This window comes from Phodopus roborovskii, unplaced genomic scaffold (assembly GCF_943737965.1).
Source record: "Phodopus roborovskii unplaced genomic scaffold, PHOROB, whole genome shotgun sequence".
Taxonomy (NCBI): Eukaryota; Metazoa; Chordata; class Mammalia; order Rodentia; family Cricetidae; genus Phodopus; species Phodopus roborovskii.
Window position 1 is genome coordinate 1,365,469 of NW_026126638.1, and position 122,500 is coordinate 1,487,968.

The 122,500-nt window shown below is 48.2% G+C and overlaps 1 protein-coding gene and 1 non-coding gene across 2 annotated transcripts; one reads left to right on the plus strand and one right to left on the minus strand.

Moving 5' to 3' along the window:
- Window positions 1-59,927: 59,927 nt before the first annotated feature.
- Window positions 59,928-92,358, minus strand: Cd9 (CD9 molecule). The gene is made up of 8 exons (XM_051207939.1): window positions 92,190-92,358; window positions 70,630-70,732; window positions 63,640-63,737; window positions 63,145-63,219; window positions 62,029-62,127; window positions 61,808-61,897; window positions 60,866-60,949; window positions 59,928-60,394 (listed from the first exon to the last, which is right to left on the minus strand). The coding sequence occupies exons 1-8, from the start codon at window positions 92,253-92,255 to the stop codon at window positions 60,329-60,331; spliced, it is 681 nt and encodes a 226-aa protein (XP_051063896.1). The 5' UTR covers window positions 92,256-92,358; the 3' UTR covers window positions 59,928-60,328.
- Window positions 92,359-98,320: 5,962 nt separating this feature from the next.
- Window positions 98,321-98,422, plus strand: LOC127213071 (U6 spliceosomal RNA). Its single transcript, XR_007833618.1, has one exon. It is a non-coding gene; the product is annotated as a U6 spliceosomal RNA (small nuclear RNA).
- Window positions 98,423-122,500: the final 24,078 nt, after the last annotated feature.

Consider the following 122,500-nt stretch of genomic DNA (forward strand, 5'->3'; position numbering starts at 1 on the left):
ATTTTCATACCTCCATATCTTCAACGCAATAGTGTTGGGGTTGACTTAGTACAGTTACAGCAAGAGTTAAGATTGTGAAGACCTTACCCCATGCATATGCAAGTCAGTTGATGACCATGATTTGAAATGGATGTCTTAGTAAACAAAGAATTATTGACAAACTTCTTTTAAAAAACAAAAACAAAACAAAACAAACAAAAAGCAAAGCAAGTGTGAAGCCCTTCACTTCCTCCTTATTGAAGTCATGAAAACCATGCAAATAGAGTCAGACAGGAAGTGAGAAGTGACAAATGCTGGCCTGGTACTTTATCACCAGGAAGTTGCCTTAGGGTGGGCAAGAGAGCGCATTGTAGTGGATCAGAACGATTAGGTTGCTTTTTTTAAAAAATCATGAGTATCTTTATTTTACTATTACTTTATTATTATTTTCATCCCAACCATAATTTCTTTTCCCCTTAATTTCCCATGTGCACCCCCATCCACTCCCCCCTGTTTCTTTCCCTCAAGCCTCCCACGAATCTCACCAAACATGGTAGACTGTATAGTGCTCTGCTAGTGTAGGCTCATCACCTGTGGGTGACAAGGGACCGCCGTCATCATCATGCCCTTGCCTTGCACTCAAATATTCTTGGACACTTTAGGAGATAAGGTGATTAATGTCACCATCACTCCTGCTGGCCAGTCTGTTTGAATCTGGAATATGCAATATGAACTTGGATAGCATTTTTTAAAAAAATACTTTGTCCTTAAGCAGAAAATATAATTGTCCTGCCATGGTGACATACACCTGTATTCCCAATACTCAGGAGGCTGAGGCTAGAAGATCTCACTGTACATGTACCTCAAACCAGTTCAGCTCTGATTAGGCCTTTGAGTTTTCACATTTACATACATGAGAAATATACTTGATTGGAAGCGGCCTAAATTTGATTGTTATATCCAGGTGTGGTGGTGACCACTCTGATCCCAGCACTTAGAGACAGAAGCTGGTGGATCTCTGAGTTCAAAGCTAACCTGGTCTATAGAAAGGACATTGGGGCTACACAGAGAAACCCTGTCTTTAAAAAAACAAACAAACAAACAAAAAAACAAGATATATATATTTACTGGGAGCAGAGACATCTATATTATTGTTCAGAGGCAGAAGTCATGTGTACTTTGGTGCTAGTGTGAGGGAATTCTGAGGTTGCTAGGTACAAGAGAGGTTTATACATAGCCAAAACCAAACAGGGCCGGCTGAGCTATCGCCTATGCTTGCTTGCCTTGGTAGTGCCTATCTGTAGTCAGCATTAGTACCAGGAGGACTGCTGAAAATTCAAAGTCAGCCTGAACTACATAAGAGTTCTGGGCTGAGCCGGGTGGTGGTGGCACTCGCCTTTGATCCCAGCACTCGGGAGGCAGAAGCAGGTGGATCTCTGTGAGTTCGAGACCAGCCTGGTCTACAAGAGCTAGTTCCAGGACAGGCTCCAAAACCACAGAGAAACCTTGTCTTTAAAAAAAAAAAAAAAAAAAAAAAAAAAGTTGATGTTGTGTCAAAAAGAAACTCCCCCCAACACACACACACACACACACACACACACACACACACACACACACACAGATAGAAACAAAGCAACTGTCAGTTTCAAAGGAAGCGCCATTTCCCCAAAATCCAAAAGGCAGAAGGGACAAATGGCTATCTGCCTGCCTATTAGCATACCAAACAGTGTGCTGACCTCCAGGATCTATCAGTACCACAAGTACTGGTTACACATTTCAAAATCCAAGCCAGCATCCTGGCTCTTCCCACCTCCTCTCCTATCCTAAACTTCCCCAGCTCACAGCTTCCCTTCCTCCAAGCTACTCATTCTCCTCCTAGCCCCCCCCCCCAATTGCAGCTAGGCTCTTCCTGCCTCCTTACTCTGTTCCGCCCCCTCGCTCTTCCTCTCTCCATGTCTCTCTCTCTCCATGTCTCTCTCTCTCTCTCTCTCTCTCTCTCTGCTCTGCTCCTTCCTGCTTCTCTCACAGCCTGGTCTAGTCTGCTGGCCATGCCCAGTCTACTTTCTTTCTCTTCCAGATGCCTCTAACCTTTCTCTCTCTCTCTCTCTCTCTCTCTCTCTCTCTCTCGTGTCTACAGTAATAACCTTCCCTTAACCATACCACAGAATAATTGGCCACGTTGTCAGTTTATATAAAAACTTTTATCTTTTAGAAATACTTTCTAGCCTGGCTGTGGTGGCACACATACTTAATCCCAGCACTCAGGAGGCAGAGGCAGGTGGATCTCTGAGCTTGAGGCCGGCCTGGTCTACAAAGCGAGTTTCAGGACAACCAGGGCCGCACAGAGAAACCCTGTCTCGAGAAATAAAAAAACAAAACAAAATCCTTTCTGGTTATTTTTAAAGGTTTTAAAAGCTATGGCAGTCAATTTTTCATTATTATGATATGATACCCAAGACAGACCAACTTTATAAAGAAATTTATATGACCTTATGTTACTGGAGTTGTGTCCTGGCTAGGTGTTGTCAGCTTGCCACAAATTAGGGCAGAGGGAACTTCAACCGAGGAACTGTCTGCATCAGATTGGCCTGCAGGCATGTTAATGGGGCAGTTTTAAAATTGCTAAATTGCTGTAGAGGACCCAGCCTACTATGGTCATTACTACCCCTAGGCAGGTGGGGCCTGTGCTATATAAGAAAAGTAGCTGACCGAGCCAGAGGAGCAGCTGAGTCCAAAGGGTGGAGATGCCCCAGTATACTGGACTTTTCAGAATTACATTGTGTTCAATGTGTTTAAAGCTCAAGTTATACACACATATGTGTGTGCATAAGAATGCACGCGCACACACACCTTTCTGATTTTAAATTTGCATGTCACTCAAGCCCAGTGGTCACTACTCCATTCATTTTGACTTAGAGCAGGATAGGAAACTGGGTTTAGCAATAGACAGCTTGGCCCGCTGTGTACAAGGCCTGAGCTTTAATCGATGGCACCAAAACAAAACCCAAGCAAACTCCAAGCAAAGTAAACAGTAAGGCCCCTGCTGAACCACACCAAAGCAAACAGGAAACAGGGCTGTGAGCCGTAGTGCCTACCAGGAGTCAGAGCAGTCAGAGGTAGAGGCAGGGGGACGCTTGCAAACTGGAGGCCAGCCCGATCTGTGTAGCAAGTTCCAGGCTGTCTGGGGTACACACCTGCCTCAAAACAAACACACACACAAACAAACCGCTTAGATGGACAAAATCCATCCTTGGGGTGAAGCACTGTGTCCTGTCATTGATTGGAAGAGTGGGCTGAGGTGAGATGAAGAGCAAATGGTAAGGAAACAATGAACGAGGATGAAGAAGCCCACACAATGAGGGGATATTTGCCAGCCATACCTCCGATAGAGGAAAATACAAAGAGCTAAGAATAAAATCAAGCAGTCAAGGAAAACAAATGACCCAATTAAAATGTGGGCTGGGAATCTAAACAGAGAGTTCTCAACGGAAGAAATAAAATGGCTCAAAAGAATCTTAGAAAGTGTTTTTCATTGTGGTGGTTTGAATGAAAATGGCCCCATGGTCTCATACATTTGAATGTTTGGTCTTCAGCTAGTGGGAACCTTTGGGAAGGATTAGGAGGCATGTCCTTGCTGGAGAAGGCGTGTCCTTGTTGAGGAGGTGTGTCCTTGTTGGAGGAGGTATGTCCTTGTTGGAGGTGGTGTGTCCTTGCTGGAGGAGGCATGTCCTTATTGGAGAAGGCGTATTCTTGTTGGAGGAGGCGTGTCCTTGTTAAAGGAGGCGTGTCCTTGCTGGAGGAGGCGTGTCCTTGTTAAAGGAGGCGTGTTCTTGTTGGAGGAGGCATGTCCTTGTTGGAGGAGGCATGTCCTTGTTGAAGGAGGCGTGTCCTTGTTAAAGGAGGCGTGTCCTTGCTGGAGGAGGTGTGTCCTTGTTGGAGGAGGCATGCCATTGGGGTTGGCTTTGAGGTTTCAAAAGGGCACACCAGGCTTAGTGTGTCTCTACCTCCCTGCTGCCTGTAGATCAGGATGTAGGTTCTCAGCCCTATGGCTGCCTGCCACAATGTTACCTGCCATGATGATCACTGGCTAATCCTCTGAAACTGTAATCAAGCCTCCAATTAAATGTTTCCCTTTATAAGAGTTGCTTTAGTCATGGTGTCTCTTCACAGCAATAGAACAGTGACTAAGACCATCATTCACAAGCAGTCAGAGAAAGGAAGATTAAAACCGCTTTGAGATTTCATCATATCCCTGTCAGAATGCCTAAGATCAAAACAACTGACCACAGATCCTGGTTAGGTTGTGGGGAAAGGGAAACCCTCATTCATTCTTTTTGGAAATGCAAATTGGTGCAGCCGCTCTGGGACACAGTGTGGGGAATTCTTAAAGCACTAAAAGTAAACTTACTGTATGACTCAGCGATATCACTGCTTGGCATAGGTCTAAAGGGTTCCACACCCTAACCCATAGATACTTGCTCGAACATAGCCACCCTATTCACAATAGATGGGAAGAGGAAACAATCTGTTTTTCAACAGATGAATGGGTAATAAAAATGAGGCACGTGTACAAAATGGAATTCTATTCAGCTACAAAGAAAAATGAAATCATGAAATTTGCAGGTAAACGAACAGACTTAGAAAAGATTACATTGAGTTAGCTAGCCCAGACTCAAAAAGACAAACCCTACATGGTCTCATCTGTGGTTCCTAGCTCCAAATCCTCAGGTATGAGTACATGAAGTAACCTCAGCACCCAGGGGATCATAGGGGACCATGGAATGGGATGTGGGGGTGACCCGAGAGGGGAATAGCAGGATCTAGGTGATCTTAAGTGATAGATGGAAAAATGTGAGGGACTTCAACTGGGAATGGGAGGTCAATACAGAAGGAGAGATGAGGATGAATTACACCTATCTATCTATCTATCTATCTATCTATCTATCTATCATCTATCTTATATACATATATACAGGGATAGGTGTACACACACGTATGTATTATACAGAGAGAGGGAGAGAGACGTTATGTCACTTGGGTTAACAATGCTCCTCACAAAAACCATAGACTAACAAAACCCCTTAGTATCAAGCGAATGGTGGTCATGGAAGACATTATGGTTGCCCTTAGTTGCCTCTCTGAGGTTGAAGGTAAGCCCCTGCTGCTGGAGACACAACACACTTATGACACAGGACTCCAACTGTGAGCTGGATCTAATCTGAAAGCCTCCTTCCTTACAGAAGGTGCTGTGCAAGCTGCCAAGGGAGGGAATCGACTGGTAGTTCTACCCTGCTGCGACATCTATGAACCCCAACAATGACCAGCAAGGCAAGACAGCTGTAGAGGTGTAATAGTGGCACTCATATGTGGGTGGTAAGCAATTGCTGTCCAATTGGACTTAAGGACCACTCAGCAGGAAGGAAAGCTCTGGTACTAGAAACCTAGCTAGCTTCCCGGAGTTAACAGGGTCATGGATCTTAGAAGAGAATCTACTACTGCAACATTGCTAGATCAGCATGATTCCTGACTACATTCTAAATCTTATCCTGATACCCACAGGTAAATCTAAGAATCGCCCCTCTTCAAAGAAGCTTCTCTTTACAGTAAATAGAGACCATCATAGAAACCATGACTAGACACAATGCAGAGATCAAGGGCTCACGGGAAGCTGTTTTAGTTACGGTTTCTATTGCTGTGATGAAGCACCATGACCAGAGATCAAATTGGGGAGGAAAGGGTTTATTTGTTTACACTTCAGCATCGCTGTTTATCACGGAAGGAAGTCAGGACAAGAAGTCAAACAGAGCAGGATCCTGGAGGCAGGAGATGATGCAGAAGCCACAGAAAAGAGCTGCTTCCTGGCTTGCTTCCCATGACTTGCTCAGCCCACTTATAGAATCTAGAACCAGCAGCCCAGGGATGGTACCACCCACCAGGGGCTGGGCCCTCCCCCATTGATCTCTAATTGAGAAAATGCCTTCCAGCTGGATCTCAGGGAGGCATTTCCTCAGCCGAGGCTCCTCCCTTGTGTCAAGTTGACACACAAACCAACCAGTACAGCAGCTCAGCTCCAATGGATACATTTACATCACAGCTCCTGCATCTATGGTTCGGGGAACACGAAGGAGAGGAGATGGAAAGATTGTAAGAGTCAGAATAACCAGCATGCCTACTGCAAAAGTCTCATATAGGAAAAACTACAGAAACATTATCTGAACAATGGCAATGTCAGTACACCGAAGGGGGCGGTGATGCACGTGGTCCCCTCTAAACAAAGAACTACAGGCAACAAATGACTGCAGAGAAAAGGAGAATTGGCCTCTGCCAGGGATAAGCCCTCTAATTGGTCATCTAATACAAAGGGGTCAGCCCTGAAACCACGTACACAAAAACAGACTCAGCAGGCCACATTTACACATTTATGAATGCATATACATACACATATATGTAACAATAATGACCAAAGGAAGGAGGTATTACCGTGAGAGTGGAGGGGGACATGGAAGGACTTGAGTGGAAGGACTTGGGAGGGACTGAAGGGAGGAAAGGGAAGGGGGGGAATGATACAATCATGTTTAATTTAAATGATACAATTATATTAAACACATTTTAATTTAATTAAAAAAAAAAAACCAGCAAAACAAAGAGCAGCCTGCCCCTCACAGGCCACCACTTGTGGGAGGGCTGGTCCTGCTCCTGCTCCTCTCAGGGTGGGGGTGGGGCTTGTGGAGAGCTGAGCAAGCAGCTACCACCCAGGCCCAGATCCAGGGCTCCCGAGTTGGCCCACACCAACGCATACCGCATCTATGAGCTGCTCGGGAAGGCTCCGTAGCAGGGTCTCCATGACTCTTGGCAACAGCAGGATATTCCGGAGGAGTGCCGCCGCCGCCGAGGGTCCAGTATCGATGGTGCAGCAGAAGTCAGGGGTGTTGAAGCAAACCAACGACTTTGTGCAATGAACATTTGTAAGGACAGCTGTTTGGGCAAAAGGGTGTACTGGGTGACACACCCCAGCTCCCACGGTCACTGTGATGACAAGTATGAGATGGAGAGAACGCTAAGACTGAAGAGAGGAGTGTGGGGAGTATGGTGTCATTTTCAGTTTTTGTTTCCTTTTGGGGAGGAGGGTACGGGGTGGGGGCGGATACGGAAGGACTGGAACAGGGGTGCGGTTAGGATGCATGATATACGATTCCCAATCAATCAATCAAAACATATGTTACAAACAAACAGGTAACCATTGTTTACTTAGTGTTCTCAGAGCCTCACAGACAAGACACTGCTGTTCCCTGCCCATGGTCGTGGTGGTGTGCACCACTGGTAAAAGGTTTTAGTTCCATATTTGGTTTGGTAGTGCTGGTTGGAACACAGAGCCATGTGTGTTCTAGGCAAGTGCTTACTCCCAAGCCAAAGCCCACTCCTACCCTTTTAATTCTTAAAAGATTTGTTTTAGTTTTGTGTGCGGGTGTTTTGTTTATACGTATGTGCAGTACGGAGACTGGAAGAGGCCATCAAATCCCCCAGAATTGGAGTTTCGGGTTTTGTGAGCCACTATGTGGGTGCTGGGAATCGAACCCAGGTCCTCCTCAAGAGCAGCCAGGGTTCTTAACTGCTGAGCCATCTCATGCGGATCCTGTCTTCAACCTGACCGGTCCATCCATACCAGACCTTGACGCCGAGGGGCTGGGCTTAGGGCAGGCAGGATAAGTCTGGGAGCCTGGGAGCTCCATGGAGAGAAGTCTGCTGTTCCAGATTACGTGTGAACATAAGGTCTCGTATTTTATAACATTTCTGGCACTTGGAGGGTCAGTGAAGGCCCTGCCATCTGAGCAAACACGGAAAGCATGGATAGATTATGTGAGTCAGGAGCCTGCAAAGGAGTTCAGGGCATGAGCAGTGAGGAGAAGGAAACCAAGAACTGGCGAGCTGGAGGATACGCCAGAAGTTCAGGGTGGGGGTGAATAAGCCCCGGGGTTTCCAGACAGGAGCCCAGAGGGCTGGACTTATGCAAGTCATTCACCTGACTGATATCCGTGACCTAAGACCCAAACCTGGGAGCTGGGGGCGTGGGGTGGGGAGTGGGGAGGACGGCGGGGGTGGGGGTGGGAATAGGGAGTAAGGTAGGGGTGCCTGCCTGGCAGTTCTCTGAGGCTAAACCAAGAAATTCAGGGTTGCCTGGGAAACTTCTGTTAGTAAAGAATCCTGTTTATCATAGTCTGACGCAGAGTCACCTGTGGTTTCCATGGTTCCCATCTACAATGCAACACAAATCGATTTCTAGAGGGCGGGTCTGCAGGGTGGGGCATCCTCTGCCCTGTCTGGCTCGTAACTCAGCTGTTTCTCTGCTCACTGCTGGATGATACCGGTAGGGGAAGGTGTGGATCTCAGGCGTGGGTTTCCCCCGGGAGGTGAGGCAGAGGCTTGGTCACTGCCATCGGGGCTGATTGTCAAACAGTAAGCTGAAGCCTCACTCCCTCCACCCAGTTAGGGAGGACTTCAGAAATGCAGACACAGAGAATTCCCGGCAATGAAAAGGTAGAGCATTTTATGAGCTCTGGTCATTTACAGTTGTTCTCCAAGCCAGTGGCAGGGGTGGGGTGGGGGGTGGCGGGGTGTGGGTAGGAGGGTGGGTGATGGGTCACCTATAAATGTATAGCTCAGGGACAGGTTGTTTAGAGCCAAAAAGAAAGAGAAGCAAAAGCAGTAGGTGGCTGGCTTGGTTTTGTTGTTTTTTTCCTTGGAGGCAAGGTTTCTGGGTTTGCTTGGAACTCAATGGGCACTCCATGCTCATCTTGAGTGGTGTCTTTTCTGCCTCAGCCCCAGGAGAGCTTGGATCACAGGTGCATGCCACCACACCTGGAGGTGTCTATGCACAGATCTGGAGACTGCAAAGCCTTTTTGTTATAATTTTACAAAGCAGAACTTACCTGGAATTTGTTTGTTTTTTAATTAGGGGAAAAGGAATGGGGAGGGGGAGGGGAGGGGAGACTGGGTTATGGGGACAGGAGCAGCAGAAGAGAGAAGAGAGGCAGAGATGGGAGGGTGATAGAGAGAGGCAGAGAAACCGAGAGACAGAGAGAGAGACAGAGAGAGACAGATGGGAGGTGAGCAGGGCCCTTTTAAAAAGGAACATAGTGAATGTGCACAGTGGCTTCAGCTGAGGATGTATCCAAGGGCAAGCTAGTACAGATGCCTGAATGCTAACACTTTTTATTTTCACTTGCTTTGGTGAAGATGCCAAGCCAAGAAATATCAATCCATTCTAAAATGAGTAAACTAAGCTTTTTTTTGGGGGGGGGCAGGGTTTCTCAATGTTGCCTTGACTGGCTTGGAGCTTGCTGTGTAGACCAGGCTGGCCGTGAACTCATAGAGATCTGCCTGCCTCTGCCCCCCCCACCCAGTTCTGAGATTAAAGGCTCATACCGGCACACCCAGCACAATGCAATGGTTTGTCCTCAAGTTACTTCACCTAATCAAGATGTCTGGGTGTGGTGGCTGTGTTCACCTATAATCCCAGCACTCTGGAGGTGGAGGCAGGGGGACCTGGAAAGAGCTCTTCTGTGTGGGGGCTACAGTGTGAGTTTCGGGTCAGCTTAGGCTACATAATGAGCTCTCTCTCAAAAAGAAAAAACAAACAAACACACAAGGCTGGACAATGGTGTGGGAGAGTCCCAGATCTGTCAAGGCCGCATACATAGACAGACCCTATCTCAAAAAACAAAACAAGATAGCCAAATATAAGAGCAGACCCTGAACATCCCAGTTCTGACTCATTGCTCATTCTGCTGAATCAGTGTTTCTTTGTAGCCCAGCTTGGCCTCCAACTTTCAGTCTTTTGGCCTTAGGCTCCTAAGTAGCAGGGATTACAGGCCCGAATTTCCAGGCTTGGTTTACATCAGCGTTCCTCAAATGTGGGCATCCTTGGTCCTTGTCATTTTAATAGGTGTCATATACACACATCAACATATATATCGACACATTGAAAAGGTTATAGCCAGATGGTGGTACACGCCTATAATCCGAGTACTTGAGGAAGATCCCTGTGGGTCCCAGGACAGCCTGATCTACACAACAAGCTCCTGGCTAGCCATGGCCACACACATTTCGTCTCTAAAACAAAACAAGAAAACAAACCCCCAAACAAAACATCAAAGGTGACAAAATGAATGAAAAAGGCTTACCACCACCAGTTACTAGTGAAAGAAAAACCAGACCGAGAGGTGTCCCTTCATACCTACTAAGATAACAATTAAATAACAATGACACCCTCCTGTGAGAACCGAGGGAAGTTACAATGCTCTTGCATGAGCTTTGCATAGTGGCAGGGGTAGCGACCACTGAGGTTATCACTAATTGAGAACTTTCTTCAGGCATTGACGGTGGGGACTTAAGACAATTTAGCTGCTACAGAGAACTATTTAGTGGCCTCTCAAAGGGTTAAATGCAACTAACTTTATAATCCAGACTGTTGGCATGTATCAGAGAGCTGAAGACACATTTATATAAAAGTGTGTGTGTGTGGCACATGCTTGCAATTCCAGCCTTCAGAAGTGGAGGCAGAAAGAACAGAAATCCAAGGTCCTTCTTGGCTTAGTAGTGGGCTGGAGGTAGATTGGACTACCTAAGTCCCTGTCTGAATGGTTTGTCTGATTCTAATTATAGAAAACGTCTGGAATAGAGACAGGAGATAGATTAGCAGTCCCCAGGGGTTGTGGAGGGGAAGGACAGAGTTACAGACAAGCTTGGGGTTTCTTTTTGGGAGACAGCAATGTTTTGCAATGAGATAGTAGTGGCGATGGCGCCTTGTGGCATAATCTTTTTGCGAAGATGTTTATCTGCTAAGGCACCTTCTCATTGGTTTAATAGCTGAATGACCAATAGCTAGGCAGGAGAGGATATATGGGACTTCTGGGCAGAGATAGAAACTTGGGGAAGAAAAGAGGTGGGATTTGCTAGCAAGACTAGGAATAAATCAGACATATGGTACTGAGGAGAGGTAATAAGCTATTTGGCAGAACATAGATTAATATAAATGGGTTGATTTGTTATAAGAGCTAGTTGGGAATAAGCCTAAGCTAAGGCCATGCTTTCATAATAAGAGGTCTCTGTGTCATTGTTTGGGAGCTGGCGGTCCAAAAGAAAGACCTGCTAAAAGATTCAATACAGTGAGTACGCCAAAAGCTACCAGATCAGCTTTGAATGACAAGTTTATACTTGTGATAGCTCAGTAAAAATGTCAAAGCAGAACAAACAAAACCCATGTAAGCACTTTACCCTCTGGGACCAGCAACTTCACGGGCAGAGGGCGGAAGCAGCTTCCTGTTCACATTCCCGTGTCTTCGTGAACACACTGGAAAGCGTGTTTCCTTAGCGCCTGTTGTTTGAATCATGGAGAGCTTTCTTTTTATTCCCTTCAACACTTCATTGACCGCAGAAGCCACGTTGGTGGCTAGTAGTGGCTTTCAGTGAATTAAATAGGGTTCACAGTGGCATTCCAGTGACAATGATAAGAATAACGGCTAGCATTTAATGAGTTTTAAAATATTTTATTTGGGGCTGGGAGCTGGCTCAGTGGTTTGGAGCACTTGTTCTTGTAAGAGCCAGGTTCAATGCCCAGCACCCACATGGCAGCTTCCGACCATCTGTAACTACAGTTCTAGGGATCCAACTCCTTCTGTGGGGCCAGGCATGCATACATATGTACATATATACAGGCAAAATATTCATGCCTATAAAATAATGAATCTAAGTAAAAAAGAATATTTTCAGGGAAGTGATGGGACACACCTTTAATCCCAGCATTCAAGAGGCAGAGGCCAGTGGATCTCTGTGAGTTTGAGTTCCAGGACAGCCAAGGCTACACCGTGAAACCCTGTCTTGAAAAAAAAAACAAAAAAAAAAAACCACTTTTTTTTAATTGTATGTGAGTTTTGTATGTCTGCTGCCTGTGGGCGTAAGAGGGTGTCAAATCCTCTGGAGCTAGAGTTAGAGATGGCTGTGAGTCTTTGTGTGAGCCTGGCAACTGGACTCACGTTCCCTGCAAAAGCAACAAGCGCCCTTAACTGCCAGGCGATCTCTCCAGCCTTTATTGAGTGATTGTATATACTACACAATCCTAAGTGTGCCCTTTCTTCCCTGCCCCTGCTCAGTGCTGGAGATGAACTCCAGGCCTCATCTCATGCAAGCTAGCTAAGTGTTCTCCTGCTGAGGTACAGCCCTAGCCCTATGTGTATTCCTTCACCAACCTTTCCAAATGCATGCATCAGACGTTGTTACTGCATTAACATCCCGAGTTTTGAAAGGAAACATCCAGAAGCACAGAGAGGTACAGCTGCCTTTGTCATGATTTCAGTTTTCTTAATGTCCCCAAGGCCAGAGTTCCATCTCTATGAACTCCAGTCTACCATTTCATGCACCTGCATCTAAATAAACTGAACAAAATACTGTTGTCTTATGGTTGGGGGAGGGTTTTGAGACAGGTGAAACCTGTGTCTGTGGCATCACAGGTAATAGTGAGTTGCTTGATGTGGGCACAGGGTTGCCAAGGGTTGCCAAGGGTCCCAGCTGAGCTAGGGACTGAGCTGGTTCTCTAGAAGAGCAGGGTCTGCTCTTAGCAACTCTTTCCAGCCACAGGAAGCACAGTGTAAAGCATGCGTGGAACCATGAATTTAACAGAAAGATGAACCAAGGGATGCAGGCAATACCGGACGTCCATGTGCAGCAAGCATGCTGACAAGAGCTCTACCCTTGGGCTACATCCTCAGCTCTTGTTTTCCTCTTTTTATCCTCATTGAAGTACCCAGGCTGTCCTTGAACTCATCCATAGCCCAGATGGACTTTGAACTTGTGAATTTCCTGTCTCAGCTTCTCCAGTAGCTGGGACTAGTGACTTGTCATAAAGATTGTAATAATCATTAGAATATCGTTAAGTATTGAGCTGGGAGTGTATCTTAGTGGTAGAGCATGTATTTAGCACATGTGAGACTCTGGGTTCGATTCCCAAAGACAGAGAGAGCATAATGGTAGTTCTGTGACAATTAGCCAGTGTCACATTCCAGTCTTGTGGTAATTGACAGGGGCAGAATTGACACATTTAACCTCTCCAAGAGACATTAGGCTCTAAGAGAATAGCTGGAGAACAGTTCCATTTGAAGAGTTGAGGGAACAGTCAGGATTTCGAAGTATAAATTTCCCACCACCAGGCATAACTGTGCAGTTACTGTATTCTACCAGCAGGGGGCAACATGGGCCTAGAGATTCTGGCTTTAGACCTCCTGGGTAGAGCTGTCTTAGGCTCCAGGCTCTTCACAAGCTGGCCATGGGTCTTGACTGAATTTACCATCCTCCCACCCAATCTCCCGGGATTCCAGGAAAGGGTCACTGCACCACACCTGCTGTTTTTCTGTTGTTGCTGTTTGTTTTGTTGTAGTTGTTTCTGAGACAGGGATTTCTTTGTATAGCCAGAGCTCTGTAGACCACCAGACTGGCCTCGAACTCACAGAGATCTGCCTGCCTCTACCTCCTTAGTGCTGAGATTAAAGGTGTTTGCCACCATTGCTTGGCTGTGCTGCTACCTGGCCAGGCCTGTTTTTATAGTTTTAATCAAAAGGATTTGTGATATCACCCTCCCCACTAAGTCAAAAACTTTCTGAGGCCCAGCAGCAGAAGGCCATGATTGTCTTCTACTAAGCATGAAACTGCATATGTGTAACTTAACTGTAACCCTCAAAGGGAGACAAACAGGAAGAATCCAAAGTTCAGAGAGGATAAATGTACTTTGTCTTGAGGAGTCACAAGGCTTGGGAGTGATGCCGCTAGGCTAGGATTTAATGGTCCAGGAGTATCTGTTGTGTCCTGCATCCTGCTGTGGTAGACTTTGGTATCCAGGGGAGCGGTGGTCCTGAGGCTCTGAGGCCCTGGCCAGGAGGCAAGTAACTTGGAAAGAGTATATGATTGGGAGCAGGGGTTACGCAATGAGGATCACACTGAGGGCCCGCCTACTCACTGTGTGACAAAGTAGCTGGCCCACTCACTCAGAATAACGCCTGGAGTCCTGGAGGCAGCTGGTGGGAGTTTGCTTGCCATACAATGGGTTCAATATTCAGCTCAGCAGACAAAGGGAATACCTGAAGTTCGAAGGCACCCTCGGCTACATGGTGAGTTTGAGGCCAGCCTGGGCTATATGAGACCTTGTCAAGGGTGGGGAATGGAGGGAGAGGAGGAGAGAGGAGGGAAAAAGAGAAGGAGGAGAGAGAGCCAAAGAGGGAGAATAAGAGAGTGCAAGCCAAAGAGGGAGAGAGAGGGGGAGAGATAGAGAGGAAGAGAGAGAGAGAGAGAGAGAGAGAGAGAGAGGCCTGCTGCTTGGGGACTCTGCCATGGAGCTGGTCAGGGGACTGAGACCAGTAGTGATCCCTGGGCCCCTCGAGGAACTCAGATTTATTCTGAGCAAAATGGAAACTATTGTAAGCTTTAGGCAGAGGAAGGAAGTACACACTAATTTGTCTTTCTTATTAATTGTGGTCACAGAAAGACAACATAAAACTTAACCAGCCCTGAAGTGGGCTGGGGTGTAATGGTGCACCTCTTCAGTTCCAGCATTTGGAGACAGAGGCAGGTGGATCTCTGTGAGTTTGCGGCCAGCCTAGTCTACATAGAAAGCTCCGGGTCAGCCAGGACTGCATAATGAGACCTTGTGTAAAAACAAACAGGACAGCTTCACTATCTATGTGTACAGTGAGTGCATGCTGGTGGAGGGCGGAGGGCAGAGGGCAGAGGTCAACTCAGAGGTCATTCCTCAGGAGATGCTGTCCACCTTGATTTTTGAGACAGTATCTCTCACCAACCTGGGTCACCTCAGCAAGATTAGGATAGAAAGCCATAGAGGAGCCATGATGCTAGTTTTTATTGTGTGCATCCTGGGATGGAACTCGGGTCCCCATGCTTTCATAGCAAGTGCCTCCCTCCCCACCGGCTCAGCGTCAGAGTAACTGTTTCTTTGTTGTTACTGACAATTTCCACAATTGTAAACTACACACTACCACCAGTATCCTCTCTTGTCCCTGCCCACTCCTGCCAATCCCTGTCTTCCAAACTAGTCACCCTCTTACCCTTCCCCTCCCCTCTCCTCCCCTCCCCCTCCCCCTCCTGCCTTTCCTTACATTTTCTGTTTTCTGCAGGCCCCGTGCAGGTAGCCACAGCTGCCCGGTGCCCCTGATTGCACCCACTGGGTCACAGCCAGAAAGCTCTTCACTCCCACCCCCTCTGGCTCCCACCGTTCTTGCATCCTTTCTCCGTGATGTCCCCTGGGATGAAGGGAGGGGTGACACAGATGTCCTGTTTTGGCTGAGCCTCAGTCACTCATTCTTGGCATCTGACCAGTTGTGAGACCTTTGACCCTTGCTCGTAGCTGAGACAGGCTTTTTGACCAAAGCTGAGAGCTGTGTTAGTCTATGGATAGAAGCATATTTAGAAGGCAGTTTTACTACATGTCCATTTAGCACAGGACCCACAGGACCATGTTTTTGGCCATGAAAACCAGGTATGCAGTCCCTCCCATGGATTAGGCCTCAAATCCACTCAGAAATTTGTTCGTAACTGTGCTGGCTGGCTTTGTATGTCAACTTGGTTCGGAGTTAGTCATCAGAGGAAGGAGCCTCAGCTGAGGAAATGTCTCCATGAGGTCCAGCTGTAAGGCATTTTCTCATTTAGTGGTCAATTGGGGAGGGTGGGTGGTGCTATTCGTGGGCCATTGGACCTGGGTTCTATAAGAAGGTGGGCTGAGCAAGTCATGGGAAGCAAGCCAATAAGCAGCTCCCCTCCATGGCCTCTGCATCAGCTCCTGTCTACAGGATCCTGCCCGGCTTGAGTTCCCATCCTGGCTTCCTTCAGTGATGAACAGCGATGCTGAAGTGTAAGCCCAGTAAATCTTTTCCTCCCCAAATTGCTCTTTGGTCACGGGGTTTATTGCAGCAACAGGGAACCTGACTAAGACAGCAACCTCCAGAAGTCTTCTGGGAAGAGGATCTAGTGCCCTCTGGACTGGGCAGAATGAGGCTGCAGAAGGGAGAGGTTGTGGGGGGCTGCAGGGGGAGAGTCTGCTTGCAAGGGAGGTGGACATGAGACTAGCCACTCTTTCTCTACGCCTCCCTGCTTTGGCATACTGTTTTCTCAGACCCTGAGCTGACAAAATGAACTCTCCTTAAGTTGCATTTTCAGAATTTGTTTTGGCAAGGAGAACAGTGAGTGACCCCTACACTGCCTAAAGCGAAGGCTACCAAAATGTCAGTGAATTCTTCACAGAAATAAACAAGAAATCCCCAGAGGCATATGGGATTGCAAAAAGACCTCAAATTGTCAAGTGTGTGTGTGTGTGTGTGTGTGTGTGAGTGCGTATGCGCGCGCACGAGAGAGAGAGAGAGAGAGAGAGAGAGAGAGAGAGAGAGAGAGAGCATGATTGTGTAAGCAAAACTGGAAACATAAATTACAGAGGTGGAGTGGGTACTGTTCTTACGACACCGGGGGACATGGTGGGAGAAAGGACAGGAGCTTTGAGTGAATAAATGGTACTGAGATTTCTATCCACACAGGAGTGAGTGACTCTGACATCACACACAGATCAGCTCAAAGTGGATGTGTGAAGAACCAGCCTGCCTCCACCTAAGGCTTGAAAGCTGTCTTATAGTAAAGGCAAACTAGGTTCTTTCCTTTTATGACTAAACCTCTGTTTCTCAAGGCTTGGGCTATGTCCCACCTGTAACCTTATCTACAAATAGTTCTGTTCCAGGGATGACAACCATGCCTTTGTTTAAAAAAATGAAAACAACCATCTTGCAACCCTACCTTTGTTTCAAAAGGGTTGCTATCCTGTTATTGACTACCTGTTGTTATGACTATTTGTTAAGACCGGGCTTTGGTGGCGCACACCTTTAATCCCAGCACTTGTGAGGTAGAAGCAGAGACAGTCGGATCTCTGTGAGTTCGAGGCCAGCCTGGTCTACAGAGCTAGTTCCAGGACAGACTCCAAAGCAATACAGAGACCCTGTCTTGAAAAACCAAAACAAACAAACAAAACAAAACAAAAGAAAGAAAAAGATCACCTTGCAGGCTTGTCTTTGTTTCAGGAGGTTGTTATGACTAACTTGCTATGCTTATGCTCTGCTCCTGTAACCCTGTCTATTTTAAATTGGGAGCATAGTGGGGAGGGAAAGGGAGTTAGGAGAAAGAGATGGGGAGAAGAGGAGGGGACAGGAGAACAGGAGGGAGCAGGCAGATTGAGTCGGGGAAAGAATAGAGGAGAGCAAGAAAAGAGATACCATAATAGAGGGAGCCATTATAGGTTTAAAGAGAAATCTAGCACTAGGCAAATGTTCTGAGACCTACAAGGATTGTAGCCTCCGAACTACGATCTGTTCCACGAATTTTTTGAAGGCCTAGAGATTTAAATAAGAGAGAAGACATCGGGTCATTCATTCAATGGCAATGTCGGAATGCCGATTGCCATTTATTGAGGGGACTGAGCGGGCTTATAGACTGACTTACAGCACAGTGGAAGATAACAGGCGTAGCTCCTCCCCACAGGGGTGTGTTAGCAAAACAGGAAGACCACCAATGACATCCAGGGGGCAAAACAGGAAGTGAACAGCTCTGGGGTAAGAAGTTCTAGCCCACAGCTTCAGGCTCACTCAAGGTGCCTCAGGGGTCCATGCAGGGCCCTACAAAGGATGACCCCAACTAACAATCTAAGCAATAGTGGAGAGGCTACCTTAAATGCCCTTCCCTGATAATGAGATTGGTAAGTACCTTATATGCCATCCCAGAGCCTTCATCCAGTAACTGATGGAAACAGAAGCAGACACCCATAGCTAAACACTGAATACAATTTCAGAGAGGGAGGAGTGATGAGCAAAGGGGTCAAGACCAGGCTGTGGAAACCCACAAAACAGCTGACTTGAACAAGTGGGAGCTCATGGACCCCAGACTGATAGCTGGGAAACCAGCATAGGACCAACCCAGGCCCCCTGAATATGGGTGTTAGTGAGGAGGACTGGGAAGTCTATGGGGCCTCTGGTAATGGATCAGTATTTATCCCTAGTATATGAATGGACTTTGGGAACCCATTCCACACAGAGGGATACTCTCTCAGCCTAGACACATGGGGAGGGCCTGGGCTCTGCTCCAAATGATGTGACAGACTTTGATGATCCCCTACAGAAGGCCTCACCCTTCCTGGGAAGCAGAAAGGAGATGGGATGGGGGGATGGTTGGTGGGGGTTATAGGATGGGACGGAGAGGGATCTGGGAGTGATATGTAAAACAAAATTGTTTCTAATTTAAATTAAAAAATAGAGAGGGGGGAAAAAAGCCTCGTCTTTCTCCCAACTAATGCTGAGCTCCTGAACCCTGCCTTAGGAGGAGCTTGCTTTAAGGCTAGAGAGATTGGTCAGTGTTTAAGAGCACTGATCATTCTTCCAAAGGACCTGGGTTCAATTCCCAGCACCTACATGGCAGCTAAAAGCTGTCCAAACTCTTAAGATCTGACATCCTTACACAGACATACATTCAGGCAAAACACCAGTGCACATAAAATTAAGGGGAAAATTAATTTGGCGTGATTTGAGTTGGTGGATTAATACATGATCCAACTCTAAGACCAGAGACTACAGAACCGATTCAAGGCAGCTTAGAAGAAACTACTGACATTGGCTATCGTGGAAAAATAAGGATAGGGGAAAACAGGCTGAAAAGATGTTTATTCAGGGAGAAATAACTTACAACAGAGACAGATGACCACCAGCAGGTTCCAGTTCCAAGGCTGCCTCCAGATGCTCTCTGTCTCCATCCAGGAAGCAAAATAGAGCTCTAGGGTTCCAGACCCCAGACCTAGTTCTCCCAGGCCACGCCCGCCCCTATCCCCACCCAAATGGGCGTGGTCAGTGCAACAGGTGCCGGCATGGTGGATATCTCACTACAATTGGCCCTAGCAATGAATTTTTGATGTGATATCAAAATAAAATAACAAAAACCCAGATGATTATCTTTGAGGGTGTGGAGTAAAGGGAATTATCATATAGAGTTGGTAGGCATGTAGACCAGTACAGATCTTATAAAAACAAACAAGCAAACAAAAAGCCAGCACAAAGGTTTCCAAGGAACTCATCAGAACCTTCCAGACATTGTCCCAGAGGAAATCCTGTCAGCGCCACACACTCCAGTGCCCAGTGCAGTCCTGCTCACAGTGGCCAAGCTATGGAAAACACAGGTGTGCACTGATGGGGAAGGGGGTCGTGATAAAGAAGCTAATACTGATTGCACTAGCAAGCACACAGTGGGGTCTCATTCATCCGCAAAGAAGAAAGAGGCCTGCCCTTTGCCACAGCTGAGCCTGGAGGCCACAGGCCAAGTGAAATAAGGCAGACAGAAAGAAAAGCAATGTACGGGCTTGCGAGATCTAAAATCATATTCAAATATGTAAGCTGAGGGCAGACCGGTTACCGGGGGAGGGGAAACTGGGCGGTGTGTGAGGTTTGTGGTAGATGAGAAGATTTTAGCTGCTTTCACCACCAAAGTGGGTAATTATGAGAGGTCACCTGTGAATTTGTTCCACTTAGTAACCTCTGTGCCACATGGACCCTAAACCTGTCACACAGTATACCCAGACTTTCAATGTGCACCATGCAATTTTTTGGTTTTGTTTTTTGAGATAAGTTTCACACTGACCCTTGATTTCATTATGTAGCCAGGACTGACCTTGGACTCCTGAGTCTCTACTTCCCGAGTGCAATGTCGACAGTCATGTGCCACCTGGATGGATATTTTTTTTTTTTCAAGACCGTTTCTCTGTGTAGCCCTGGCTGTCCTGGCACTCACATTGTAGACCGGGAACTTACCTGTAGGCCTGGAACTCACAGAGATCCACCTGCTTTCTGTCCCCAAAGTGCTGGGATGAAAGGCATGTGCTGTTGTCACTCAGCCTTTTTTTCTTTTCTTTTCTGAGGTTTCTTTGCATTGCCTTTGCTGTTCTGAAACTCACTATGTTGCTATATAGGCCAGGCTGGCCTTGAACTCATGGAATTTCACCTGCCTCTGCCTCCTGAGTGCTAGAATTAAAACTGTGCTCCCCTATGCCTGGGAGCAATTCCCTTTTAAAACAGTAATTGGCTGCCTGGCTTAGTAGCACACACCTTTAATCCCAGAAACAGAGGCAGAGGCAGACAGATCTGAGTTTGAGAATAGCCTGGTCTACACAGTGAGTTCCAGGCCAGCATGGCTATATAGAGAAACCTTGTCTCAGAAAAGAAGTTGGGCTGGGCGTGGGGGCACACACCTCTAATTCTGGCACTTGGAAGGCTGAGGCAGAAGGACAACCTGGCCTACACATGAGTTCTAGGTCAGCCAGTGCTACGTCATGGGACCTTTACTAAAAACAGAAACCAGGGAGGACTGATGGGAAGCCCAGTCAGTAGAGCATTTTCCTCATGTGCACAAGGACCTGAGTTTGACCCCCAGCTCCCGGAGAGTTTGTAATCTGTGCCTTGGGGAGGTAGAGACAGGAGGATTCTTGTGGCCAGCCAGCCTGGCCTAACTGGTGTGCTCTCAACCAATAAAAGAACTTGTGTCAAAGGAGTTGTTCTCAGGCTGTCCTCTGGCCTCTACAAGCACTTGCACATACAGATCCCTCCAACACATGTGTACCTGCATACACATACAGCGACATACATACAAACACACAAGCATACTGGAGGATTTGGGGAGTTCAGTGGGAGGACACAAAGTAGAAATCAACAGTACAAGGCTGTGACTTCAATTGCTAGCAGGTAAAGAAGTTTTACACACACACACACACACACACACACACACACAGACAACAGTCCAAAATAATGTGTCAACAGGTTATTTTGGTGTTGAAGGGAGGGCTTGTGGGACAGGAATTGAGGATGCGGTCAGCAGGGTGGGAGCAGCTATGGGCCAAGAGAAAGGATGGGAGCCGGGCAACTGTGTGTGTAAGTCTGTGACCACTAGACTTAGAGGACAGATCCAGTGTAGGATGGGGTGGGGAGGAAGCAGGCTGGGCTGTGAGGGGGTGAATTTTCAGGAGTCCAGAGAATTCTCATCACATGGCTCTTGGTTCGTGAGAAAAGAAGAGAGTTTGGTCAGGTGACATTCTTGAGGGCAGGGCTGAGAGAGATTCCAGGCTGCAGGAGACTGTGTGGTAACTAAGGTGGGGAATAGTGAGAGAATGTACTCAAAAACCTCTTGGATGGCCGGGCAGTGGTGGTGCAGGCCTTTGATCCCAGCACTCGGACGGCAGAGGCAGGTGGACCACTGTGAGTTCAAGATCAGCCTGGTCTACAAGAGCAAGTTCCAGGACAGGCTCCAAAGCCACAGAGAAACCCTGTCTCACCTCCCCCCCAACAACAACAAAAACAACAACAACAAAAAAATCCTCTTGGATGTTTTTGTTTTGCTACCATTGATTTGCTGACTGGACATGTTGTCAAGTTCCCTTCTAAACGTGTGTTTATACTGTTAGTCCTACTGATTGAGAATAAGACCACTACCACAGTTTAAAGTCAAATTCCAAGCAAGCTTTAATTAAATATGGACAGGTTGATGGGCTCTCTGGCCAGGTCCATCTGTGGCTTCCCAGAAAAAGGCACCCAAGGCACTGTTTGCAGGGATTTAAAAAGACAAAACCCATAATTCACCATATTTCCTATGTGGTCCAATCCGAGGCAAGCATACATCCTGACATACCTTCAGCCTACATCCAGTGAAGGGCAAGTGTACATCCTGATGTATTTCCTGCCTGAATACCTCGGGCCCACACGGGATCAAGTTCTTCCAGTGAAGATGGGTCAAACTAACTTGTTTGGGAGGAGGGTGAAAACACAAGGCTTGTTATCTTCCATAAACAACAGCCTCCAGCATTTCAGGAACCATCCGTCTTGGGCAAGGGGCTTGCAGATCACTGTAAGGATTCAGGCATTTTGCTGCCCTGCCCCTGTCACCTGGCAAAGTGCACTCAGGCATACATACCCTGATCAGCCCAGGGTTCCATGACTACTAGTCTCCAGGCAGGTGCAAAGGATCCCTTTGAAAGACACACACACACACACACACACACACACACACCCTTACGCTCCCCCCAACCCGCTCTCTTTCCTGCTGTCCCCTGGGGCTGACAGGACTTTTCCTGTCCCCCTCATCTCTTCTGTCCTCTCTGTGTCTGTGTGTCTCTTTACCTTTTTCTTTTTCCTTCTGCCTTCCCTCCCCTTTCTAATAAAACTTCTCACATAAGCCCTGTCTGCCTGGTATGTTTGTCCCTCCCCCTGGGTCAGCCTCTCCTGTGAAATCTGCCAATGTTCACCACGCGCTTTATCATAATGATCTCAGCCATTTTTGTTTCATGGACCCATTAGGCACAATAATTAAAACTTAAAATGTAACGTTGGCTCTCACATTACACGTCAACTTGTGCTGTTCCCAGCCTCTGCCAGAGGAGAGTCTTTTTGTATTGGGCATGAGTTAATGGAAAGACTCATGACTGGCCCAAGTGCAGAGGACAAATGATAGTCCAGTGCTCAGTGCACAAGCCTCCATTTGATCTTCCTCCTTTGCTGCTGGTGATGAGGCAAACATCTTTGTGTCCTCAAGTACCACAGTCATAATGCACTGAGGACCATAGATCCAGAATATATGGGCCGTTCATTCATGGACCAAGTCTGCAAGATTTCCCGCTACTAAGGGCACTCAATTACTAGACCTTTGTAGATTGCCATCTGATTTGTGACCCTCCCCTAGTAAGTATGGATCGATTGCACCCCATTTCTGCCTAGGGAAGCTTTGCCTGTCTTTGAGAGCAGTGGGATTCTGTTTTGAGTCCCTGGTGAGATTTCGAATTGTACTAGCACCGTTTGTCAGGCATGCCTGTGGTTTACAGTTTGGGGATATGCTTCTGAGCAAGTTAGGAACTTTTTAATTTTTTTCTTGGCTTAAACTCATTATGTAATCGAGGCTGGCTTTCAACTTCTGATCCTCCTGCCTCTCCTCCCCTCCTCCCCAGGGTTCTTTGTCGGGAAGTACCCCCCCTTCCTCTGTAGCCTGTGCTGGCCTCTAGTGGCCGTTCAGAGAAGGCCTGCATCACAGATTTCCCTGCCTACAGCCACTGCCTCTGAGGTTTGAGCTCTGTGATTCACAGCCATCAAAATTTGCTGGTGTTGATACAGAGATAGCCTTTTCCTGTTTGCTTTGAAGGCAGTCTCCTCTGGGTTTCAGTCACGTGACTGACCCCCTTTTTCTTGTAACCTAACCATTCCTTTTTTCATGAAACTTAAACTCTTCAAGGACCCAACTCTCCATCTGATTTTACTTTTCATTTTTTGTGATCTTGGTAGGCAAGGCCACCACTGACGCCTTCCTGAGACCCTCTTGCCTCATAGAGCCCCAAGAAGTGGGGGAGGAGGCTCTCCTCAGGTCTGAAGCGCCTCTCTCTCTCTCTCTCTCTCAAGTGAAGCTCGATAATCCAGGCTCTTGACTGTGGAGCCCATGCTGGTTTAGAGTTAGCAATCCCAGTCTCCAGCTAGTCTGAGGTGCTGGGATTATAGATTTCCTCACTACATCTAACCTCTACCTTCTTGAAGGCTGCTTAGGGCAGGCTGGCCTCCTCGTGTGTACCCAGAGCACAAATCTATCCCTGGATCTCAAGACACTCTGGGCAGGGGGAATACCGTGTGTAAGAACCCAGAATCCACCCACCAACCTCTTGATTCCTAGAAGCAGGGTGAGGTGGGGGAGAAGAGTGCGTGATGAGGGTGTGGGTGGAGGGGAGGGTGTGGGTGAGAAGAAGTGAGGGGGCGTTTAGGTTTGTTCTGGATGCCACTGCTGCCAGAAGGGTGGGTTCGTGAGTCATGGTAGCTGGAGCCTGCCTGCAGGTAGGGTTGAGTGAGTCACTTTATTGCTCAGGGGTGGGGAGGGAAGGGCCGGATGGAACAGAGGGAATCACCAAATTGGAAAGAGCTGAGCGTTGGTTGGTATCTAAGAATCGGGAGTTCTTGAGAAGATACTCTGCTTTTCCTGTTATCTGAGCTGTCAGTGGGACATAACCCCACATCCAAATTATTGTGGAATTAGGTGAAAGTGTTCTTTAAATAATTGAGTGGCTACAAATGCCGGTGGTGCCATTACTTACGTCTTCATTTACTTGGGAAGACAGGCAGGATAATAGCATCCACCTCCTTCAGTGGTTAAGGGCATTAAATAATGTATACAAACGCGCTGCACACGGTATTGGGTAAATGTTGGCCACGTTCATCAGCTGGGGGGAGGGGTCCTCTGGTTCATCTCCAGCGAATGCTTTGCTGTCTCAGGACCATAACTCAGGCCCTTTGGCTGTTAGGGTGCATGGCTTGGGACCAGGCAAGCAATCCCCCCTGTGCCTGGACTGTGAATCTGCTGGCAGCTCATATTTAGTGTCGTGTCCCCACGGGGAAGAAGGAGAAGAAAACCAACTGATAAGGGACTGTTTGTGTTTACTTCCTTCCTTGCATCTCAAATTCATCTGAAGAGAAGGAAACGATCGCGCTTGGAACAAGGGGCACAGTCTGCGCTTTCCGATGTGGCCTCCAGGGGGCGCAGGCCGCTCCCGGACAGAGCCGCTCTGTGTGGCCAGGGAGGCCGGGCAGGCTGCGGTGGCTCTGGGAGACAGGAGGATGAGTCAGCCTCCCAGGCTTCCGGCACCGGCCAGACCCTCCCTCCCCACCCAGCCGCGCCCTGCCTGCAGGCTCCCGCCCGGTCACCCTCCGGTGTTGCCCAGCAGCCTTGCACCAACCCTGGCCTTCCCTGAGTCCCCGCTGGGCCTTTGGACAGCAGGGCCAGTCCTCGGGGTGAGCGAGCTTCCTGCAGGACTTGAGCCCCTCCCTCCCCAAGTTCCAGGGCTTCGGGGGCCCAGAGTGGGAATGGGTTGTGCCAGGACTGGGTGAGAGGGGAGGGAAACTTGCCACCAGCCAAACCACTTTGTAGGCCGGGGAGCTTGGCCAGTTCCTCTAACCTCTCTTCAAAGTCAGAAAGATCAGGAGCCCCCAGTGGCTCCTAGCTACAGGTTAAGCCGGCTCAGTCCCTGTGGGTGGTAAACTTTGGAGGGCCTCATCGGAGAATGCTGCCAAGGAGGAAGTGACTTGCCTAGGATCCCAGAACCTCCCGCCAGAGGAGCAGGGAAGAACCTAATGTCTAGGGCAGAGCACTTAAACAGTGTACATAGTAATGCACATGTTATTATGTGTGTATAGTTTTAGTTATAAAGTTATAATTAACACACAAACCATATAGATTTCTGTGCATGTATACACATGTACTTTATAGGGCATCTCCTGTATGTGAGGTATTGTCCCAATGGTTTGTCAGGTATTAATTATCACAAGACACAGACAGGGACATAAGTACTATCATTATTCTCATGAGGTACCCGAGGAAGTCAAAGCTCAGAGAAGATAATTTTGAGATGGGTGTGGTGATGCATGTCTGTAATCCAAGCACTTGGGAGGTAGAAAGAGGAAGACCCATGTAACCAGCCCCAGACCTTAGCAGAACTGACTCCATGGTGGAGATACCATTCAGGCTGTAAAACTCAGCACGGAGACAGCACCACCTGCCAAAACTAAAAACAAAACTAACGCATCAAAGTCCATAGCTGTGGGAAAGTCTCTAAAGTACTAACCTTGCTTTTTGTTTTCTGTAGTTCTGCTTCTGGCTAACTGTTTTTGTTAACTGAAGTATGTCAATCTTAAAAGGTTTGGGGCTGCACTGGGATCCTGAACACCTAGTGTAGTCACTGCAGGCTAATAAAGACTTTCTGTTGGCTTAAACTCATATTCAAGCAGTCTTCTCTGGTGAATACCCCACAACACCAGGGTTCAAGACTGCTTTCAACAATGTAGTGAGTTCAAGGCCAGCCTGGGCTACATGAGACTCTGTCTCCCAAAATACACAGAAGAAGAAAGGAGGGACTGGAGGGAGGGAGGGAGGGAGGGGAGGTGATACAGATGTCCCTGCAGAGACCATTAGAGGGCACTGGAGCCCCTGGACCTGGAGTTGCAGTTTGAGTGAGTTGCCATATAGGCACTTGGTATTGAACCCAGGTCCTCTGGAAGAGCAAATGAATCTTCTTGTTGGCTGAGCCATCTCCTAAACCTGTTCTCGGCAATTTTAAAAGTAGTTCTTGGAAAAGTGATTAACATGTATTTTGATCCTATTTCTCTCCCCCACTCCTCCCAGTCAACCCCATCTCTACCTATCCAATTTCCTGTCCTTTTTTTTTTTTTTTTTTTTTAACCTATCCAATCTAGTTCAGTTTGTGCTGCCTGTATACTTTTATACTTTGAGTGTTCTGGGTATGTGGTGCCACCGCCACTGGGTAGTAGTTGACCTACCAGGGGCACATCCTTAAAGAAAATGGACTGTCCTCTCCCAGCAACTGTCAGTTGTCAATATTTCTTCATTTAGATGTGGAGCTTCCCTCCCACATCCTCTCTCCATGCTGGGCTTTAGTCTGTCTTGAGCTTTTGTAGTTCTTGTACACTATGAATTCATATGCGCAACTGCCCTTCTGTGTCTGAAAATAGTGTTCCCTTGTAGTCATCACCACCTCTGGCTCTTACAATCTTTCTGGTCCTTCTTCAGTGATTCCCGAGCCTTAGGAGGACAGGATGTGATACAGATGTCCCCTTTATGGCAGAGCGTTCCACAATCTCTGCTCCTTGACTGCTGCAAAAGCTTCCTAAAATATATACATACACACATATAAAAATAAGTTAAAAGGAGGAGTTACCCTAAAACTGAGCACAGAGAGCCTATTAGACACCACAGACTAACAAATAAAAATCCCAGTGCCAAGAATACATTACATCTTTTAGAGTCATTTGTAAAGAGTAAGGTTTTTCTGCCCGCCATTGGTCTTGTCCCGCCGCCACACCAGCCCCAATTAACACACTGAGACTCTGTATTTGATATAATGCTGTTGGCCAGGAACTAGTTTCTTATCGGCTAGCTCTGTCTTAAGTATTTCTTCTAATCTATGTATTTTCACGTGGTCTCCTCTTACCCTCGGAGAGCCGGCTGGCATCCAGCTCTCTCCAGACTCTCCATCTTGACTCCTCCTTCCTACTTCCTCTTTCCTCCTTGTCTCCTAGTCCCTCCTATCTTCCTTTCCTATTGGCCAACAGTGCTTTATTCATTAACCAGTATGAGAAACATATATACATAATGGCATCTCCCATCATCCATCGATCACTGAGGTCCCATAGAACGCTGGACATGAACATTATGGACTATCACAATTGTTGTTACTTTCCAGGACTTGATGACAATGACAAGACCCTATTGCTGGAGACACACAGTAATCATAGAACATGGACAAATCTAGCTGGAATTCACCAAGAAGTTTCGTCGCTGCCCTCCAGCTTTCACAGTGCCGGAAGGTGTGGTACACGCTGGTAGGAGGAAAGTGATTATCAGTCTTTCCCAACTGTGGACCCTGAGAATGACATTAGTGGGCCTGGCCCGGCAAGAGAAGCTCACAGCAGTGGCATGAATGTTATGGAAGTAACCAACCACATTTTGACTGGACTTAAGGTTCCATCCACAAGGTAAAACCATACCTGACACTGTTATTGGGGCCAAGAACCCATGGCTAGTAAGGCTGTAGGTCCTAGGGGAGAACCTGCTACAATTCTGTTAAATGTACACAGTGTTAAACTGACTCCTGCTGACTTTATAGTTACAGACCGGGATTTGCCCGTCTCTGAACGATAGTCCCAGAAGCCCCTTTCCTTCATAGATGGTGATTAACAGAGAGATCCCCCCACCCACCCATTCTGACTGAGTAGATCTGGGGCTCAGATCTCAATACGCTTCTAAGTGATTTGAGTAAGCAGCTTGAGGCGCAGAAATACTGCTCTGAAGACTGAGTTGGTAGACAAGGTGATTGGGAGATTGTCATGTACAGATGTGTCTAGAGTTCCCTGTCTTCTGATTATAGTACAGGATTCTTCCAAGTTGGTGCCAGCATCACAGGTAAGAGCTGCCTGGGAATGAGTCCTGTCTCAACCTCTCTCAGCCCCAGGGTTGTGTACCAGATTCATTTTGAGTAAACTCTCCTCTTCTCCCTCACCCAGGGGAGTTCATTTCTCAGCGGTTCGGTTCTGGGCAATCCTCTGCTCTCTCCACTTGAGGCTGAGATCCTTGAGCTGTTAGCACTCAGATAGCTGTCTGTAAACCCCCCCCCTTTTTTTTTTTAAACTCTGTTTCTCCCATCTGCCCATTCTGCCTCTCCTTTAGGTTGCATTCATTCCTGGAGTCAAGTTCTGTCTGGCATCATCCAGTTATTGCCTCTTGATTCCAACTTTGGCTACTAAGTGATATTGTAGATAGTAGGATTTAAGCTAGGAATCTTTAGAATCACTTGAAAGATAGACCTCTGGGTGTGTCTATGAGGGAGTTTCCAGGGAGTTTTAACTGAGGAAGACCTACCCTGGATGTCGGTGACCTTCTCTCACAGGCTAGTGTCCTGGGCTATATAAAACAGGACAAAGGAGAAATGATTGGAGAGCACATTGTTGTCTCTCAGATCCCTGAGAGCAGATGCAACAACCCCCATCCTTCATACACAGTGAGGTCACTCCCATCACCTTTCCTTCTCTGAGGGGGACTGTACTCACAGACTGTGGGCCAGAATAAATACTGCTTCCTTTCTCAAGCTGCTTTTTGTTTTGGCCAGGTTTTGCCTTTGCTTTACACTGGCTGGCTTTGAACTCACAGAGAATCACTGGCCTCTGCCACCCAGGTGCTGGGATTAAAGGTGTGTGCCACCATGCCCAGTATTCACCAGCTGATTTTTCACATCAATAAGAAAAGTAAGGCACACATCTTTATTCCAAACTGTGTGCACTCGGATGCATTACTTACCTTTTGTTTTGGTGTGTGTGTGTGTGTGGGGGTGTTGTTCTGAGACAGATTTTCCTCTGTATAACAGCCCTGGCTGTCCTGGAACTCTGTAGACCAGGCTGGCCTCAAACTCACAGAGAGGGAGGCCTCTGCCTCCCGAATGCTGGGATTAAAAGTGTGAGCATACCTGGCTATCACTTAATGTTTTTGAGCCTCAATTTCCACATCTGGAAATAAGGAGAGGTTCGAACAAGAATCTGAAAGGCTTTGGTGAAGGCAGATGGTGACACAGCAGAGGCCACTCCTTTGTGAGTTGTCCTTTGTAAGGGACAGCCCTTCCCTGTGCCTGCCATTCTAGAGGCCACACCTACATCTAAACATTTCTTGAGATTTACAGAACTCAAAACAACTGTTGTCCTTCAGATAACATGAGTATGCGTAATGTTCTTCCTAGTTCGTTATCTCAATGCCTCAGCAAACACAAAGCTCCCAAATCACCGAGCAGTTTAACTTGTGGAAAATTACTGCATCGTTTTAAAGAACTGCGGGGTGGAGCTTGGTGACGCACAACTGTAATCCTAAAGTTCCAATCCAGGCTTGGCCACGAGACAAGACTTTGTAGCACAAAGCAAAGCAAAAAAAGTATATGCAAACATACAGACAGAAGCCCAGGGAGGTGGGCAGGGAGTACACAGTCTGGCAGAAGAGGAGGAGAGGAAAGCAGCAGAGCTGGGAGACCCTGCCCATTTTCTTCCTTTCTTTCCCTGTAAAAGACTTTTGTGCCTGTGAGTTCCCCAAGATGGAGCTCTGAGGGCCAAAACTCCCTCCGTCCTTTGGGGTCTTGGCTCTTGTACAAAACTGCTGTCCCTTCTAAGTTAAATAGTAAGCGGCCGGGCCAGAACCCTAGCAGAGGTGACATCATCATTAATCTATGATTTGAATTGAGTTGGATGAATTTCAAAACTGTTCAATTTTACTCTTTTTTTCTTTCCTTTCTTCTGTTTTCCCTCTTTGGTTATAGACTCAACTATTCCAGGCTAGTCTAGAACTTACCAAACAGCTGAGGAAATAACCTCGGACTTGTGAGTCACCACATCTGGCGTACAAAGGATTGAGGATCGACTGAGGTTCAAACCCCGGTTTCGTGCATCCTAAATAAGCACTTGACTGAGTGACAAGCCCCATCGCCCCTTTTATCTCAGACCCCAGGAGGTCAACGGCCACTATTAAAGTCTGAGGCACTGGTAGGTCCTAGAACCTGTGTCTGTGCCTCACGGGATTGGGTGTACTCATCAGGTGCCCACTCTATGCCCACTCGGGGACGAGGGAATTCCAGGCTGTTTGTAAGTCAGGAAGTTCACACAGTAAAAGAAAAAGGAGGCCAGGAAGATAACTCAGCAGCAGTATTAAAAAAATAAAAAGGACAACAGATGACTCCGGATTAAGGGCAGTGACTGCTCTTCCAGAGGATCCAGGTTCAATTCCCAGCACCCACAGGGCAGCTCACAAGTGTCTGTAATTTCAGATCCTGGAGAACTGAAATCCATGGCAAAACACTAACGCACATAAAATTGAAAAAAAAAATCCTGTTAAAGGGGGGGGGGGCAGACAGGTGTGGTTGTTGTCATGGCCACCCATGTGGTCCATGGCCACCCATGTGGCCATAAGCATTCAGGCAAAATGCCTAGTCATCCCAGGGCCTTATCCACATGTATAACATGGCCATGTAATCCATGCATATTTGTGACATGGCTACGTAAACCCTCACAGGCATTGGCTATGTGACCTTTATTTAAAAGCAGATATGCCTGGCCCATTTCCTCTCTCGCCATTTCCTCCAGACAGGCCTGTATACACCCCCTCTCCCTGCCGCTTACTAATAAAACTCAAGAGGGTTTTGTTGTATATTTTGTGGTCTGTTCTCAAGCATGGTAAATAACAGTGGTGATGTTAGCTTTTAATCTCCGTATTTGAGAGGCAGAGACAGGCGGATCTCCGTAAGTTCAAGGCCAGCCTGGCCTACATAGAGATTTCCAGGACAGCCAAAACTGAACTAATAATAATAACATGAATGATAACAATAATAAATGAAAAAGGAACACTGATTGGACACTGACTGCTGGGTGTGGTGACTGTTTAGAATTTGAGTAGAAACAAAGTATCAATGGCGGGAGCAGAGACAGCCCATGCTGAGCTACAATGAGAACCTCACAAGCTCAGCACAGGCTGGGTTTGGGGTGTGGGGAGGAGGAGACAAGCACTCTGGAGGGCATGCTGAACAACAGCCCGGGAGCCGAGAGGGAGAGGGTTGGAAGGCTCAGCTCAGGAGGCCTGCCCCAGGCATGCAGACTGGTCCTAAAGAAATCACCTGTGGGGAGGAACCGATAGGAAGGATGGAAACCCCGTCTGTCCGTTTGGACCTCTGCTTCGGGACACAGCATGTCAGGTTACAATGACTTTGTTTGGCCAACATCAATAAAGGCTTCTGTTTGTTGACTACAGGCTAGGTGCTAGGTGCCAGGCCACTCCTCGGGGATGCCATCCCCCTCCCCCCACAATCCTCTCTCCTCTACTCTGGGTTCCTTCCAGCATTCTCTGTGTGGTCTCACTGTCTCTTCCTTCCTACTTCCCTCCTGCCTAGAGTGGCCACGGCTGCCCAAGCGCCACACCCAAACCTCCATCCATTGTTCTCCCAGAAACTCTACTTGGGAACGAATGCAACGGGAATCTATTCTGTCTGGGACCAAGCAGGAAGAAAAGGAAGCTGGGGAAGGTTGGGTGGATGAGGGAAACAGTGAATTCCAGCCTTTGGGCTTGGCCCTGGATGGCAGCTCATCGTGGCCGCCATGGCAGTGGTCAGAAAAGCTCCTTACCTTCTTCCACCCATGGATTAGGCTTCTAACTTTTCTTCTAATCCCCTCAGGTCCTGTCTGGTGTGGAGTACAGGTTTACTTGTTGGTGCCTTGGTTTCCCAGTCTGACCAGGGAAGCAAGTAGCCTGGGATAAAGCCAGCGGGCCGAATATGGCGCCCGCTACCCACCCTTCTCCACTGCAGCCCTTGCAGCCGGGCTGTAGTAACTTTACAGGGTTCCCTTGCCGTCTGGTGTCCACCAGGCAGTGGGAGCCCCAGCAAGATGGGCCTGCTTGAGGGGAGCGAAGTGGGGCTTTGGCGTCCCTTCCTCTGGCCCAGCTTCACTGCAGGGCTCTCCCTGCTGGGCCCTCACCTCCTCTGCAGCAGAGTGGCAGGGCCTCCCTGTTTTTGTCAGCTTCAAGGTCCCTTGCCCTTTCCACTGCTTTCTCTCAATGCCGCCCTCCCCTCTGCGCTCCTCTTTCTCTCTCCCCCAGAGCCTCACCTTAGTTTTCAGGATAGAGATGGAACCCAGGGCCTCCGCTAGGCCTACATCACCACTGAGCTACAGTTGCAGGTGAAGTCCAGGCCTTTGATTACTTTGTTTGCTACTGTATAATGAGTGCTATAGAGAATGTCTCAACATAGCCAGCCGGACACAGAGGGCTGGCTCCTAGTTCTAGCACTTCTGATGTGGACGCTGGAAGACGGTGAGGCCAGCCTGAGCCACAAAGCCTCAGGTCTTGCTTTATGGTTAGGGTTTTACCACACACCTCTTCCTACCCCCTTTTCTTTTTACTGACGGCCAGCCCCCGGTTATAATCCAAGATCTGTGAGTTTCTTTGTCCAGAGACATGCAGACCTAACCCCCGAAGAGATTGAACTCCTTCTCTATAAATCACTACATCCTCCAAATAGAAGGAAATGATATAGGTGATCATTTCTCAACATTAGTCTCTTGTGATAATAGCCCTGGTTATAGGTGGAGTTTTCTCTTCCCAGGAGCCGCTTCCAAGTTACCACACAGAGGTTTATATTAATTGCAAATGCTCAGCCAATAGCTCAGGTTTATTACTAACTAGCTCTTACTTTTTTCAGGGTTTTTCTGTATTGCTTTGGAGCCTGTCCTGGAACTTACTCTGTAGACCAGGCACTCACAGAGATCTGCCTGCCTCTGCCTCCCAAGTGCTGGGATTAAAGGTGTGCACCACCACTGCCCGGCCTAGCTCTTACATTTTGAGTTAACCCATATTCCTTATTTACCCTCTGCCACAAGGCAACACCTTTATTAGTATGGCACCCTCATCTCCCTCTGCATCTGCCTGACCACTCCTCAGACTCCGCCCTTTTCTTCCTCCTCATCTCTAGTTTGGCCTAAACTTCCTGCCTGGCTACTGATCAGTCAGAGTTTCATTATTGTTTTATTATACCAATTCGAGCGACAACTCTTTACAGTATACAAGAGGATTAGTCCACAGCACCGGGTGGAGCTACATCGGTACAAAGCTTGTGTCTGTATTGTGCACATTCATGTCATAGCCCTGGCACAGCGTGCATTTCTTTCTTTGTTTTTGAGACAGGGTCTTTCTGCTTGGCCTGGCTATCCTGAAATTGACTATGTAGAATTCACAGGAATCTGCTTGCCTCTTCCTTCTGAGTACTGGGATTAAAGGTATAGGAGAGTAGGTTTGATGAAAATCTACTGGGTAGGTTCTTCTTTTAATTAATTAACTAACTAGTTAATTATTTTTTGTTTTATTGTTATTGTTTGTGGAATTGTGTGTTGGGGGCACAGGCATGGCATGCCATGGCACATTTGTTCTGCAGAGGACAACTTTTGGGAGCTCGTACTCCTTCTGCCACAGCTCCCTGGAACAGATCAGACTCAGGTGGTCTGGCTTCTACTTTTGCCCACTGCATGGTCTTGTCAGGGTTAATTCAACCAGTAGAGAATAAGACCACTACTGCAATTTAAACCCACATTTGAAGCAAGCTTTAATTAAATACTGGCCAGGTGGGTGGGCTCTGGCCAGGTCCATCTCTGGGTTTCCCCAAAATAGCCTGGAATCAGGGTTTATATTGGCTTCAGTATTTCCCATTAGGTCCAATTAAGGGCAAGTATACATCCTGACTTACCTCCAGTCCACATTCAATCAGGGGCGAGCATACACCCTACGTATTTCTTGCCTGCATACCTCCCGCCCACAATGTGATCAAGCACATCCGAGTAGATGGCTCAAACAAACTTGTTTAAGGGGGTGAAAACATGGGGCTGTTATCTCCCATAAACAGCAGCCTCCAGCATTTCAGGAACTAGCTGTGCTTGGGCAAGGAAGGGGCTTGAAGATCAGGAACATTTTTGTTTCATGGATCTCTAAGGCATAGTGTCTAAAACTTAAAAATGTAACTTTGGCTCTCACACATCCCTTGTACAGTTTTTAAAGTCACTTAGTTCCCCCACCCCACCCCCATTGACACAGGGCCTTGCTAAGTGTCCTAGGCTGCAGGCCTTGTTCTTACAGATAGCTCCTGACCTTGTGCCTCTCCTTCTAACCCTCCAAAGCAGCTGGAAGAGCAACCAGCATCAATCAGGCCTTGCTGCTGGGAAAATTTATTCACCGCTCCAGAAATGTTTCTTGAGTGCCTGTTATGGTCCAGACTATCGGAGGGCAGAAGTTACTAATAAAAACATACGTGGAAAATGCTGGCAGACGTATTGGAGAAAAATCAAGGGAGCAGGGAGAGGAGATGGGGACATGGGACACTGGGACAGGAGTTTCTGGAGGGTGGTCAGGCCTGATGTAGACGGGGGAGTTTGAGCACCCTGCAGGAGTTGAAGAATGTGCTCCGAGCCATCTAGAAGGGGAACAATGCTCTCGGAGAAGGTCTGCAAGGCAAAGATCCTGAGGCTGGAGCCCACCTGGCAAGAAGAACAACAGCGAGAAGGTTAGAGCATTTGGAACCAAGGAGCCAAGAACAGAACAGAACAGAAGCTGCGTCTTCCCTCCTTCCTCTTAGCAGCTGAATTCCCGCTGTTTTCTGAGGGTAGCCTGTCTGAGAGTTATTGACAGGGAGCTAAAAGCTTCTGACACAGAACATGATGGGACTTTTTGGGTGTTTTCTAATTGAGTCTTTTGCAATAAGCCCTTGCTGCTGGAGTGGTTTTGTTTTGTTGTTATTGAAAAAAAAAAAAAAAAACCTTTAAAAAAGTTTTAGGTCAGGAGTGGTGGTGCATGCCTTTTAATCGCAGCACTTGAGAGGCAGGGACAGGTTGATGTGAGTTCTGGGCTAGCCTAGTCTACTGGTTTATATAGTGAGTTCCAGGACACCCAGAACTATGTAGAGAGCCTGTCTAATAAAAGAAGAAGAAAGAAGGAGGTAGAGGAGGTATTGTGTGCTGATATAAAATAACAAAATAAATTGAAAGGAAACCAGGAAATATTCATCTTAGACCAAATTACAAGCTCCCGTGACTTGTGAATAGGGATTCGTGTTACTCTGTATCACATGCTCTGTTGTGGAAGAAGTTACATGAATTTTGGTAGTGATACAACTAAAGAGCAGCATATATCACCGCCCTTCCACTCACATTGAAGGGATCCCCAGGCAGGTGGGTGTGATTTGAACGGGAATGTTCCCTACAATAATAGGCTCGGATGTTTGAATACTTGGTTCAGTTGGTGGCTCTGTTTGGGTAAGTTTAGGAGTTGTGGCCTTGCTAGAGGAAGTATGTCTGTCACTGGGGGTGAGCTTTGAGGTTTCAAATGCCTTGCATCATGCCCAGTGCTACTTCCAGTTTGTGGTTCCAAATGTGAGCCTTTAGCTTCTGCTCCAGACACGTTATCTGAGCCTTGATGCCATGCCTCCCTGCCATCATGGACTTTTCCCTCTGGAACTGTACACCAAATACACCTCCCTACTATGAGTTGCCTTGTTCATGTTATTTAATCACAGCAACAGAAAAGCAACCAATACAGTGGGCTACAGCAAAGAGGAGAAATCTCTTCATTAGGTTCAGATGTTACCTGTAGCTTTCCGTATTGGTGGAGTCTAGAGGTCTGGCTAGACTTGGGGGCACATTCTCGGTATTTGAGCTGTAGTGTTTCTCTGGTAGACCCTCTAAAGGAGTTCTCACCAGACCTTCCAAAGGCCCGTCCCCAGGCCCCCAAGTCCCCAGGCCCCCAGCTCCCCAGGCCCCCAGGCCCCCAGGTCCCCAGGCCCCCAGGTCCCCAGGTCCCCAGGCCCCCAGGTCCCCAGTGACTTACTTCCTCCACCTGGCTCCCACTCTTCTAGTTTCTGTCACTTCCCTAAAGTGCTGCTGTGAGCAATTCCTGGAAAGAAGCTGTGTCTGCAGAGGATAACTGACTAATTTTAACCCAGTGGTGCGATCAGGTTGGAATGCTGCAGGTCCAGAGCCCGCTTCCAAGTTCTCTCGGGCTATCTTACTCTCTAAATAGCCATTCCTTGCCCGCCTCCGTTTCGGACCCAACACCCTATGACTAACAAACCTCTAGTTTCTATTAGTCAAAGGGGCTAAGAATCCTGTCAGATAGCATCTAAGGTCCGTAGCTGAGCTGTCTCTACCTTCTGTGACACCACCTCTCTGCTATTTTTACCAGTGTATCCTGATTTATGACCTGCTTTGCTCTGTTATTATAAAACTGCTTTTAACATAGTAAAATGTGGAAATTGGGGAGCTTGAATCTGTGTTCCCTGGCCATGAGCACTCATATCTTGCTCCAGAATAAACTATCTCTTGTCTCCTTTGAGGTAAGGGTTGTGTTCTTGCATCAGCACCATCGTGGTATGAATCCATCAAGGGATTAACCCATTGGCTGGTCAGAGCCTCCTGGAGTCTTTTGGGAGAGATGCCTCATCTGTCTTCAATTCCTTCTCGCCATGATCAGGCACATTCTAGTTAGTCAGGACTTTTAGACTTAGTTTCTTTGGAGAACCTTAACTCACATGTAAATGTGTATGATTTTGCAATATATGTGTTTGCCTTCATCTCAGTCTCCTGGCATATAACTCCTAAGTTCTTAGGACTCTCTGAAATGGGTGTCACCCTTTTGTATGCTAATGAAATGACTATTGGTGGTTCCTAAGTAGGTTGGGTGAGACCAGCAGAAATTTGGAGGCTGGGTTAGAATTTGTCATTATTCAATAAACTCAGATGTGATGGAAAGGTACAGCCATGTCCATCTGTGTATATGATAGTGCGCTCATGATACTCCCTGAACACTCAGAAGGATGGGACTCAGGGAGCATTCGGGGGTTTCTGAAGGGTGATGTGAGGAAGAGCACTAGGGACCCATGGGGGAGGGAGGCTCAGATTAACCTAGGGTGGCAACGGGAAGAGTGGCAGCCCTTAGTCAACAGGAACTTCATTCAACCCGAGGAGCATGCTCTGAGAAAATCACACGATCCCAGCTTGGGAGACGAGGGTATTATTTTAGTGACCCATAGCTATCAAAACATCACTGTGGACCTTGCTTCTTCCCTTTTTTTTGTCACACCTCCAAGCTTCTCTGTGCTTGTCCCTTGTGTGGTTTGAATGAAAATGGCCCCCATAGGCTCACAGAGAGCGACACTGTTAGGAGGCATGGCCTTGTTGGAAGAGATGTGACTTTGTTGGAGGAAGTGTGTCACTGGGGGCAGGTTTTGAGGTTTCCAATGCTCAAGTCAGGCCCAGTGTCATTCTCTCTTTCTGCTGCCTAAAGATCTGGATGTAGAACTCTCAGCTCCTTCTCCAGCACCATGTCTGCCTACATTCGGCCGTGCTTCCCACCATGATGATATTGAACTAAATCTCCGAAGCTGCAAGCAAGCCCCAATTAAATGTTTTCCTTTATAAGAATTGCTGTGTTGGGGATGGAGATACAGCTCAAAGGCTGAGTGCTGGCTGCTCTTTCTAGAGGTCCTGAGTTCAATTCCCAGCAACCACATGGTAGCTCACAACCATCTATAATGAGATCTGGTGCCCTCTTCTGGCATGCAGGCAGAACATTGTAAACATAATGAATACGTAAATAAACCTTCAAACAAACAAACAAACGAATGAATAAAGAGTTGCCAAGGTCATGGTGTCTCTTCACAGCCATAGAAACCCTAAGTGAGACATCCCTTACTAATTGATTTGTTTTTTTGTAACATGTCTCTGTATGAATGTCCACAAAGGGACACAGCAATCTGGAAACTCTGGTGTCTGCCCTTTAGACTCAGATCCTTGCCTATAACAGACGTTCTGGCCATTTCTTCCTTTCCTTGCCCCGTGAATCTGCTCTATGTCCTTTGTAAGAATCCTTTATACTAAGCCAGTAAGTGTTGCCCCTGATGGGCACGGAAGCAAAGTGACTGAACTCAAGGAGGGTTTGTGAAAACCTTGGTTTCTAATCTGTGGGTCAGCGGTGCTGAGACAACCTGGGTCTTAAAGTGTGTGCCAGGGGACAGTTTTGAAGAGAACCCTCACCCTGTGAGGTTTGATGTAATTCTGAGTAGACAGTGTTAACTGAATGGATCAGAGACGCCAGCTGTCGTCTGCTCCAGAATGACTTTCCCTCCTACTGGGGAGAAATCCCCACACATTTTTAGGGTTACAGAGTGATATGAGCATACAGTAGGAGAAGTCAAGCATCCATCTGGATGCTTCCCCATACACTGCAGTCAATGAGTGACTTTAGCTGTACAACTGGATCTCCTCTTTCCTAGCGTGATCAGACAAGGAATTTCTTTTAGGGTATTTGATTTTCAGGGAACCCCCAGGAGTAGAGGACTTAGCTGGAAGGCTACATAGTGCCTCTCTCTGAGGAGGTAGCAAAAGCCCAAACCATCCCTGTGTACTACCAGTTATTCCTTTGCAAGCTGTTTTTTTGCAAAGGGCATGGGGATTGAACTTATTTGGTCAGGCTTGCAAAGCAAACACTTTACCCACTGGGCCACCCCCACCCCTACCTCCTCCAACCCCCAGCCCTCCCTACCCCCAGTCCCCTCCACCCCCCCCCCCCATGCTGGGGATAGAACCAGGCCTTTGACCACACCAGACAAACACTCTCTTACTGAGACCCCTCCATCCTAAAGCCCGTTTGAAATTTTATTTTTGGGTGGGGCTTGTGATGGCTAAAGTTATGTTTTAAGTTGAAATTACTGTGCTTAAGAGATCTATGAAACACAAATGCCTCTAACATGCAAGTCACTTGCCCAGTACTGCAGTAGTGCCCACAGACTACTTCCTAGAATGCTGAGGGCTAGCTGTGTAAGGCAACACACCACGTGCATTTGCTTCTGTAAGCAAGCTTGGTTGCACCAGCTGCACAGGATGTGTGCTTGACCGTGCATAGGCAGGAAGTGCGTCAGGATGTATGCTGGCCCCTGATTGGGAAATATGTAGCCTTACGGGTTTTGCCTCTAGAAATTCTGGCTATGGACCTGGCCAATATTTAATAAACCTTGCTTCAAATTTGGCTCAAAAAATTGGGGTAGTGCTTTTCTTCTTACCTGGTAGTATTAACCGGTTGGTAAATTTCTAGGCTGGTCTTCTTATTTCCAAACTGCTGGGTTTACAGGTGTGTGCTAGCATACCCAGCTTGGACGTCGATTCTGAGGTTAGGCTAGAAAAGACTGTGACTGAGCCGGGTGGTGTCACACAGCTTTAATCCAGGCATTTGGGAGGCAGAGGCAGATGGATCTCTGTGTGAGGCCAGTCTGATCTACACAGTGAGTTCAAGGACAGCCAGAGCTGTTTCGCAGAGATACCCTGTCTCAAACAAACAAACTGAAAGACTCGCGGAGGGCTCGAACCCTCATGCCCCGACTCAGGAAAGGCGGCCCCCGCCCCCAAATCACTCACGAGAAGCGGTCTTGATGCAAAAGCATGAGGGCTTTTATATTCCAGTGCACTGGGGTCCACACCATACTCCACGTGGGGCAGAGGACTGGGAACCCTGGGTACAGGGTTCAGACAGCTTTTATAGGGTTACAACAAAGCCCGCGCATCACAAACCATTTCATAGCATCCAGTGCGGACCAATCAATTTTAACTATCCAAGCCCGCGCTTAGCCCAGGAAGTCTGCTTTCGCTAGGGCTCCTGGGTAGTGTGGCACGGCTCATTCATTTTCTGTTCTCATTCACTCACAGGTGCTGTCAGTAACCCGCCCTGTCGTAAAGAGTCAAGAATGACCTTTTGCCTACTCACTGCTAGGGGGCAGAGTCTAGGGGGAATTAGGCTAAATTTTTTCATCCTTACAAAACAAACAAACCAGACTGTGACCTCTCTGGTGTAGGCCTGCTCACCTCTCCTGCTCACCTTAAACATGCTGGCGAGGCTCACGTGTGAGAGAGCTTGAAGTGGGCCCTTCCTTCTCCAGGTGTGCTTTGAGCTGATATAATCTTGCCCAGCAGCTGGATTTCACCCTGGGAGAGACTAAAGCAGACTAAAGCATGGTCTCCTCTGAGATGTGTCCAGATCCCCAACTCACAGGAATATGCTCCTATTTTAGCCGCAAAGTTTTGGGGACAGTGTCCAGGGACTAACACTGTATCCATATCTTCCACTGGGGTCACTTTCTGACCTCACGTTTTTTTTTTTTTTTCCTTTCTGTTTTGGCAGCACCGGAGATTGAGCCCAGAGTCTTGTACACAATAGACAAGCATTCGGCATTAGCAATAAACTCCGGCTGAAGCGTCTCTAGAAGGCCAAGCTTTACTCTCGATCCAGAGGGTGTATGGGTCCACTGAGGCAGAAGAGCATGGTTCTTATTCTAACTCAGGTGTGACTCCTTTTCTCATTGGCTGGGGCGGGACCTCACAGTTTTCAAATACTTCCACACAAAGGAAATGAAGAAAAGCCACATTAGCTACTCAAGGTCTGAGAATGTGGCTGGGCATCTGGGTAAAGAAAGGCTTGGCTGGTCCTGGTGATCATTAAAGCGTTCACGAGAAAGTCTTACGGAGTGGGAGAGATAAAAGGATCTGAATTCCTTGCCATAAACACAACTTTAATAGTGTCTGATAAAAAAGACTAATATTTAACGTTTCTTATACTACCAAGCTATATCCCCAGCTCCTCTTTAAAACAGAAAAAAATTGTGTGTGCATGTGCGCATATTTGTGTGTACATATGTGTAGAGGCCCGAGGACAGCCTTGGGTATTGTTCCTCTGCTGTTGCCCACTTTTCCTTTCCCTCCCTCCCTCCCTCCCTCCCTTCCTCCCTCCCTCCTTTTCTCCTTCCTTCCTTTCTTCCCTCCCTCCCTCCTTCCTTTTCTCCTTCCTTTCCTACCCACCCTCCTTCCTTCCTTCCTTCCCTCCTTCCCTCCCTCCCTTCTTCCCTCCCTCCCTCCCTCCTTCCTTCCTTTTTTTTTGAGCTGGGCATTTCACTGGCCCAGAACCCACCACATGGCTAGGCAGGCTGGCTAGAGAACTCTATGGCTTCTGGCCATTCTTTTTTTCCATTTCCTTGGTGCTGTGTTAGAAGTCTGTGCCACCATATGGGCTTTTTTACATAGGTTCTGGGGACCAGATTCGTGTCTTGGTGCTTGCAAGGGCAGACCTTACCAGCAGAACTATTATCACAGACCCCCCCTCTTAAAATTATTTTGAGAAAAAATTGCCCAGGCTGGCCTTAAACTTTCAGGCCTTTTGCCTCCACCTCCCAAGTGGCCAGGTAGGCTGGACCACCCACCCACCAGGTGTAGCTCTGACTCTTCTGGTTCTTGTCTTTCTCTTTCGCCCTGCCCCGCCCCCCAGATGAACATCTTGTTTTCAGAGCACTGGTACCTGATGCTCTCTATGCCTGGAGCATCCTCTTCTGCTGCTGCAGTGAGGATCCCTCTCCTGCTTTAGTGCCATTCTCTGAGACCCGCTTTGATGCTTTGCTGCCACACAGGCACTTTGCCCTCCTTTAATTGGCTCTAGTTTATTTTTCATGGCATCCATCACCTCTTCACTTACTATGTGATGTTCTTGTGCACTGTTATTACTTTTTGTGGTAATGAGGATGAAGCCTGGGGCCTTGCACGTGCTAGGAAAGTGCTCTACTGAGCAACACCCAGGCCCTGTATTATTAGTATTAATTGGGTTTATCATCCTCCTCCATTATCAGGTTGCAAGGTGTGGAAGAACAAGGAGCTGGTCTGTCTTGTTCACTAATGTTTTTCCATGCCCAACATGTGACTGGATTGATAGTAAGTGCTTAAGAGGTATCTGGTGAGTAAAGGAGGGGGAAAAATACATCTCAAAATATACCTGACACTGACGTCATCAGAGCTGATAATAATCCAAGGCCAAGCATACCTCACTAGAGTAAGCAGAGACATGAGGAATCCTAGGCTTCCAAGGCTAACCTACAAGCTCCAAGCCAATGAGAGATGTTTTATCAAAAGATGTGAGTAGCTTTTCTGAGGATGACACCCAAGGTTGTCTTCTGGCCTCTGCATGCATGTGTACACATACCTGAGCACTCACACGCCGAAACACACACATTCATGTGCACGTATACACACCCAATATAAATGACACAATCACATTTACAAAAATAAAGAAAACTATTTCCGTTCGCATACTGGCCAGTCAGAATAGGGTGTTCTGTGACTTATGACCGAAGAGTCTGGAGTAATAGGCGGAGATAACGAGAAGTGTATGACCGTAACACTGAGGGGAGACAGAAAAGGGAACTGCAGAGGGATGTGGCTCTGTGGCAAAACATTTGCTTAGCATGCATGAGAGAGATGGATCGAGCCTGGCTATGTGCAACTAGTGGGCTGGCCGTAGTGTCGTGAGAACTCACCAGGGATAAGCGCTCAGACACAGGTACAGGAGTCTATATTCCAGCTGGCCAGGGCTATACTCCGGTATTCAGGACACAAGTGCAAGTGTTTGGAGGAAGGGAGTTTAAAAGGCAATAACCACATCCTGGTGTCAGGCTCAGCAGCTGGGCAGAGGGGCTTTGTGCAAGCAAGGAATTTAACAGAAGCCAGGTTAGTTAGCTGGGGCTTCTTCATCTCAGGTTCTCAGAATAGAGTTGGCTAATTTCCCCCTGAGCTTTCCATCAAGGAGATCAAATTCTGGCTAAACCTAAAATGGTCCCAGAAAGAATATAAGATGGAGGAATCTTTGCACTGTTTTGACCTGTTTCTATTGTCATGAATATTTTTTAATCCTCTGGGTGGTTTGAAGAATTAGGTATCATGGTTCCCTCATCAACAAAGATACTGAGTCTCTATGAAATTCAACATCCTGCCTAAAGTCATATTGTTAATGAGTGGCATGGGTAGAAAACCCAGGACTTTTGATTTGGAATCCCATGTGCTTACTGTGATTTTTGTGTCTCTGTTTTTGTGTGTGTGGATTACCCCAGGGCTCCAGGTCAGGTGAGGCCTGGGAAGGTGAGCACAGGCTCCTGAGTCCACAGTGTCCTGAGGCTGTCTGTGCACTGTGTGAATACTCTGCCTACAGTCCCTTTTGAGAGAAGCTTTGTAGGCTCTTGGCAACTGTCTCTAAGGTCTGCTTCTTCCTATCCTGACCCACATCTGGCTGCTTTTACAGGACTGAGTACCAGCCCAAAGGCAATCTCACCACAGAATGACAGAACCATGATACATCTTTGGTGGCCAGAGATATGACCAGACAGGAGAGTAGCAGTGAGCTGGGCCTCTTGGCTAAAGGCAGAAGTAGGGAGATTACAAAAAAAAAAAAAGGAGCAAAAGGGCTACCTACCAGAAGGATGACTGTCTCCAAGGAGTTCTGGGATCCTGACCCCGAGCCCCCAGGTCTTTATTCTGTGACTCCCTTGAAAAAGTCCCCTTATGGTGTAGTTCAGTGAGGGAACACTTGTCTGGCATGCATGAGACCTGGGTTCGATTGCCAGTAACACACCACACACACACACACACACACACACACACACACACACACACACGAATTTACTCCTTTTAGACCTTCATTGTGGGGGTGTCTTAAGGAGTCTGTTGCTTGTAGCATCAACCACTTATGTGTATTTTGTACTTACTCTTTTATTTTTTCTTTCTCTAATGCTAAGGACAGAACCCAGGGCCAGCTAGGCAAATGCCTGCCACTAAGCTGTAAGCCAAGCCTCCACTGTTTCCAAAAGGCCCAGAAGGGAACATGCTGGAACGTTTCCTTCCTTCCCTTCTGGCAGGCTGTCTCCCCAGAGGCAACCATCTTTACAGATTTTGGAGGCATCGTTCCATCTAAGCAAACACAATCACATTCACCCTCTGTCCCTTCCCATTTTGCACACAATTCTCATTGTTCTGTGCCTTTTTTCCTTTCGTAGTTGTGGGGGTTATTTAACTCTTCCTCTCAGTGAGAGCAGAGATGCTCTCTGTAGCAGGATTGTCCTCCTCCTTCACATTCCTTTGCTCCTTCCTGGGTGGGGGTGGGAGGGGCAGTAGAGGCCAGGACCCTTTGGGAGGTTACACATTCCTATTCATTCGAATGTGCACTGGTGCATCTCAGTGTGATTGCCTTTGTTGGTCAGCTTTCCATCATTGAGATAAAATACCTGGAATAAGCTTAAAGGAGAAAACGTTTAATTTTGTAGGTTTCTTCTGAGGTCCTGGTCCTGAGGTATTGGGTCTGTAGTGGTGTATCGTTCACCTTGTAATAGTCAAGAAGCAAAGAGAGAGGAAGAAGAGGACATTGATTGTGGTCCCAATATTCTCTTCAAGAGTCTATCCCTAATGACCTAACTTCCTCCCATTGGGTTGTGCCTCCTAGAGAACCCATCTTAGCTCTAGGTGTTGGAGACCAAGCCTGTAGTCCTTAGGCCCTTGGGGGACATCTCAGATTCAGTTGAAAGGGCAGCTCTAGGCCTGAGTCCCACTAACAAGCTTCAAGGCCTGACTCTTGTTTTAGTTCCTGTCAGGGATGACAGGAATATTTTCTGGAGGTGTTGAAAGGATGGACTATGGACACATTGAGGAGCTGTTTTATAAGTTCTCAGGCCCTGCTCAGTCACAACCTAAATGACCCCTGACCTCTGCTGCCATGATAATTCTCGGTTGACAACAAGTCCCTGCTTCCTGGTGTAAATAGAAAGCATTGCTAGTTTCCTACCACTCAGGAGGCGGAGGCAGGAGGATTGCCTTGAGTTTGAGGTCAGTGTGGCTACCCAGTGAGTTCTAGACCAGCCTGAGTATGCGATTTGAAACAATAACAACAACAAAATGGAATATGAAGTGATATTTTAATGAGATCTATCTGAGGAGATAGGAGGGAAAGAACGGGAAGGCGGGGGTTTGGTTCTAGAGAAGCCAAAGGAAGGCGTGAACAATACATGGGGATGGAGAAACCCTGCTGACCATGTGTCTGTGTCCTCCAGTGCTTTAGGTGGGCAGGAGAGGCTGGCTTCCTACCCTGGCCCAGTGACCTCCGTCCCTTATCTGAGGAGTGAGCCTCTCTTAGGGCACCTCCACGTTTTAGTTACTTTCATCCATTAGACTTGTCACATAGTTTGCCATCGGAAGCATGTGAACACAACAGGAACACATTTCTCTGAGTTGGGGATATTTTACCTTGCAGTGGTGTACCAATGAATCAGTGTGTCCCAACCAGTGGAAGAGAAACTGTGTACCTTCTGTTCTCTCTCTCTCTCTCTCTCTCTCTGTGTGTGTGTGTGTGTGAGCACACGTATGTGTGTTGAGATGTCCAGAAACTATCTCTGTAGACCAGGCTGGTCTCAAATTCATAGAGATCTGCCTGCCTCTGCCTCCTAAGTGCTGGGACTAAAGATGTGTGCCACCACCTCCCAGCTGTATGTATATTCTTAATGAAAAAAAAAAAAAAAAAAAAAAAAAAACCCTTTTCATCATGGTCCTTCCAAAGCTGCTCAAGGGCTGAGGCCTGGCTCAGTGATAGGGAACTTGTGTGAAACCATGGCTCTCACCAAAGAAAGCTGCTTTAGAACCACATTGAAACTGGAAGTGACAAGACTTGTCCAGGTTTTGTGTGAGGCATGTAGTTGACGGCGTCCAGAAGCAGTCTAGATGTGACACACTTAATGCATGATGGATACAGGGGCTGTATTAGTCAGGGGTCTATAGAGAATAGATAATAGGAGGTGTGTAGGTAGGCATGGGGGAGAGATAAGGAAAGAGATGTTGGGGCAGGGGGTGGGGGATTGTAGGAGATTTTTGGTTTTTTGTTTTCCAAGACAAGGTTTCTCTTAACAGTCCTGGCTGTCCTGGAACTTGCTCTGTAGACCAGGCTGGCCTAGAACTCACAGAGATCTGCCTGTCTCTGCCTTCTGAGTGCTAGGATTAAAGGTGTGCATCACCACTGTCTCAGCAGGAGTATGTGCTCATGAGTGCAATGATCACAGGTACCAGAGGCATCAGGGGCCCTGGAGGTGGAGTTGTGAGTCATCTGGTGTGGATGCTGAACTTGGGTCTTCTGGAAGAGCAGCGTGTCTTAACCAATGAGCCAGATAGATTTTTTTTTTGTTTTGTTTTATTTTGCTTTGTTTTGTTTTTGTTTTTCAAGACAGGTTTTTTTTTTTTTTTTTTGTAACTTTGGAGCCTGTCCTGGAACTCACTTTGTAGACCAGGTTGACCTTGAACTCACAGAGCTCTGCCTGCCTCTGCCTCTCCAGTGGAGAGATTAATTCTTAAGTAACTGAACCTTGTAATTAGAGTTTTAGTGAACCTAAACTGCAGTTGACCATCAGGACAGAGTCCTAGGGAGGGTCCCGTGCTGCAGGTGAAGCTTGTCCAGGTTCTAGTCAGTCCTTCAACAGACTGGACGATGCCCACCTACATAACCTAGCATGAATTTCATTCAAAACCACCATCACATAAACATGTGCAAAATGCTTGACCAACTAAGTACTGCTATGCAACACAGATGACTCTCACACATGTAATCCAGCACTCAGGAGGTACAGGTAGGGAGGGTTTGAGACAGGGAAACTCTATCTTAAAAAAAAAAAAAAAAAACTTGGTACACATCTTTGATCTCAGCACTGGGAAGGCAGAGACAGACAGATCTCTGTGAGTCCAAGGCAAGTCTGGCATAAAGAGTGAGTTCCAGCCAGGCAGTGATGGCACAAGCCTTGGATCCCATCACTCAGGAGGCAGAGGCAGGCAGATCTCTGTGAGTTCGAGACCAGCCTGGTCTACAAGAGCTAGTTCCAGGATAGCCTCCAAAACCATAGAGAAACCCTGTCTCGAAAAGATAAAATAAAAATAAAAAGAGTGAGTTGCAGGCCAGCCAAGGAAATTCTGTCTCAGTGGGGGGGGACGGACAGGAGAACCTAACCAAAGACTAGGAATGGACCCTAGTGGTAGAGCATGTTCCTAGCATGTACAAGGCTCTCGGTTCAATCGGAAGCATGTGAATTAAAAACAAAACAAAATGACGCTCCCAGCAGCACTAACCTGGGGGCCCCACTCTTCAATACCTGGGTAAGATTGTCCCATACATTTGAGCCCCACTTTGTGGAAAGTCTAGGCACCTCCCCCAAGTTTCAGAGACTGTGAGTATGTGTCGGACTACTTTCCCCCAGTTAGTCTGGTCCTTGACTTCTACTTTTGTCTAGACAACCATCTTAACAATTTCATCATTCCTATTTGTCAACCTACACCTTCTTCCTTTATTTCAAAATCCACCCCCTCACGACCTCAGCCAGAGGCACAAGTGGTGTGTGTGTGTGTGTGTGTGTGTGTGTGTGTGTGTGTGTGTGTGTAACTGAAACTTTCCAATGATCTTGCAAGGCAGAAAGAACTTACATTGCAGTGACCATGGCAGGCTTATGATATATATGAGTGTTGCCTGGTGTGTCCACAGCTCTGGCTCCTGGTTGCTGGGTGACGACCTCTTTTGTCCCTTTTCCTCCTTTTGCAGAGTTCTCTCATCACTACCTAAAGCTTCTCCAATGAAAATCAAATTCCTCCGTTTCCTTTGTCAGTGAAGTCCCACTGTCTCTTGCCCCCGAGTCTGTGTCATGGCTCCCAGGCTCTTTCTGGGCTCAGAGCAGGTGCACTATTATAGGCATCAAATGTACTCTTTCCTGGGTTCCAGAGTCCTCCCACAGGAGCTGGGAAGAGGTGATGTCCTAGGCCACCTTGAACACGGGTCTTCCCAGTTCTGGCCAGGTGAGGAGGTCACCTTCATTTGTTTAGCTTGTGGCAGTGATTTGATTTTGTGAGGATAGACATCCAGTCACTTATGAGGATAGGTGTCCAGTCACTTGGGCTGCAGCCACCAGGCTTGACTTCAAACAAGTTAATAACCCGCTGTGGTTCGTCCGTGGGGAGGACACACCCTGGCCACGGGGCAGGAGGGCCTGGTCTGGAGGTTGTACCTGATGCCTTTGATGGCCACTAGGAAGTCACAGTCCTTCTGCTGCTGGCAGAGATGGAGTCTTGTGTGGTCTTTTGTGCTGCTGAGGTGTCTGCTCCCTGTTAGTGGCCCTGAAGGCCAGGTATCCTGTGTCCTGGAGTTCAGAGTCCCAAGCTCTTAAGCCTTTGGGTTCTTGAGAGGTAGGTGTGCAGTGTGACATCCCTTCCCTCGCCGGTGGCTACTGACTGCAGGTGGGGTGGCATCCTCACAGACTGAGCCCCTGGCATAGGCCCCAGGGTACTGGCCTACAAGTAAAACTGGGTTACTTCCAACAAAGCTGCGCAGTGGCCTGCAGAAACTTGGCTGTAATCTGACCTCCCAAGAAACCAAGGCAGGTAAGAACCGAGGCTCTCAAGGGGACTGGATTCAATGGGCATGGCAATGAAGTCCCTCCCTTTACTCTTTACAAAAAACAAAACCAAAACCTCACCTACCCAGCACACAGAAGCTCACACAAGATGGATTAAGTAAAGGGGAATGTGAATGCTCTCCACTCGGCGTGCTGTGATTTGTGGAGATGTGATTGCTTGCTTCCCCACAGTGTCCAGCAAACTCCTCTGTAAGATAAACGTTACGCTCTTTTTGCTGGTGTTATGTGAGTGGTTCTCATTACCCAAACTTTATTACTGTGCTTCTATGGTATCTGACCAAAGTTTCACAGACTGAGTCCTTTCAATACTCATGTTTCTTGCACAGTACTTCTGCCAATCAGGGTTTTGTGGGAATGTAAGCAGAGGTGTCGCTGGAGGATGAACAACAAAAAACAAACAAACAAAAACAAAACAAAACAACAACAAAAAAACCCAACCAACCAACCAAACAAACAAAAAAACCACCTCACCTGAAGCAACCTGACCTTAACCAGTTATTTCCTGTCACTCATATCACTCGGTCTTCCTGTTCTACCAGGCAAGAAAAGTCACTTTGCCATGGCCTTTTCTCATTCCTTCCCTTTACTCAGGCTCTCCAAACAAATCCTTCTGTTTGACAGGATGAAGTGCGGCCTGCTTCTAAAATCTCAAATAAAGCCAATGTAAGATATTTACGTTTATTATCATATGTTTGGGGACACTGCATTCCTTTATTTAGTGCATTCATTCCTTCAGTTTTGATTAGAATTGTGTGTATAGACGTGGTGGCGCACGCCTTTAATCCCAGCACTTGGGAGGCAGAGCCAGGTGGATCTCTGTACGTGTGTGGAGGTCAAGGACAGCTTTGTGGAGTCAGTTCTCATCTTCACCTTTCTGTGCATTGGGGAACATGAGCTCAGGTCACCAATTTGCCCAGTCAGTGCCTTTACCCACTGAGGCATCACACCTGCCCCCTAGAATCTGTTTTTGTCTGGTTTTCAGGACAGGACAGTCTTGTTAGGTCATGACCCTCTTGCCTCACCCTCTCCAGTACTGGTGTTACAGGCACTCACCACACGGCCGGCTTTTCTTTTTCTGTTTCAAGACAGGGTTTCTCTGTGTAACTAGGGCTGTCCTGGAACTGTCTTTGAAGACCAGGCTGGCCTTAAACTTACAGAGATCTGCCTGCCTCTGCATCCCAAGTGTTGGAATTAAAGGTGTGCACCAATGCCGGGCCAACCACAGCAACTCTTACAAAGGAAAACATTTAACTGGGGCTGGCTTACACTTCAGAGGTTTAGTCCATTGTCAGCATGGTGGGCAGCGTGGTGGCACACAGACAGCCACAGCGCTGGAGAAGGAGCTGAGAGCCCTACATCTTGCAGGCAGCAGGAAGTGAATCCCATTAGACCTGGCTTGAGTTTCTGAGACCTCCAGCGGGAGGGGGGTGGGCATGATGCACTTCTTCCAACAAAGCCACACCTATTCCAACAAGGCCACACCTCCTAATAGTGCCACTCCCTATGAGCCTATGGGGGGAGGCATTTTTATAGAAACCACCACCACAACAACCAAATCCTAGGTAAAAGTAATGAAAAGTCAGGACAGTGGTTTCCAAATTGAGAGACAAGGCCCAATGGTGACTCATCTATATCAGTGTCTAAACAGAACATAATACAACACATGTAGCAAGGGTTAGTATTATACAGTTGTTTCATTTCATTTATGTATATGCAGATAGGTGTTTATATGTGGCGTATTTGTGTGTTTTCAGCCACATGTCTGGCTGTGTCATAAGATGTTTAAATGCCACTGGCTGTGAGAGCAGGTAAGGTCATAGATAGAAAGGTCAGATCACTGGAAAGGTATTTTTTGGGAGAAAGGACCTGTCCTGATGATTTGCTAGGGCTTTGTACATGCTAAGTTCATGCTTCATCCCCTTAGGATGGAGCTATGTTCCCCAGAACCCACAGGAAGGATTTTATTATAAAACATGAACTCTCTAAGACTAGATAAGATATGGTGTTGGAGAGAAAAATATTTTCCAATATCAAACTCTCTAGGAGTTGGATAAGGTGGAATGTGTCTGTCGTCTTAGTATTCTGAAGGCAGAGGTGGTGGGAAAAAATCACCTCAAATCTGAGGCCAGCCTGGTCTACACATGGAGATCACAGCACTTGCTATGTAAGCATGAAGGCCGGAGTTCGGGTCCCCAGCACCACGTAGAAACTCTGGGTGAGGCAACATGTGTTGCCACATGTCTAATCCCAGCACTGGCCAATTAAAAGCAGCTGGGACTTGGATCTCACTGTCTAGTCAGTCTAGCTATTTCTGGTGAGCTCCAGATTTAGCGAGAGACCTTGTCTCAAAGAATAAGGTGGCGAGTGATGAGGAAGATGTTCAATGTTGACCTTTGGTGTCCACACTCAGGGGTTCACATCCATAAGCTGGGGCACAATAATGCAAACGTCACAAGAAAACAAAACTAATCCATAGGAAATGTCATAGGAGCTGGCTGACTTTTAACTGTTCCTTCTCTTATGCCTGAGCCGGCCTCTAGCTCTGTGCTCATAAACCCATTGTAACCTGCTTTTGTTGTCATAGCACAACTATGATAATTCACCTCCAAGCTGCTAAGTCCAGCCTCATGCTAGATTCCTGGTTCCTCCCCTCCCCTCTCCTTCTCTCCCCTCCCTTCCCCTCCTGTCTCCCCTCCTCGTCTCCCCTCCCTTCTCTTTTCCACCTCCTCCTTCTACCACCACACCTTCAAGGTCTTACGGAGCCCAGGCTCACCTAGAACTTGCTATGTAGGCAAGAATGACCTTGAACTTTAGATCCAATTGCTTCTACCTCTGGGATTACAGGCAAGCGCCATCATGCCCATTAAAAATATTTAAATATTTTAAATTATTTGTATGTGTAAGGGCATGTGCACACCAGTGTATGTGTCCTCAGAGGCCAGAAGAGGCATTTAGATCCCCTGGAGCCAGAACTACAGGTGATTGTGAGAGGCCTTTCATCGGTGCTGAGACAGAACTCAGGTCCTCTGCAAAAGCAGTATGTGCTTTTAACAACCGGGCCATCTCTCCATTCCTGCTGTAATGGTTTGATAAGAATGGACCCATAGGCCCAAATAGCTGACTGCTTAGTCTCTAGGGAGTAGCACCATTTGAAAGGATTAGACTGATTTAAAAATCCAGAGTCAGAGGCAAGTGGATCTCTGAGTTTGAGGCCAGCCTGATCTACAGAGAAAGTTCCAGGACAGCCAGAGCTGCACAGAAAAACCTTGTCTCAAAACAAACAAACAAACACAAAGACAACCCAAACTCAAAACAAACAAAAAAAATTAAGAGGTGTGGCCTTAGCTGGGTGTGGTGGTGCACACCTTTAATCCTAGCACTGGGGAGGCAGAGGCAGGAGGATGGAGGACAGCCTGGTCTACAGAGTTTCAAGGCTGTTACACAAAGAAGCTTTGCCTCAAAAAAACCAAACCAAACCAAACCAAAACAGCAACAAACAAACAGAAAGAAGGAAGGAAAGGAGAAAAGGAAGAAAGGAAGGGAGAAAGGAAGAGAGAAGTGTGGCCTTGTTGGAGGAAGTGAGGTTTTCAAAGCCCATGCCTAGCCCAGAGTCTTTTTCTCTCTCTGCCTGCAGACCAGGATGTAGCTGTCAGCTACTGTTCCAGCAAAGTGTGTGGTGCCATGATTCCCTCCGGGATGCAAATGGACTAAATAAACCTCTGGAACTGTAAGCAAGCCCCCGATTAAATGCTTTCTTGTACAAGAGTTGCCGTGGTCATGGCGTGTCTTCACAGCAGTAGAACAGTGACTAAGACACCTGCCGTGATTAGTTTTTAGGCGGAGACTGAAGCCAGGGCTTCATGCTTGCACTGTGTCAACGAGGCTGCATCCCTAGTCCTTGGATTTCCTTTCGACCCCCACTACTTATCAGTGATGGCAACAACACTAAAACCAGGTTGGCCACTTTGTGCTCAGCCCTTTTCTGGGCTCTGTTAAGTCTCTACCCTACAACACAGAACATTTTCCTATTGTACAGAGGAAAGCCAGGAGTTCAGAGGCTACTGACTTACCTAATGTCACTTTGTGAATGACCCAGGCAGGATTTGAACTTGAGTTTGTCTCTGCACTCAACAGTGTCCCTCACTAGTAGACTGTCCTCACAGTCGATTGACCAGTCTATTGGACCACCATGCTGTACTGTGTGGGGTCTTCTCCCCAGTTGGAGTGTAAACACTTGCGTATGTCCGCTGTCCTCACTGTCCTAACTGCGGGTCAACCCTGCCCCAGAGCTGTGTATAGAGGAAAGGCAAAGAGCAGGCTCCTAGCCTCAGAAGATTCCAACCAGGGACTTTAGACCTTCGAGGTTAGACAAATGATGGAACTGTGTCACCAGGCAGGGACAAGTTAGGAGCTTGAGAGTGAGTAGTCAGGAGTGCCCTATCATTTCTTTACGTTTCTAACTCTCTGGTTTTCATTGGTGGAGATAGATCCCAGGGCTGTCATCTGAGCTCTACATTAGCTCTACTTGAAGATTTGGTACCTGGTAAAATACCTGTCTCTTCAACATGACTGAAATAAATCCTTTTGTGGCATTGGAAAGAAAATGGCCCTGAAGTGAGTGACACCATTAGGAGCCATGGCCTTGTTGGAGGAAGTTTGCCACTGTGGAGGTGGACTTTGAGGTCTCATATGTGCTCAAGTCACACTCAAAGAGGCAGATCACTTCCTGTTGCCTGCAAGATGTAGGACTCTCAGCTCCCTCTCCAGCACCATGTCTGCCTGCACACTGCCACGTCCCACCATGGTGATAATGGACTGAACCTCTGAACTCTAAGCCAGCACAATGAAATATTTTCCTTTATATGAGTTGCCATGGTTCCAGAGTCCCTTCGCATCAATAGAAACCCTAACCAAGACACCTTTCTTGTTCTTATTTTATGCGTATATGTGGTGTGTGTGCATGCATTCATGTTCACATGTTGTGGGCACATGTGTGTGGGTGCATGTTTGTAGGTCAGAGGTTGATGTCAGGTATGTACCCCAGCCACTCTCTTTATCTATTGAGGTATGGGTCTCGTTGAGCCTGGAGTTTGTGGATTCTACTAGCCCAGCTTTTACTTGGGTTCTGGGAATCCAAACTCCAGTTCTCATGCTGGCAAACTCTAGCCTCGGCGGCATCTTCCCAGCCCAATCACTATAAACGTTTGAATACAGATACCTTGCGTAGCATTTGTACCTTTTCCAGGGTGAGAACGTAAGAGGGTAAGAGCAGACTGGTGACTCTGGGCTCCAGGTAAGGCTCTGCCCATTCGCCATGTCCCCTTCTGGCTCCAGGGGTCCAGAGGCCACATGCCTCAGCTGAAGTCAGACCTTCAGGCCTGGGCCTGGCCTGAAGAGTTGTCTATCTGATCCAGTTACTTTAACCCCACTTTACTCTGCTTGCCATAAAAACTGCCACGTGGCCAGTTCTGCCCAAGGAGATGTGATAGGACGTCTTCTGAGAGATTTCTGGGAGTAACCTCAGCACTTAGGGAGGTCAGAGCAAGAGAATTATGAGTTTGAAATCAGCTTGGGCTACATAGTGAGACCATGTCTTACCACCCTCTCCCCCCCCAAAAACCAACAAACCAAAAAGCAAAACCTGAAACAACACACACACACACACCTCTGTGCTCTTCTTGTCTCTGATCTTGAGCTTCCCTGCTCAAAGTGCTGGAGGGGAAATGGACAAAGAAAAAAGGACAGGGCCAGAGGCTCAGGCTGGCTGCTGGGACAGAGACACGGAAAGATTAGTCAGTGTGTGGTAAATATGAAGTAAAACATTCCTTGCTGCATCAATGTCCATGCAGCATGATTTGTGTGGTTATTCCAGGCCCAGGGTTATTAGCCTATCTTCTGCATCCATGAGCTGTCTCCATTGAGTCAGTGAATAGGGAAGGCACAGAGCTTCCTCAGTCCGTGCTGCTAACGACACTGGTCACGTCTACTTTTAGTCCACTGGCCAGAGGCAGTTACCTGGTCCCTCATACACAAAGCAGCTTCCCGTACAATGGTTGCCCATTCCAGAGAGGGACCTGGAACCATCAGTTGGGAGGGGGTGGTCTCTGTCATCAGCTCTGTGAAGGGTTAAGAGAGTCTAAGGTGGGTCTTTAAGGCAATGATGGCCAAGGACCCTGTGTGTGTGTGTGTGTGTGTGTGTGTGTGTGTGTGTGAGAGAGAGAGAGAGAGAGAGAGAGAGATGTGTGTGCACACACATGTGGGAGGCTAGAGGCTGACTTTAATGTCTTAACCACTCTCCATCTTGCCTTTTGAAACATGGTCTCTTACAGTCCACTGATTGACTAGGCTGGCGGCCAATGAGCTCTAGGCACCCTCCTGCCCTCACACTCCCAGCATCGGGGTTCCAGATGTGTACCGCTGTGTCTGGCTTTTTATGTGGGTACTAAATAATGGAAGTCATGTCCTGTCCTCATTCTTGTGTGGCAGGCAGTTTAGTGACTGAGACATCTGTCCAGCTCAGGACAGGGGGGCTGTGTGGGTGGTGGACACAGGCGGTGTTAAGGCTAGGTGTTGATCCAGAGGAGAACCCATTGGGTGGGGTGTGTGCTCAAGGCAGAGAGGCATATAAACACAGTTAATAGGAATGGGGAAAATAGAGGGCCTGGAACTTGTGTCAACACCTGAGCTCCTCATAGTTGGGTGCTGTGATGTGAGCTGGACTATTTATTTCTCATCAATTAAGCATCTAGGACTCAGGATGAGTCCACTGGATCACACCCTGGGTAGAAGATAAGGATTATCCCTTTGGGGTGAGGATTAGGGGAAGGAAGGGTCACAAATGCATTCAAAACCTGTTGGTTCATTCCAGGAAATGGCAATGTTAGCTTGTTAAGGGAAGGGCCCATGGTCTCCTTTCATCTTCGGGGGTTGGGTATGTTAGTTCAGGACAGCTGAGGGAATGGTGCAGCCTCTGCACATCTCTGCTACTGGAAACGAGCTGGGGAGCGCACTGCCCACAGAGCGGGGAATTCCAGGCCCTAACTGGGCTTTGTCTGTGTAACCCACAAGAAATGCTCAGCGACCTCAGACGACTCTGCCCTTAGCTCCCTGGAACCTGAGGACTTCGTAATCTTTCAGGAAGTGTGTGTGTGTGTGTGTGTGTGTGTGTGTGTGTGTGTGTGTTGGTCTAACTCCCCCTCCCCCCCAGTTTTGGGGACTGAACCTAGGGCCTCATACATACAGAGCAATCAATTATATTAGCCAGTGAGTCATTGCAGGAGGGCTCAGGACCTGAGGTCCCAGGCCGGGCATGGTGGTGTCTGCCTGTAAACACATTACTCAGGAGCCAGAGGCAGGAGGATCAGTGCAGGTTTGAAAGCCAGCTTGGTCTTAACATACTGAGTTCCAGACCAGCCAGGACTGCACAGCAAAGACTGGAAAAATGAAATACAAAGGATAGGAAAGATGTCACAGCCGCCAAGATCACTCACTCTTCTTCCAGAGAACCTGAGTTTGGTTCCCAGCACCTCTATTGGGTGGCTCACAATTGCCTATAGCTCGAGCTCTAGGGGATCCACTGTCTTTGAGTACCTGCACTCTGGTGTATACACCTACACACAGGCGCGCATGCGTGCACGCACGCACACAGGTGTACGTGTACACCCACCCACAGGCACTCACACAGGTGCACACGCACACACACCCACACCCACAGGTGCACAGGCATCCCCCCCCCTCAGAGGCACACAGGCACTCACCCACACAATTAAAAAGAAATCTTAAAATCCAAGTACTCCCAAAACAACAATAGTGAACCAAAGACCCCGGGCTTCAGCCACGACCTCCTTGTGTGTCAGGTGCTCAGGTGCTTTTCATTTGCATATAGGAGGCCAAACCAGCTGGGCCCACAGTTAGCTGCCCAGGATCCACACGTGATGGTCTCAGATTCCCCCAGTCACTTCCAGGTGAAGTCTTGTGGCAATTTTAGCACAAGGTAGTCTCGAGTCCATAGTTTCTTGTTCACAATTACTTTTGCCACAGGTAGTCGTCAAACCCTCTAATTATAGTTGGAGCAATGGCTGCTGTTCCGGTGCAGGGCAGGGACCACCTTAGGGAAGGGAGCTGGGGACAGCTTTCCTTTTCTTGCTTGCTCGTCTCTGCTCACCTAACTGCATTTATTTTTATTCATACATATTTACACGTTAGTAAGTGAACACATTAATGTGGCTCAGTGCGATGCATTTATACGTGTGCACAGCATGTACTATCACACCAGACTTCTCTCACACTCATTCCCAACCTTTCCCCATCCCCTGTAATCACAGTTCTACCTTCAGGATAACCGTTAGCATCCGCACAGGAAAAGGAACATGTGAGATTTGTTTTTCTGGAACTGGGCTCATTTCATTTAACATCATGTCCTCCAGCTCTGTTGTGTGACAGATGGCAGACCTCTTTCTTCTTCATGGCCAAGTAATACTCCACCGAGTACGCATACCACAGTTTCTTTATCTCCTTACTGGTTGATGGGCGTCTAGGCATGAATGTGACTGTTTTGAATAGTGCTGTGATCAACCCAGACCTGCAGCTATCTTTGTAGTAGGCAGACTACATCCCTTCAGGAATGTATCCAAGAGCGGTGTGGCTGGATCATGTGGTAGTTCTGTTTTTAGTTGTTTTGAAGCAGAGTTTTTGTTCCCATAGTGTCCAAACTAGCTTACATTCTAACATTCCAGCATAATGGGAATGGGATGGTTCTTCATTGTAGTTTTGATATGTCTTTCCTCATAGCTAATGATATATTTGTTGGTTATTTGAACCCTCAGGGAAGGTTCTAGAAACAACCAGTCAGGGTTCAGGGAAATTCATGGTGTGATGGGCGATATACATGGACTCCAGCATTCTGAGATTTAGCCTCTCCGAGTCTCCCTAAAGGAACCCACAGCTACAGGAACAAGCTCTTCCTCCAGGCAGCCCTGCTCTGCACGGTCCCAGCCACAGGGCTGGCAGCTGTCTCTTCATCCACATTACAGCCTTGTCTGAGAGATCCCTTAGTCTGCTAGGACTTAACCAATTTCCCAGATTAAATTTATCATGATGAACGACCTATTTTACATGGTGTTTTCCCGGCTAGACCACCATTCTCCTCTGGTCATTTAACAATTCCCAATCAACTACAATTGAAAAGAGCTATGAATTATGCTATATACAATGGCCAAACTGCTTAAGGAGAAGACGATTACTCTTTGCTCTCAATCCAGAAGCCCCCAGGTGACCAGCACTCAGCACTTGCCCAAATCACTCAGTCTAACCTGCCGATGTGCTGTGGGTTACGTGGGCATTGCCAGAAGGACATGCCGTACAGCAGTTGGTGGCAACTTCCAGGCTGGCCCAGAAGGCAGCAAGAGGGCAGCCTGTTGTGGTGGGTGTGGTCTCTGACCTGGGGCTGGGTTTTTCCAGGTCTAGCTGGGGCAGGGACTTTGGGGGAAGAGCTGAAAGTTCTTCTGTCTTAAAACACTTTAGAGACTTATTTCTATTTATGTGTGTACGTCCCCTGTGTGAGGGAGCTGAAGTTACAGGTGATTGGGAGTGTAGGCTTACCTCAAACTTAGTACATAGCCCGACGCCAAATGCCTTGATCTCCTGCCTCTCGGTTTCTCAAAAGCTGAGATTAAGGGTGAATTCCCTGTTACTCTGGTTTAAGTATATTCTTGAAATGTGACAGCAACCTTAATCAAAGTCATACCCTCACTTAGCACTGTGGTGCGTGCTTGTGTTACCAGCTCATGAAGCTGACACAGGACTGTGAGTTCAAGGCCAGACTGGGCTAGATATTGAGACATCATCTCAACAACAACAACAGATCAAAAACGAAACAAAACAAGAAACAAAAAACAAACAAACAAACAAAAAAAAAGAGAACAAGTTTTGCCATCACACGTATCAGATGCCAAGACTCATCCTTGTGGAAATTCAGGTAAACTACTGCCTGCCACACTGCCAGGGTAAGCTGGTCATCAAATGGGTTTGGGAATATCACACCATGTTGCCACACAGTTCATATGCCCATCCATGGCACACGCAGAAATGCTCGTGAGTTTTCTTGATGTACTGGCGACCGAATCCATGGCCTCACTCCTGCTATTTAAACCCTCTACACTGAGTCACATCTTAGCCCTGTAAATGCTTATTCTAACTACTGCCCTGGGTATCTCCTGACACGTGACATGTCAGAGATAATGGACTGAACATGGATAATGATGGCCTCTGTTCCTGCCACCAGAACGATGCTTTTCCAGGCTTACCTGAATGCTGTGGTCCCTGTGAGCCTCCAAGCTCAAGTCAGGCTGAGACCTCTGGGTGCTAGGTAGATTGTTAGAACAGACTCTGCCCCCACAGGGGAAGGAGTCCTCAGGGTCTTGCCTGGCCAGAAAGGCAGGTCTGGCTTAGGGGCTTTGCAGAGGTTCTATGGCAGGAGAAGATCTGACCTTGCCTGTATTTCCATAAGGGAAGCAGATGGTTTGGGAAAATCCAATTTAAAGGGGAAGAAATTGAATTAGTTTTCCAGGGGTCTGATGGCCAAGACTTGAGTGGGGACAATTGCATTATCTGCTCAGGACTCACCAACCCAACATGAAGGCTGAAGGTGGGTGGGGTGGAGGACCCCCCACCCCCACCACACAGGCCTGCATAGTGAGAGGAGAACAGCTTTCATGAGAAGTCCTTATATGGACAACCCTGTCATCTGACTTCTCCTTTCTCCTCAGACCTGCTCTGTAACTTACGCAAAACTAATGGCTAACCTGTTTCCACAACCAGAACCACACCAGCTGTCTTCAAATGCTGGAATGGAGAGGGATCCGGGGCTACAGTGGGATTGTGGGATTTGAGAAAGCAAACCTGACTTACTCTTTTTTGCTTGTCTAGCAAAATCCACCCCACATACAGCATGCCATTTTCACCACTCGAAACTGCACAACACATTAGCCCAAACTTCCTTATCCCAAACAGAATCTCCAGACTCTTTCTTTAGGCAGTAACTCCTGGGCAGGAGGATGGATGATGGCTCTGTGGGTTAAAGGTGCTTACCCCTGAGCCTGAGGGGCTTTCTGGAACTTGAGGCCAGCCTGAGCTACAGAGAAAATTCCTGGCCAGCCTGGATTACAGATTTCATCTCATATTTATTTATTTATTTATTTATTTTTTGAGGCAGAATTTCTCTGTGTAGTTTTGGAGCCTGTCCTGCAACTCATGCTGTAGACCAGGCTGGCCTCAAACTCACAGAGGATCCACTTGCCTCTGCCTCCTGAGTGCTGGGATCAAAGATAGGGGCCAAAGAGTACAGATTAAAAAAACCCAAAAAACCAAAAACTGAAAGTACGCTCAATCCAAGCAGTTCTAAAAACCAATTTAAAGAAAGCAATACCCCCAAGCAGTCCTAGACATTGTTATAATCTTTTATTATGTATCAAATTGTCTTCAATATAACTTACAACCTGATTAAATCTGATAGATACTTTTATCTATTTAAAGGCAAAAAAATTCTCTTTATGTACAATATCTTCTGTCTAGAGTCTGGCAAATATAGTACCATTCATTGCAGGATTTTTGCTTAACATAACAAGCAAAAATAAACAACCAAAGGGGGGTAAAAATCAAAGCAAACTGAACCCCAAGATCCCTCAGCTACAAATGTCAATAATGAATAAAGCATTAAAAAAGACAAACACAGAATAACTTTTGTTTAGAAATGCATAATGAATACTAATATTAGTGGCAAAAAATCCAAACGGCCCGATAGTATCCGGGGGCCATTGTTCCTGCTCGGGGTCACGGCAGACTCTAGACCATTTCTCGGCTCCTGCGGATGGCGCAGCATAGGATCATGCTGAAAATCATTCCGAAGATCTGCCAAGACAGGAAGAGTGAGACTATGAGGCCCAGGAGGGGTACTGATGCGGGGAGATGAAGACTAGATAACAGGAAGGATAGCCGCCTTGGATTCCAACAGCCAGTCAGCTGCGGAGATAGGTATGCAGCACGAGTCATTTCCCCAGATAACATTCAGGGTGAGACCCTAAACATGCAGCTTTAAATGCTGAAATCGGGGTTTCCAACAGATAAGGACTCTCCCCACTCTGTTCTTTCTGCGGTCCTGGGAATGAAACCCAGGGCTTTGCCTATTTTAGCCAAGTGTCCTACCTCTGAGCCAGTCCCAGAGGCCCCAATTCCTAGTAGTAAAAAGGAAATCCTGATAGCACACACCTGACCAGGGCAGCCAGGGCTGTGTTAGCTGCTGACCCTACAGAACTTCCAACAGTGCCTGGGCAGGGCTTACGAAGAGAAGAGTGTTTCTTCCCTGAACCACCCGCCACTCACCATCACCACGGCGATGCCGATGCCCACTGCTCCAATGATGTGAAACTTGCTGTTGAAGACATCACTGATGGCTTCTGGGCAGGACTTAGGGAGGCAAATGAGACCCAGGATCACAAACAGTGTTGACTTTGGGTATGTACCCCCTCTTTGCTGACTCATGTTGGGAGGCCTAGAGGCCAGAGAGTGACCTGCCGTGGGTGTATTTGGGTATAAGGGCTGTCCCGGATGGACAGAAGAGGAGAGATATAGGAGGTGTGGGTACCTCAAACTTGAGAAGACTTCAGAGCAGAGTGGTGGTGGGATGAGGTCTCTTCTTTCCATTGACTTTATGTGTGCCTGTTTGGTTTGCATGTATGTATGGGTACTATGTTTGTTCCTGATGTCAGTGGAGCTCAGACATGGGCATTGGGATCCCCTGGGACTGGAGTTACAGATGGTTTTGAGATACAAGGCTGGGAATTAAGCCTGGGTCCTCTGGAAGAGCAACAAGTGCTCTCACCACCGAGTCAACTCTCTAGCTCCTCCCCGCCCGCTTCTTTCTCACTTTTTGCAGTACCAGGGATGGAAGCTGGAGCCTCACCCACCATACAAGAACTCTGCCACTAAGATAGCCCTCTGGGGTCTGCTCCCATGTGGCTGGAGAACCATTCTTTTATTATTCTGCTTCTGGATGATGGGAAACTGGCCAACCAGGACCTGTTTCTAAAGTCTTAGTGACAGGCTGACCCTTCACCGAGTATGCGTGCTTTAAGGCTAGGAACTTGGACAGAGGTGAGCGGTTCCAGGTGCTAGAGCACCTCATTATGTCTTTCATCTGGCCTTTGCCTTGCTGCCCCTTGAGGACAGAGGCCCCAGGGAAGAGTGTTGCTAAATTCACCCCTGCCCTTGCAGGGATTTGCCTAAACAACAGGGCTGGGTGCCAGAGGTTTGCTGTAAGTTTACCTTAACTTGGAGGGTTTCAAGAGCTTGCTTTTTGGGGCAGATGTCTGAGATAAACTGCTCCACACCACCCATCAGGCCACAGCAGTTCAACTGAAGAAAGGATGCAGGAATGGGGATGAGGAAAAACAAAACAAAGATAATTAAAAGAGGCATGCCAAACCAGTATAGAAATGCCAGGGGAGGTATCAGAGGGGCCAGTTTCTGCTACAGAGGTGACCTACCGCCATATGGATGGCTTTGAGTGTTTCCCGTTGGGGCTCATCCTTGGTCTTCAGCTTTTGGTAGGTGTCCTTGTAAAATTCCTGGACTTCCTTAATCACCTACGAGGGACAAATCAATCAATCAATAGTAGAGATGAGTTTCTAGAAACATCTCCACAGATACTCTTCAGGTATCTGGCTAACTGCCGTTAGTATCATCTCTCTCAGCATCTTCAGCTTCAGCCTCCAGAGTACCCAGGTTATAGGGAGCTCGCCATCTTGCCTGGCTAAGTTTCTTTTGAGGTGGTGGTGTGGTGCTGGGGATCTCTAGCCCCTATTTCTAATTAAATTCTTTTATCGATGGGACAGTTTCTTGAAAACAGGGATCCTGCCTCAACTCAAGTGTCCCTGTTCTTCTCCTCTGTCACTGAAGAGTGTAAGATGCCCCACCTTCGAATACTGCACCAGCATGTCCCAGCCTGGCCAGAACTCAGTAGAGTTCACCACAGGAACTCCAGTTCGGACATGCTCAGCCCCTCCCACTGCCCAGCAGTTTCCCATTCCTCCCACTTACCCTCAAGACCCCCTACATCACTCCAGGTCTATACTCCCTTCTCTACAAACCAAGAGATCCATCCCCCTCTTTAACTTCACCTTTTAAATCTCAAGGTACTTTTGGTTATAAATGATTTGCGTGACATTTGTCAGTCTCACACTAGATGACAAAACTCCTCAAAGTGGGGACCTGGAACTCGGATAATTGGTTAGGGTTTGGTGTGACACTTGTTACAGATTAGAGCAAGGGACCCTGGTTACAGAGAGCCATGTTGCTGTGAGCAGTCTTTCTAGGGGCTTAGCTGTGATTGGCAGATATGCCAAGGGCACACATACACAAATGGTCTAAAATGAACAGTCCTTATGTGCTAGCCACACAGGGCAGGCCAGGCTCTACGTTCCCAGCCCTGAGGAAGGCCTGTCCTGTTCCCATGTGGAAACATACTGGATAAAGAGGTGTGTCCTGTGGAGAGTCAAAAGCAAAGCCACTAGGCCGAGCCCTTCAATCTTCATCAACCCTCTCCCCGGCTCAGAAACTCAAATTACTGCAGGACCCAAGAGTTCTTCTGGGGAAACTCTTACCTCATCCTTGTGGGTGTAGCCCCAGACGGCTGCAGCTATTTCAATGGCGAATATCACCAAGAGGAACCCAAAGAACTAGAAGACATAGGAGATACGGTGAGAGGGCCTCCAGCAGTGAGCCAGAAACACCGGAGGGGCGGAGAACAGGCAGCATGTAGGTATGCAAATGAACAGGCAGGAAGGGGGCCACAGGGCAAGCAGAGAGTCCCAGGGCATTCTGGGGGAAAATGTGGGCTCCGTCGGCTCTAAATTGGTATTTGAAGGGTTTCAGTTTGGAGTCGGTCAGCAGTAAAACACGTCTGCCCAGGGCCATGGGCCAGATGGTGGTGGGACCAGGCAGATGCAGCTGGGCCTGAAGGGCGGACACTGGGGAGGCTTCGTCACTCCACCCATTCTACCTGTTGTCCCATGCATCGGGTTTGGTGACATTTGGGGAAAGGAAAGGGACTAAGATTAAGACTGACTTGTTACTGCGAGTCCAGAAGGAATACTCACCAATCCCAGCATGCACTGGGACTCTTGCACAGCTCCACAGCAGCCCAGAAAACCCACCAGCATCATGAGGGCCCCAGCTCCAATCAGGATGTACACTCCTGAGGGGAGGAGGAAGGAGGACAAGCATGGAAACGTTAGTTTGGGGGGCTCTTCCTCCTGTGGAAACGTTAGTTTGGGGGGCTCTTCCTCCTGTGGAAACGTTAGTTTGGGGGGCTCTTCCTCCTGTGGAAACGTTAGTTTGGGGGGCTCTTCCTCCTGTGGAAACGTTAGTTTGGGGGGCTCTTCCTCCTGTGGAAACGTTAGTTTGGGGGGCTCTTCCTCCTGTGGAAACGTTAGTTTGGGGGGCTCTTCCTCTGCGCCTCCTCCACTCCAGGGAGGGAGGCTCTTTTCTTACCCAAACAGCATTCTCCACCTCTGTTCATGGTTTCTCTCTCTCAGAACTCTGCTCCACCATGTCTAGACTCTATCTTATCCTTTGTTTTCCCAGAAGGGACCTGGGGACAGGAACCCTCAGATTCTACTTAGGATACAACCCTTGTTCAGTCTGCTGTGTTCCTTCCCATTAGCTTCCCACTTGAGCTGATTAACTCAGACCCTCAGACTATGGCTAGCTGCCTGGTACTTGAGACCATGATTCCCCTTAGAAATCCTTTCTGCATGCCGCCAGGCACATAACCAAGTGTCCATACCAGAAACACTGTTCCTTATTCTGGTAGAAAGGACATGTAAGAGGTATCAAATCAGAAGAACCTTGTCTTAGCCCCAACACTGTTACTAACTTAAACTTTAGTTAACATGTGCTTCTGGGGCTGGGTTCATGGTTAAGAGAACGTGTTGCTTAAGGACTGGAGATTGAATCCCAGTACTCACATAGGGCAGCTCAAAAATGCCTGTAAGTTCAGCTCCCAGGAACTGATGCCCTCTCTTGGCCTTTGCAGGTACCCCACACTGTACACACACACACACACACACACACACACACACACGCACGCACACACACACACACACACACGAATGAATGGATGCACACACCTTAAATGCCAAAAAGTCCCTTCTGCCCACTGAAGGAATGTTATGGGTGGAATGAGTTACTCTAGCGAAAAGATTCATCATGCTAAGGGGAGAGTTAGTGATGCATTGCCTACGTGTTCAGTGTAAGTGGCTAAAGGGGAGGAGAGGTGGGGACACACAGAGTCTAAGTCCTGCCCACACCCAGAGAATGCAAATCCCCGCATCTGGGACCACAGTGGAGCAGCCCCTGGCTACATTGACCCCAGTTCACCATGGCTATGCTTACAGAGTCCATCGTACAGTGACACTCTTGAGCAGCCATAGCTGCCGAGCAGGGACAACCCCTGTGAAGGCCCCTTCTGTCCTAAGTCCTCTAGGAAAACCAGGAAAGGTTGTAGGGCCCCATAATTATATATACATATACTTTTAAAAATACATTTTAAAATTTCGTGTATGTATGTGTCTCTGGTGGTGTATGTGCTTACAGATGCAGTTACCCCTGGAGGCTAGAAGTGGATGTTGCAGTCCTTGGAGCCACCCAACACAAGTTCAAGGAATTGAACTTGGGTCCTCCGTAAGAGCAGTATGCACTGTTAACCCACTGGGCCGCTTCTTCAGCCCCAGTGCCTCCCATCTTGCTACCCATGCTCTAGTCACCCTTGAGAGGGCTACTGTGACATGTCAAGTGCTTCAGCTCTAAAGTTCAGAATGCTTGGTTTTGAAGGCCAGTTCTGTAACCCCAGAGAAGTTTATTTAGAAAACAATTATCTGTGTGTATATATATAATGTATATGTATACATAATTTTTGTTCTTTTTGCGGCAGAGTCTTTTCACGTAGTTCTGGCTGGTCTGGAACTCTATGTAGACCAGGCTGGCCTTGAACTCAGAGATCCACCTGCTTCTGCCTCCTAAGTATTGAGAAAGGCATACCTTTATTCTGTTTTTGGTGGAGGGGGATGAACAGGTTCTCCTTATGTGGCTCTGGCTGTCCTGGCACTCCCTTTGTAGAGAAGACTGGCCTTGAACTCACAGAGATCCACCTGCCTCTGTCTCCTGAGTGCTGAGACGAAAGGTGTGTACCCGGCCAACACACCTTTAATCCCAGTACATGGAGGCAGAGGAGGACAGAAGACAGATCTCTATGCATTCCAGGTAAGCTTGGTCTACAGAGAGTTCCAGGACAGCCAAGGCTATGTAAAGACCTTGTGTCAAAAACAATAACAACAACAATAACAATAACAACAAAAAGAGGTATGTGACCAGCTTCTGAAAACTTTTTGTCTATAAATTATGGGGTGATTGGGGTTGGGAAAAGGGAAGCACCAGGCTCATCGAGGCCCTGGGTCAAGGCAATGATCTGGAGAACACAGAGGAAGACATCCAACATTCTCTTTTGGTTTCCAACGGGCACACATGAATTTAAAAGCAATGGGGTGATTGGGACTCAGGATGGATGTATACTTATTGTGTGAGAGGCACTGGGTCCCATTTGTTAGTACCACTAAAGGGGCGTGGCAACAATGCTGTGAGGGTGTAGCCCACAGGTGCACAGCAGGCGCCAGTGGCGATTTGTTAATCTCAACAATGGAAGGGATTGGTAACCACTGCAAAAAGCGTGTGGTTGTTTTTATGTACTTGATACTCTCTCCCTAGTCTCCCACTCGACCCTAGAGACTTCTTCAAATAGGGGCTGAAAATGAGAGGCGGAGATAGGATGCTTTCTCACAATACACAGCACACTACATGACAAGAACTCTGGGCAGGTGCCACAGTGACCTCACTGCCCCCATCTGCAGCACCCAGTGTGGGGCTGGCGGGAGACCGTGGGACTGGCCTGCAGCTGATACTGTGGGCAGAGCACACACAGTGGGCATTTGTGCCTCTCTTGCCCCCTCCCATCTGCTGTGACCTGAAGTCACGTGGGGTTACTGGCAAACCCCACGGTGTATGAATATGGGCATTGTTTGTGTGCATGCCTGGTCCAGACTGGGCAAGGGGACAGATGCAGCTTGTCCTCAAGTCATCTTCCTAGTCAGTCAAATGTAGAGAGGCCTGAACTTGGGGGGCTGTGCAGTCCCGTGCATGGGCCCTGCACAGGGGTGCCAGTTGCCTAGGGGACACTACTGAGTGAGGCAGTAGTACAGCCCAGATTTCTGACTGTGACATCGGGGCAAGACAATGAAGGATGAGGTCACTCCTTTGAGCTGCAGAGCAAGGGCTGAATAAATGGGGGGGGGGTGGCATTAAGAGATCAAAAGGGTTTATAAGCACATGAAATAGAATCAAGTGCAAACAGACAGGCGCGTTTCTTCCGAGTCCACGCCCCACTATGGGAGCTAGGACACCCTGGCAAAGAAAGCCAGGGCAGCTGTGGTGCAGTAAGTAACCTAAGAGGAGAGAGCATTTTTCATGTAGGGCGAGAATGCTCCCCTAATGGGCCTCTCAGGTCGTATGACAGAGCCACTCCAGAAAGATTTTAAACTACAGGGTCTTTTGGCTTTAGATCTTGCTCAGACAGCTGCAGCTCTGGAGTGTCTGCTAGCCCTCTCTAGGCAGGAGAAAAGGCAGCGGCTATGGCATCGGCCTTTAGGCTACAGAGGGGCCCATCTGGATCTATTCTCCCAACCCTAGTTAGTCATGGACCCAATGTGAGCCTTGGATCGGATCCACTCACCACTTTAGTCCTGCAGAGCTAGAGAGAGCTCAGACCCTTCTGGGCTTCCTGAAGGCGAGTGCTCACCTCTGAGCTCCACCCCAGCACTTGGCTTGTTTTGAAAAAGAACTGTCCACTGCTTCCTTTGGGGAAAGTTGTGCAGAGCCCCACACCCCACACTTGTTAGCAAGGGCTGGCAGTGATAAATGACAAAGTGTTCCCTTTATAAAACAAGTGAACGTTAGCTTTCTGTCTGACTCATGGAAAAATTTATTTGTCAGAGGATCTCCATGCTAAATTGCTTAAGGGCTGTTTATTATACTTTCTTTTTTCTTGGGCTGACATTATAGGTCTATTTAGACGGGGTGGAGGGGGGGAGGGTTAGCATGACAGTAGCATGTGTCAGGGTGCCCTTTGCACAGGAATCAGGGTGTTCTGTCCCACCTGTGTGTTGGGCTCCGGGCTCCGGCTAGGGAGGACACAGCAGCCTCCCCTCAAGGCCCCAACTCGACCCCACAAGCACTTATTTCTCTTTGCCCGCTTGTGTGGAAGAGAAAACGATCTAGGCTCATCTTCACTGCTTAAATCCACTCTCCCAGATAACTGGCCCCCACTCTACTCCCCCCCCCACTCTTGCTTTCTCTCCCTCCCACGGCTGCTTCCGCTCATTCAGACATTGGCATTCTGTATGCCGAGCATGGTAACTGAGAGAGGTGTGGGCATGCGTGCCATGCTGGCTGCAGGGGAGGGGGGAGACGAGACAGTGAGCAACTGTGGGCCAGAACATGGAGGCCAGCTCACTGGGGACAGTCACACATCCACAAGGTCCCAAGGAGGGGTGAACACTCATGGCCTAAATTCCTACATTCCTTCACTCTGGCCATGGTTCTAGAAGGACAGAACCCTAAGAAGGAGCTGTGGGCGTGGTACTAGAAAAATGTAGCTCTGTGACATGTTTGACGTGTTTGTAAGCCTGGGACCGTGTCCCGCTGACTGGATGAATCGACCAGGGCCTGACTGGAGAGAAGGCTCATGTAAGGCTATCAGCTTATCTGCTTCATTACACACTCTTTCTTGACCGTGCAAGCTGTGGTCTCACCCCAACAAAACCTGAGGTGGTTTCCTAAAAAGTCAGTTGCATACTTAGGTTGGCCTCGGGGTGACCATGTGCAAGGGCTGGCCACTACATCAAGGCAGAGATATCAGCCTGGGTGTAGCTGGCACTCCTAGTAGTTCATGTGCCAGAAGGATTGTGGTTCACACAAAAGGCTTCTCTCATGGCCCAATGGAAAAGGGGACACAGAGGACAAAGGTTCCTTGGCCCTTTGCCCAGGGACAACAACTTCAGTTTCCCCAAAATGTCTCAGTCTCTTGAGTAACTGGTATGAAATAAAGGCCTGTGTGCCACCAAGTCTTCTAAGAGTTCAGCTTTGAACTTTTCATTCTGCGTACAGGACAAGGGGCTAAAACATGGGGGAACCAAGTGGTTTCCCCCACAAAGGGGTGCAGTAGGCACTTCTTACAAGGGGAGCTCCCCTCCTAACCTCTCACAGAGAATTCCAGGAAGAGCTGGGGTTGGTGCTCTAGGGACGAGAACTCGGGCAGGTGTCTGGGCTCTCTAGGTTGTGAGATGGGAATTATACCGTTTCTTCAGGGATGGAGCCAGGGAGCTACACCAGGAAGGGCTCGGATTGGGAGTGGTTTCTTCCCAGGTCCCCAAGTGACCAGTGAGAGCCTGTCTTCCCACATCTAAAAATATACAGAGTTAGCCTGAGTCCTGGATGATGGAAAGGATGACTAGGTGACCAGGAGCAGCCAAAAGAACAGGAGCCCTGAGGACTCAGGCCTCTTAGAAGACACGGGGACTGTGGGGCCCTTGCTCAGGAGATTGGCCTGAAAAAGTACCTGTTCCTGCTCTCCTGCTGATCCCAGGAGTGTGCTCACTGCTCCCTCATGTGTTAGGCCACGGAGCATGAAGTGAGTCCCCTCTGCACCCTGCTATTCTGTGCTGTGTGCCTCCCCCCCCCCCCACCCGTCCTGCTCTCACTGTGGCATTCCTGCTGCAGACTCAAAGCTCTGTTGCTAAAACAAGTCAGGGCTCTATGGAAACCTGCTCCCTAAAATCTCTGCTTGTAGTAGAAAAGAAAGAAAAGAAAGAAACAAACAAAAGGCCAAACCAGGAGCCTTCCTTCTCCAACTTTCCTTTTAACAATAGGGCAACACACCTAGCTCTTCCCCACCCATGGCCAATGAATAATAAAGGCAGGATCACTAGGTGCTCCAGACAGCTCTGGGGTTCTGTGACTTAGAGACTCAACCCACCCCCACCTGGCCAAGTCTGGCTCCAGGGAGGAGGGCGAGGGGAGGCTAGCTGGAACCACAGCCCTTGGTCCTTGAAGCCTGGGAGATGATAACTGTGTCAGACCGGTTTTTTTGTCTTTGTAAAAATAACTTTGGTGGGTGAAAGGAAGTGACAGCTCACCCTGGGTCTGATGGCATGACAGGATCACTCTAAAAATAGGGGGCTTCCTACTTCCACACCAGGCAGAGCGGAACCAAGTTTACTCAAGCCAGCAGCTGTATGAGAGATGGCCCTCGGTGGCATCCCCTTTTACAGAGGCAGAGGAAGGGGCTGGGTGGAGGCAGGAAGGACCATGACCACCTGTGTAGAGAAAGCTACTAAGCCGTTTCAGGCTGGGGTGATCACAGCCATATTGGAAGTAGAAAGCTTCCCCTCAGACAAAAAGAGTTTTCAGAAAGGGAAGGGTGGTCTCTCAGTCTCTCCATGGACTTCCTTTATCTTTTCTCTCCCTTCCTTTTCCCTCCCTCACCCCTTTATTTTCTTTCTGTCACTTTGACCTCCTTCTCAAGGGCCTCATCCAGGCTCCTCCAGCAGAGGTCCCCCCATTAATTCTAATTTTGACTGTACACCCAGGAAGCTGGCCTGAGGCAGGGAGAGGAGCCCCCCCTCTCTCCCGGGCTCTGCTGATCCATGAGGGACAAAGGTTTCTGACTTAAGATTATGATGTAGTTTGGAGACATACTGGGTGTGAACCGAGGCTCCTGAACCCTCACAGGAATGGAAGCAGCCTTGCCAGGCCCAACTTCACATCAGAGGATGGTCAAGATGACAAATTCAGTTGGCAAGGAAAGAAACCACATCAGTCAGATGCAAATGCCCGGACACAGCTACACACACATACATACTCACAAAGCCACCTCACTTGAAAGGGACAGGGCTGGCTCATGCAGCCAATCTCTCCCAACCCAAGTCCCTGGGTCAGCTTGGAGGTCCCAGAGCTGAGGTGCCAGCTCCCTCTCTCACCTGTGTAGAAACTGGAATGATTAGTTTCTTGCTCGAAGATGCTCTTGGTCTGAGAGTCGAATCGGAGCCATAGTCCAATGGCAAGCACCGCAATACCGGCAAGCTGCAAGACACACAACACATTGATTGGCATTAGTCCTGACCGATGATACCGTCAACAAATGCTGAAGAGGCTCGCAAAGGGCGTTGGCACCATCCTTTCTTTCTGCCCTCCGAGTGCATCTGGCAGTAGCAGAAAGCAACGGCAAGAGTGTGATCAACCAGGTGGCAAGATTATCAGTAAACCCGGATTAACCATTCCTGGCACACCCAATCCCAGCACTCAGAGAGGCAGAGGCAGGTGGATCTCTGAGTTGGAGGCCAGCCTGGTCTACAGAGTGAGTTCCAGGGCGGCAAGGGCTATAAAGAGAAACTGTCTCAAATGCCCTGCATCCCCCAAAAGAAAAAGAAAACAAAACGATCCCCTACCAGAAGTAATGCACTAGGTGGGTACAGAATACTACACAGCGGTGACCAGGCATTATGATGGCTACAAGCTACTCCAAGTGTATCTTACAATGTTCAACAAAAGCAGGAACCATTGAACTCATAAACTTGGGAGTCTATACAAACACCAGCATGCTGTTTAACTGCATATAAAACATGTATCATAGAGGTGATAAAGGAATAAAAAGCAACCATCATAAAGAGAGTGATGATCTCCAGGTAGGAGGAGGAACTGCTAGGCAGGGTAGTAGGGTGGGTGAGTATCTGGAGTGTTTAATAGGATGTTTAATGACATTTTTATTTGCCTTGCTTTGTTGTCCAGGCAGATCTAGAACTTCTGGGTTCAAGCTATCCTCCTGCCTCAGCATCCTGAAAGACCAAGTATACACTATTCCATGCCAAACACAGATTTGTGACTTTTAACTTGCGCAATGGTAAACACATGCACTGGGGGTTGGGGACAGTTACGATGTGCTCAGGGCATGGCAAACCAGAACTACTCTTCACTTACCCACACCAGCCAGCCCTTTATTGACCAGCCAACCCCTGTCCTGGCACTGTGGAAGCAGATGCTGTTGCGGAGGCCTTCTGCCAAGCCTCTTCATTTCCAAATTCCCAGCCGTAGCAATGGGATTGGATGCACTGAGTGCCAAGAGCACATGGTGACAATGGGAAGGGACACCAGGGTATCAGTCGATAGAAACCACCCTCACCAGTTCGGCCAGAGGGTAAACAGGCTAACATTAGAGCCTGTACTCCTGAAGGAGGAGGTATTCAGTGGGCTTTAGAAGCAGTTCGACCATCTCAGCACACGGTCACGTGACCCAGCACCCTCCTTCTGGTGGACGGTCAGCCAGCACCCCCTTACAGAGCTCGGGATCCCCTTAGAGAAGACATTGCTCAACACCAGTAAGAAGGTCCTGAGGCTGAAGAGTCCCTGGCCGGACACTGGAAGAGTTCATGAACACCGGGAATTACAGAGTTAACATGAACCCAAGAGCTGTGTGTTCAAAGACATTGGTCAGGGTTTCCTCCTGAGTAAGACACATGGGGACTAGTCTAAACAGAGCACTATTTTATGTGAAAGAAGGTGAGTCATACTGGGCCAGGCTAGCTAGCTCATCTCCAACAGAATGCTCCCAATCACAGGGAGCACCAGGGTTGGGGCTGGGGTAGAAGGGCTCAGCTGGGTCTTGAGCTAGACTCTGGTTTATTATCAGAAATGATCTACACATATATTTTGAATTTTTTTCCTGTGGCTTAAAGGTGTGATAAAAATGTAACAAGCTCTGGTTTAGGGCTTTTGAAGGCCTGCTACCCTAGTCTGTGCAGAAGAAATATGGGTTAGAGAACTTGGCAGGAAAGGGAAATCTCAGGTCTCATCTGGGCCATGGTTGAGGTTGGTTCTACCTATGGGCTCCACCCCAAGCCTACAGTGACACAACTGGCCTGTCCACACCACAGTGCTACATAAGCCCTAGTGTGACACTGGCCTGTCCACACCACCTTGCAATGCAGAGAACTAGAAAAAGCCACCAAGCCCCAGGTACTTTTGTTGAAAACATCTCCAGGGAGGAGGAAGGCTTAAGAAAGTAGATGACAGCCGGGGGATGGTGATGGCGCCTTTAGTCCCAGTACTTGGGAGGCAGAGGCATGTGGATCTCTGTGAGTTCGAGACCAGCCTGGTCTACAAGAGCTAGTTCCAGGACAGCCTCCAATGCCACAGAGAAACCCTGTCTCAGGAAAAGAAAAACAAAAATCAAAAAAAAAAAAAAAAAAAAAAAAAAAAAGAAAGTAGATGGCAGGTAGGCTGAGTGCTGATGGGGAGTTTGTAACACTTGATCAGGGGTGTGAGCCAGTGGCCATCTTTTTGTCTGTTTAGTTTTCTTGCTGTTTGTTTTTTTCTGAGACAGGGTTTCTGTGTAGCCCTGGCTGTCCTGGAACTCACAGATCGGCCTGCCTCTGCCTCCCCAGTGCTGGGACTAAAGGTGTGCACCATCACCTTCTGCCTTGTTTTGTTTTTGAGACAGGGTCTCACTATGCTCTGGCTGACCTCTGCCTCTGTGCCAGGATCAATGGTGTGCATTACTACTCCCATCCAACTCTTGTTTGGTTGTGAGACAAGTTTCCCACTGTGCGGCGTGAACTTGCTGTGTAGACCAGGCTGGTCTTGAACCTATTCCTGCCTTCTAAGTGCTGGGCTTCCAGGCATGTACCTGCTACCATTTTTGTTGCTTTCTGGTGCTAAGTGGCTGGAGGGGATGCAATGTAAGTCATTAGCTGCCTTGTTCTGCGTAATGGAAGGACAGCTACAGTTGGCTAGGTTGGCTGGGGTGGTGGGGCTGTGAAACCCGATAGCTCCCAATTGGCTAATCGGGCAGTATTGTTTAAGGAGCTGAATACTTCCCAGGGACGCTTGCTTTTGGTGGCAGTGCTGGGGTACTTCCATTGCCCCCTTCCCAGGCACTTCAATCATAGGAGAAACTAAACGAGAACCAGGCAGCTCTGCCCTGTAACAAATCGTCCTGTCAATCAGATACCAAAGTACTCCACATGGTCCAAGAAGGAGCCATCTCTGCAGGTTTGTGTGCAATGGGTAGTTAAGCCTCTCCTGTCACTGTGTTGAATGTGTATAGGCTTTCTGCTGGACACTGCCCCCTCAACAACATTGTATAGCCACTTACACACCAGTTATGCTGAGTTAGGGTAAGTGTGGGTTACATGTACATGTAATCATTGTATTCAAGGCATCCTTGGACTTTGGCATCTGCAGAGGAACGGGTGGGGTCTGGGGAAGGGTAGGGTGGGAGTTCTTTCATCTACCTTGGAGACAGCAGGAATGGCTATGTATGCATCTGTGAGGCGCAGGTGACTCCCGAAGCTCTGGCCCCAGGACTTCCTTCATGGGCTGTGTCCTTCAGCCGGAGCCAAAATTAACCTTTCCTCTCCAGTTGGTTTTGCCACTATTTTATCACAAGAAAAATAACTAATAAAAGTTTCCTTTCAGGCCAACTAACGGACATGCGGTAGTCACATCAGCTACAGAACTGCCCAGGCCACTGTGGTCGAGAGTCTGTCAGCACGTGACCCAGGCAGGTTTGGCGTGGATGCTCAGACAGGGCCCCTAGAAAGCGGCCAGCAACGTGCCGGATCACTAGCTGGAGAGGCCAGGAAGAGACTCCAGAGGCAGCACCCCAGCCAGAGGCCCTGCCTCCTGTTGGCCTCATTACCTTTTTTGTTTCCAACAAAAGCCAAATGGAAACAGTCTGGTTTTGCTTCGAAAAGCTCCTTTGCCATCTGGCCCCAAATGGTTCCATCCATGTGACAGCGAAGGGGAAAAAAAAAAGGAGTTTCTCCCTTTGTTTCACTGGGACTTGCTTTGTTTTGTCACTCATTTGGATTAAAAAAAAAAAAAAAAAAAAAAAAAAAAAAAAAAAAAAAAACCTGGGTCATGAGACAAACCTAAACTGTATATAGTCCACAAAGGACTTTGACCAGAATTTCTTTCTCCTTCTTTTCTGTTTTTAAAAACTCTCTCTCTCCCTGTGTGCCTGTGCGTGCGTGTGTTCTTCAGTGTAGGCTATATAGCGAGTGAGTGGGAGGGCAGCTTGCATTCCACCCTGAGACACAGTCTCTTATCTGCTGCTATGATGTAACCAGGCAACACCCGAGAGCTCCGGGGGCTTCTCTTTTCTGTCTCCTATCTCCCCACCAACTCCAGCGCCACCACGCCAGGCTTTATGTGGGTTCTGGGGATTGGAACTCAGGTCCTCAGGCATGTTGGGAAAACATTTAACCCACTGAATGAACCCATCTCCCTAGACTCTATGCTTTCTGTTTTGGTTTTTGATACAAAGTTTCATGACGTTGTCCAGGTGAGCCTTGAACTTTCCTCTGTCTTCCTCCAGCTCCCCAGGGCTAGGTGACAGGCGTCTTTAAAAACACTCAGGATCCTGAGGGGCAAGGAAAGTCAGAAGCTGCCACAGGCCTGCGGTTCAGGACAAGGCTGCTGATATGTGGGGTCTTGGGTGAGACACTGGAACGGAGAGGACACTGATGGAAGCCGGAGTGGTACTGGTTAGCAGCGTGCGGTGATGCATGCCTACACTCCCACAACATGAGAGGCTGGTACAGGAAGACTGGAGTTCCAGGGTCCATAGTGAGTTCCCAGGTAGCCTGGGCTCTAGCGTGAAAACTGATTTCACAAAACCTCCCCCAGCTCAAACCCTAAACAAACAAGACGCCAGCAGTAATGCTGTGGTGGTAGCAGAAACACGGTAAGGTATGAGGTGACAACAGTAGCCAGTAGGCTACTCTGTCTTGGCAAGTGCATCTGTACTAAAAAGCCGCAGCCGCCTGTCTGTCTGTCTCTCCCCCACAAAGCTTCCGTCTCCTTCAAGGACTGCTCAGTTAATTAGCTTCTTTACTGCCTCTGTGTTCTGTCTCTGCCAACTCTACACTGGCAGGTCTCTCAACTCTAAAAAGGAAAGAAAGGAAAAACAGCAAAACAGAAACCTGAACTCCCTTTCTTCGACCTCGCTCCTTGACACCGTCCTGAATCCCCTCAGGCAGGTCAGTCACTACTCAATTTTCCTAACCTGCAGCCTATGCCAAGGAACCCACGCTCCTCCTCCTTTGATGGAATCTTAGTTTCCCCGATTTAGCATTCCTGCCTCTGCTCACCCAAGTCCCTCTTCCTGAAATGCCACCCTGGCCACCAGGGCTCCAGCACTCTGACCACACACCTCATTAGAGCACTTGACTCCTTAAGGTCAGGTTACTCCTGTGATATCAGCCCACTCCCCACCCTCCTGTTCTCCAAAGAGACATCTGGAGCCCTTTCTTAATATCAACAGACAAAGCTGGGCATAGTGGTTCCTGTCTGTGATTCTAGCACGAAGGAGGCTGGGGGCATGGGATGAGGTGGTGTGGGCTTTAACCACAGCACTCAGGAGGCAGAGGCAGGCAGATACCAGTGGGTTTGAGGCCAGCCTGGTCTATTATATAGTGAATTCCAGACCAGCCCGGTGAGATCCTGCCTCCCCCGCCCCATCCCATATTAGGCCACATTTATAATCCTAGCACTTGGGAGATTGAGGCAGGAATCTTTGAGGCCAGTATGGGCTATGTAGTGAATCCTGACTCAAAACCCAGAGTAGCTCAGCGGTAGGGCACTTGCCTCCCATGTGTAAGCCTGTGGAACAGAGGAGGGGCCAATCCTTACTAAGACTCTACCTCTTTCAACAGGCCCAAGTTTTCCAACCTCCGGTGTTTTCCAAGGGCTGGGATTACAGGCATGTGTCACCACGCCCGGCTCTTATAAAACCTTCTGAAAGCCAAGTTTCTGCAAAGTGCTTACTCCACTGTCCTTTATAGCTCCGCCCATCGAGAAATCCAGCTCCAATTTTGGGTGAACACACAGATAACCTTGTCATGGAAGGCTTAAGCCGGTTTCAGGGTCACAAAAGCTCTCTCTCTGCCTGCCTGTCCTTCCCAGTGTTAATGCTGGAACCGAACCCAGGCCTTGAACTTGTGAGGTAAGCCACCAAGCCCACCATCATGGCACCACAGCCCAGCTCATTTCTGTTTTCCGAGATGCACAGAAAGTGCAGAGGAGGCTTTTAGTGAGTCACATCGGAAATCTCACTACAGGGACAGTGTCACCCTGAAACATGACCGGCAGCCACTGGAAATACCTCCAATTCCAAAGGAGGATTTAACAAAAGAAAAGAAAAAAAGCTCAAGTGTAATAACAGAGCTTAGGGTACCTGACCGCTCATTGTTCCTGGCCAAGCTTGCAAAACCGAATCCAGCCAGAACCTGTGGAGGTAGGCAGCACCGGGGAGGGAGAAGTAGTGAGTATCCATCTGTGAGTAGATGGATAAGGAGACTAGTAACTGCATCCGGTCCCTCAAGTGGGATGCAGCGTGTGAATCTGTGGGACAGACCCCAGCCGAATCACACCGGGTACACTGGGTATTCTGGGCTGGGCCATCTCCTATTCTGTGGCCTGACTGGCCGTACTTTATTTTTTTTTTTAAAGGATAAAATTCTTACCATGCTTTCCCTAGTTGGAGTTAGAGAATCCAGAAAATAGACAGTAGAAATCTCAGCTTGCTGGGATTTCCCTGTATTTGGCAGGGAGGGAAGGGGAGAGAGAGAGAGAAGTTTTGGAACAGAATTTCAGGTAACTGAGGCATAAACTTTATGTAGCCTCCACGGTATTGCAGGCACATGCCACCAAGCCTGGTTTATGTGGTACTAGGAATCGAACTCACGACTTTGTGCATTCTACCAACAAACTCAGCTACACTTCCAGCCCACTCGGCATGGACTTGAGGGAGCCTCATCTGCTTGGTTGGGAGGGACAGAGGTGGGCAGTGGGAGTGGAGAAGGGGAGGGTTTCTTTCCTACTTCCTTGTTGTTCCTCTAGAAAAACAATGGCTTTTTTAGGAAAGGATGGTGACATAATAGAAATGTAGCAAGCAAGAAGCAGAAAGCCCTATAGCTGCCACCTGTCACCTGCATGGCTATACCGCCAGTTCCTGGCCGTGAGGGGGTGGATGCCAGGTGATATGACCACACATCTCTGTTGAGGGTGACTCTACAGTTCTGGAACTGCCATCAGGAGCTCCGGCACAGAGCACTTCCCTCAGCCTTTGAGAGCCTCATTTCCCCTCACCTTACTGTAGCTCAGTGAAGCTTACCTAGGCTGGCCTCAAACTGGTGATCCTCCTGCCTCAGCCTCCTGAATGCCACTAGGGTTACAGGCATGCACCGTGCACGTGCACACACACACAGACACACACACACAGACACACACACACACACACACACACACACACACACACACACACACACCCCTACCTTACCGGTTCACTTTCAGCCTAGGTTGAAGGTTAAGGTCAAAGAATCGCTCTCTCTCTCTTTCTCTCTCTCTCTTCCTCTCTCTCTCTCTCTATAGGGTGCTATAGCCACCCAGACTCTGTAGGGGGAAATGGTAATGACAACAATAACAGTAATAAACCTTGAGAAAGACAGCAAGCACCGTTAGGTGTCCTCCTGTGATCCGAGGTGACTGGCAGAAGGGGGTTATCTGGGACATTGGGTTCTGTTTTCTGGGACTGTGTGTGTGTCTTGGGTGGGAGAGGCCAATGTGTAAATTGGCCTTCTTTCTCCACATCCACAAAATGCTTGCCAGAGCCTGGGACTGGATGGAATGGGAGACATGAGGTGGGAACGGAAGGGAAGCTGGACAGGTATGCCCAGACCCAGGCTACAGCCTCTGCTGGGTTCCGGAGTGGGCAGGCAGGGAGGGAGGGACGAAGGGGCTCTCTCTCCCTGCTTGGGGAGGAAATGACTCCAGCTATCAGACGCCCATTGCCCTCTTTGTGGTTTTGTTCTGAACAGTGACTTGGGCACCTGTAGGCACAGTTGCTTGCACCTCTGCGGAAGTCAGTAACAGACCAAGTTACTAGGATGCAGTTATTGCCATCAGCTGTTTCCAGGCCTTAAATATCAGTCAAGCTTGAAGAAAGCCATTGAGGTAGAGATAAGGCCCTCTGTGTTCAAGGCGAGTCAGGCCACTTGGACCTGTGGGCTCCGGGCCTCAGGCATCACCATGGCAACCTCCTCTCACCAGCAAATGCCAAGCCTGGAATGGGCCGAGTCACTAGTTAGGAGGCTGGGCTGGGCAATGCCAACAAGAACTCACAGTTGCAGCCTTCTCTAATCTTCCCTGACTGGACACTGGAACTATTGGCTATAGAAGGGTTAGGGTGTAGACAGTGCTGGGAGGGGGGGGGCTCTCCCCAGTTAGGAACAAAAGTCAGGTTCACTCCAAAGATGAGACTCCACGGCCGCCTCTCCTTGAGGATCACAGACTATTAGCCAGTGGTAATGTTTAAAGAGCACAGGACCAACCTGAGTTTAAAGGACTAACCAGCAGGTCCAGGCCACGCCTCAGACTTCTCCAGGTTCTACCAAGCCAGCAGCATTTACATAGCAGCAAACCCACAGACACCCCTCGCCAGCCAGCGGCTCCCAAAGGGAAGCCCCAAACCTGTCAGACATCGCGCACCAGCACCACAGTTCCTTCCTAGACCCGATGTCAACCCAGCAGGGGTGGGGTTCCCCAGGAGCCCGAGTTTGAGCACATGCCCTAGGACATTCTGATCCCGTTCATAATCACTTCCCTGGGCTTTTGTTTAAACACTGCGCAAGAAGGATGGACAGGAAACAGCTTTCTCTGGGCTTGTGAATTGGAGGAAGCGCATTCCTCACACCTTTGCTGAAACCACCCAGAGAGGGAGAGGTGACATTTCCCAGGCTCAGTGTCTGTAGGAAGGGAACTTACAGCCTTAGCTGGAAGGAACGAGGCTGTGCCCCCCCCCCAGCACACGGTTAGGGGGAGTGGGGCTCCTTCATTCTAGCCAACCCAACCTCAAGGCCCCAGGAAGTCCACCTGGACTGCTGGCTGGTACCACTGAAGGCCGGGAAGCCTGAGGGGCAGACTCACTGGCAGGGCAGGTAGCTCCACACTGAATGATCAAGGTCAGGAAGCTGAGGCAAAAGAGCTCAAGTTGCAACCTGCATTTGGCTCGCAAAAGTGCATTTACCTCTTTACCCAGATAGGCTCCAATGACTCAGGGGAGTGGAAGAGGCTCCCATGGCCAGCTAGGGCTGAAGTTTGGTGAAACCCACTCCCAAGCCGCTATGATTCGGGAGCGCAGACTCCACTCCACATTCTTTCACAGATTTCCCTTTTTGGCTTTAAACAATAAAACACAGAGACTGTGGTCAGGTTGCAGGCTCTTTACCCTTAGCACCGACTCAGAGGCATGTGCTGGCGAGATAAACAATGGCCACAATGGAGACTGGTAACAACAGCAGTCCTTACTATCTGTGAGGACCCACACATCCCAGGCATGTGGGATGTGATTTATTCTGCTAGCACCCTTCCTTGACACATGACTAGGAATCGTCAGAGATGTTAAGCAAGCCACTTAGACCCACACAGTCAGAAAGAACCTTTGGCTCAAACTGAACCCGGGTCACTGGGATTAAAAACTACTACTGAGAACTGGGAATCCCCAAGTCAGGGATTGGTGGCCTGGACAGGTTGGGCTTGGAAAAATACTCTGGTTTACACCTTAGTGGCAAGGATTTTTCTACTTGCCCAGGCTTGAGAGTAAAGTGTCAGCTGCCTGGCAAGGGAGGGCAGAGGCCAGCTCTTCCCTCTGGTTCTCTGTCCTTTCTCTCTGCTGAGGCTCGGGGGAGGTGGTCCTTGGAGAACGTGTTTCAGGGAGCCCCCGGCACGTGCCCCTCGGACGCCTGCACAGAAGCAATGGTGACTGGCATGACCTCCTCTAGGGCAGTGGTTGCCCCTGTGGGTGAGACCCCTGGGGTGTAGGACCCTTTCACAGGGGTCTACTAAAGACCATTGGAAAACAGATATTTACATCAGGATTCGTAAAAGTAGCAAAATTAGCCGAGTGGTGGCGCACGCCTTTAATCCCAGCAGGTGGATTTCTTGAGTTCTGGTCTGGTCTACAGAGCAAGTTTCCCAGCCTCAAAAACCCAAAACAAACAAACAAAAACAGGGGGACATCCACGTTATTGAAGGTCGAAGCATTAGGAACCACTGCTCTAGGATATGGATTTGTGGCGGGGTGGGCATTATTGTCCAGAAGGTTCTAGATGAAAGGATTCAATCCTCCTTTTGGGGAAGTACATGGGATGAACTGGGGGAGTGGGAGGGTCTGCTAAGGTCTTAGACTTAGTTTTGGGTAAAGTAAGCTTGCTTCTTTCCGCAGAGTCTCCTGCAGCCCAGGCTTATCTAACTTGCTACGTATCTGAGGATGACCTGGGACCCTGCCTATGCATCTTAAATGCTGGGCCCCCAAGCTGAGGTTGTGAACTATTGGTAATAAAACCCAAGTTAAGCTTCATTAGGTGAGACTTGACTTTGACTATGGGGTTAACTTCACTATCCTTTCCAAGTGGAGATAGCCAAGCGGTCTATAGACGGAAAGATAAGCTCTGTGTTACAGTCCTGGAGGCCAAGTTCAGCTCCGAGCCACCCTGTGCTATGTATGATTCCTCAGTTGGAGAAGGGAGACTTGGGTGAATGGAACTGTTTGGGACCAGCTCTGTGCCACAGAAAGCTGAGCGGTGCTGTGACTGCAGCCATGGCTGCTGGCATTAAGGCTTGCTAACCGAAGCACCGGGCTCTTCCTGTGAGCCAGGAATGGGACCACAGCTTGCATTACTGCCTCTATTATGCAGACAAGGAAACGAAGCTAAACTATTAATTTGCCATCTCCTCACAGAAGCCTGTGTTTTTAACAAGCCAACACCCTCAATAACTACTCTGGTTCACAGATGACCCTTGCTGTTAACTTTTGCTCTTTTTTGAGGCAATTTTTCATGCAGTCGATGACCTTAAACTCAGTTTTGTAGTTGACAAGAACTTTGAACTCTCTCTCTCTCTCTCTTTTTTTTTGGTTTGGTTTTTCAAGACAAGGCTTCTCTGTGGAACAGCTCTGGCTGTTCTGAGATGTGTTTTGTAGGCCAGGCTGGCCTTGAACTCACAGAGATCTGCCTGCCTCTGCCTCCATGAGTGCTGGGATTAAATAAAAGGTTTCACCAACACCACCACCACTTGGTGAACCCTGAACTCTTGATCCAACTGCAGGCATGTGACACCTGGGTCAGGTCCCTAAACTCTTTTGTAGCATCATGGGCAGTGTGTAGTGTGTACCCCTCCCCTAATCCCAACCTCTTCCTCATAAGGAAGCCAGGCCCTTTAAGAAGGCAACTTCTATTTTGTATCCTAAATTTCGAAAGAGTTTTGATACTCATATAATTCAACACTTAAAAAAAAATCCAACTGTAAAATACACAAGTTAAAGAAGGCACCTGTTTCCTTACTTCGAAGGTGTTTCTTCTGCGTGGCTAAGAACACGGCTGGCCTGCACACGGACCCGAGCAGAGCTCTAGCTCAGGGCTCCTGCACTCTGAGGTGGCTTCCATAGCCAGGATCAGTTAATCAGTCAGAAATGAGGAACCAGGCTCAGAGAGGTGAAGCAACTTGCCCATGCGTGTCACAGCCTGTCACAGCATGTTCAGGGTGACTCAGCTGTGGGCTCTCTTTGTCATCTGCATGACACAGGCCTGAGAGAGAAGTCTCATTCTTGGTAGAAAGGGTGTCTGTGTGTGCCGATTTCTCAGGGTATTGTCCTAATAATGAGGAGGTGGCTGGGTCTGGACAAGTTCAGGAATTAGGAAATCCCCTCCTCTAGAGACAAGAGTCAGCATCATTTAAAAACCAGGGTCCAGAGTGATGGTGGATCTCCCTGAGTTGGTCAGGTTCCAAAGCTAAAGAAACTCTGCCTTGAAAAACTTAAAAAATAAAAACAAAAACAAACATACAAAAGCCACCACCGCCGCCACCAAAACCCCCAAACTCCCGAGCCCTTGGGCTGGGGGTGACTCCCTCAGTTGCAGAGTCCGGCCTTGCATGCTTGAGGCCCAGGCTAAACTCTTTCCAGAGGAGACATCTCGGCTGAAATTTCCACTGCCTGCTTGCCAGCTCAAAAATAATCTCCTTTCTGCTCAAAGCAGGCATTTTGATCTTAACCAAAATCATGTGACATGGGGGCGGGGCCTGGAGGATGTTTTGCTTTAGATTCCAGAATACCACACATTTGTTTCCCCTGGTTGGTGTGTAGCGATTTTATCAGTGCCGTATAGCACATGCACTGACAGTGTTGGCCAACGGCACTTGGAGCGCTGATTGGCTCAGTCTCCTCTCCCATCATGATGTATTTTGACTGCTAAGGCAGACAGGTTTTCCCAAATTTCTATGTCTTACCTATCACATGTCTCTTAATTTTAGATGACAAGTGTCCACACATCTGCTCTCACACCTACCCCAAAAGCAACTAATTCACTTGAACAGTTTTCACAATGGGCCTTCTGATAGATAACACCGACTTCCTCTTTGTGTGTGTGAAGCAGGGTCTCATACAGCCCAGGCTAGCCTCACTAAACATCCAAGGAAGACCTTCATCTATCTGTTGATCCTCCTGCAGCCGCCTCCTAAAAGCTGAGCTGTCAGGCTGGGGTCACCATGATCCATTTTTATGTGGGGTTGGGGAGTGAGACCAGGGTTTCACACATGCTAGGCAAGCATTTTTATCAAATGAGCTATAACCCTAGACACCATCTCCCTTCTTTTGATATGAAAAACAAACAAACAAACAAACAGGGGCACACACAAATGATACTACAAAGGAAGTATTGAACTTGATTCTGATTGCAAAGTGCACATTCAAAATCATTTTGTCAAGCTGTGTCTCTTCCACCCCCATAGTGGGAACCGAATCCAGGGACTCTGAAGTTGCATTCCTAGTCCCAGAACTGTTGTGTGTGGCTTGAGGTGCTCCTGAGCCTCTTCCTCACTAAGCTGCCAATGGGCAGCCTAAGCAGGGTTTAGGCTCCCTTCCCCTGGCTGCTGGCCTCTGAGCTTTGTCCATAACCTTGCTCCACTCCATGTGAGCAGGACCCTGGGAAGCAGAGCCCTGGGTGGCTTGGGGTCACTTCTTATCTGCTGCAGATGCCCACTGCCTCCACGAGTCCAGGGTGGTCAGTGTCCTTATCTCTATTCTTATCTCTCAGAAAACTGGCTTCTGAAATCCAACCTGGAGCCTCTGCCTGCCACCGCCCCCACCCACCCCCAACCTGGAGTAGCGAAATGACTCCAGCTCTTAAGGTACACCGTGAAGTCCTAGAGGTAACAGTGGCATCAGGATGATGTCAGCTTCCCATTACAAGCGACAAAGGGCTCTCCAACCCCAGCACTGGGAAACAATCTAATTTCTGCTTGCAACGAGTTTTCTGGGTCACCTAAAGGTTATGAGCCTTAGACCCAGGGTCACGATTTGATTAGCGGAAAACAGAGTATACAAGACTGTCCCAGGCTGGTAAAGGAGGTCTTTAACATTTGAGCGTTGCCCGGTGTGGAGGCATCTATAATTCTAGCTTTTGGGAGGCAGGAGAATTATTGAGAGTTTGAGGCCAATATTGTCAACCAGAGCAGCCTGGGTCAGCCTGGGCTACACAGTCAGTCTCAAACTCAATACACCACCACACGTTAGAGTATAAGGGTGATAGATTGGCACTTGGGGCATTATAAAGGTGGTGGTACTCAAACTGCAAAGGGGCAGCAGGAAGCCGCCTTAGTGGGGAGGGTCCATTTCTGGGGTGCACATTCCTCTTTAGGACTAGGCAGTGGAGGCTCCCCAGATTGAACACACCTATCAGAACTGGGGTGTGAACACGTGGTATATGTATGAACATGGCAAGTTGGCCCTTTGCCAGTGCTCATTTAAAGTGACATGCACTCCAATACCTGAACCTCTACCCACTGGAAAGCTACCCAGTGGTGAGCTCACAACTATTCATGGCTTTGCTGGTCTTTTCATTTGGCTTTAATAAACCCATCGCTCCACTCATCACACACTATAGACTCACTGAACTGGAAAAGCAATGAAAATTAGGATACTGCAGAATCTGTTTGACTTTAATAAAATGGTTCAATTTACTTTCTGGTATTTTTAGCCCAAGTCTAGGACCGCTCCAGCGAGCCACACAGGGCGGTGTTGTTTCTGCTCTGGACACACTGGCTGTTCAAACCGGGGCATGTGTGCATGAACAGGGGCTGTCTTCTGACGCCCAGAAGCTGTCTGGAGGTGGGGAGTCAGCCCCTGGCCTTGTCTGGATCCCCGATGGGCATCGGGTCAGCTGTGAAGGCCATTTCTGTCCCTCTGCACAGTGCCCATTGTGCGCACTGAGCAAGGACTCGGCACCCAGGCTGCTGATAGTCCTCCAAGTCATCAGTCCCCAAACCACACAGCCTTCCTTAGAATCTAGTTAACACGGGCAGTCTCCAAGCTAGACTATTTTGTATGTTCCTGCCACCCAACTCTAGTGACCCAATCCTTACTCCCTGTCTGTCCCCAAGATGTTCTTCTACCTTTCTCTAAGTCTGCAGAGAGGAGGAGATCAGTTGGGCTGGGCCTCCCAAGCTCTATGGGGTGGGAAGAGGGATCACCAATGGGCAAAAAGCTGCCTGGGAGCTTATGGAGCTGGATCCTTCGTGTGGACTAGATGAATTATGAGTATCCAATCACTCAGCAACGATTAATGGACGGGTCAGTGAGGATGGGTAGGGAGGTGGCCCTACAGCCCAGACTGTTGTCCCTGGAGCTTAGGGTTCCGCTCTTCCTTTCTTCTTGATACTGGGGACTACCATTTTATTTTGTGTGTATGACCCCCTTGCCCTCGGACATCAGAAGGGGTTAAGGGATCCCCAAGCACTGGAGGTATAGATGTTTGTGAGACACCACGTGGGTGCTGGGAACTAAACTTCAAGCCCTTGCCATCTCTCCAGCCCCCCACAGCACCAGTCTTGAACTTACATTCCAGAGGCTCAAGCCAGACAGAGAGCAGGAGCCTAAATTCAGGGACACAGTACTTTAAAAGGTGAAACCCACAAAGATACAGCCAAGTCATAGGATGGTCAGAGTAACCTTGAAATGTTCGTTTATGACAGAGAACAATAGGTATTTTAGACATGACTTGCCAGTTTTATTTTGGTTAACACATCTGGACCATTTGTCAAAGTCTTAAAAAACTCAACCGTGTTGCCAAGGCAAATGTGACTATTATGGGGAGGGGAGGGCTGAGAACTGTCTAAGCAAGTACTTGGAGTCAGAAGAGGGTGACATTAGTTTAGTCATTTTAGTTTTTTCTTATGTTTATTTACTTTTGAGGTGGGGTCTTCACTAAATAGTTCTGGTTGTCCTATGTAGAACAGGCTGGCCTTGAACTCAGAGATCAACCTGCCTCTTGAGTGTTGGGATTAAAGTCAATGCACTGTCACTCCCAGCTAAATTTAGGGTTTCTAATAGCATTAAAAAGCCCTCTATTATTCTCCCATCCGATTCCAGGAAGTCACTGTGTCAAAAACATGTGATCCAGGAGGTTACCTGGAAACCAAGGGAAACAAATCAATACAGAGGATAGGATGGGGATGGGGGAGGACCGGTGATCTGAGGTTCATGGGCATCCAGGACAGAAAAAACAAAAACAAAAAAACAAAGTGTGTGTGTATGTATGTGTGGGACCCATGATCTGAGGGTCATGGGCATCAAGAACAAAAAAACAAAAAACAAAACAAAACAAAAAAACCAAATAAACTATGCATAATGTTTTCTCCTTGAAAGAAATTCCCACTAATTTTGTGGGATTCCCTGAAAAGGCTATGACCTTGAAGCCTACAGTAACATACACTTACTACTTATTAAAACTTAGCCGGGAGTGGTGTTGGCCCACACCTTTAATCCCAGCACTTGGGAGGTAGAGGCTGGAGGATCTACCTCTGAGTTCAAGTTCAGACTAGACTTACATGGAGATAGCTTGTCTCGCAAAACAAAACAAAACACACACAAAACCCAAAAACAACAACAAACTCCCAAGCAAATGCCCCTCCCTGCCATTAATCAATGTCTAAGTATTTTCTTGGGTGGATGGGGTAGGAAATTACCCGGGCGATGTAATTTTCATAAAATTGTCTCATCTGGGGACAGGATGTTGCTTTCCACAGCTGCACACTGCCACTCGGAGGAAAATGAAGATGTCCCTTGACCAGCCTGACTTTTTCCACAGGATAAGCCAGGTGATATGCAGTCAGAACTCCAAAGCATAAAAACATACCAAAAAATACTAAGACTGGCTTTTTTTTTTTTTTTTTTTTAATGACTCTGGAATTTCTTTAGTTGAAAGTATTTTTTTTTTTTTTTTAAAAAGCTGGGCACTGGTGGCACACACCTTTAATCCCAGCACTCGGGAGGCAGAGGCAGGCAGATCTCTGTGAGTTCCAGGCCAGCCTGGTCTACAGAGAAAGTTCCAGGACAGGCTCTAAAGTAATACAGAGAAACCCTGTCTTGAAAAGCCAAAGAAGAAGAAAAGAAAAGAAAAATCTCCCTGGCCCTTTACTACCACCAGAAAAAAAAATGTTTTTATTTATTTTTTCCTGGGATTAAAGGTGTGTGCCACCACCACCTGGCATCAGGGAGATTTTCCTACCTTTGCAGCTCTTCTGTATGTAATAAGTAAAATGCATTTCTGCAAGGCTTTGACTGGAAATCAGAAGCACCCACCCACACTTTTGGGGGCTGCAGCTCTAGGGGAGATTGCTGCCTCCCATGTATGACAGATCTTATTAAAGTTCCCTGACCCAACCAGGACAGGACAGGGAGGAACTCAGAAGTCACAATGTCACTTCTTAATGCTGTGTGGAATTATCCAGAACACGTAAGGCAGCAACAGTGATGAAGAAACTACCAGAACCCTGAGATCTGAGCCCCCTGCCCTGGCCCCCACCAGGCCAGAGATACCCTGATCCCCCCCACCAAGCCAGGGACAGCCAGGCAAAAGTCATCTATCCAGCTCTGTGTGTTACCAAAGAAAAGATGGAGTTTTGTTTGTTTTGTTTTTTAATCTAAGGTATTTTTAGGTCCCAAACTGTGTGGAGACCAATCTGAGGCTACATCTCCTTATAAAAAAGTGAATTGAACCAAACACCAGACAGAACCACCCCAGGACACACACAGGCCTGTGTGTAAGATTAAAGGTTCATGTCGACACACTTCCCGAAGGGAGAACTGACAATGGTAATTTGTGAATGCAGGAGCCAGGGAAGGCTCATGTAGGGGAGTGAGCACTGACCAGCCACCCCAGATCCACCCCTGTCAAAGCCTGTCCAAATCTGGGGAGTAACCAGTAACTGGCAGCCAGCAGCAACCACGGCTTCTCTGGACCCATAGCAAGCTCTGCAATGTTGCCACCGAAACTATGAAAACAGGGGCAGAGTCTGTGAGAGACAAGTGTGGGTGTGTGTGTGAGGGAGTGTGAGTGTGCGCACACGAATCCAATTCTCACCACCACCCAGAGGTCCGGATTCCTGATCTTGGTTGTCGGTAACTATGGCTGGGGTGGGGGAGGGACCCAAAATCCAGGCAGGGGCCAGGTCCTATTTTCCATCCCTGGGCAGACACTTGGCCTCAGCTCACCCTCTCCCCAACCTGCCAGCTCCAGGACAAGCAGGGCAGTGTCGCTCCAGCCCAGGCGCTCTGCGGGAAGCCATTTTATGCAACAGCTCAGCCCAACATCCAAGTCAAACAACTTCTGGGAAGCAGCAAGCTGGGCGGGGAGGGGCTCTCCTACCCCTCCTTGGCCTGCCCCGACTCAAACCCAGATGCCTTAGAACCCCCTAGAGGCCCTGCACCTTTATTTTTAGGAGTGGGTGTCCCTTCCTCTCTGAGTCAGATATGTGGCAACATGAAAAATGGAGTCAATGGAGTCACTGTTTTGCCTGGGAGAATGAGGCTAGCTGGGATGGCATGGGGACATGGAAATGACGGTGGCTGGGCCACCTGAGATGGGAGTGTGGGCTAATCTGTGGTGTAGACATTCATACTTAACCAAGGGTCTGCTATGGAAGCACAACAGTGAAAGCTGACCTGCTCTACCGCCAGGCCTCTGAGGACCGCTCAGCATCATTTGGGATGGGGATGCTGAATCCAGGGCCATGCTTTGATCGTTACTATGCACAACCACAAAAGGCCAAGGCAATGGGGCACATGCAACAGAATGGGCGCACAATAAGGAGACCACTCCCTAGAGTGAGGGAAGACAAAACGGAACAGGAAAGTTCCAAGAAACAGACTTGAGCTCAAAGGTCAAGGTCAAGGGAACAAATCTCAGTACCCATTTCCTGCAGCCCAGCCAGAGGTGAGGTGGGGGCGGTTTACACATCAGTGGCATGGGGGTGTCCTACAGGCTGAACTTGAGTGGCCCTTACAGATCATTTGCATCAACCCATAGATTTTGTAATGAGGAAATTTTAGTGTGGACGAGAAGAGGGAGCTGCCCGTGGCTTCAAAGTAATCTGTTTCTAAGCAGCTTCCAAGAAGGTAAGGCCTTCTGCTGTTTCCAGCCTTTAGGACGGGGAGGGGCAGATATATAGTGTGTAGGGAGGCAGAGGGGACAGAAGCAGGGTCTGACTCAGAAGAGCCCATGTCCCTTCCTAGCCTAGGCCAAGGAGGATAAAAAGTCCTCACTGTGCAGACTCAGGGTCTTGGGGGATGGGTAGGATGCGAAAGGGCCAAGAAGTTCAAGACCAGTCTGGCTGCATAGCAAGACCCCAAACAAAAAACTAATGGAAAAAAGTACATTCCTGGCCTGGCCCAATGGTCACCAATCACAGCCTGAAATACCTCTATCACCTGTCATTTAGACATTAGAAAGATGTATTCCTCCTCCTTTTTCATTCTTTATTTTTCTTTTCTTTTCTTTCTTCTTCTTGAAGGGAGTGATGGAATAGACATAGGGTCTGAGGGAAATTCAGGAACAACCAAAATAGGCTGCGGAGGTTTGGCTCTGAAGATACTGGAAAAACAGACTGATTGCCGTCGTGGTTGTGGGTATGAGACGCCCAGCATCAGGAGGGCAGGCCGGGAAGGCTCAGCTGTCATGGAGCAGCCCACAGGGGACATGCTCAGGCCTAGGAGAGAAGCAAGGCCTCCTCTTCAGACCTTCCCTCTCCTGCACTGTCCCACTGCAACTGAGGCTGGCTTCTCTTTGCATCCCTGCCGCCCATCCCTTTAGGATCTTCTGCACACAAAGGTGGCCCCTGCTTTTCAGAACCCGTACCAGGTTCCAAATGTCAAGTTCATAAATCACTCGTCTCAAGAGAGCAAAGCAGTGACATCATTATAATCCTGGCAGTCCCCTGAGGCCACAGCCTGTCATAAAAGACATTCTGAGGGGCTTCATCTCACCTTTCTTCTACTCCCACCCAATAGCCAAACCCAGTTGGCTTGATAATGTCCTGTCACTTGACCCTGGGAACGTCTCTTAACCTTTCATGGACCATATTTCTGGTCAATAGGTAAAATGGGGACAATGCTTCCTTCTCTGGCTACATCACGGGGCTAGGGAAGGTCTTTGCAGACTGTAAAAGGACGGGGGCTTTGTCTCTCCCTATAGGACCCCAGGGTAGGGCAGGCAGGTAACAATAATTAACTTGGGAAGCTGCCCCCCCAATGGTAAGAGAGGTAGAAGAGGAAGGAAAGAAAACGAGGGACGAAGGGGATACAGTACCAGCTCAGCTAGCAATCTTGGGCAAGTCACTGCCCCTGGCACGAAGTCTTGTTTCCCCAATGTGAACAGGAGAGCTGGCATCTACAGTTGATGCACAAGCCGTTCCCAACCCTAGACCCAAGTCCTTCCAGAGTGAGATTGTTCCGTTTCACGAGGTATTAGTCAACAGCACTGTCTAGCCTGGGCAGGGAGCTCTGGAGTAGCAGGCAGGAGACAAGTTGGACAGATTGCAGACCAGCAGGCAACAGGCTGAGTAGACACAGGGTGGCCACAGGCACCTCCCCTCAGCCCCTTGCAGATGCTATGGGGGCAGATGGGGAATGCAGACATGCTGTGGCACTATGGGTCCCCCTAGCCCTAAACTTTCACCCCATCCAGGCAGACAGCTGGGGACTAACCAACAGACCGGCAGGGGAGAGCCAGGGCTAGGAAAACTCCCCAAAGGACAGGGCGGGGTTGGGTGGGGCCAGCAGTCAAGTCTGTTTTGTGGTGCTTAAACAGATGAGTTGGGCAAGCCAAGCCTGAGAGAGAGCTGGCCTGCCTGTCTGCGGAGCTGGGGAAGCACCAGGAGGGAATGCCCCTCTGACATTCTCCAAAGTTGTATGGGTGTGGTGACTCCTAGAAACCCGGGCATGTCTATAGGCTACAGAACACTCCGGGGCAGCCCTGGACAGTATTAAAATTTACAGTGGCTGGAGGATGGTAAGCAACGGCAGCCAGCTCCAAGACGACAGTGCACTTTTTTTTTTTTTTTTAGTTAAAAGTCTCTGGTGACACATGTTTCTACCGTCTTCTCTCTTGAGGGGCTGCCTAGTCAAACCCTTCCTGCTTGCCTGGGATCAATTACTATCCATTTGTGTGTGTGTGTGTGGGGGTGTGCCCTCTCAGAAGTAGGACACAGGGTCGTCCTTTTATTTCCTTGCTTCTGTCCCATAGGGAGCGAACACTCTGTTGCTTTTTCCAGACTTCCAAACGCGGAGAGGTAGGGAGTGTCTACTAGTTCCTCCTCCTCCACCCCGCAAACTCCCCCCCCCCACCCCCGCATCTTCTCTAGGTGAACTGCCATTCCTGCGGCCTCGCCTGGCTATTTCTAGGAGGGTGAAGCTTCAAGCCCACAGTGCCCCATTTCCGAGGAAATGCAGAAACACCAGACTTAAACCACCTAGAGGCGCCCGATAGGTACCTTCTCCTCGCTCCTCTCCCTAACTCTCCCAGAGTTCTCTCCAGCCAAGATAGTTATCGCTCTTGAAAAAGAATCAAGACAATCTAGTCTTTCAGGTGGCTTGGAGAGAGGCATGGGCGTTCGTTCTCACGGGGACCGAGGGTCTAGACTGTGAACAAGTCCATCATCCAGGTGTAGAGGACTCCCCCCACCCGCTTTCTCTTTAGAGTGGGGATGCAGGAGCCCCTTGTGGGAGCCCCCTTGCCACTGTGGGGCCACTGACATGGGAGACACACACTGCCCTGCTCGCCAGGAGCCTCACGGGCCAGGGAGAGCCTCGAGTTACTCGAAAAGGGGTGCTGCGCTCCTGACACTTCCCCTCTAGCAATCGGGGGTGCTCCGGGGGGGGCGGCGGACACAGACCCCATCTCATATCCTCGGCGGCAGAGGGGTCCGGGAACGGGGTGCACAGCCCGGGCCACAAGGACCCGGCTTCTCCCGCCCACCTGCCCGTCCAGCCCGCGGCCAGCTGGCAGCCGCCGCGCCTTTCTCTTCTCGCTCCGAATCCGCCTGGCGCTCGCAGTACCATCTCCCCGAGCTCCCGGGCGCCGGGACACCCACAGCCCCGGGCGCAGTCCCGAGCTCGAGAACAGGTGGCCTCGGACAGTTGCCTCTCACTCACCCAGAAGATGAAGTTAAATCCGAAGAGCAGGTATTTGATGCACTTGCTACCCCCTTTGACCGGCATGGTGTAAGCTGGATTTGCTTGGGACAAGAAGCACAGACGACTGGGGCAGAAGGGACACAGCACCAGACTGAGACACGCTGAGGCTGGGGGCTGGCCTACGGCTCTACTTTTAAAAAGTGCCACTCCTTACGGCGATCGGCCAGCTGCGGTGCGCATGTGCCGAGGGTGCCGACCCCGCCCCGGCCCACCTGCCCCGCCCAGGCCTCGTCCCCTGCCCAGGCCCAGGTCTTTGGACTCCGGCTCCACCGCCGTGCGGAGCCCGCCCTGCACCCTGCCCTTCCGGGACTCGTTCCTGAGACCCTCTTTCCTTTCATCTTCCTCCTTCCCACCGCCTTGGGGTCTTTTCAGACCTCCAGACCGGGTTCGTTCCTGGCGCTGCGCCTAAGAGTTTATATTGGAAGACCCCCGAGGGTCATCTAATCTAAAGGACCTTTTTAGATTCCCGCGGCAAGTCTGCTGCCCCCTGTTCGCCTGGCTTGCTTTCTCTCCCACACCTCCTTGTAAACCTTTCCGGGCTAAACATACTTATTTGAGCACTGTGGCCGCTGTAACGCTCCAGGTGATAATCTGAACGTTTCTCCTTTTGCTCAAAAAAAATTTCATTCACACACTTAGTCGAGTTGAAATTCTTCTTTCTGTGTTTACTCCTCACATTCCCTACCCCACCTGGTGCCACACCCTAACTGTGCCCCACCTCGCAGCATGCAGGTGGTGTGTGGCTGGCTGCCCCTGCTCTTTTGCCTCTGTGTGTGTGTGTGTGTGTTATGTAAGTTTAAAATTATTATTTTGAAACAGAATCTTACTATTAGCTCAGTCTGGCTTGGATCTGCATTTGTAAATCAGGCTGGCCTCGAACTCATAGGCGTGTGTCAACATGCCCAGCAATTTCATTGTTTCTGAAGCAGGGGTTAAGCCCGCTGACCTGACTTTGCGTATGTAGCTCAGGCTATCTTCAATCCCAGATTCACCTGCCTTGGCATTGCTGGTGCTGGTGTTACAGGCACGGACCACCACATCCTGCTCCGAGGCTCTTTAAATTCTTCCTTGATTCTGCTAGCTGGGTTTGGAGGTCCTTTTCAACATCCTTTGCAGCATCCTCTCCCTACGCTGGCAGAAAGTTTCCTTGTAGGTCTTTATTGCAAAAGTAAACCATACTTGTTACAGAAACATCAGAAAGTGCCAAGAAGCAAAGAGAATGTGAGTTAAAATTTCACCCGGGTTACACAGTGTGTTGGAGGCAATCTGGGCTACATGAGACCCTGTCTCCAAAAACAAAAACCAAAACAAGACCTTTTTTTCATGTACCAAAACCAGCCTGTGTTAGCATAGCACAGCTCTGGCTTCGGGATTTATCAGTGAGCTGGTTTCGTTAATTGATTCACTTAAGATTTTTTTGTTGTTGTTGTTTGTTGTTTTCACAGTTCACTTTGGAAAGGTACTTCACTGTGGTCAGGAGTTGAGAGCAATAGATTCTATCGTCCTTTTTCCCTGAAGGAGTTTAGGAGCTGGCTGGGGGTGGGGGTAGGGAGGACGGGACAGGCAGGAGACTGAGGGGTGGGGTGTTCAATTTAGGGGTCTCTGAGAGCTCTGAGGAGAGGCCCATGCTCTTCCATTTTATGATGAGTATCCCAACTATCCCAAAGTAAGTGTTACAGTTACAGTACAGTTACACACAGCTGGGTCCCGCGGTCTTAGGCAGAGAACACTTGAGGACTCTTCTTCTTGAGGATGAACCTCAGGGGTTTCAGGTGGAGCCCTGACCATGCACGGGCAGGTCAAGGGGACAGGCTGCAAGCTCTGTGAGGCTAAGGGCCACTGTTTGTACCTCCAGTCCCTGGGTTAATACTTTGGGGTGTCGATCAGGAAATCTGGGTGCATTTGAGGAGGTGCAGTTAGGTAAGATGAGGCTGGCAGTGGACAGAGATGAAGGATAGGCTGGGGGCAGAATGGAGATGTGGAGAGTTAGGACAAAAGGGAAGGTAGGAGGGGCAGTGAGACCTAAAAATCTGCTGAGGAGACAAGGGGTGGGGTGGGGAGCTGAACTAGAGCCAGATCTCCAAGGACTTGATTCACTTGCTCTAAAATTTCTTAGGTCTTACTGAGTGTAACGCCACGAAGCCACCTATATCCATGGGTATGTGGCGTGAGAGACCATAACAGGCAATTGCATGGATGTCCCTATGTCATTCTGGAAGCTGGGGGTGGGGTGGGGTGGGGGGGAAGGGGGATGGGCAGTTAGGTGGAACAGGGGAAGCTGTGTGTGAAGGCAGGGAACCAAAACCATCTATGCCTGGGGAAGCTACCAGCGATGGGCGAGCAGGGTGGATGACAGAGAACCAGGACGGAGTGGCAGAGCCCAAGGAGTCTCTTGCCAGGAGGAGTGGATGTCAACAATGCTTTGCTGATCCAGTAACTCCCTGCGGATGGGATGGCTCCAATAGGGTGTGTGGGACAACCAGGAGCTGGGTCAGGCTAGAAAATAACACCTCCTTGTTCTGGGAGGGGGTGAGTCCATCCACTTGTGGGGGGAGAACAGGTCTCAAGAAACGGTTTAATGTCCTTGTAACCCCTCCTGAGGACCATGGGAGAGAGGGGTTCAGTAAACATTTCCATCTTCAACGGAAACTACTTTGGGTAGCAGTGAGTGCTGACCGAGGTCCCCTCAACCCCCCCTTGCCATCACTATTATTTTTACACCTGTGGAACAGCTTAAGAACCCCACTACATATAATCAGAGGAGTTTGCTGTTGTTGTTTTGCTTTGAGTTCCCAGGCCCACAGAGTGTGGTGGCCCTATATGCCGAGAGCACTGGACCTGGAGTGAGGAGAGCCACCTCTGGTCTTGGTCCCTACTCTATGGTTATTTGGACAGGTCAACTCCTGTCCTTGGACCCTGGTCTTCTATGGTGCAGTGACATTCTGAGCCAAAGTGTGTTTATTACGGGAGCTGAAAGTTACAGGCAACCAGGAAAAGGGAGGGATGGAAAAAAATGTGGTTTGCTTTAACTGGAAGAGGAAAATGTGGGTAAGCTCTTGAGTCAGAGATCACATGGAGGCAGCCAGGCCTTCCAGCTTTTGTGGAGTTGGGACTGGGAAAACTTTTTCCACCTTCCCTGGGGGGATCCGTTTCTGGAAAACCCCCTCAACTCAGAGGTCGGTGTTGGCTCTTGCACTCCCCCTGGTGGTATGATTCAAACACATCTGGCCAAACCAGCTTTGGCTTCAGCAAAGGTCGGAGAGACTGCTCACCCTCCCGACCCAGGTGTGGACTCTTGCAGATGCAGCCTCAGGCAAAGGTCCTTCTCCCTGTCCCCAGCCTCCCGTATCATTTGGGTTTGTTGCTTTCACTGCTAGAAGGTTTGACTGGTGCCTTTATTTTAAAGGCAGTCATGTGAGCCTCTCATGGATTGCTTGATGAGACTTCTACTGTCACCATATTTCTGTATGTGAGGATGGTGGTGATCAACTTCAAGGGGCACTCTATTTGGGGGTGGGGGTGCTCAGCAGTCAGGAGCCCTGGCTGCTCTGCTAGAAGATCTAGGTTTGATTCCCAGCACCCACATGACCGTTTGCAACTACCTGTAACTGCAGTTCCAGGGGATCCAATCAATACTGTCCTCTGGCCTCTGTGGGCATCGGGCATTCGTGTGGTGGCCAGACCTATGAGCAAACAAAACACCCACACATATACAACACAAGAATTAAGATAAAACATTTAAAAAGAACATTTGCCCTGATTGATTTCCATTGCCAGCTGGCTTGCTGTGCACGTGGTCCTCTGTAAACATCTCTGGCATGAACTCGGGGAGACACGCTGAACTGGGCTTTGGGCTGCAGGTGTCTCGGCTGTCACGTGGGTTACTCATGTTCTCACCATTTCCTTTGTTTACCTCACTCCTCTGTCCATTCAGGTAGTCGTATTTGTTCAGCTGTAGTCCAAATGTGCCCCATCTTAGTCTCCGAAACTTGTGGATGCACCTCTATGCCTAGCTGGATACAGTCAAAGGATCTTGAAATGGGGATTATTGTAGCAGAACTTTGTAATCAAAGGAGAGTTTTGCTGTTTGCTTTTGTTTTTGACAGGCTCTCACTAAGTAGCCCAAACTGGTTTTGAACTCTAGATCCTCCTGCCTCATCTTCTTGATTACTGGAATTTCTCTTTTTCTTTTTCTCTTTCTTTTTTTCCTCCCTCCCTCCCTCCCTCCCTCCCTCCCTCCCTCCCTCCCTCCCTTCCTTTGGTTGTTGTTGTGACAGGGTCTCTCTATGTAGTTTTGGCTGTCTTAGAACTCACTACATAGACCAGACTGGCCTCCAACTCCCAGAGATCTTTTTATCTCTGCCTCCTGAGTGCTGAGATCCCCCCCAGCGTGTACCCCCACACCTGACCTGAGTATTGGGATTTCAGTAGTGTGCCATCACCCCCGAGTTTGCAAAGAGTTCTCTCTTTATAAGTATTTTTATCTTATTTATGTGTACTAGCAGTGAGTGTTTTGGCATGTGTCCATCTATGCCCCATTTGCATGCCTGGTACCCATGGGGGACAGAGGAGGGTGTCAGATTCCCTGGAATTGGAGTTACAGACAATTGAAAGCCATCGTGTGGGTGCTGGGAATTGAACCTAAGTCTTCTGAAACGTGGTTACGGGACAGTGCACTTCACTGCTGAGCCGTCTCTCCATTCTACCAGAGTTCTTATGAAAGAGAGGTAGGAGTTTCCTAGCCAGAGAATAAGATGTGAGGACAGAGGCCCAGATTGGGACGATGTGTGGCCATGTGCCAAGGAACACGGGACAGGACGCCTCTGGAAGCAGGACCAGGAGAAGAAGCGAATTCTCTCCTACAACTGTCAGCGAGAACAAACACAGCGCTGCCCACTTACTTTAGACCTCTGGCCTCTGGAATAGTAAAATAATTAAATGTGTTATTTTAAGCCATTACATTTGTCATAATTTATTACGGTAGTAAAGGGAAACGGGCACAGCTATTAAAATAAACATTGGGGTCAGAGTGCAAAATCTCTGTGGGATCCTACATGTAAAATGAATTTTCTTTCTTTCTTTCTTTTTTTGGTCTTTCTTCCTTTTATTCAGCACCCAAGCCCTGCCTTGACGCTCCTCCTTTTTTCTTAGGCTCTTACCTGCTGAGTGCATGGGGGGGTTGTTTCCTAATACCTCTCATGCTGCTGCCAATGGGCATCTCAGGCACTCACTACCCAGGGCAGGGCTGTAGTAGTCAGGGATCTTGAGAGGAATAGAGGCAATAGGCTGAGTATATATTAAAGGGGGATTTATTAGGTTGGCTTACCTGACCCGATTTGGATAGTCAACTCAACGGTGGCTTTCTTCACCCTGGAGAAGGTGAAACTGTAGCTGTTCAGTCCATGAAGCTGGAGTCTTGGCAGCCCCAGAGTGGTGTGCTGAAGGCCTGGAGGGCTCTTGGAGAGTGTCTGGTCTTCAGTGCACATTGGAAGCCTGATGAAGTTGGTATCCGTGAGGGAGCGCAGCAGCAACAGAGTCGATGAACTTGCCAATGAGATGTGAAGGCAACGAGGCAAACAGCAAAGCTTTGCCCTTGGATCTCCTTTAATAGGGCTGCTGCCTGGTCAAGAAAACCCTCACAGGTGTGCCCAGCAGCTTGTCCTTAGTGAGTCCAGACCCAATCAAGCTGAGATGAAAAACTAAACTGTCACAGGAACCAAGCCCACACAAGGTCAAGTGTTAGAGGAGAAGGTAAGACCCCAGGCTTCGTGATTGTCACTCAGCATTGGCTTATCTTTCCTTGCTCTTGTCCCCTCCAATAACAGGGGTCACGCCCTCAAAACTGGTCATTGTTCTCCTCACTGTCCTGGCTCACTGATTTCCGGCTTTCTGGTCTGCACACCTCACCAGAGGGATTGCTTTGTGATGGCACTGAAGGAGCTCTGTCCTCATCCATAACTGTTTTCATTGCATTGAATACACACACTCCACACACACATTCATCTGTGAATGTATGGTTTTGGTCAGGCTTTCAAGGGTAGGTTGACGGAGGGGGTTACAGATGCTCTAAAAATCCCTTTCAGTTCTTACTGTCAGCTGCACAGATGCTAAAAACTGGAACGATACAGAGAAGATCAGCATGGTCCCTGTGCAAGGATGGCATGCAAATCTGGGAACTGCTTTATAGTGGGCAGCAAGATGGGAGAGAGGGCCGAGGAAGCAAATGGACACAGTAAGAACAAAGTGTAACGATAGGCGTGTAAGAAAATGTATGCTGACTAAAGCCCCATGGTTAGGGGCTGGGGAGATGGCTCAGTGGATAAAAAGCACATGCTACACAACTGTTGAGGACCAGAGTTTGGGCCCCCATCACCCTGTTAGATGCTTCTTGGACTGACCTGTAATCCTAATATGTGGAGGACAGCTGTGGTAGAGCACACCTTCAATCCCAGCACTTGGGAGGCAGAGGTAGGTGGCCATCTGTGAGTTCAAAGGCACCTTTGTCTACAAAGTGAGTTCCTGTGCAGTCAAGGCCACACAGTGAGACCCCTTCTCAACCAACCAAACAACCTCCCAAACTGTCAAAAACCAAGACAATCAAACACACACGCGCGCGCGCGCGCGCGCACACACACACACACACACACACACACACACACACACGGGTTCAAATATGAAACCCTACCTCAGTATAAAAGTTAGAGAATAAGTTGGAGAATGATTGAAGACAATTGACATCAACATCTGGCTTCCAGATGTACTTCCATACATGCACATCCATCCCAAACATGTCTGGCCAATGTAAACACACACACACACACACACACACACACACACACACACACACACACACACACACACAGGTCCCTTTTGAATATCTCTTGCTTTAAAAATCCCATTTCATGCAGACAATCTTGTCTCCTCCCATCCCCAGGCTCTGGCAGCCTTCTGGTCCTCATTGCCTGTGATTGTCCTCCGCATATGTCCACACAGAGCAATTTAGCTCTTGCTGGGAATTCCTAATGTGTCACTCTCTGCTCCTCCCTCTTGCTCAGCATGACAAATATATCTCAGGGTATCCCTCTTAGAGTGTGTGTGTGTGTGTGTGTGTGTGTGTGTGTGTGTGTGTGTGTGAAGTATGAAGGAACCAGGGTTTAAAACCATCCTTTTGTTGTGCTCCTGAAGCTTTGTTTCTTCACCCTTTGTCTTTTTTTTTTTTTTTTTTTTTTTTTTTTTTTGCTTATCCTGCCTGTTTGAAGACTTCCTAGTCCCCTTACAACCTCTGAGTGATTTTTCTGTAATGCTGCTACCTTCTTACAGAATGGAGAGAGGCTTTAGAGTGTCTATCATTATCTACTCAACTATTCTAGCTAAAAAGTCAACTCCGTAAGTGTGGGACGACTTGGCCATTCTTGGTGCGGCTTTTGCAATTTGACCAACAGGTCAGGCACAAAGTTGTCCTATAGTAAATATTGAATGTACAGGAACCTGATGTCCTGGATCTGAGATGGGCAGAGAGGCTCTTGGCTGTCCCTTCTCCATCACTATTTACAATTCTGCTTGCTCTTTCAGGATGTCACACACATCCTCGTGTCTGGGTTCTTCACTCCCTTCCCCAGCCCCAGTTCCTGGCCCTTAGGCATTTCAGCTTAGCCTTCTCTGAGGCTAGCTCAGCAGCTACCTTCCCAGCATCATCAGTCATCAAAGGTTGCTCATGTCCACTCTCATAGCATACTCTGTTTTACTTGTTATTTATTTATTTTAACTATTCTGTTTTATTTGTTATTTATTTTAACTAACCCCCCCCCCAAAAAAAAAAACAAAACAAAACAGGGTTTCAGTACATAGTCTTAGCTTGCCTGGAACCCACTATGTAGACCAGACTGGCCCTCAAACTCATGGAGTTCTGCCTGCTTCTGCCTCCCAACTGCTGGGATTAAAAGAATGCACCGCCATGACTGGCCCTTGATTACATTTTTGAGGCAGATTCTTTTTCTTTAGCTCATGTTGACCTTGAACTTAGTATGTAGCCCAGACTAGCCCCAGAACCATCATAGCCATCTTCCTGCCTCAGTCTTACAAATATTAGATTTGTAAGCATGAGCCTTCATGCCAAGCTGCTTGTTTCTTTTGAATTATCCAGTAGACTCTTAGGTTCAGTCTGGGCTGTAATGTTATATCTAGTACATTTACAAAACAAACAACACTCCCAACCTTGCTCCAGTCACAGGCAGGCTGAATGCTGAAAGCAGGCCTCTAGAACTAAAAATGGCTGGGTGTCTATTACACTCTGGGCATTGAGAAGCCAATTTAATATGCAAATGCCCTCTGAAGTTGAGGTCTTGTCATCGCCTATAAGCAAAGAAAACAAGTCACAAAGGTTTATTAACTTTTGAGGAAGCCTGGATTTGAATGAACTCAGGTGGCCCAACCCCAGAGCCTCAGGCTAAAAGACTCTCCCAGGGTGAGTGCTTATGCTGCTATTGGCAATGCTTAGTGCCTTTTTTCCTTATTCATTGATTGGAAGGAGGTCTCATTATGTTGCTCCTGCTGGTTCAGTTGTGCCTCTGGAATATCTGGGGGTGTGCCTGGTCCTCTTCACTGTATTGGTCCTTTGATTATAGAGGGCGAGGGAAGGGGCTGCAGGTTGGTGATTTAGGATTGTGCTGTCCTGAGATTACCTGCAAACAAACTGATTCTCATGTGAGTTTGCACATTGGTTTTGTCTTTTTTCTGTCCCTTCCAAGCAATTCCTTCCACAGCAGCATAGAGATCACTGTTCTTTCTGTACCCTGCAGGTGGGTAGGTGGGTGGGAACCCTGGTGGACCTGCCCTTGGCTCAGTGGTAGGCAATAGCAACCACAGGTAGCATCAGCAGCTTCTCTTTGGATACTTCTGGATTTGGCAGAAGAGGCTCTGGGGTGTGTGTGTGTGTGTGTGTGTGTGTCCTTTCATAGGAAGGAAGAGAAGAAGGAAAAGACTAGCAATCTCAGGTCCAAACTCCAGGGCATTCGCCTGGTTGCTATGACAACCTAGGCAAATCGTTTCCCTTTTCTGAGACTCCATTTCCTTATCCACAAAGTGGGCTGATATTCCTCAGTGTGATCACTGAGCATCAAATGAGCCCTTGGATGTGGAAGCGCTCTGTAAACTGGAACATGCTCACAAAAGACCCTTTGAACTTTGTTTTTATTTTATCTGTGCATATGTGTGTCTGCCGTGTGTGTGAGTGCACTCGGGAGCTAGGAGTCTGGATTCTCTGGAGCTGGGATCTGAACTCAGGTCCTGGAGAAGAGCAGCAAGAACTCTTAACTGTGGAGCCATCTTTACAAGCCCAAACTCAGCTGTGAACCAGACTCTCAGGCTAAGGTGTGGTGGCTAGGGTGCTACAATGTGATAGTGTCCTCCAGCCTTGGAGTCCTGGACTTTGGGCAAGAGGATCGCTTTCCTCTTTGAAGAGCTAGTTCTGTCTCCTGAGCATCTCCATTCGGAGCATGTTGATTCCTGCTCACCATGTGTCTCCCTCACATGTGCCAGGCCCTGTGGGCTTACAGGCACAGGCAGGGAGGCAGGGGCCACATTCCACTTAAAAGGAGTATACCACCCAGCTGGAATGCAAAATCTCGAGGGCAGAATTAGTGGGGTGAAGGTGAAGGGCAGCGAGGTTGTGGGAACACACATTACTTGACTGACCTTGAGTAGCCTGAAGCCACAAACCAGAGAGATGGGGCATGCTGGGAACAGCAGAAGGGGGCACCTCCCACTTCCACCCAGCTCAGTGGAGTCTGCCTTGAGCAGGTTCTACCAAAGGCAAGTGAAACCACTAACTGTGCCGCAGGGACCATATGAATAGATACTCAAGTACTATAAATTCCTTGTATTAGGAACCTTGTGTTCCCCAAATGTGTCTGGGGTGGACTGTGTGTGTGTGTGTGTGTGTGTGTGTGTGTGTGTATGTGTATGCATGTGTGTATGTATGTGTGTTTGTATGTGTATGCATGTGTGTGTGTTTGTGTGTATGTGTATGCATGTATGTGTTTGTGTGTGTGTGTATGAACACGTGTCTGTTTTGTGTCTGCATATATGAGAGTGTGTACCTTAGAGTGTGAGTTTAGGCAGCTATGGGAAGGTGAAATGAGGTCAGGATGAACTTAAAGAAAGATGTCATGGATGTTCATCTGGGCTTGTCTGTTATTGTCATGGAGTCATTGCCTGGAGACACTCAAGTCTGAACTCTGTCTTATGATGTAGGGGCCCCTGAGCTGGCTTCTGCTCTGCCTGTCACTCCAGTTGAGTTCCCCATTTCTGACCTTATATAATCCTCCGGTCTCCTCCCGTCCCCCACTTTTTCCTCTCTCACTAAACTGTTGTTTTTGCAATCATTTCAGGCTTACAGAAAAGCTACAATGACTACACAGCGTCATCCTAAAGTTAACACAACTGTGGCATATTGGTAAAAGCTACCAACACAACACCGACGCAATGCTATTAACTAGGCTGTAATTTTGATCAGATTTCAAGATTTCACCCTTCTTTTTCCCTCACTGATGTCTTTGTGGTCCAGATTCCTGCATGGCATTCAGTGCTTTGAATTCCTTAGACTTTTTTTTTTCCTTCGAGACAGTGTTTCTCTGAGTTAACAGCTCTGGCTGTCCCAGGAGTAGCTCTGTAGATGACTGGCCTCTAACTCCTAGAGACCCGCCTGCCTCTGCCTCCCCAGCGCTGGGATTAAAGGCCTGTGCACCACCACTGCCTGGCCATTCCTTAGACTCTTAGGGAGGACCTGCTGGGCTCTGTTCCTTGATGGTGTGCCTTTTTACTGGAGAGATGAACAAATGCTGGATTCAACAGTTTCATGTCAACATTTGTCTTAGGTTCCTTTTTAAATTTTATTAATATGTATTCGTGTTTTGCCTCAGTGCCTGAAGAGGCCAGAAGAAGGCGTTGCATTCTTTGAGACTGGAGTTACGGGTGGTTGTGAGCCACTGTGTGGGTGCTGGGAATCAAACCCAGGTCCTCTGGAAGAGCAGCCAGGGCTCTCAAATACTGAGCCACCTCTCCAGCTCCCTTATTTTTATTTATTTATCTATTTGTTTGTTTAATTAGGTTTCTATTGCTGTGATAAAACACCATGACCAAAGCCAGTCGGGGAGGAAAGGGTTGATTTAAGTTTATAGTCCACCATGAAGGGAAGTCAGGGTAGGACTGAAACTAAGGCTTAGTGCTGACTGGCTTCCCAGAGCTTCTCAGCCTATTTGTTACATCACTCAGGACCACCTGCCTGCAGTGGCACCGCCCACATCAATCAGTCATCAGTGAAAGGCTCTACAGACTTGCCTATATGTAATGGAGGCTATTTCTTTCCCTCCCTCCCTCCCTCCCTCCCTCCCTCCCTCCCTCCCTCCCTCCCTCCCTCCCTTCCTCCCTCCTTCCCTCCCATCTTCTTTCCTTCCCTCCCTCCCTTCCTTATTTTGAGAATATAATAGAACTACAACATTTTCCCCTCCCATGTCCTCCCTCTGGGGGCATTTTTTTCCCAGTGGAAGTTTTTCTTCCAGCAACCTAGCTTGTGTCAAGTTGACAAAAACTCAACCAGGACACAGTTCGTGAAGAAAATATTTTTCCTTAGCACAGTTTGGGAACCTGTAGTGTGACTTGTCCAGGCACCAGACCCAAGAAACATCCTATGTGAATGGGGCGTGGTGAGCCGGTGAGTTTATTGGGGTTACTTACAGGAAGGGTGTGTGTGAGCTTTGTGAACCATTGAGTTTATTGGGGCTACTTACAGGAGCCCCTGGGGGTGGGTGAGCTTTGTGAACCAGTGAGTTTATTTGGTTACTTGGGGTGGTGGTGGGGGGGAGTGAAAGGCGGTACAGTAGGGGTGACTCCCTGAAGCTGTGTAACTGGAGTTGCATGTGTAACTTGCGTGCAGTTTCATGCAGAAGTTTCCTTCCTTCCACAAGAGCCTGTGGGAGCGTAGGGTGAAGTCTTGTGAAATGCATAACCTTCTGAACTTTGTAAGTTTCCGCTACCTTCAGGGTCTTAGGCGCTCTCCTCTTCCACTTAGGAGGACATAGCTACACAGCAGCTCCAAACAGTATAGCATGGGCTCTGGTGTGGCCCCTGCATCAGATGCCAAGCATAGGGGGCAGGGGAGGATGGCTGGTGAAAGCTGAGAGAAGCCAGAAGCCAGATAGGGCCAGGCTGGCCTCAAACTTACAAAGATCCTCCTGCCTCTGCTGGGATTAAAGGCATGCTCTACCACCACCAGCTCTACTCAACATTTTCTAGGCCCCTCCTACAAAGCCTCCATCGCTGGAGCCCAAGCTCCCAACCATGAACCTCAAAACCACCCTAGCTATAGCAACCACTAATACATAAGCCTTCTCATTCTTTGTCCAGCTGTGCCAACCAAGGGGCCGTGCTTACCATGGCTTTCACAAGGACAGTGCAGGGCTGGTGGCAGAGCTAGAAGCCAGCCCCAGGCTGCTTTGTCTTTGTGATTTGTCCCTCTCTGGTGCTCTCTGTTGTCTAGCCTTGGGTGCTTGGTTTTAGCCCATGTCTAGGAGGGTTTCATGCTCTGTTTGGCAGTGGGTGAGCCCTGTGGTTTCTCCCGACCCTGCACATTAAGAAGGACCTCAGCATTCTTGGCTGCGTGGACTCCTCCAGCCTCTTGGGCTGTATGTCACTGCAGACAATTACCCACTTTCCCACCCACCTTTTCCAAACAAGCCAGGAAAACAGAATGTCAGACCCCTGGGTACCCTGAATTACCTCCCGCCTGAGGCTTGCATGGGAGTCTCTGCTTCCCCATTCCACACTGTGTGCGTCCTGGAATTCCTACAGCAGGAGGCCATCCTTCACCCAGTAGCTTTTGGGGCTCCTTGACAAGCTAAGTCTCTGTTCAGCTTTAGTTTTGGATCTGCTTCTAATTTTAATTTTGAAATAACCTACTGATTCACATAATTAAAAAGTAAAGTTACTTCTCAATTGTTCCTTAGTCTGTTGTCAGTGCTCTGTCTGGGCTGATCAGACATTTGTTCACATCTTCCTACCCAGAAGTCATACAACAACTTGGTGTTGACTTCTGGTCTCTACACACACATGCATATATATATATATATATATATATATATATATATATATATATATATATACCTGCACACACTCTTTCTTCACTCATGCATATAAACGTGAAAGCACACATGCACACTCACGCACTAATGGCTCCCCGGTTACATACACATCTTCTGGTACCCAAGAAGTGTTATCTAGCATGGCAAAAGGGACTTTGCAGATTCAATTAAGGTTAAACGCCTTGTGATGGGAGCAATCTTTTTGAATTATTTTGATAGCCTCCATCTAACTCTGTAGGTTAGAGTGTGTCGGAGAGAACTGCTACAGAATCAGAGAGATATGACTATGAGGGTTTTGCAGCTAAAGAGAGAGTCTATAAGCCAAGGAATTTGGCAGCTTACAGAAGCAGAAAATGCAAAGCAATAAACTATTTCCCACAGACACTAAAAAGAAGGCAGCCTTGCCAGCCCATCTCATCCCAGTGAGACACATGTGTCAGATCTGACCTCAAGTGCAATACACATGAAGCCGCGTGCTAGATTTGTGAGAGTCTTACTGCCCTCTCTTTTGACTCTATGGATCCAGGAAGCCACCTGTGAATCAGCCCTTGGGTTTTCACAACCTTCTCCTTGTCTGGTGTGCTTGGTTCCCTTTATGAGAGGCCCTTTTTGCCTAGACACTGGCAGGCAATGTAAGGGCTGGGACTCTGTGTCCTGTGTCTTGGGAGTGATGCTGCAGTGACTGCCCGGGGTAGGGACTGTTCTGGGGGTGGGCAGTGTCTGCAGGGGGCCAGTCCTGCACTTCCTCCCTTTCTGGAGTGGGATCTTCACTCCGTACCCCAAGGGCATTTCCACTTGGACCCCGGCAGGCATCTGCTTGTCTCCTTCAAAGCCTAGACTCCCAGAGTGGGGGAGGCCTCCGGGGCCCTCTGAAGCCTGCATTTGTGAACCCTGCTCTTTGAGCCAGGCCTTTTCACTGCTGGGTAGATCGGCTGAGCAGAAACGTTCCCTCCCAGCCTGGAAGCCTGCCATGTCCTGCCCTCTGGGGCCACCTCCAGTGAGCCCGCTGCTGGGAGGCAGAGGAGGGGACCCCGTTCCAGCTCTGCTAACTCCTTCCTGGGTGGCCCCAGGATTGTGCGTCCTTTTGAACTCTGTTTTCACAATCTGTTTGGAAAGAAACACCCATGGGGACCAGTGTGGGAAGTGTCCTAGCTTCCATGCTAATGTGCTATGAATTATACACCCCTCCCATTTCCCCCACCATACCTTCTAGGTCCCGTAACTGTTCCCTGGGAGCGGGTAGCACCCCACTCCCTGCTGCTCCAGGGGTACGGGATACAGACCTGGGCCCAGCCTCTGGGGGTTGGGGTTAGGTTGGTCTCAGTTGTCTGGAATCTTTTTTGCTGCAGGCCAGCCTTTACTTTAGCTCCTCCCTGGGGCTGGCCACCCTTCCTCCCCCCTCAACCCCCCCTTCCCACCACACAAACCCCACAGGCACTAATGCTCTTGCTGGGCACAGAAATATCATTGTATTTTTAGCTCTGGCCCCACTCCATCCCACGAGCACCCCTCTTGGCATGAACTTGGCCAGATCTTCAAGTTCTTGTCCTCAACCCTTGAGCCACAGGAATGTGCCCACCCCACAACATTTACATGGCTCTGCCCACATTTCTCCAGCCACCCTGTTGCCTCAGTGACTTGCGTGATCGGCTTGTACACACCTCTTTCCTGCTCCCATCACACATGCACATACAAGCACCCATATACACACCTGGAAACTCTGGAGTGTTTTCTGTCTCCTGTCCCTATGCTTTGTCCTTCTTTCTGGCAGAGAAACAGTCCCAGCAATGCCAGCCCAAAGGGGACAAGGATAGATAGAGGGAGACATGTTTGCTTCTTGTCCTTCTAGGCCAGTTGGTTGGAGGTATGCTTGAGAGCATACATCTCTCTCTCTCTCTCTTGTGCGCACACACACACACACACACACACACACACACACACACACACACACGACCTCTGTCTATGGCATGAAGTTAGCCTGTGATAGCCTGTGTTCTGAGGCAAAGTGATTCACCTAAAGATACCTTTTCAACTTCAATTTAAAGAGGGACAGTTAAACTGAGGGCTCCTGCTCCTCCCATCCAGTCTTGGCAGAGAAAATAGTTCTTTCTTTTGTTTTGAGACCGGGCTTCTTTATGTAACAGCCTGGCTGTTCCGGAACTCGCTGTGTAGACCAGGCTAGCCTTGAACACTCAGAGATCCATTCTCTTGCCTCTACCTCTCAAGTGCTGGGATGAGTGCTGGGGCTAAAGGCATGCATCACCACCACCCGGCCGAGAAATGGCTCCTAAAAGTGAGAACTATATTTCTCTACACTTAGCTTGCTCTCAGCCAATTCTGTTCTGAGTATTTTTTTTTTTTTTTTTAAACCAAAGAGTGAGGGAGCCCACAGGTGCTTATACCATGGCAGGCACATAGACATCAGAGAACAGCCTTGAAGATCCTTCTGCCCACCTTGCTTGAGACAGGATCTTTTATTGTCTCTTGCCTCTCACTGTAGAAGTAGGGGAGATTAGAGATGCCTGCGACTGCCCTTTATGTGGGCCTCTGACATCCGGACTCAGCTCCTTACACCTGGGCATCAAGCTTTCTTAGCTCAGGTGTCTTTAATGTGGATCCCACTGTGGGCAGAGTGCTTCCTGGTGACTGGTCCTGGAATAAGGCACAAGGCATACATTCTCATTCTCCTGAACCCAGGGTCCGAAGCAAGCCAGGCAGGGTCCCCATTCTTCTTTTTCCCCTCCATTCCTCAGGGTGACACCCCGTCTCCTTAGGGCATACGATGCTGTCACCCATTTGCTTACTTTCCCCTTCCCTAACACACTGCACTCTCTCCTCTCAGGTCCGTCCGGCGTGTGCGGTTGCCTCAGTTAGGAACTTTCTCTCCCAGTGTCTGCATGGCTGGTTCTTTCCCTTCTTGGGCTCTCTCTGCTCAGCCCAGAGCTTCCAAGGCATTTCCTTCTGCTTTGACCCCCAAATCTCCCTCACTACCTATCACCTGTCACATAGTACACCCGTTTTCATTTTCTTTTCCCCCTTTTATGCATCTCCTTCCACTTCTGTAAACCCTTCCCAGGGCAGAGGCCATTCTTTTCTCTCCAGGGCCTAGAATCAGGCCTGTACCACAGGCCTGTTAGTTCCTATTCCAGGAACTTAGGAAGTGGTTGGTATCCAGTAAGGCTGGGAGGGCTTGCTGAGGAAACATCCCAGCCCAGGCAGCTCGGGCAGGCCCTGGTAGGTGGGTCCATAGACACTTGGTGTCCCTCAGGCAGTACACATTGAAGCCTCAGGGCTGGCGGCCCTGGGAGCTTGCTAAAGACTGCACTGGCACATCTGCCAACAATCCCTGCCCTTCTCTTCCTGAGTGATGAGTTAGCTGGGCTGGAAAAAATGTGCCAGGGCCAAGGCGTGGAGATGGTGGTGTTAATGGTCAACAAACAAAAACTTACTCATACACTCTTCCTTACTGTTGCCCATCGGTGTGGCTGTTAGGGTCCGGCTGTGTCTCCATATTCACTGTTGGGGTCCTAACACCCAGGGCCTCAGACTATGAACTCAGCTGGAACTCAGCCGTTACAGATGCAGCTGGTTGCTCAGATGTGGTCACGCCAGTGTGGCTTGGATTGCGGCCTCTGATGATTGCTGTCCTTCTACGAAGATGCCACGTGCACACAAACATTGAAACTGCCAAGAGAAGACGGCCAGCCACAGAAGAGCAAGTACTGGACAATTCCAGTTAAGTGGGGCCTAGAAGAGTTGGATGACAGAAAATAACAGTGGTTACCAGGGACTGGGGACTCCACAGGGGACAGAGCCAAGGTTCTGTAGACAGATACAGAGTTCTAGGTTGGGATGACTGAAAATTCTGGAGCTGGGTAGTGAAACTTAAATGTTATGTTGTATAGTTAAAACGCATTTATTTATTTATTCACAACAGGGCTTCTCTGTGTCGCTTTGGCTGTCTTGGAACTTGCTCTGTAGATCAGGCTGGACTTGAACTCACAGAGATCTGCTTGCTTGTCTCTGCCTCCCAAGTGCTGGGATTAAAGGTGTATAACACCCCCAACACTGAGCTTTAAAATATATTTTTAAAATTACTTTTATTTTATTTCTCTTCTTCTTTCTTTTTTTGTTTTCAAGACAGGGTTTCTCCGTGTAGCCGTGGCTGTCCTGGAACTCACTCTGTAGACCAGACTGGCCTCGAACTCACAGAGATCTGCCTGCCTCTGCCTCCTGAGTGCTGGGATTAAAGATGCATGCCACCGTCATCTGGACTTCTTTTTTAAGGGAGAAGGTTTTCTGGTTGCAGCCCTTCACGGCAGGGAGGTACTGGCGGTAGGTGCTTCTGGCGGTAGGTGCCTGAGGTGGATTGTCACATTGCAGCCACACATTGGAGGCTGAGGGACACCAGATGCACTCTCCTTTTTAGCTTTGTTACTCTGATTTTGAGATTTTATAATGTTCATAGACCGATGTGGGGACCAGGCGCAGCACAGTGGGGAGGGGATGTGCAAACTGGACAATATTCGCGACAAGACCGCTGAGGTGACCCGCAAAGAGTCAGGAACTAGAGAGGAAGAGCCTGGTCCCGTCCCCATCACAACCCTCAGGAGGCTTCAACCCCGTCCACGCCCCCACGCCACCCTCTGCCCACACTACCCTCTGCCCATGCCGCCCTGCCCACACCCACCTGCCCACACACTCTGATCTCTGACTTTGGCTCCAGAATCCCGAGACAGCACAATTTCTTTAAACAACCCAGTCTGTGGTGCTTTGTTACCGTAGCCCCAGAAAGACACAATGCCTCTCTGTGGCCGGAACCGCTGTCCAGCCCCCTGGCTTCTGGAGCATGGGAGAAGAGAGCTGGCTGCTAAGGGCCTCCCTGCGGCTGGCATTCCATCTCGCCGTCCCTCTATTTGTTCTTTGCTGTTCCTGCCTCCTTTGCCTTCTCAGTTCTCAGCTGTCCTGTCACACTGGAGGTGCCTTGGTGTAACGAGTTTGGTTTTTCTGTCCGCCGTCTGGTATTGTCCTGCTGCCGCACCAGCCCCAAATAATGCACAGAGACTCTGTATTTGATACAATGCTGTTGGCCCGGTTACTTGTTTCTTATTGGCTAGCTCTGCCTTAATTATTAACCCATTTCTGATGATCTATGTATTTCTCTTACCGGGGAGCCGGCAGCATACTGCTTTCTCCAGACTCTCCATCTTGACTCCTCCTTCCTACTTCCTATTTCCTCCTTGTCTCCTAGTCCCTCCTACCTTCCTTTCCTATTGGCCAACAGTGCTTTATTATTAACCAGTATGAGAAACATATACAGAATGACATCTCCCATCATCTCCTCTTTTCTGTCTAAATAAAAAGAAGGGTTTTAACCTTAACATAGCAAAATATATAACACAACAGTTACCAAATAAGAATCACAGTTAACAATATTTAGTTCATTAACATTTATTAAGATTTAAGAAACTATTCCATCATCTATTCCATCTTTGTGAGTCTAAAGTATAAGTAACTTATCTTTAAGCCTAACTAAGGAAAACTATAACCATAACTATCTGTCTTTAATTCCTTCAGAGACCACAGAAGGATAATATATAAGCTCTAGAAATGACAGAGACAACTCATTGTCTGGTCACCCAAGGTTTTTTTGTAATCTTCCATCTTTAGCCCATAGGCCATAGTGTGTCTAGCTGACTCTTTAGCAATGCAGGAAACTTTAAACTGTCTTTTTGTATTGGCAGTTTGACAGTCACTTTTCTCTGTGTCCTGCATACTGTCTCGCAGATTCTTCCATGAAGCAGGATCTCTGTAGCAATGTCCATCTTGAATCAGCAGTCATTTTTCTGTGGGTCCTGCATGTCCAGTTTATATAGCATAAAGTCAAACAGTCCAGACAAGAGCAGTATCTTGTCCAAATGGCTAGTCTTGCCATATTGGAAGCAAACTTCATAATGCATTTCTTCGATGTCCATCTTTCTTTCTGGTGCAGGTGGTATTGCCAAGAGCAATTATGTCTCACTGTCACAAAAACCCTAAACCACTTTAAATGCCATATTCTGTAGGTCTTTGAAAGGTTTGAAGAATGCCTATTTATCTCAAATACATCTCTGTGTATCTTGAAAACCTAACTAACTTAATTCTAAGCTTTGACTATCATAGGTAATTATCTATAATCTGTACTACATTATACATTACATTTCAAAATAAGCTATACAAACAAGAGGAGAAATATACATATGACAAAATTGACCTTAAATTGTATCAATAAATGAAAATCCATTCCAAAACAAACTATGCATATCTATACCATAATTTCTTTTTACCTTTAAAAAGATATTGGTTGTGATCCTTAACCATTTATAACCAAGTCCATTTAAATGAAAACAAACATTTATAAACAATATTTGGGAATTTGGGCGTTGTTCGTTCCAAACTACTTCCTGCTGATAGGGGGCGCTGTCATGGGGATCCTAAGAAGTTGCAGAAATCTTGGCTGTAGTCTGCAAGGCTGGTTTGTCCAAGCTGTTTTGAATGTTGGATCATCAGCCAGGGATCTTTGAAGCTTCTTCAATAACCTATCCTGAGGCCTGGTTGCTTTGCCCCCCCCCCCCCAATACAAATTTGTAAGTGACTGAGTGTGCAGGAGGGAGGGAGGAATGAGTCACTTCCCCCTGATCTCTATAGTGCTGCTCTCACAGAATGCCTGTGTGTACAGAATAAGCAGGGAGGGCAGAGCCTCCCAGGGTCATGGTGACAGCTAGTCAGAGCATAGCCCTGCGGCCTCTCTAGACTGAGGTAAATACTGCTACACAAAGTCTTGCTGGGGCTGCCTTCAGCTTAGGGCAGGGGCTGTGAGAGGGAAAGCCCTTCCCGCAGGACCACAGAACACAAGCTTGGCTCTGGTTCCAGTATGACAGTTAAAGGAAAAGGCTTCCATATCATCTGAGGCGGAACCCGAAAGTGGATAGCGATAGGAAAGGCAGAGTGTGGTCAATGATAGGCTCATTTCCAGACCTCAGACGCTCACAATGGGCAGAGAGGCAGAGGAGACAAGGCCTGGGCGCTCTCATGGAGCCTTTCTTTAGAGACAGTTGTGGGGACATAGGAGATACTTTGACAATGGGCCTCAGAAAAGGCTGCATGAAGGAGGTGTCAGCTGAGGAAAGCCCTGATTGAGGATAGGGAGGGTAGAGAATGGGAAAAGTACAAAAGTGATGGTTTGTGAAAGGGCCATGCTGGTCTGGGGTAGCTGACCTGGGCCAGCGGGGGAGGGTAGGGGTGGGAACCATATAGTTGGCTAATGAAGGACTTGGCACATTTCTCCTGCCTTTGCTGTTACAGTACCTTACTGGGGGGATTTGAACAAGCATCTCGTCACCTCAGGGCACAAACAATGACCAAAGAAAGCATTTCACTTTCAAAGCCCTGGAGCATGGGTGGCTTTTTTGAAGTGACTTACGGAACCTTGGGTTGGCGCTGGGGCAGCTGATTCCCTGAAAAGCCTTTGGCTCCAGGAGGCAATAGTATTACAATGAGGAGGAAGTTGCCGCAACAGCAGACATCAGCCTCAGCTCTCATTATGGTTGAATCTAAAATTGCCCCTTCAAGGCTTGTTGCCAGCTGACGGGTTTTGAGAGGTGACTGGGTCGTGAGCACTCTGATGTCATCAGTGGATTGATGGGTTAATAGCGAATGGTCTGTTAGGAAGTAGGGCCAGAGGAAGTAGGTCATTGGGATGTGGTGTCGTGTGCGTTGCTTTGTAGGGTGTATCTTGTTCTCAGTACTCATGTTATACAGCTTACAACTGCCTGGGACTTGAGCTCCCAACCCTCTTCTGACTGTCATGGGCACCCTGCTTTCCAACCTACAGGGGACCTCCCCAAACACATAATTTTAAAAAATGTAAATAAAAACCCCAAACATAATGATTTACAAATTAAGATTGTGTAAAGACACAAAAGAAAAAAAATTTAAGCAGGAATCTAATAGTTTTGTTCTTCAGTTATTTGGGGAAGTATAGGGGCAGATTGAGTTTTGTTCCATGTTACCATAAAATGACACACAAATAGTCATATGAAAACTGTGAATACAAACATGGCACAATTATATTTATGAGATAAAAAGGGTTTATTTCTTGAGTCTTTAGAGGGAAGACGGCTAGTGACTGGGGAGTGTCTAGGGCTGCAACTCATGCACAGAACTTCTCAGGCCAGCATCCACCACGCCAGACCCGTGGAGTGAGCTTCCTTGTTGCATGGGATGACAATGTCCTCAAAGCATAAGAAGAATCTGTGATACACCAAGGGACAGTAGGCAGGTTGACATGACTCTTCTATGAGGGGCTGGTGGACAGCACTGGGATCATTCATCACCCAAAGATGTGACCCCTGAAGGCTGCTTGGATCTGGTTAGTCATGCAAGGTCCAGGAGTGAAGGAGCCAGCAATCGAGTGGCCCCAGTGACAAGCATAGCTGCTGGCCAGTGTGCCACAGAGGCCGCTCTGACATCAGCAGGAGTCTCACCAACAATGGCTTGAGCTGCCAGCAACAGCATCTCAGTTTCCTCTTTGGATTTACGATGCCGTTGACATCACTTTGCCTTTTGTAGATGGCTCTGTCTGGAAGTCAAGGTTGGTGCCACCTGGCCTGCGTAGGTTTCTGCTGCAAGGGATCTGAGAACATCTTAATCTTCAGGACATCAAGGACTCCAGACATTGTGGTTTTTCTTTTGCGTTATAACGTGAATCAGGAACAGTGCTAAAGATCAGTGTGGACCCTTCCTTGGGCAGTAGAGAGCCGCCTTTTGATTTTCTTTGTCTGGTTTATTGGGAATGTTCAGTCCTGTAATGTGGTCCCTTTCTTCAGGCCCTGATTGTTCACCATCTAGAAGGCGATGTTCCAGCAGCTGACTCTGAGGCCAGAATTTCCTGTATCATTGAAAGTTTGTGGGTTAACACAGTCCATTGGGTCATTAAAGTTTAGGATTACTTGTTCAGCAAACAGAGGGATAGCTTGGCATGTTGAAAGTTGTACCCGTTTGGGAAGACAAGAGTCTATCGCGATGTGGGACTGAGTGATGTGGGAATTGAGGTTTTTGGGAATCCCCATAAGAGGAAATCAAGACAGGAGACAGACTTAGATACCAGCAGTGGTGCTGGCGGCCCAGTGACGCTCTTGGGTCTTCAGAGAAGCCTCTTCACCTCTACTTACATTGCTGATGCTCTATGATCAGAGAAGAAACATGGATTCTAATTGTCCCTGAGCCGGGAATGCTGTGGCATGGGGTGGAAGGGTGACTGGAAACTGTACTTCTCATGGGTCCCACAAGACTTCATTCCCTCCTTTTGTTATTTGCTTTATGTGCCCCCCTATCCATGTACAAATAATTATTGTGATTTCTTATATTAGTCTTGAGGTAGCTCTCCCCAGTCCCTACTCTGAGAGCTGTGTCTCTTAAACAAAACAAAACAAAACTTTTTTGGGGGGGGGCAGAAAGGTGATGATCAATGAATTTTTTTGTAACTAGTTTCATGTTGATGAGAGTACTGGCTGGAGGGGGTGGGGCAGGTTGGCTTTTCTAGAATAGGAGTTGGTTGGAATCACTGAGTTATAAGGAGTTTAGTTTGAAATTGTTACTAGAAGATACAAATGTTACAACATTAGAAATGTAAGGGTTAGGCAAGAGTAACATGATTGTGTCAATGGATGATCCCAGGAGAGGTTGGGGACCAGGAAGCCATGGTTGTTTGCTCTAGGAGATCCATCTTACCCTTCAATACCCTTCCACTGTAAACCGTTTCCCTATCTCTTACAACATTGTTTTAGCCTTACAACAGTGTTGTAGTTTACATATTTATCCTTTGGCCAAAGCTTTCCCACCCAGTTTTTCTGATGTCAGGGAGTGTTACAGTGCCATATTAATATCATTGTTTTGGGATTCTCCGGTCATACCTTAATTTCTGAGGATGCATTACAGTGTGTGGTCCAAGGGATGCTACATGAAGAGACAAGTATCAGGGCCACTGGGGTGGGCAGAAGCATCTGTCTCATCCATTTTCAGAGTCCTTAAGAGCTGATGGGCTGGAGAGTTCCTTCTTACTCTACACAGACATCCCTCCGTGAGTCTGACATGGCTACAGGAAGCAGAGACCTTGGCTTGCCTTCCCAACTTTTGTGCTTAACCTTTCTCCTGTTGGGGTTTAGATCAATTGCTTTTTGCCTGCATTCCAGGGCCATGTAGCAAAGTACCTGAATTTTTCCTTTCTCATAAGTATTTCCGAGGTTGTTTTTATCTTCTGGGGTATAGTCACTCTCCTAAGAATCAATCTGGGACCCTGAAGGGCATAGCTTAGAGATGCCCACACGGTGGACACCCCAAAGGACATAGCAGGTTCCAGGAGCCAGAGAGAGAACATTTGTCAAGCAGGGGAGACAGTGGTTAGGGCAGGTGAGGGAGCCAAACTCTAGAATTTGGAGCCAAATATGTTGGGTGGCAGAAGCCAGCATTGGCAAGGGATCCATACCCAGGAGGGCAAAACTGGCAGTTTGGTTCAGCTAGGAGAGGTCAAGGCCCTTGAAAGGGAGCTCAATTATGCTGCTTCTAGGCTTCTGCATCAAAGGGGGGGGGAATGAAAAAAATAAAAAAGGAAGGACATGCCTGCTCCTAGGTGTGCTGGAGGAAAAAGCTTACTGTAGATAAAAGGGAGAGCATAGATAGCCAGAGGCAGGGACATCTGGGAGAGTCCAGAGTGAACGTGACCCCGGGTCATGTGAGGGAGGAGAGGGGGAGGGACAGAGAAAGGGGAGGGGGAGAGAATCAGGTGTAGCAGCCAAGAGGGTGAAAGGTGAAAGGGGGTGGGTAACCAAAATGTCTGGATTATATAGGGAAGAGCCTCTGGGGAAGGGCAGCCCAGCCCCTGGGCTCGAGAGTTGGGGAGATGGGTAAAGGGTAGGGCACACCAGTTATAACCTATAACAGGTAGGGACTGAGGGATGCTGGTGGCATCCCTGGTGGCCAGGACTGCTTTACTATGTTAAATAGACACCTCAGAGACTTGTCCCAGGGTTTGAGACCCAACACATCCCTTTATAGGCAACTCTTTAGTTTGTTTATAGTTGTTTTGTTTCAATAAAAGGAAGATCTATGTATTCTTTTTATCCGTTTGCCCCTTCTAGGACAGATGGGAACGTTCTATTTATCTCCTTATTCTATTTATTAAAAACATTACTTAGTTTGTGCTTGTTGGGGGCGGGGTGGAGTGTGGCATGGCACACACATGTGCAGGTCAGAGGACAATCCATGGGAGTCAGTCCTCTCCTTCGACCTTGTGGGATCTGGGGATTGAACCCAGGCCGCCAGGCTTGGCTTCAGTCATCTTTACCGGCTGAGCCATATTGCTGGCCTCCATCTTGTTCCTTCTACTTGATAATATTTCATGGAAAAAAACCAGTGGTTCATGAAGGCAGTCCTCATTTCTCCATTTCTTTATTATTTACACAGTATTGTGTTGCTTACTTTATTTAGTTAGGCCCTCACCAATGGGTCCTTGGGTTGTTTCCTGCATTTGCTACTACAGAAGATCCTGCCTTGTGTGTGTTTTTCTGTTTTCTTTTTTTTTAACTCATGGGATGAATTCCTAGATAAATTGTGGGTCAAGGTTTAGATGCATATGCAATTTTGCTAAACATTGCTATTTTGTAGCCCCTCCAGCAGTGTATGAAAGGGTCCCTTGCCCTGTAGCAGAATGAGCATAGAGTCAAACTTTTGGGCTTTTGGCAATGTAGTTACTGCATGGAGTTTTAATTTGTATTTCTCCTAATAAGAGCAAGGTCAAACAACTGCACTTTGTTTTTTTTTTTTTTTTTTTACAAAATTGAGAGTATTTATATTTGTTTTATGTAAGTTATTCATTTTTTTCAGAGGGTTGTTGGCATTTTCTTTTACTTTTAGAAAACCTTTAGTGTTGTGGAAAATAAATAACTCTTGTCTCTATATCGACTACAAATATTTTCCCTGTTAATTCTTTTATTTTATCTACTGTGTGTACTAAGGTTATATGTGGAATGTGTGTGTTACAGTTAAATTTATCTGTCTGTTTTTACTCCAAGGTCACAGAAGAACATGCCCCTCCCCCTTTCTTTTTCTACTGGCTGGGTCAAGCTGGAGTCATCAGAGAGGAAGGAGCCTCAGCTGAGGAAATGCCTGCATGAGATCCAGCTGTAAGGCATTTTCTCAATTAGAGATCAATAGGGGAGGGCCCAGCCCATTGTGGGTGATGCCTTTCCTGGGCTGCTAGTCCTGGGTTCTATAGAAAAGCAGGCAGAGCAAGCCACAGGGAGCAATCACAGAAGTGTCACACTGCCATGGCCTCTCTTTTAGCTCCTGTCTCCAGGTTCCTGTCCTGCTTGAGTTCCTGTCCTTTCTTTTGGCGATGGACAGTGATGTGAAAGTGTAAGCTGAATAAACCTTTCCTCCCCAATTTGCTTTTTACAGCAATAGAAACCCTGACTAAAACACTTTTTTTTTTTTTTTTTTTTTTTTTTTTTTTGAGACAGGTTCTCACTGTGTAGCTTTGGCTATACTAAACTCACTATGTAGACCAGGCAGACCTTGAACGCACATAGATCTACCTACCTCTGTCTTCCAAGTGCTGGGATTAAAGGCACGTGCCACCATGCCTGGCCTCTGCCCATGCTTTCTCTGAGTACTTACTCATTTCATTTTTAGATAAGTAGGCTCATCAGCCATTTAGAATTTAACCCTTTGTGTGGTGTGGGAATGGTTCCAGTCCTCCTACCCCCACTCATCCAAGTAGCTGGCTCTGAGATTGTGGTTTAGACACTAACAGGGTGAAACAGGGACAGATTCTGATGGACGTCCAATGACATCAGGACAAAGTCATTGAATACAGCTGAGGCAGGTTCATATTAATCCACCGTGTCATGATTCCTCTCACCTAGCTCAATTCATTTATTCATTTTGTAGGCAAATTAACCAGTGAATGAGAAGTAATCTCTTACTATGCATGACTAAAGTGGTCATCAGTATATGGCACCATCTAGCATCCCTTCATCCCTTTGGCTAAGCAGTGCCCTAAATTTCCTTTAATAACGTCCCTGGCTGGGTGCTCAACCCTTATGGTTTGGGTGGGATGAGACTGCCCTGTGAGTCGTTATCTAACTGGTCAAAGACGTAGTCAGTGTTTAGGGCCGTGAGCTCAGGACGGACCTTGTGCCTCAACTGCAGCCAAGGAGACTGGACAGCAGGGTTCTGATGGAAAGGCAGGGACCTCAGGTGGCCTCCAGAGTCCAGCACAGGGAGGTCATAGCTGAGTTGAGAGATGGAAAGAACCAAGTCTTTGGTATGCATGTACCCACCAGGCTACACTGGAAGGCGGCCTCTCCCTACTCCTACTATTTTCCCATATGACCTAATATTTGGTTTCTATTTTTGATCACTTGCAGCTAAGAAAGTTCTTCTGTTTGTTTGTTTGAGACATAGTCTCCCTGGTTGCCCAATGTAGCTTAAAACTTCAAATTCTACTGTGTCAGTCTCTGAGCGCTGGAACTATAGATGTGTCCCATTAGACCTGGCTAAGAGAATCTTACTAAATTTACCTTATATTCTAGTTTTTAAAAATTTGAGAATTTCATACAATGTATTTTGATCATATTCAGACCCCTTCCCTAACTTGTCCCAGACATTTCCTACTTCCCTACCTACCCAGCTTCACATTATTGCTCTTTTGCCCTTCTTCCTTCTCTCTCTCTAAAAACAAACAAACAGAAAACATCTGAAACCATGGAGTCCAGTTTGTGTTGGGCAACTACTCCTGGTCATGAGGTCTGCCCTGGAGTGTGAGTCAGCATACTAGGTGTTACTCTATTGTCATTCAGTAGCAACCAAATGCCAATAGCTACTCAGCTAGGGATGGGACTTCTCATTTCTGTCTCCTCCAGACCCAAGGTAGAGACTGCCATGGAATTCAGTCAGAATCTCACAGTTGTCACACTGGGCTGGCCTCTTCCCCCTTGAGAGATCATGCTTGTAAAGCAGGGTGGGTAACACCACAAGAAGAGAGGTCAAGGGGCTGGAGAGATGGCTCAGAGGTTAAGAGCACTGGCTGTTCTTCCAGAGGTCCTGAGTTCAATTCCCAGCAACCACATGGTGGCTCACAACCATCTATAATGCAGATAGAACCCTGTTTACATAATAAATAAATAAATAAATAAATAAATCTAAAAAACAAAAAAAGAAGTCAACTGTGAAGCTGTTCCCCTCAAGTTCAGCGCATGGTTCTTAAGTTCCACACTCCTGGAGGCCAGAGACTGTAGGTTTTTGTTGTAGCCACCGCAGAGACTGACACATTGCCTCACCCAAGCCAGGTGCTCACCGACACGCTCAGGCTCGAGTTTGAACCAGACTGAATGCTCTTCAAGTTCATTCTGACCATACCACAGGTGAAGAAAATGAGCCAGAGAGAGAGAGAGAGAGAGTGAAGCTCTGTCCACTCCCGCCTCAGGCTGAATCAGCAGCCGCGCTCTGCCGCTTTGAGATGGAGGAGGCCAGTCCCAGGGCCAGTGCCACAGCTAATAGGCTAGCCTGGGTAACTTTGGGCAAACCACTCCAGCCCTCTGAGTCTCAGGCTTTAGACTCCTGCCATTTACACAAGACCCGGTCTCGTGAGGACCAGTACGTCCCAGATGTGAGTGATTTGGAGACCCTGATGAGAAGATGTGCTGCCTCACACGGATTTGAGCTGCAAGACCATCCTGCAAGTCTGTTTGGAGTCACTTGGTGAGGGATGGGACTGCCGGACAGTCGGGGTTCACTACTCATCCTTCCACAGAATGCACCCGCATGTTCTCAGGCTGTGAACTTTTTCAGTACAGTGCTATTTCTCCTGGTGACAGGTTGGCTTAAGGTCATCCAAATAAGCAGAGTCTGGGGCCGATCTCACACCTGAGTTTAATGACATTTAGTTCAGGCCTGTTACTGGCCTTAGGGTCCTTCTGAGATTCATTAAGGATGCCCCATCAGTACTGAGTGGCTGGCCATCCTCAGGTCTTCTGAGCAGGCCTCCTAGAGATAGACTTGTGGTGATCCAACTGCTGGGGGCACTGGAGGCCTAGGTTTTCTAGAACTTTCTTTGGAGGTGATGAGTCAGGTATTCCGGGCAGGGGTGAAGTGCTTCAGCAAAATTTCATGGCCAACTCTCTTGGGAAGCAAGGAAAGGCAATAGACACTTCGTCTGTTTTGATGGGCCATGAGTAGCCTTCCGGGCATTGTGCTCCCAGCATACCCCAAACCCCTTTGAAGGAGACCAGAATTCCTTTGAAGTAATACAACAACACCCTGTACTTTCCTCCAGCATTCCGAGGAAGCCAGGAATCTCCCACATGCCCTCCTCCCACTTCCTTAAGCCTGACTGCGGCAGGAAGGGATGGTCCTTCAGGCCTACGTGGGTTTGGGAGGCCTGGCCACTGCCCTATCATGAACAACATATATTTTCTTGTTAGTCCCCTGACAGACACACGCCCTTGTCATTGCCTCCTCCTCATTAGGAAGCAGATGCCCAGAGGAGACCAGTAACTCACCCTGGGCATTTCAGCAGGCCACAGCAGAGCTGGGTCTTACACTGCCGAATCAGAGGCTGGAGTCTGGTTACACTCTCCTCTTACATAAGCCAGGAGGCTTTGCACTTTCCAGGTGGGGAAGGATGAAACAGCTATGCATTTGATTATCTTAAAAAAAAAAAAAAAAAAAAACCTTGCCAGGCGTTGGTGACGCACGCCTTTAACCCCAGCGCTTGGGAGGCAGAGGCAGGAGGATCTCTGTGAGTTCGAGGCCATCTCCCCACCTCATCCCTCCCTTCCTAATGTCCCCTTTCCATTCTAGCATCCACCCAGGTACTATGTAACATTCAGTCATCATGCCTTCTTAGACTGCCCTTGGATGACAGTTTTCCTAGACATTCCTTGACAGTGTTGAGGATACTTTTCCCCCATACGTCAGATTTGGGGGAAAAGCACAGGCACTAGGTACCACTCTGCTCTGATCCTGTTTGAGGGCACATAGGGTCAACCCCACTTATGACTGATGAGGGTGACCTTGATTGCTCGGCTGAGGTGATGCTTGTTAGGTCTCTTCATTACAAAGTCACTTATCAGCCTGGTGTGGCGGTGCACCCATTTTATGCCAGCACTCTGGAGGCAGACACAGTGGATCTCTGTGAGTTCAAGACCACCCTGGTCTAGAGAGCTAGTTCCAGGATGGCCAGGGCTGTTACCCAGAGAAACCCTGTCTCAAAAACAAAGCAAAACAAGGCTATTGTGCACACACCGGTGGGATTTGCTAAAGGAGGTAGAAGCAGGAGCATCTCACCAGTTTGACAGAAAATAAAACAAATTTTGTCACTTGTCCATGCTGTACTCAGGAAGTGTTTTTGAGCATCAAGAGAAACGATGGAAAATTCTGAAGCTGGGAAAGGGGAGTCAGGGCAGAGTAAGGTAGTGCGGGTGGCTGGTACCCTGGCATCAGAAGCACATCCATGTCTGACCAGGAGAAGCTGGCGGCTTCGGTGGTACTGGTCCTGGTGGGAACAGCCAGAAAGTGTGGCTGCTGGCTGGCTGTGGCCTACAGGCTATGACTTATTGACCCTCACTAATAGATGAAACAAATGTGAACTGCATGGCGTATCTTCCCAGACTCCAGAGCAGACCTTGGCTCTGTTCCAGGAACCCAGGCTTGGCGGCTGGCAAGGTGAGCTGTGTGGTCCAGGCGTATGAAGGTTTTACCGAAAGCTCTGTGGGATGTTGGCATCACAATCTCTTCGTCGTTCTGTTCCTCACAGCTCTCTCTGTTGACCAGCCTCCCTCTGTGAGGGCTCCTCAGGCTTCTTCCATTCCTGTCTCCTGGTTTTCTTCCTTTCTGGTGGACTGAGCCAGAACTGCTGGGGGCCCCTCAATGAGCTCTGGAGGGAGCTGAGAGGCCAGCCACATCGTGAACTCCCTGAGCCTGGCTGCCTGGATGGCCCAGTGAGGGGCGAGGGAGACTGAGGCAGACTGGGAGGTCTAGAAACTCTGTGGGAAGATCATGGAGGAATTCTATGTCACGGGAAGGAATCTGGAG

Excerpts from the sequence above, each read along its gene's own strand:
- Cd9 (XM_051207939.1), bottom strand. The coding sequence starts at position 92,255 with ATGCCGGTCAAAGGGGGTAGCAAGTGCATCAAATACCTGCTCTTCGGA. Across the intron at positions 63,738-70,629 it reads TCATTCCAGTTTCTACACAG|GAGTGTACATCCTGATTGGA; the intron begins GTGAGAGAGGGA and ends TCCTCCCCTCAG. Across the intron at positions 60,950-61,807 it reads TTGAAACCCTCCAAGTTAAG|TCCTGCCCAGAAGCCATCAG; the intron begins GTAAACTTACAG and ends TGCCTCCCTAAG.